This window comes from Cydia splendana, chromosome 19, assembly GCF_910591565.1.
Source record: "Cydia splendana chromosome 19, ilCydSple1.2, whole genome shotgun sequence".
NCBI lineage: Eukaryota > Metazoa > Arthropoda > Insecta > Lepidoptera > Tortricidae > Cydia > Cydia splendana.
This window is the reverse complement of record NC_085978.1, coordinates 16,360,965-16,505,143: the sequence shown is the minus strand read 5'-3', so window position 1 is coordinate 16,505,143 and position 144,179 is coordinate 16,360,965. Positions and strand designations below refer to the sequence as shown.

At 38.1% G+C, this 144,179-nt stretch overlaps 2 protein-coding genes and 2 long non-coding RNA genes across 5 annotated transcripts; 2 read left to right on the top strand and 2 right to left on the bottom strand.

The window, feature by feature from the left end:
* Positions 1 to 25,425: 25,425 nt before the first annotated feature.
* Positions 25,426 to 118,139, bottom strand: LOC134800154 (uncharacterized). Of its 2 annotated transcripts, XR_010145514.1 has the most exons (3): positions 117,637 to 117,793; positions 115,892 to 116,646; positions 25,426 to 25,436 (listed from the first exon to the last, which is right to left on the bottom strand). It is a non-coding gene; the product is annotated as an uncharacterized LOC134800154 (long non-coding RNA). The 2 variants fall into 2 exon arrangements; XR_010145513.1 differs by lacking the exon at positions 25,426 to 25,436 and having other exon boundaries at positions 114,845 to 116,646; positions 117,637 to 118,139.
* Positions 118,140 to 119,628: 1,489 nt separating this feature from the next.
* LOC134800144 (carboxypeptidase B-like) lies at positions 119,629 to 124,158 on the bottom strand. Its single transcript, XM_063772617.1, has 7 exons — positions 124,039 to 124,158; positions 122,987 to 123,199; positions 122,382 to 122,472; positions 122,035 to 122,136; positions 121,521 to 121,736; positions 120,170 to 120,595; positions 119,629 to 119,873 (listed from the first exon to the last, which is right to left on the bottom strand). Exons 1-7 carry the CDS (start codon positions 124,137 to 124,139, stop codon positions 119,709 to 119,711), a joined length of 1,314 nt encoding a protein of 437 aa, XP_063628687.1. The 5' UTR covers positions 124,140 to 124,158; the 3' UTR covers positions 119,629 to 119,708.
* Positions 124,159 to 125,896: 1,738 nt separating this feature from the next.
* On the top strand, positions 125,897 to 127,607 carry LOC134799820 (uncharacterized). The gene is made up of 2 exons (XR_010145471.1): positions 125,897 to 126,268; positions 126,929 to 127,607. It is a non-coding gene; the product is annotated as an uncharacterized LOC134799820 (long non-coding RNA).
* Positions 127,608 to 128,264: 657 nt separating this feature from the next.
* LOC134800150 (uncharacterized) lies at positions 128,265 to 130,918 on the top strand. The gene is made up of 4 exons (XM_063772624.1): positions 128,265 to 128,422; positions 129,061 to 129,230; positions 130,022 to 130,197; positions 130,685 to 130,918. The coding sequence occupies exons 1-4, from the start codon at positions 128,266 to 128,268 to the stop codon at positions 130,902 to 130,904; spliced, it is 723 nt and encodes a 240-aa protein (XP_063628694.1). The 5' UTR covers position 128,265; the 3' UTR covers positions 130,905 to 130,918.
* Positions 130,919 to 144,179: the final 13,261 nt, after the last annotated feature.

The window sequence follows — 144,179 nt, the reverse complement described above, 5'->3', positions numbered from 1 at the left end:
GATTTGATCATTTTAAACTAATTGTCTGCGTTCCGCATAGGTGGTAAACATGAAAGGTAAAAAAAGGAATACGGCTAAGAATTTAGCTGGAAAGGAAAAAAAATGTATTAATGTGGCGAATATTATGGACGATGATGGTTGACAAGTTGGCGAATGATACGTAAATTTTGAGCCGCTTGTTTATACCGCCCGTCAAACGAGGCTTTTTGAATTTTTAGGATTTGTAAGAAGAAGAAGATGTATGCGGATCACAGATATTATCAAATGGCGAAACAAAAATATGGCACAACAATACAAAACAAATAATTAGGTGGTTATAAAAATCAGAATTGGAAAACTAACGCTAAAATTTTCAAATATTTCGGTCTTGAAGTACAGGGGGAAGAAAGGTAAGATTCAGATTCAGATTCAGATGTTTTATTGGTAAAAGGCAATCATTTTACAAGTCAATAAATATATGTACAATATCTAACTGTTATTTTACATTTCAGGTATTTGCTGATTAATTATTAGTACATATTGATATTAATATTATCTGAATATTATATATTTACATTAATTTTTGCATTTAATTGTCTCATTTCAAACATTGTCAGAGAGAATCATATTATCTTTGTCTTACACTAGTATTAGCACCCAAAAGAAAAGGATGAGTATAGTTTTTTGTTCTTATTTACTGACAAATTAAATGGGACAAATGTGGAGGCACACGCAAGGGTGCCGGCAGCCGGTAGGAAATTTACTTGTACAGCACAGATGGCGCACAAGGTGGTGTCTTCAAGCAGGCCGACGAGGTAAGCCACTCGCTTCCTGGCGAGCGCGTATGGCAGCAGACCGGACGATAACGATGAGGTTTCTTCACTCCACCACAGCTTAGAGACGACCTACGCACGGCTTTGGTGGCCAGCAGTTTACGAGGAGCCACTCCTCTCCGGACGCCGACTCACGCACGGCTTAGGTGGCCAGCTGTCTACGAGGAGCCTTTCCTCTCGTCGATTAACGCGCACTTTCGACACTTCGTATTAATTATCAAACTAGTTAAACGTTAAACGTAGCAAACCTAGTCTAAAAACCATCTGCCAAAAAACAAATTCAATCGTTTCTTTCTCGAACATTCTATCAAAATTTGAATTCAAAATAAACGCAAATATGCATTTTATTTTTTTACTAACGGCCAGTAGCGTATATAGCGTAGTCGCTACAATATGTATTATGTATTACCTAGATATATTTATGTAATTAAAAATATATTTCCACAGGTTCGTATACTACAAAAAAAGGTTCAAATTCAAAATATAAAAAAACGGACAGCTTAGCATTATGCTGAGTTGGGTCCATTTCGTGATACACACTTACTGTACATGTTTGTAACTGTCACGAATAAATGTCTTTTATCTAAATTAATACGACCGTCAGCTAGCGAATACAAAATCGCATAAAAGTGGGTTTTAAGACCGAACCTGGTAAACAAACCAACGATAAACAAACACTACAAGCATGTTACTCAACACCCGTCTCTAAAAAAAACTCAAGTCTTCGTAAGTAAAACATCGTGCAGGCAGCACCGAAGAATGGCGAGTTTCCCGCGCCGTTGACATTGTTCACTGTTGCCCCTCCACCCCTAAAGAGGGGGGCTTGCGCCTGAATATGTCGCTTCTTGTAACAGTCTCAGAGACAGAGACTTTACTCTGGTTCTTTGAAATTGTATCCATTTTACGTCATTTTGTATGCTTTGTAAGCTATAGTTCATTCATTCAGGTTCTTCGCGAGGATGGACCGTTTTTGATATAGGTACATATCTTATAAGCACATTTTTTCTTTAAAGGTTTTACCTTATCTGACATTTGAAATAACAGCTTTACTATAGTTTAAAGTATACTGGTTTAAAGAATCAAGAGGGGAATCAAAAAGAGGCTCATTCAAGGAATGATGAATAAAGTCAACTTACAAAGCGAAGAATTAGGGCTCTTTATACGGTATGAGAAATCGCGTGCGAGTTTAATTACATTACGGTATTTGATCGGTCGGCTGAATTAGATGTAACCTCATCGTCAATCCGCAATGTAACTAAACTAAACTCGCATGCGAGCTATAACTCCACCGTTTCTCCGGAATACAGCTATAGGTGCACATTTTCCAGTCCGCTAACCTTACGTTTCGTACATTAACGCGGCCGTTAGCGGCCGCTATGAGGCTTAAAAGTGGTCACTCGTTTTCATTTGTAGTGTGCTTTCGCAATCATGAATTTTTCACATATATGTGATGGCTTCCCTTTTACACACATTCAAGATCTGTGACGGCTATGAAAACCAATAAGTCCATCCTAGAGGAGCTAAATCAGTAATCACCACACAGCTCTCTACAATATGTCAAGAACGCGCACTCAGCTTTTTTGGTCATATCATGCGATCTAAAAAGCATGACCTAGAAACGCAGATTATCTTGTGTCTAATAGATGGCAAGCGTGCGCGAGGAAAAGCACCCACGAGATGGTCTGATGTTGTGAAGAGGGAGGTTGGCGGCAACATGCAGTGCGTGACCCATTGGCTTATGATCGCACCCTGTGGAGACGGAGAATACATGGTTTATTATAAAAAATCACAAAAACCTAGTTGTATTCTCTGTAAGCTGTAGCATGGTAACAACTTGTGTATCAAATCCGCGTTATATTAAAAGAACTTGCGAGACCAGGGACCAACGTCTCGCAAACTTCCGCCGCGTGTTTTTACACATTTTGCTCCTACTTAAATAAGAACTTTGGTTGCAAAGTTTCACGTTTATTCTTGGGTCAGCTTGGAGCACATGATACACTAAATGATAAAATAATCTCTGTATTAATTTCTCTACTTAAATTAGGTTGTTTATTAGAATATCAGAGTAAAATACAAAAACATGAACAAAAACAACATAAAAACACTAATATAAAAATCCTAACCTAGGGCGCCGCCGGCAGCAGAAGCTTCCAGTGGTCAAGGCCGCAGAGAGAGGACCAACGGACTAATCCGCGCCGTGTCCAAGATTACCACCTTTTGCATCTGAGCCTTTATCGAGCCATAAAGGTTTATCTGTTAGTGTTGATTAATATTACATATAAAAAAATTGAATTTTTTTAAATATTAATTTAATAAATTATTAAAATATTTTTTCATTTCTCATGCTCAGGCCCCAATTTCACCACGGCGACAGGTGCGACAATTGTAAAACATCACTGTTGCTGACGTCACATGCATCCATGGGCTACGGTTACCGCTTACCATCGGGCGGGCCGTATTTCTGTTTGCCACCATCATTGTATTATTTAAAAAAACTTTATTATATCGGAAAAAAACAGATATTTCTCTTGCTAAGTTTATGACAATTGTCACAAGAAACACTACAATTGTCACGAAATTCCGACATATAACTCATTTCCTGTCAAGATTCACCGACAATTCTACAAATATGTCGACTAGAAAAAATAATTCTTGTTTCACAACATAATTGTAATACATACAATTGTAGCAAAATGCTATAGAAAATATTTTATAAAATTGTAATATGTCACCTGTCGCTTGACAATTGTCGCTCGACATATGTCACTGACAATTGTAGCCGTGGTGAAATTGGGGCCTGTGTGCAGAAAATGATACGTTTCTGTACTGGAGCATTTTAGGTTCCAAATACGATTTCATAATTTTTTTACGATAAGCAATTGAAATTTGGGTATAAATGGATTTATTACTCAATTTCCATTCTGATATTTGACTCCCCATTTCATAAATAATGATACTTTTGCCTAAATTGTTATTTGAAAGTACCCTCTAAAAATACTATAAAAATTGATACTTAGTCATGTTTTAAAAAAAACAAATGCATTTTACTTTCCTCGTATTCGAAATGAAAAGTAGAGTGCTTAACTCGGACGAAAGGCATCATTTCATCCCTTGGTTAACAATTTACTATTAAATTGCAAAGTCAATACAGTTTACTTGTGTAAAAATATTTATTTAAACTAAAAATACGGACGTCATATCGGTATATATCTAAACCTGTCTGGTCACCAAAATTTACGTCCGTCCTTAAACGAACAGGAAAATTCGTTTTTTGTACATTACTGTCTGTCTGTCACAGTAGCTACAAATTCCGTTGAACATACTCTAAAGCTAAGCCAAACTTTACTAACTACTTAGCTCATGCAGAGAGGCTTCCAGATTAAATTAGTGATAGTAAAACGATCCTCGGACGCTAGTCACCCTAGTCAAACTAACCTATGCGCTATAATGTCATCACGAACTTCGAACAGTCACAGTTCGAACTTTGTATATCTGTTTTTGATGTGTTTTCACTGGCAGCGCATCTCGCATGCGTCAGTATAAAATTTACGAGCGCTGATGCATAAATTCTCGTCTAAATCGAGCTCTTAAGTTTCCCCATTCGAAGGAAGTATTTTTTTTTGACGTGCTAACGTCTTATAAATCGATGAACACCGGTAGCATGCACGAAAAAGTGTCACGTTGTGGACAAATCTCCATGGTAACATTGTGGACTATTCTCCATGGTAACGTTACGGCCGCGTTTTCTTATGACGTTATCACGCAAAATTATCGTCCGTAAACCGACTTTACAGACAACCATATTTTTTTTGTAGACCTCGATTTCTAAAACTGTGAGGGTATTAAGGATGACTCGCGTTAGACCGAACCGTGTCCGGGCCGGAACTTCCGGCAATTACGTTTCTATAACATGACAGGTGATCACGTGATGCTTTCCATAGAAAACGATGCGCCGGAAGCTCCGGGCTGGACACGTGAGTCATTCATCGTTTAGACCGCAGTTTGACTTCTGCTCCTTGTAGTGGTATTCCAAGGCTTCAAGTATCTCGATGTTGCCAGGCTTAAAAGTGGTGCCGTTCCATTATTCGAGCGAGATTTAAATGCAATTGACGTTGAAATCCTTAGAGAATATAACCAAACGGAGACGCCATGTCTCTAATTTTCGGTACAAAATAGTCTGCCGTTTTTTGCGGGGGAGAGGCACATCAAATGTATACGTAACGTCAAAATAGCCATGTCAGATAAACGTCAGTCCATACATGTGGTTGACATGTGGTTGACCATTGGCCGCCTATTTTCGACAGAGGGGAACGCCTGTTAATGACCACTCCGAAGTTGAAATCAGAATAAAATCAAATTGAACCGACTTATAAGTTCGAACCAGCCTCCTAGGCCTTACACCCGTGACAGCTGCATGTCTCTAATTACCAACCCCCCTCCTACCCCATTCCTCTCCCCACCCCCTCTCGGGTGCAGATATCGAAACCGGGCCTGCTGTCAATCGTATCGGATGCCGTTTCTGATATTAATGTTAGACTAGCCTAGTTCACATTGAAAACAGTAGGTCAAAAAAGCCGAAGTCAGATTTTTCAAATGATATTATATTCGCTAGCCTAGTCAGTATAAGGTGGTGGTACTGGTGCTCGACGCGGTCCCAGTACATGTCATCTTGAAACTTAAGTCATTGTCAATAGAGTGACAGCAGGGTGTCATCTAATTGGGCATTAGCATGTCGAGCAGTAGTACCACCACCTTAGTGACCCTGCCTACGAAGCAGGTGTCCAGGTTCGAATCCGAATATTTGTTCCTGAGTTATGGATGTTATCTATATATGTACGTATGTATATCCTCGCCTATAGAAGGCATTGTACAAGGTTTCCTTAGTATGGGGCTACGTTGATCTGTGCAAAATTAATGTTTATTTTATACATCCATTTCTACTGCTTTCGATACATTACTGTGTTAGAATCTAAAGCTAAGTTCAGCAGCGATTTAATCAAACTCCAACTTTAACTGCAAGAAAATAAAGCTCAATCTCAATTGTATTACCAAGAGTGCATTCGTAATACCGGGATATTTGCATTTTATTTTTATTAGTCTTTTAGATCGTATGTAGTCAGTCTTCGTCTGTCTTCAGATTCAGGAATATTTGAAACATTAAATATTTCTCTCTGTATGCTGATTTCGAAGGATTTTGATACTTACATCTCGTGAATAAGATTGAAATTTGCGTAAAAGCTTCAGTTGGACAGTATTTGCTTGTTGAGTTCAGTTATTTTGATATAGACGCAGGTATGTGAAATATGTCGTATTTTGAGAAATAATATCAAATATGAATTTGTGAAAACACTCAGGGACATTTTGATTTAAAAAACCGGACAAGTGCGAGTCGGACTCGCCCACCGAGGGTTCCGTACTTTTTAGTATTTGTTGTTATAGCGGCAACAGAAATACATCTTCTGTGAAAATTTCAACTGCCTAGCTATCACGGTTCATGAGATACAGCCTGGTGACAGACAGACGGACGGACGGACGGACAGCGAAGTCTTAGTAATAGGGTCCCGTTTTTACCCTTTGGGTACGGAACCCTAAAAACTGTCATAAAATGTGAGATTTTTTTTCTCGGCGTAGGTTACATATATTTGTGCCATTTGGTGTCGATACTCTGTGACCGTGTCAAGGCCAGTCACGAATATTTTTAAGAGGTTTCCTAGTGGCTCGTAGATGCCTCAGGAAATCAAAGGGCTGGGCACTGCTGGCAGCTACTTCGGCCAGAGAATAAGTCTTGCCACTCAAAAAAATAACGCTGCCGGCCTACTAGGCACCATACAGAAAGGTGATCTGGGCAGCATTTTTTTATTTATAAGTTTATTTTAAATTTTATATTGTATTTAATTTTACAGACACGTAGACACACTGGCACCGTCCCACCTCCAACGGACTACTGTAAAAGCGGGCGGAGCGGCGGAAAGCGCCGAAATTCTAAAACGTAACAAATATAAGAGCCTCGGTAGAGAGTACCATTTTGTACCATTTGGTGTTGAAACTCTAGGTCCATGGGGTCCCAGCGCGCATAAGTTGTTTGCAGATATCGCGAAGCGTCTGGTTGACGTAACTGGTGACCGAAGAGCTGGCGGCTACCTCGCACAACGTATCAGCATTGCGATACAGCGAGGAAATGCCGCCAGCATCCTTGGTACAATGCCTCAAGGGCCTATTTTAGATTTAAGCTAGTTATTAATTTCGTTTAGTAGTACCACTGTATATATATTGTATGTAAATAAATGTTTTTAATTAAAAAAAAAAAAAAAAAAAATTTACAATTAGTTATAATTACTAACTAATACAATGTTAAGTACTATAAACAAACAAACAAACAAACAAAAAATTATTCGCAGAAAAAGGGTAAAGATTACATGTGTTAGTGTAAAAATAAAATATGTTTCACCTTTTTCAACTGTTTTAAACAGTATGCAAATATTATAGAGGATATTAATTAGCATTACATACAACATAAATTAATCCGACAAATGGTAACTTAACATCAGTAAAAAAGAATATATGATAGTTGATGATACATAGTTAAGGAAAAGTAAATTAAGTTCTATATTCTGTTCTATCTATAATTATCCAATTCCATATGCCTCCAACACCTCTTCATAAGGGCTACCCCACACTAGCGTCTCCCGAGCGTCAGCGTCTAGTCAACTCTATGGATGCTGTTCGACTACGCTGCGACACCATTTTCTATAGCGCTGTCTAGACGCCGCGACCGCCGCGACCGCGACGTATAATAAAGAGTACAGTACAGTATGGACATTCCCTGCCTCCCGTTGAAAGAGCCGCCCACCCGCTCTCGGTTACCTCACAGTTACCGGCTTGCAAGGACGCGACGACGCGGTGCGCAGAGCGGAGGTCACGTAAAATATTCAAATACACTGAAAACAACACAATATCTATATGAACAAAAAAATCATGTTTTCAACTTACGTAATATTTTGGTGGCCTGAATTTCCTTACAAAAATTTTGTTACTTCGTTTATACTGATTCAAAATAGGAAACTATTGTATAAATCGAACTTAGATACCCACCTTACAGCATAATACGATTCTTATTTCTTCCTAATTCGCGCAATGAGTTTTAAGTCATTGAGGTCATCGAACTTGACAACAACATGGCGGGAACCCGTGCACGTCTTATCTCACTCACACAAGCATGGTACGCGTTCACCTACACGAGCTTAGACTGTGTGCGTAGGAACGCGTTTGTTTCATACATTTGATCGCCAGTGTCCGAGGTGTGCCGCGACCAAGGCCTATTGACTTCCTTGGAATGACGTGACCCTTCATAATTGTACATGTGTGCTCCGTTCCTAGAGGAAGATTGCCAGTAATTACCATAAAAATATTTTACTACAGCAACATTGCTAGAACTGGCTTTGTCTATACGATTTCTAGGAACAAATCCAATTATTTTATCAAATATATTTTGATTAGTATTTTATGAAGTAGTCGAAGTCATATGTAAATTATTATCTATTTCAGTTTGTCTTTGTCTATGTTCATAAAATCTATGAAGGGTAGACGTGCCTCTACCCTCCATGATAAAATTAAAAAAAATCTTTGTCAATAGGCCTCTTTGATAGGATAATTTAACGCAAAAATATCAGTTTTCATATAAAACGATTTATTCACTTGAAATATATTTACTTACCTATTAATTTTAAAATAAAAACTATTTATATGTACGAGCAACATATCTAAATACGTCTTCGCACAGACTTAGTTAAATTTAAACCGCTGTAGTAAACCAGAAACAGCGATAATTTCAAGGTAAGAAATACATATATTACTCTTTAAATAAAAATGAGCGTACTAATTGCCAAATTCAAATATAATAATTTAATCTAATTATCCCCGTAAGTCTCGCGGACGCTATATCGCGTCCGAAATTTTAATCAAAATTCATCATAGATGTAAAACCTCACATTGATAAAGCTGGTAAATTTAGACCCGGTAGCAATTAGCGACGTTAGTAATTAGGCAGTTAGATTATATTGTTTAATTTGTGACTGTTTTGTTTTAGAGAGGGAATCAGCATATGGCTTGAGCGTGAGATAACACTATAATCCTGGGCCGTCATATGATTTCTTGGAAAAAGCTCAAAGGGCACGTATCTGCCGCATATCCAGACTAGTACCCCGGTGACCAAGAACGCTGCGCGGAGCTGTGAAGCAGAAAATGTCCGATAACCGGATAGATGTAATAACAACTTGTAACCATTTGCCATATCAATGTATGTATTCATATGTATTGCTCCTAACATATATACAGTAATCCTAATAGGAATGAAAATATTTATATCTTAATATACTTTTTTGTTACCTTTTATATTTGACGAATTTCTAAATATAGTACCTAATCATTACCTTTTAACGTATTTTTTAATTTATTTGTGATATGCTAATTTAAGAGCGCATCAACGTGCACATTAGCGCCGCTGCTAAATAATCGTGATTATTTAAATTTAATGACAGGTATTTAAAAAAGGGGGCCGCTACGGACTGTATTGTGTATTTAAGTATCTTTTGAATACATCAAACTACTTTTTATGTTACTGGATTCGTCAATCTACGCGTCCAAAGTTAAAACGGCCGTTTTTGTTTCGAGCTCATAGATCGGCGAATCCAGCAACATAAAAACTAGTTTGGTGTATTCAAAAGGTACTTAAATACACAATACAGTCAGTAGCGGCCCCCTTTTTGAAATACCTGTCGCTAAATTTAAATAATCACGATTATTTAGCAGTGGCGCTAGTGTGCACGTTGATGGGCTCTTAAAAACCTGACCCCAACAAAAAATAAAAAATACAAAAAGAAATTCCCTCTCCGGGATTCGAACCCAGGACCATTAGCTTCCTGAACAGGCGGGTATTACTGCCAATACCTGCTAGGCTAAACGGGTTGTCAATTCTAATTACAATGGTATCCTACCAGAGCGCTAGTAGTATAAACGAACTTTTGAAAGGGACATTTTTTTGTATGGAGTTATCGTTCTTCTCCTAGTGAGTATTATATTCTTTGGCCGCGACGCACTAAAAACGTTAGTGTGTGGGTAGCCTTAGGATGTTATCTAGCATCAATCTGCATCATTAAACGCCTTCGTGATTACTGTCGTCGTTAGTTTGAGCGATCTGTCTGATTAAATATGATTACTCAAGCGTAATTGACGTAAGCATAGATTACCCTTGTTCAATCCTGCTTTTTAAGACGAAACAGGAGCTGAGTTTTAAATATTTTAGGTAAATATACCCGTCTCGCTAACGGAAGCGGCACCTAAAAGTAGTGCGATAAGGACAAGGCAAAAAATCCTGCGTAAAAATCTCAAAAATCGAGGTTTCGTACTCCTCTGTTTCCTCCTCCAAAACTTAACCAATCATAACCAAATTTGGAAATCTAAATGATTATGAAATTATCTGTGTCGGACCGTTTTGCTTTTTTGGCTAATTGATATCAGTTTTGAATGCCACGCCTCTCATTGCGGCATAGTCAATTAGGCCATTTTGGCCATTTTTGAAGAGCTCTAGCGCCTTAAAAAACAAAAATATCAAAAAAGCAAAACGGTCCGACACAGATATTGACAATATTAATCTGTGTTGAAAAAATCATTGCTCTAGCTTCAAAAACCACGGAGGAAAACGAGGAGTACGTTTGTATGGAGAAATGACCACTCCCGTTGGCTCTTAAGAATGACTTTAGTTCTTAATAAAATAATAACTAAATTTTATAACAAACAATACTGAACAGCTGGCTTGTAATGAGATACGTCGTAAAATTTAACATACCATATGTTTATTGCACAACTCACACAGTTTACAAAATTAGTAATTCATTACAACATAAGTACCCGCTTATTCGACTAAATATTGGCATAATAAACGAGCTTAAAGTGCAAAAAAATAGTTTTACACTCATGCTCTATCTAACGGCGTGTACTGATCAGTGCGTTAATCTGATGGGCCAGGCACCTGGCATCCGTACGCATTATAATTCGTCTGGTATATTTAAATAAAACAATGTTATTTTAGATATTTTTCAGGCTCCTAGTTTCGAACTTTAAGGTCAGAATGTTGACGCTTTTTCAATTTTAGTACTACAGTAATATTTTACTGAAATAAGTTCAACAATGTCAATTACTTATCATCAGTGATCGTACATTTTCCAGCATTTTTGGTGCAGCAGAGTGGTGTTAACGGAATTGGTATAGATAATTTCAACTGAAATGATAATTAAGGTTAATATCCACGTAATAAACGCTAATTAATTATTAGGGTTGAAATTATTTATACCAATTCCGTTAACAACACTTCGCTGCACCAAAAATGCTGAAAAATGTACGATCACTGCTTATCATTGTCAACAGATTGTTATAAGCGCGTAGATTATGGGTCAGTCAATCAAATTAGACTGCCGAGCGAACGTCAAGTTTCTTTAAGCATAACATGTTGTTAAAAAATGATAGGCACAGTCAAAGAATTTAATATCGGTACCATTTCGTACCTTGGGGCTGTCCATAAATTACGTCATCGATTTTTGACGATTTTCGACCCCCCCCCCCCCCCCCCCCCCCCCGCCTAAAATCATCCAAAAATCATGCTTCGAATGACCCCGTTTCCTCCTACGTCATGCTACCATCATCCGATGTCCAGACCCCCGCCCCCTAATTTGAAATGATGTAATTTATGAATAGCCCTCTTGTCATATGACAATAAATATGAAAGTCGTTAAGAACCTCGTAATATTGTCACTGTAACAAGATACTGCTTCGATTGTATTGGGCGATGTTCATGTAAATTTCCTTCAAAAGTTGCGTTGCTGAAGTCTATTCAGATAGTAATTTCATGTTACCAATACCAAAGACATATGTAACTTCGTATAAGACGAATAAAGTCTAAGGAAAAAACGTGCCTCGGAATTCAAGTAAAAGTCATTCTCGAATAGATGTCGCACACACCTTTAGCCTATCCTCGGCTAGATGGCGTGACGACACCGTTTCATATTTAACAATTTTAACACATAGATATCAGTGAATGAACATGGATCAAAATAATATAAAAATAATAAAATTATTTATCCATATATATACATTTTTTGATAACTTTATACGTTTTCATTTTGAGTTTTAGTCGTGTGTCAATAGATGGCAGTAAATTTACAGTGACTACAAAATTTACAATGACAGGACCCCTCTATACTATCTATTCTTTTTGCCAATACGTAATGAACATTATCATAATCTATGTATATCTCAGGATATATTATTATGCATAACTATCTCGAGATATCGCCCTAAAGCCGTTTCCCTGCGCTGGTGCGTGGAATATTAACCAGCTCGATTTAGCGTGCTCCTACTGCTGCATACATGCAGTCTCGGTAAACATAGTCGAGATTATCATGTTACACGCTACGCTTGTTCGAACGAAGTAGGTAGCTGAGAAATTATACTGCATTTTGTCAAGAAACGTATTTATTAATTTTTATTTATTGACACAGAAAAACATACATGGGATGAACAAAAAACTTAAAATAACATAAATGGCCTTAAATATAGATGCTTCCATAAACGTATCTCACAGAGAACATATGAATATTATACCACTTACCTAATACTAATACTTAACTAACATGCGGTTCACAATATTTCAAGTGTTGAGAGACACTGTACCTATATAATAATATGCTATGTATGTACTTAGACTAATGTGATAGGAAGGAAGGAATCTCCCACATTTGAATTTTCCCACATTTGAGTATTCCCACATTTGAACGATTTCAGACTAAACTCAACGCGATGCGATGCGATGTGATGGCGATTCAACCGAACCACGCCGTTTTGTCGCCTAAATAGTGTTTAGTTTTATAAGTTTATAAAAATGCATATATATGTTAGTTTGTAAGGTATTTGTAATATCAGAATAAAAATAAACTGTTAATTAAATATATATATAGTTAAGAAAACATCATAAATCGGTAAATTACAGGCAATCTCGCAAACAAATTGACATTTCTTTTGTTTAATTTTTATCCGTGTTTTATTTAAAACCATAAACATAATTAATATCAAACTTACAATAAAAGGTAACCTAAAATTAAAACTACCTACAAAACTAAAACTAATACCTAAAAAATATGACGGAGAATGGCTGAATTGTGCCATCTGTCGTCTTCAAAAGGCGTTTTATCACGCAACCTTTGACAAATAGAGCAAACTAGGGTGTTACGTACACCTCAGTGGCGTTCGACGCAGTTCTGCCAAGACGTCATAGAGTGCGCTGTCAAAACAATTGAAGTCGAGAACAATAAAATTGAAGTTATGCTGTCAATCAATCTTCAGAAGGGGAACGATGATAACGAACGTGAGAAGATGACGTCTGTGGCGGTTACTGGGTCAAATCCACTGGTTTGCTTAAGATAAGAAACGTATCGCGCGCTGTGATTTGTAATGAGTCTTGTGCAGTAAAGATTGTGAGTTGAACATCGTATTTCACATGGTATAATAATATACTCCGCCTGGTACTCTATTCCGAGATTCGCGTATGACCTAACTGACACGGGCCTACGTCATCATGCTGTTTACAGGTTCTCAAACTTTAAAATGTGGGAGAATTTTAACCAACGGTGAAAATTATTTTAACGGCATTAATTTTAAGTTATTCATGTAGAAACATAGTAAAATAAAACAAATCTAATGTATTAAATTAAACTTTATTTATCTATACAAGACAAACGTTTGAAAAACTAATTCACAGTTACACATTAATTACCAAGCTTACGACGTGAAAAGTTTGGAAAACACTGCGACTGCTGACACTGAGCGAGAAGGAAATAACAATAACACGCGTTCGACAAGGATGACGGTCAGTGCATGAAGTTATCTAGATCCGAATTGTCAAATGTGACAGCGCTATCCTGTGTTGCCAGTAATGTAAACAGAATTACCCGACCGTCTGAAATTTCTTTTGTGAATCGGAAGATATTGCTAACGAATAATTAAAAATGACGTGTTATTGTAAAATTTAAGATAAAATACATATAAATGAAAATTATAAAATTATAAAGAAATATTTTAACTTATTAACCATAGGTATAATGTACCCATGTAACATGTTATGTTGAAATAAAGTGGCAATGTTATTGTGACGTAGGCCCGTGTCACTCTGGGAATAGAAGATCATGTTTTATTAGACCATGGTATTTCATTGAAGGCCCTCGTCATCCACGGTTGAAGGTTCTGCCGTGCTGCCGATAGTATGATACGCCCACAATTCCCGACAAATAAATAAATCATAGCATGGGTGATCTAGCCCAATATTTTTAAACGTTTCAAAGAAATAAAGTTTTATAGGTAAAACGGTATTTAAGAATGTCAAGTTCTAAAGATATCAATTTACCTATGTTTATCCGTTAGTGAGCGCAATATCAGCCCGATATTTATTCCTGAAAAATAAATTAAGTAGCATATGTCCCATTCCCAGACGCTATTTGAGCTTTCCACAAAATTTCTTGTAAACAGTATACTTCCAAATATTATCTAAATATTTGTATCTTTAGTTTTTCGAATTACCTATAATGTATATCGGCACTACCCGTTCAATGTATTTATTTTACGTTCTTAGTCTTTTGCTACTTAAAGTAGGTTCTTTGGAAAACATCGCGTTTTAACGATAAGACCGCCTGTTGTAAACAATTTTTTACATTTTCTGTGTATTTTTAACTGTATGGTGCACAATAAAAAATATTGACTTACATATAGCAGTTAATTGCAAATGGATGCGTTGGAGATCCAATCCGCAGATCCCATCAAATGATCAAAAAAATAGGTATACAGTCAGTGATTCTATGCTTAGCACCTTTGTATACAAATTTCTATGCAGGGGGTACCATTCTTCTCTGCAGCTGACTGTACTGTGCTAGTACACTTCGATTATTTGATGAGATATTTGAATATTGTCAACAACTACGAATATTCAGAAGCAGAAGAGGGCTTATCGAAAAGCTTATTACTCGTGTTTATCACAAATACAATCCCCCCCCCCCCCCCCCCGCAACACAGGCACGTGCCTGAAAGCCTGGCGATATAAATCTTTAAGAGGCTTATCGTGGCGATTTTTGATAAACCTTTTACCCGGGTCTGCGTTGTTTGATTTAATCTTAGAAAAATCTACTTTTGATTTGAGTACCTACTCTGAGTCTAAAAAAATAATACCTCCTGGAATTACTTAAATAAATTTGTATTAATCACTTACTTACAAAGTTATTTATAAAATCCCATTAAAGGAGGATGGGCAGATTTATATTCTACAGCTTTTTGTATGGCGGGAAATCTCTAATCGCTGTGTGAAAAAAGTTATGGCAAGATAAAAAAAACATTCCATCACTAAGGTCTACGATTATTTTTGTTGTTATAGGGTTTTAGTTCTGTACAGCGGTTTTTAAACGTTTTATAACAAAATACACGTAAGAAAATAACTAAATATCGATATACCAAGTTTCAATATATCAATATATTGGTAAAATATAGTTAAACTGTACATATAATATAAACTGACCACCGCTGTAATTCTACCTACATTTACAAATAAAACACTAACTTACCAATTAAACAATCACTGCTATTTTTCAAACATAAGGTGAGTCAATTATGAGCTGTGTTAAGTGCCGAGCTGGAGGATAAACCTACACCGTAACGTTTGAGCTCAAACTACTTTTATGCCTCGACAACATTTTTCACACTAAGATTTGGGACTACCTGTCATAGTAAAAGTTTTAGAATTTAGAATAAGCTCCAGTGGGATATCGCTTGTCCTTATTGGTCATATAGGCCAATTAGCCCACCTCTAAATGTAGGTAATGAGCTAATAACTAAATATAAGAGATAATATTTGGGAATATAAAAGTTAATGTCTTAAGTCCATGGAACGCAATAGTTTTTTGCAGTAATCGCGAAGCGTCTAGCTGACGTAAGTGGTGACCGAGGAGCTGGCGGCTTCCTCGCACAACGTAAGCATTATGATACAGCGAGGAAATGCCGCCAGCATCCTTGGTACAATGCTAAACATTTAGATTTATTTGTGTGATGAACACTAATATTTGTTCCTGAGTCATGGTTGTTTTCTACATATATAAGTATGTATTTATCTATACAAGTATGTATATCGTCGCCTAGTGCCCATAGTACAAGCTTTGCTTAGTTTGGGGCTAGGTTTGATCTGTGTAAGATGTCCCCTAATTTTTTTTTTTTTTTTAAGCTAGTTATTAATTTAGTTTAGTATTTGTATTGTAGTAAGTACCTCTGTATATTTAAGCTAGTTATTAATTTCGTTTAGTAGTACCACTATATATATCTTGTATGTAAATAAATGATTTTAACATTAAAGTTAGTAATAATGATTCAAATACACCAAAGATAAGAAAGTTGACTGACTACATTTTTGTAATAAAATTATTACAAAAATTCACAGATTTCGTGCCTCACACGACTATCGAGCACATTGGAAATGAATCTACGGAATTCGAAAAAATATTGTAGCTGAGCGACGAGAAAGTCTGGATAAGGAAAAAGTTACAAAATAAAAAGGTTAGGCTACAGGGCAAACCCTTAACCCGATCGTCTTTGTTTTAGGCTCAAATTGTAGCTGACTAAATTGTCCAGAGCCATTTTTCTCAAATTTTTGATATCATTCTTCGTTTCCAAATTATCGAGCACCAAAATCAAAAATTCGGAAAAAATTGAATTTTATTTTCACTATTTCGACCATAACTTTTTTTGTTTTTGACTTTATCTTCACAACTTTCCGAGATATAAGGGGATCGCACTTTTTCGTGAAATCGGACCCTATACTGGAGCGAACGAAAAGACATTTCCAATGTCAAAAGCTGGATAAATTATGTAGTATCTTAATAGAGCCCGGCGAAAAAAACACGACGCAATCAAACTACCTCTACGTTGTCGCAGCCATGGCCTCCTGGATAATGGAATCATTCACACGACTGCACACCAGTACGGTTACCATCAGTTTGTCACTGACATAAACGCCGTCGAGAACGTAATTTACTTTCTATACATCCCGTTTGCACTAATATGCGAGTGCGAGCGAGATGTATAGAAAGTAAATTACGTTCTCGACGGCGTTTATGTCAGTGACAAACTGATGGTAACCGTACAGTGCTCTGCAATTGTCCGTTCCCGGACACTTCTTAATAATTTCTTATCTTTTGCACCTAACTCCGACTTGTATGCCGACGAAAATCATAAACTTGTTAAAGATTTTTTACGTTTTTGCGAACAAACATCCAATAGCTAGCTTATTAATCGCTCTATTATTACTTAGGTACTTAATTTTACTACTTAATTTTACAGTGCATTGGTGTTAGCTGTAATGCTGTAAAATTTAATTTCAATAAATATCAAATATCAACAAGCTATTAAGTGTTCAAATGACTCCATCCGTCCTAATGAGCCGTAACTAACTTGTTTACGGGCAAGAATAAGGGTCACTGAGGTCACATGAATAGTGTTGTTCCATAATTAAGTGTTACCGAGGCCAGTTAAATTGGATTTTTTCAGGAAATAATTCCCAGCAAGCTGGAAATCGTCTTCATACCTTCATTTGGTTCTAAATTAACGTAATCCGAGTTTGCTCTATTCAGGGGATTTTGGAAAATGTTTTGCTCTTTTGCAATTTTTTGCTTGTAGTTCAAAAACGGTACGTCCGACGGAAAATTTGCTTTAATCATGATAAAAATTGATATCTGAGGATCCGAAAGATACCTTCATATGAATTCGTAGTCTAAGGGCCCCATTCGGATTTTGAAATAGACATCTATTAGACATCACCAAGATACGATAACGATATGTTTAAGATCTAACCTGTCAAATTTGACATTTGCGCGATTCTGGAGATAATCTTGAACGATTTCCACAGGATATGACTTAGAGATCCAATTCACATATAATAGATATCTTACTCTATCTAATGTAAAAGTGACATTGGTTGCCCGAATTGCGCTGCTAAAGAGAACTAGTTGATATCTAAACTATAACGTATCTAGAATGGATCTAGTACGTGTCGTCTCTTGTGAATATCTTGAAGTTCGAATACGGCAGTATGATTGTAAAGAATGCCCGCCACTTTGAATTTCTTTTTTGTTTTGGTATAATCGTGTTAAAATCCGAATTTATTTTTCACCAGTGTCTAAACAACAACAATGCTGGTAGTGACTCGGATTTCTAGGCTTAATTTATCATAAGAAAAATATACATTAATTTAAATCAATACAGCCGATCAATGACAATAATTGTGAACGAAAAACGGGTGCTACGTTAACGGCTACGGCGTAGATATGCTACGACCGTGCTACGATGTAATGAGGTGCTACGAGACTTTGAAGATCACTCTCCTTGGGGCCAACGACGGCGCGATTCGGGAAATGAATTAGAGATTCACTAGATATGAAATAGTAAAGATATGTGACGTTCCACGGCAAAAGGTACCTTATGGCGGTTGGCGCTTACGCTATTATTGCAGCCGCCATAAGGTACCTTTTGCCGTGGAACGTCACATATCTTTACTATTTCATATCTAGTGAATCTCTAATTCATTTCCCGAATCGCGCCGCAACTCTAAGACATCGGTTACACGCTAATTCTGGCGTCAGTTCAGTCCATCAGTCTGGTCAGACTGACGGGAGAATTATCGTGTAACACGCGGACTGATGGACTGATGGTCTGGATTGATGAAAATTTAAATTTTTAGATAATATTCGTCAGTCCGTTTTGAATGACAGAAAACTGATAGGAGACTGATCGTGTAACCTGTTCGTGTCATTCTCGCGTCAGTCACCATATTAGGCAAGACTAAATGACTGTGTTGCGTTCTGTGTCCAAACGGCGACTGTGTCGTAATTTTATCAGTCTGTTGTCAGTCTGGACTGATCGTGTAACCGTGTCCATTTTCCATCATTCTGGCATCAGTCAAAACTCGAAAAAACTGATGGACTGAACTGACGCCAGAATTAGCGTGTAACCGATGTCTAACAGGCCAATTCGAACGCACACTGACGTCAGAATGATATTTGAATAATGTTATTTAGCTATTGTGCGTCTCGCCCGCGCTAATACTTAGAGCGAAATGTACGATAACTGAATAACATGATTCAGATAATCATCATTCTGATGTCAGTGTGCGTTCGAATTGGCCTGACCAACCAAGCCCAAATAAGCTTTGTTTAGTTTGGGGCTAAGTTTATCTGTGTAAGATTGTTCCCAAATATATGGAATATAATTGCGATGTTTTCTGCGAAATAATTAATCTCCGCTGTACATAATTATTAATCATAAAATGTGTACGTACGGTACGTAAGGATAATGTAACTCCCTTACGGCCCTATTCGAACTTTAAGAAACGTCAAATATTATGTCTAGATACGATATGGATTAGATATGTCAGTAATTTTCTTTCTTTCAAAGAAAAGTGTGTTAGATTGTACGAACATTTAGAAACAACGCTATGATTATTTATCACTCATTTTCCAAATTCTCAGGTTCAATAGTTCATTGTAGGAGAGGACGGAAAACCACTAAAAGATGGACGAGTGCGTTTGAGGGCCGACACGTTAGTGGACGCCCTCAAATAATACGAGTCCATCTTTAGCGTTTCCGGCCGAGGCATTACATAGTGCTTTTCACGAGTACTGCGAGGAAATAAGAAAATATTTGCATAACTATAAGTACTAGCCCGCGATTTCTCTGGTAGCAAATTACTAGCCACTGCCTGTGCTGTCTCTTGTAATTCGGTAGGCGTCAGCGTAAGAATATCATTTTCTTCACTAGAAGAACTCATTTTTATAGCGAGCGTAGATACGTGTTTCTTGTATTTTTTAGTCAAACACAATTTACACTATCCAATTCAGTAAGTATTTTCAGATCCCGCCTATTTTACTTTTTTTATCACTTTTAAGAGGCGTTTTTCTGTTATTTGCTTCAAACCGACTCTAAACTTAGAAGCGTTTTTGCTAAAAAAAAAAAAACACAAACAGCTACAAAAGTAAAAAACGCCTTAAGCGTGAACTGAATGGATAATTTATTGTTAAAAAATGAACTGAATGGTTTTGACATTTCTTTCTTTTTAAACAAGAAATTGGACCTATTAATAACCTAATTTTATTTTTGAAGGAAAAAGTTGCGCCAAAAAAGACCTTTTATTGATTTTTATGTTTTAAAAATGATACTCATTGCTGTAGCGAACCGTCACCAATGACAGATGATGATAACAATGAAACATTGTAGTAGTGGTGGTTCAGGTGCTACAGCTATTGCCTATACTTTCCAGCTTGGTTATAGACCAACTATTGCCACATTTCCGAACAGTGGCGTGAAAAACTAATTAGCAGTCAAGTCCAATCCTCCCGGGAATAATATTAATAACAAAAACGTATATCAATAAGCCTGCCTCATTTGTATGGGTCGCGGCGTTGTCGTTAAATACTTGTATTGTCAATAAAATAAGCGTCCCTTCCGTTTTCCCTCTAAATAAGGACACTTAGCACGAAGAATATCGTACATTAACCCGCCTGTTCCTATCTCTATCGCACGCGCGTAATTATATTGCTGTCCCGCTCATGCGGCCATGTGCCGGCGGTCAGTGCCACTGTGTGAGCGGGACACCAAGCTGTGATGTGGCGGAATTGTACTACTATTACTATACTCTGTATCTTTAGGTATTTAAATATAAGAAACAAATAATTTGTAAATTTTCGGGTAGTTATAACATTTATTGGTTAACCAACCAAATACAAAACCGCCTCAATCCGTCACTGAACGACCTGACTTTAACCTACATTATTTGATCATGTAATGTTTTTATCTACCCTCAACTGGCTTAAGGAGCCATTTGAGGGTAGATTTTGTTTACTTTTATTTCAATACCTAAAGATACAGAGTATATTAGCGTATCAACGCCAATAATATACTCGTACAGTGCATGTACAAAGAAATAAATCCAACATATTTATTCATAATGTCCTATACATTGTAGACCACGTTTATCGAAATAATAAGTATACAGTGTGTAAATTCAATACGGGCGAATATTTAAACGGTGGTTAGCATAGTATCTATAAGAAGTATATTGAGTAAGTAAGTAAGTAAATATTCTTTATTGCACCAATAATTATACATTTTACACAGATTTTTGAGATAGATTTTGCTTAGAAATACAATGAAAATTTAAACCATTGATACCTAAACCTAAAAATAATTTTATTCGGCCCGCAATGTAATGTAATACAACACACGAGTTACGGGATACGAGCTTTTTAAAGTAACTGTCAACGCTTGTTGGCAGTTATGATTAGACGGATTCTATATGTGGTTTAATTTATTGCCCGTATTGGATTTACACACTGTATCATAATTAAAAATTTTGCTGAATCCAGTATATGCTACCGTGTACACCATCGCACCCTCATACCCAGCGACCAAGCAAAAGTTAATACTTACAAATAAAAACATGTTGTGTGCTCATTAACGGGGAATAATTATTCCCTGTAATTATTTGCTCTCGTTAATCACCGAGCAAATAATCGTCATGCCTGACCGAACGGCACTAATTAATAGATAAAGATCTTATTTACCAAAATGTTGTTAGTAAAATTTAACCTTCTATCGAACACATAAGTCACAGATTTGAATGACAAATTATGAGATTCGGATCTTTTTATTTAAAATGTCATTAATAGTCACGTTTATTATTTGTACGAGTGGCGTGGTAGTCTATTATTGTCATTGTCTTTAATTAATTTAATTATCAAGAGTATGATGGCAGCTTTATTTAACTATCTGAAATAATATTTAATTACACAAACGGGTCTACCGCGATATAATTTCATTGTTTTTACCTTTAATTCCGACGTTTCAGCTGAGTTGAACAATGACATTATATCGCGGTAGACCCGTTTGTGTAATTAAATATGTGTACAAAACGCGAGAGTTTAAAGTGTTATCTGAAATAATTCCTCCGCTTGCACGTTCCAGGGTTAGCCAACTAACTCGGATTTATATTTAAAGAACTTTATTTTCTCAAAAGAATTGTACATTTCACTTCATGAGAATACTTACACACTAAAACAATAGTAAATCAGTGAGCATCGCAAGTTATAGGTACAAAACAATAACAATAATAAAAGACTTTTTTAAATATATTAAGAGTGTATACGTGAGTGACCCCGTATTTTATTTTAAGTCTAAAAACTCTCGACATCCCCGCTCTTAATATATTTAATATGTCTGTGTCTCACTGAAGTTTTGTTACTAAAAATACTTTTTTGTCACAATAACAAGTAGTAACACACTGCAGACAGGCAGGTAGGTAGATTTGACCATATATAAGTACAGTACCATTGACCGGGGTGACTTTCAAATGCAGGGGCGACTTTAAAATTCTAGTTTTTAAGCCATAATATATATTTATGCGAGATTTTTTACAGTAGGTGAATATGAATATATAGTAATCTAACTAGTTACAAGAACATTTTCAGTAAATAATGAATAATGGTAATTCTATGGCCGTTTTAAATCTATCAAAGTAACCCCAAATTTTACAAAGTCACCCCGGTCTACGGTACAGTTTAATCCTGTATAAACGGTTAACTCCGAGTTAGTTAGTTGGCTTACCCTGAAACGTGCAAGTGGCCCTTAATTAACTTTGTCTATGCAAAGGTGCTAAGCTAATAGTATTGCTGAGTGTACCTAAAGTGTATAAATTACGAACGGTCCTAATCACTCTAATCAGTGTCCTTGGCAGCGTGAGCAGGCTCATTAACGCGGCGATCGGTCAACGGCCAGCTGTTTACCGGCCGCTAGTCGATACTGATTGATTATCGGAGAGTCTTATCGATTGGACCACGAAAAATACTCTCGACATACAAAATAATAGACTAACTGAAATGGTGGGATTCACACGTTCGAAGAAAAGTAAAATTTAATAGGAGTATGTTTTAATTTCCTAAACTATTTGTAAGATAAAGGATAACTCACGTTAGACTGGGCTGTGTCCGGCTCGGAGCTTCCGGCGCATCGTTTTCTATGGAAAGCATCACGTGATCGCCTGTCATGTCATAGAAAAGTAAGCTCCGGAAGCTCCGGCCCGGACACGGCCCGGTCTAACGTGAGTCATCCTTAATTCAATACCTATTTATGTCTCTATGTTCATGATTTTGTTATAAGTATGTAGTTTAAACGCGTTAGTTTAAGTTGTTATAAACGTGTTTATACTTTCGCCTATTTGAAAGTACCTACACTGACATCAGAAAGATATTTGAATGATGTTATTTAGCTGTCGTGACTTCGTGAGTCTCGCACGCGCCAAAACATACAATACATGTACGAACATACGAGCCAAATGCACGATATTCGAATGACATCAGTTAGATCTTATTCTGATGTCAGTATACGTATCCAACTTCTGTATGTATTCTGTATGTATGTATTATAAATTTTATTATATTTTATTATTGCTTATCAATTTTATTTTATTATTTTATTATATTTTATTATTGCTTATCAATTTTATTTTTTATCAATTATCAAATGCTCAGTTAATTTATTTTTAATGTCTAGTGATGGATCTTTATATTATATACCTATTTTAGTTTTAAGTTTTGACATTTTAATTGAATTGGATTAGCTTTTAGAACAATTGTACCTCTAACGAAATAAGTACAGTCATTAGAGTGCTTTTCTTTTGGGCCGTTTTACATGGTCCTTCGAACCGGATACATACATTCATACAGAAGTTGGACAATACGTTCGAATTGGCCTGTTTATTTAGAAATGGTCGCCTCCCAGAGACTAAACAACTCAACCAAGAAAACTTCATTCAAAAAGTCCACCAATTTGCGACACGATAAATTGTCCCAACCTGCCCCAGGGTTAACTATTGGCCCAACTAATTGTAGCTCATTATTCACCAGTCAGCGGAGTAATGGCGCAGGCGATCGAAATAGAAGGCAGGAACACAATACAAATTTGACAACCTGATACAGTTTTGATCTTATTTCGATACTAGCGAACCGCCGGGTTAACAAATTATGCATCTAACCCTTCCTCAAGAATCACTCTATTGATAGGTGAAAACCGCATGAAAATCCGTTCAGTAGTTTCTGAGTTTATCGCGAACATACAAACACACAAACAGACAGACGCGGCGGAGTACTTTGTTTTATAAGATGTAGTGAAGTGATGAGCTGTAGATGAAAATCTTGTGTGTGTGTGTGTGTGTGTGGCTGTGTGTGTGTGAAAAAGTGAAAAAATACCTCCACTAATAGGCATTTAAATTCTACTAATAGAATTGAAAACGAGTGGTCAATACCACTAGATTCCCAATTTCTATCGCTCGTATTTCAAAAAAACCGGACAAGTGCGAGTCGGACTCGCCCACCGAGGGTTCCGTACTTTTTAGTATTTGTTGTTATAGCGGCAACAGACTTACATCATCTGTGAAAACTTGAGACAGCCTTGGGACAGACAGACAGACAGCGGAGTCTTAGTAATAGGCTCCCTTTTTTACCCTTTGGGTTCGGAACACTAATTAGCATTTCGCTGTTTTCTACCGATTTTCGAGTGACGAAATCGAGCGATCGAAATTCAAAAATCGCCTCGTCGCCAAAGACGATCGTCTAGATCGTATCAAAACCAGCTCAAAACCGTAACGAGTTGTAAATCTGAATCGGCTCAGAGGCTAGGAATAGATTAGAAGGCAGTGCGCTCTGTATACATCCATCAAGCCAGTTTTTCGAGCAACAAGTCCGAGAGAGTTAGGAAGTCGATTTACTAGTTAAGTGTTGTAGGTTGTTGTTTCGGTCTTTTGCGTTTAAATACAAATAATGGGTTTTGTGGCAGTAGTGGAATATTATATACCAGCGCGTGACAATAGCTAGACATAAGTACGTTAGCGCACGCACTGATCCAGTTAACACATTCAGTGCCAGCGTAAGTGTAGGGGACGTCGTGAGATACTATGCACTTTTAAAGTAGCAAAACGTAAGGACACGTAAACGTTTGGACAGCGAAAAGCATGTGTCTTGGCGCGTAATGCCGTAATGTCGACTGACCGCTGAGAGATAATGACAAATCTCCGTTTGTTCCCCTCCCCTGACCGCTCCACTCGGTCGCCCATTGACACATAGGTACTACTCAGAATTCCAGGCACCCTCATTTTAATAAAATATAAAAAAATACTACAACAAATTCGCGTCGCATACTGTGAGTGTGAGCTGCCAGCGTAACCGATAACAAAGAAAAAACCGTATGTAGCGAAAACCACCTACGAATAGAGAACCCGCCTAGTAGTCAAATAAAATGTTGCTCTTTTGGTTTACAATTGCCAAATTACCTTCGAGCAACACGGAAGGGAGGCGGCATTCGCACTATTTCCTCTCTGCCGAGGTACAAGATTAGCGCGTCAATCTAATCTAGCGCGGGTAATAAAACTAGTTGCACTTGGATTTTTCACTAGACCGAGTCCAGACGCGCGCGTGTACACTGCTGCACAAAAATGCCTGTTTGCTCGGTTTTTTGTTATAAAAAGAGGTCGGGGACATCAAATTTACAAAAAGAAAGTGTTATATTTCACATGTAATATTTTTTTTTACATATCATACGTTTAATCACATTCAAACACAATTATTATATTTTAGTCTCCTGTAATTGTTGGATTTATCGATTTTGCTCGCTCAGTACAAATTGCGGATCGGTCGAGCGACAAATCCGACTTCTCATCTCTCAGAATACAATAACATACTTCAACGAAAATGTGTTAGTGTGCGTGTTGTGACACTTGTCACTCGTCCGTACACAAAAAGAGATCGAGGTTTGCAAGATTTGTCTTTGACGTGTGTCATTTTCTATGTACCTATTTGTGTCGTCATTACAGATTGGATTTTGTATGTAAGTATGTGAGAAGTGCGACTGTGTGCACCTTTCCCCCCGCGAAAAATGGCAGAAAGATTTGTACGGTGAGATATCGCTTGGGCCCCTCCCTTCCGATGTGTCGGTAGCCGGTGTTGCTCGAAGCAAATTACAGATGTAGTGCATAATTGTTTTCCGTCGTATTTTCTCGGAAACGTTCGTATATGTCATGCTACTTCAGTTAACCTCATTACTTTTTGTATGTACCGAGACTGACTGAAATAGCAAGACACGTTCGTACGTTTCCGTGAAAATACGATGGAAAATAAGTATGTACCACATCTGTAGTTTCTTAAAGCTACTTAACTCCAAACACGGCCAAACCAACCAACTCCATCTTTAACTAAAATGTTACAATATTTATTAGAGATGCCCCGAATAGTGAATTTGGCCGAATACCGAATATTCGGCCCCTCTCTCGGCCGAATACCGAATATTCGGCGACCGAATATTCGGCATGACATGCGAACATTTTGAGTCACAATTATTATGAAAACTGTTCGCCAACAAAGCACAAGGTTTGCTAAGATACATTTTTATGTTGAACAGAATTAATGAATGTCGTTAGAATCAATCAAATCTGACCCATGATAAAAATAAAAAAATTGTAATCAACAAATGCTCAAAAACGTGCCTTCGTATTTAACTATTTTCCAAGAATACATTTTAAATATTAAATATACCTAGTTTTTGGTTATTTTTATGTGTATGTCGGGGCGTGACTCCAGAAGGACGTATTGCAGCGTGACAGTTCATAGTTTAGACGCCTGTATACAATTGATTAGCAATGTTTGGCTACTAGCAATGTTTGCTGTTTGGAAGTTGTAATGAAATTCATAAAGTAGAGAGTAACGCCGTCTATTGGCGTATTGTTGAACTAAGATGACAGGTAGAACGTCAAGAGATTTCTCTTGGGTGAAGGTAGGCACGAGTTGGCATGTTTGTCGTTATGTTGGTAGACTGGTCAAGCAGGTTGACCAACGACGTTGAGGCGGGAGGACTGGAGCAGCGAGGCTCCGCCGCTGGTGGGCAGTCTTGATTGGGCCGCGCTAGAGATCGGACGTACTCGTTAGCCAACCTCGTGCCTAACTCGCCACGTTCCTGAAGGCTTATACCTGAAGGATTATTCTGAAAGCTTATAGAATTCAACGTTCTTTATCCATTTAGCTAAGTGTTTTATTCCAAGTGTTATTTTGATTTCTTATGTTTCATTAGAAGCTTACTTTTGTGAAATAAAGAAAGGATGTGTTGTATTGAAAGGATGTGATCTTTTATTTTACATCAAATCAGTTAGCATCGCATACTAATTTAGCTGTGAAGTAATACATTGAGGTACTATGCCCACTGCCGTCGCCCGTGCCTCCGTCATGTATTTTTTCTTTTTAGGTAGGTGCAACAGATATTCGGTATTCGGCCGAATAGTATGCAACATTCGGCCGAATACCGAATATTCGGCAAAGTCGCCGAATAGATCGAATACCGAATAGTTGCCGAATATTCGTGGCATCTCTAATATTTATTGTTTTAGCCGCTACGAAATATAATTTTGTTGACACCAAAGATTATGACCAAATCAGACAGCTCAGTCTACACAACTAGAGGTCACCCAGCAATAACAATCCCTAAGATCCCTGACCTCTGCCGTTAAAAGCATAACAAATCCTTGTCGGACCAAATTTGCCCTTCAAAAGGGGCTTTTAAGGGAACATTATTACGCACTTTGCTCACAGCCTATTACGCTTATTTTGCTTTTAATGACGATATTAAATTGTCACGTTGTTAATTGGGGACAAAATTAAGTTGTTGGAAGTTATTAAAAAAAATTGAGATTATTAATTTATAGTGAAAATGCAATGCAGTACCTACGTGCAAAAAAATGGCACCAACAGTAATAATAATGAATACACTTATTACATTTATTTTAGGTGAAATGTGAGCAAAAACTTTTATACTAAGTAAATTTTACTGAGTAGGGCTTATTGACCCCAAATCATCCTGTATAGTCTGAACCCATTCTACACATTCATTTTAATAATTCAACCCTGTTACAATCCAATTCTCATTAGCATGTCATATAACTCATAGGCACTGTGTGCTCACAGCAATTACGAGTATACATATCGCCTTTGATTAGTGTTGGTACGAACTAGACTCTATTGAGTCTAAATTTGAAGAGCCGACTCGTTTCTACGCGACTCTCCGCCAGAAAAACTACCGAGTCTATTAAGTCCCGAGTCAAGTCCTTTATTGAGTCTTTTATAAGCGCAACTCAAAAAGACTCAAGCCTCTGGATGGTTATTCATTCATTCATTCATTCATAAATCCTCTCAACGCACTTACAATCCCTCTGGTGTTGCGGGCGTATATGGGCGACGGTAATCACTTACCATCAAGCGGTTCGTCTGCTCGTTTGCCTCATAGAAAATATAATAGTAAAACTCTGTCAATAATTTTGTATAATTTATTAAAATACTCATAAGCGATATTGCATGGTGTTCCTAAGCCAAATTTGTCTATGCATTTTGATTTTTCTCCAAAACAATGGGTATTTATTACAAAGGACTCTAACGGCTCGGCCACGACATTGCGCGACTTGCGGCGGCGGCGGCGACCATAGGTTGGACCGACACACAGCGATCGGACCTTTCGTTCCCACCTATAGTTGCCGCCGCCGGTGTCGCAAGTCGCGCAATGTCATGGCCGACCCGCCGTTACAAGCTGAAAAGAACTCGAGTTTCGACTTCATTATAAGAGTACAAAATTGAGTCGAGTCTTAAAACAGAGGACTGAAAGGACTGGAGTCTTCCCCAACACTACCCTTGATGTGAGTAATGTCAGCATAGCGCTCAAGCTTGTTTAATCAATAATATTATAAGGACACTGACTTTATTTATCATCATCATCATCATTTCAGCCTATATACGTCCCACTGCTGGGCACAGGCCTCCTCTCATGCGCGAGAGGGCTTGGGCTATAAGTCCCCACGCTAGCCCAATGCGGATTGGGGACTTCACATACACCTTTGAATTTCTTCGCAGATGTATGCAGGTTTCCTCACGATGTTTTCCTTCACCGAAAAGCTAGTGGTAAATATCAAATGATATTTCGTACATAAGTTCCGAAAAACTCATTGGTACGAGCCAGGATTTGAACCCGCGACCTCCGGATTGAAAGTCGGACGTCATATCCACTCGGCCACCACCGCTATATTATTTATGTTAAAAATAAATGATAGTTAATTTAAGCGATTATAATATTTCTGTAAATAAGTTTATTGGTAAATTGTAAAATTTAAAAAATGCATATTTTGTAAGTGTTCCACAAGAACGAACTTAAAAAAGAAATAAAACAAATTATTTTGTAAAAGTATTTTAGTTCGTGTTATTTTAATAATAAAGTTTGAAGTGATAATATTATTTTACAAATACTTAAATGTAGGTGCTAAAAATAGGTATTCGAATCGAATTTAAACTGTTGTGAGACATACTAACATTTCGCACTGTTAGTGCTTGAGAAAGGAGACCTAGACTCTCCGAAACATGTCGCGCGAGTGACTAAAAACAAGTGAGTCGGCACCGTAAAATTATTCAATAGGTATTCGAATCTCAATATTTTTACAAAAAACTTTGATGTTTCGTTTTCAACCTTTATTTTTATAAACAAATGCTTGCAAAGTAATACTTATAATAACTTCCTAAAGGCAGATGTTTGCTCTATTTCTCACAAATTCCTTTTTCTAGAAGCTTTTTTGTGAAATTACTTGAAGATCAAGTTCAAGATTAAGATTAGGTAGGTACTTTAAGTAAAAATCATAAAAGTAACATTTCTCTTTCATATTTCCATTAATAATTTCATAATTTCCTTGGAAAATGGCCCTGTCTGTTTCTTGTGAAATTCCAACTAATATTTTTAATGTGAAAGTATCTGTCTGTTATGTCTGTTACCTCTTCAAGCCAAGACCGCTGAACCGATAGTTTTAGGTCCAAAAAAGACATAGCGAAAACAAGTTTTTTTTTACTTAGACGGAATGTTTTCACATAACATGATGTGTATTTTTAGGGACTCCCTCTGGTCGCATAACAACTTTTGTCATATTTTTAATTGTCATAACACTTTATGTATAAAATTGTAAGTCATAAAAATCTTTAGTCAGAATTATTCCAGAGCATAACTGAGTTTTTGTCATAAATTAGTTGTCATAATTTTTGTACTCATTAATTTAATTCGCATAAAATTATAAGTCATCTGCTTGATATCCATAATTGTTTTTCGTTTGAAGTATTGCAGTGTATAGTATTAATGTAGACATAAAAAATTAAGTCATATATTTAGTGGTCATAAAAGAAACTAATCATAATAGGTAGGTTAGGTTCGTTAGGTTGCTTTAGATGCCCGAAGGGCAAACTACGCAGAAATAGGAGCCCCGCGTGAGCGGGGCTCCGTCGAATTAAGTGTTTGGACGGAGATTAGGGAAAAGGTTTTATTCGAGGAGTTGTTGAGAAGCTAAAATTAGTTTCTTAAATTATTTATGTAAACTATTATGGTTGAAAATTATTATGCTACAAAATGTTATACGTAAAAATCTTATAAATATCGATAATTATGCTTTTAGCTGGTATGACATTTGATTCATTATAATCAAAACCTATATGCACAAAAAAATTATGACAACTGCTGAGTATGTCATCAAATATTATGGCTGAAAATGTATGACACAATATAATATGACTTTTCATTTGTATGCGCAATGATGATTATGACACAATTTGTTATGCGCATCAAAGATATGACCTAAACTAGTATGCAACCCAATATGGACCCGTATTTTTAACTCGTAATATGCATACGAATAAATAGATTTCTTTTAAATTATTCTTTAAACTTTTTTTTCTGGTGATACACAATCTGTTGAAATTGAAATTGTCTTATACCTATTACGATTCATGAGATACAGGCAGCCGACAGACAGAGGAGACGGACCAACGGACAGCGGAATCATCCTGGAGTTTTAAAGGATGACTCACGCTAGACCGGGCCGTGCCCGGGCCGAGGCGTCCGACATACATGTCATTTCTATGACGGTTGATCGGTGATCACGTGCTTTCCATAGACAATGAAGCACCGGAAGCTCCGGCTCGGCCCCGGCCCGGTCTAGTTAATAAAAAGCTTGTAAAAAGTATACAACCTCCTTACGACAAGAAAAAAACCTTATTACGAGGGTTGAATAGGAAATTACCTTCGCGATTTCGTAAATGTAGGGATAAATGAAAACAAAGTATACCTAATACCTACCTACCCTATTTCAAACGTCGTGTTTTTAAAGTGAATAGGCAGGTATACAGATGTGCGAATTGCGGAAAAACTCCAAAAAGTTGGAGTTGGAAGTTGGAGTTGGAAGAAATTTCTGAAAAATTTAATAGGAAAACAAGGAAACTTTCTTTGTGGAAATGGATAATTACGATACCTATATGAAAAACTCAGTTGCGACACTTGCGACTCTCAAAATATACCTACATGTGTTTGGAATTTCACTAAAATATAGCTTACCTATAGTTTTCGAGTAAAATAGCTATGACATACAAGCGGACACATAATAAATAAAAAATAACCGATACGACCTTCTAACGTTCGAGAAAAGGGCGTACTCCAAATTTAAGGGCCGGTAACGCACTTGTAACCCCTCAGGTGTTGCAGATGTTCCTGGGTAATGGTGATTGCTTGTCATCAGGCGATTCGTCTGCTAGTTCAACTCCTATTACATTAAAAAAAAAGCTGAGTAGATTCGAAACTTCAAAGGAAAATACTAGCACTAGTTTTTAGGGTTCCGTACCCAAAGGGTAAAACGGGACCCTATTACTAAGACTCCGCTGTCCGTCCGTCCGTCCGTCCGTCTGTCACCAGGCTGTATCTCACGAACCGTGATAGCTAGACAGTTGAAATTTTCACAGATGATGTATTTCTGTTGCCGCTATAACAACAAATACTAAAAACAGAATAAAATAAAGATTTAAGTGGGGCTCCCATACAACAAACGTGATTTTTGACCGAAGTTAAGCAACGTCGGGCGGGGTCAGTACTTGGATGGGTGATCGTTTTTTTTTTTTGCCGGTTTTTGCATTATGGTACGGAACCCTTCGTGCGCGAGTCCGACTCGCACTTGCCCGGTTTTTTTCTAAGTTTCACTAGGTAAGTATGTAAGTATTTATTCTTGATACTATTCGTGAGGAACCTTTGAACGCCTATTTTTAATTTGACCCTCGTTGTAGGTATAATACATTGGGATCACTTTAGTTTCTTAGTAAACAAAAGAAATGCTACTTTATGTAGTTTTTGAAAGGTTTGAATTAGACTGAAACAGAGTGTACCTACATAGTAATGTACATTGGGCCTTACGAGGCTACAAGAGCTCTAAGTATTCAAAGCGACCTTTGTTCTCGCATTACCACTGAATTAGAGCAAATCGAATCCAGTCATATAACGCTTGAAAGCGTCCTGGGGGGCTCTTGCAATCGCTAACCGATGAAAGGTATATTCTAAGGATGTTCGTGTCCATTTATAGTGACAATGAAATGATATGTGAAATGATGAAATGACAGGCGAGAGAGAGGTATGGATGAAAAAGACATGCTGCGCCTACCCCAAATGAATGGGATAAGGGCAACGAACTTACAGGATATAACCAACGGAGACGCCATGTCTAAAATTTTCGGTACAAAATAGTCTGCCGTTTTTTGCGGGGGAGGGGCACATCAAATGTATAGGTCAGATAAACGTCAGTCCATACATATGGTTGACATGTGGTTGACCATTGGCCGCCTATTTTTGACAGAGGGGAACGCCTGTTAATGGCGGCTCCACTGTTAATTACTCCGAGGCAACGAATGATGATGTTCGTATCCATATAGTAACTTTATTTGTGAGCTGTAGAACTCATGATAAGATTAAAATACTTACATCGTTGAGTTACAGTGAATCCACAATGGTCTTAAGTGCCATATACCCTACTGACGCTTAAATCCTTTTTCGCAATTATAAACCTTTTCCAAAAAACGAAACTGTAACCAGAATGGAGTGGTTTGCGATTGAAACGGCAGAATTCATTTTTTACTTTTATAATTGAAATAATTCGATTACAGTACAGGGTGAAACTACGTAATATTAGCGCCAATCACCAAATAGATGGGGTCGGGAGCCGATCGCATCGTATTTGGGATAAGGCGGGATTGTATTAGTGAGCCGGGAATCCGTCAACACTGAATCCGTTGAAGAACGAAAGATATCGTACAAAATTGGCAAGATTACTTATGAATTCTACGTCGACCAAGTGTTCGCGTATTCTATTTCGGCGCCAGCGCCATCTCTCTGCATAGATTGTCCCTAATGGCCTAGTTCCGCTACTCGTTACTGGGTGGCGTTAGTAGTGGTGTTACATATTCTCCCCCTCTATCCACGAAGACGTCTCGGCGAATAGGATGGATGTTGGTTTTATCTTCGTTGGTTGGTAGCTTTGGCAGTTGTCTTCCTAGGCCTTCCTCTCTTCCGTATAGCCATTATTAACCATTCCCTTTAAATGGGGTTAGTGCTGAAGTATGGTAGGTTCCCACTTCCTTCTCGGGTCGCTAGGGTTAGCCAGTGTGTAGATTGCACAACATAAGGTCCATCTCGGCGTGGTATCAACTTGTGCTCACTCCTTGGGCGGAACGGCTGGCCACGTGGGTATCGGCAAGCAATAAGTCACCGGCTTTATATCCTGGGTCAGGCCGTCTTGCTTTGTCAGCTTGTTCCTTCCGAGTTTCTTCTTTGTCCTGTCGGAGTTGTCGGGCTCGCTTTAGCGTCTCAACCAGTAAAAAAAGTTTCGGGGTAATGACCGGCACGAAATTTTCAGATAACACAATTTGGTTTAGGTCGTGTGTGACAACGTCGGGGGATCGAAGTTCGCGACCAAAAGTGAGATAGGCTGGTGTATGGCTTGTCGCTAGACTCACTGCTGTGTTCATAGTAAATCTTATGCAGGCAAGCTCTTCAGACCACTCCCTGTGATTGTCCTGCACCAAGATGCCAAGTTGAGTCTTTATCCATACTATGTTAGTAATAAGTAATAACTTATATATATTAGGTGTGTTAGTAGAAAGTATAATTATAATTACAATTGACATGCAAGGACATCCAGTGAGCGAAGGGCTGTCCATCCTCTCAGCGATCACCTTCAGGAGAGTGTTGGCATTGCCCCGTACGCGCTCGCCCAGGGACGCCACCCGCTTACGCAGCACGGCTTGGAAACCGTCGGTTCTCCACGCGGCGAACATTCCTGACGCGCTGCAGCGCCAGAACAGCCTCAACAACCCCCTGAAGGCGTTATTGTATTGGACGTGCAGAGCACTGTAGGCTTTTTTGGTGTAGTGACTTCACAGGTTGCACGTGTATAAGGTTTGACAATACGTTTTAAACAGGGTTATTTTCACCTCCCTTTTTCCCTTTATATCCCTATTTTTCCTCTCTACGGGTATTCGCAGCTGGGTGGTATACAGGGGTGAACGTATGGTGAATACCAAGACAAAAGGTGACCTTCTGCATAACAGCACTAACAAATTGCGATCCGTTGTCGCTATGAATTCACCTGGGAACACCATATCGAAGGAAAACTTCATTTATCATGGTCATACCGCATGCTTCCGCGCTGGCTGTATCCAGCGTTATTCCAGCGCGAACAGTTCTACCCATCCGGTTGCTATGTCCTTCACCACTAGGATCCAGTTTTTATTAGTTACTGAAGTTGGCAAGGGTCCGAACAGATCAAACGCTAGACTTTCAAATCTTTGATTAACTGCGGTGGGTTGCAACAGTCCAGCAGGTTTTAGGTTTGATGGTTTATAGCGTTGACACATTAGGTAAGTTTTCACATATTATTCTATGAATCGTCTCATACCCTTCCAGTAATACCGACGGGATATCCTTTGATAAGTTTTATCGGCGCCGTAATGACCTGCTAATGGATCGTCGTGATAGGCCGCCAAAATGTTTTTCCATTCGTGCTCGGGAACTAACAATTGGGCATCATCGTTGTTTTCATCTGGATTGTACTTATAGAGCACACCACTATTCAATACATTATCCTTTGCCGCCCCAATAGATAGCATCTTCGCCTTCCGTCTCTAACGCCGTTATGATTCTAGCTATATGTTTGTCTTTCAACTGTTCATTGCGTATTTCAGAAGGTTTGCGTGCAGGCATATATCTACAACAATGGTGCATAATTCGCAACTGCTTGAGTTATTAGCGTCACACTGCGGTCTGGATAGAGTATCGGCAACCACATTTGACTTTCCCGGTGCATACTTAATCGTAACGTTGTACGCTTGTACAATTAAAGCCCAACGTGCCAATCTTCCCGTGGGTGTTTTAATCGTTAATAGCCATTTAAGCGCTTGATGATCCGTAACTAAAGTTACTTGTCTACCTTCAATATATCCGCGGAATTTGTTGAGTGCCCAAACTAAGGCGAGCGCTTCTCGCTCCGTGGTGCTGTAATTCCTTTCTGTGGAAGTTAATAGTCTGCTAGCAAACTCAATCGGCTGTTCGTCCTCTCCCTCCCCCTGGACTATGACGGCTCCGATTGCGTAATTGCTCGCGTCGGTCTTAATTATATACGGCTTGGTTTTATCTGCTGGCTTCAGAACTGGTGCAGAAGTAAGGTGACACTTCAAGTCGTTGAAAGCCTTCTCCTGGGCTTCTTTCCATTCCCATTGAGCATTATTTTTTGTTAACCTCGTCAATAGTTCGCTCACTTTGGAGAAGTTCGGAATGAAGCGTCTGTACCAAGAGCAGGTTTGTATGAAGGATAGTAAGTGCTTGAGGTTTCTGGCTGTGGTAGAATAGTAATCGCTTCCACCTTGGAGGGATCCACTTGTAAGCCGCTTGAGGTGATCAAGTGCCCTAAATACTTGATAGAATCGCAACAATAGTGACATTTAGTGAGGTTAACAGACAGATTATTCCCTTTCAGCACTTTTAACACTTTATCCAAATCCTCAAAATGTTGGTCGAACGATTCAGACAGTATGATTAAGTCATCCAGGTACGCCAGCATTCTCACATCTCCTACCATTGGTAGCTTAGCTTAGCTTATCAACCGGGTCAAGGTATTGACCTTGACCCGGTCGATAAGCCGTTGGAAGGTAGCAGGAGCATTCCGTAGTCCGAAAGGCATTCGAATAAATTTGAAAATTCCGAATGGCGTTATGAATCTGATTTTGTTCTGGTCTTCCTCGCGCACCTTTACTTGCCAATAACCAGAGCGCAGGTCAAGGGTGGACATAAATAGAGTCGGCTTGGCGTCACGTAGAAAGTCATCAATTCGTAGCATCGGGTAGAGGTTCGGTACGGTGATGGAGTTCAACCTTCTGTAGTCGACGCAAGGGCGTAGACTCCCATCCTTCTTTGGCACTAATATAACAGGAGCAGACCATGGTGAAGATGAAGGTTCGATAATACCTTCGCTGAGCATCTTGTCGATCTCGTTTTTCAACTGTTCCCTTCGGACTGGAGACAGCCGGTAAGGTGGTACAGCTATTGGTGCGTGGTCGCCTGTGTCGATAGTGTGTTCAATCAACGTCGTTGGTTGCTTACTAAATAGGCAAACCTCCTTACTCTTCATTATGACCCCTTCTATACGGCTTTTCTGTTCGTCATTCAGAGTTCCCATTTTGACTGTCCCGATTTCTAATGTACACAGGTCAATGTCATCAGCAGTGTAGCCCGTGAATAGCGCTTCAGAATTTGGTGACAGGGTAACTTCGGTTTCTTCAATCGCCTTTACCGCATCAGCGAACATATAATCCATATGGTGTGGCTCCGGTACATACCAATCAAATGTATCATGGGCTGCAACCTTGGGTTCATAACCGTATGTCGGGTTGGTGTGCCTGGACACGACATCTGGGTGTAAGTCGGGCTCAAACTGGGCCAATGATAAGCTTTCAGGTCCTTCCACGATGAAATCATAATTAACGTCTGGACGTTCCAGAAAATTCCAGGAACGTTGAGGTATGTTGAGGACCATGCCTGCATCTTCTGTGAACCCCATACCCATCAACGTTTTATTTTCCTTAGCATGTGGAAGTAGTACAAAAGTTGTGGGTACACTCCGATCACAAATTTTGATTTTGATTTGATTTGATTTTCTTAACATATAAAGTCAAGCCACCCAAACCAAAACCGGTAGTCGTACATTTGCGGAGGTTTGCCCGACTTGATATAAATCTTTTGAAGCGGGACGCCGCTTCGGCTGATTGGGCTGCCGCGTTGGGTGCATCAACTGTAGATGAGAAAGTAGCCAATTTTAACTCCTCTCTCTTAAAGTTATTTGATGCACACGCGCCGGTTCGCGCAGTGAGACTGAGGCGACCGCCTGCTCCTTGGATCACAAGGGATGTTCGGATGGCGATGGCTAAACGGGATAAAGCGTTTCGTAAATACAAGAAGGATCGGAGTGAGGGTAACTGGGGTCTTTTTAAAGCTGCTAGAAACCGCTGTAACCAAACGGTAAGGGCAGCAAAGCGTCGGCATATCCACGAAAATGTCTTGAACTCATCCCTTGCTGACACCTGGAAATTTTTGAGATCGCTTGGCATTGGTAAAGGTAAACCTGATATAGATTCTTCTTCTTTTACATTAAACCAGTTAAATTCGCATTTTTCTAAAACATCAACTCTCAATCCATTAATTAAATTCAAAACTTTATCTCTCATTGCCTCTTTTACTTCTCCAGATATCGTTCCTTTTACTTTTTCTCCTGTCGCCATTGAAGAAATCCGCAAAATTATAGTATCAATTAAATCTAAGGCCGTTGGCCATGATAATGTCAGTCGTCTTATGATTATTCACATTCTGGACAGCGTCTTGCCAGTTATTGCTCACATAGTCAATACTTCTCTACTCACTGGCATTTTCCCATCATGCTGGCGTAAGGCGTTTGTCATCCCACTCCCCAAAATTAATAATCCGAGCTCACTTAGCCACTTTCGTCCCATATCTATTCTCCCGTTTCTGTCCAAAATACTGGAGGCCGCGGCCCACAAACAGATCTCACACTTTGTTCATAGCAACAGTCTCCTTTCACCGCTGCAGTCTGGTTTCCGGTCTGGACACAGCACCACCACTGCTCTACTTAAAGTTACAGAGGACATAAGACTCGGTATGGAATCTTCCAAAGTTACGGTGTTAGTGCTGATAGATTTCTCCAACGCCTTTAATGCGGTAGACCATGACCTACTTTTGGCTACTCTTACTCATTTGCAGGTTTCTTCAGATGCCACAAAGTGGTTCTTTTCATATCTTTCCGATAGAGCCCAGGCAGTCCGTGCCAGCCGCTCGTTATCTGATTGGTCTGAACTGAGTACTGGAGTACCTCAAGGCGGTATTCTCTCTCCTTTTCTCTTTTCAATTTTTATTAATCTTATTACCGCCAAGATTCGATGCTCTTACCATTTGTACGCAGACGATCTTCAGCTGTACGCGCAAGTTGACGTGGAAGATATAAACACGGCTATCTCATCAATAAATGCTGACTTGGATTACATCGCCGAGTGGTCTGCTAGCTTTGGCATTTGTGTAAATCCAGCTAAATGCCAAGCCATAATTTTAGGTAGCCAGTGGCAAATGTCTAGGTTGAGTACAGTACCTGTTGCTCCGATCCTTTTTGAGGATACTGTAATTCCGGTGAGCAGTCGGGTTAAGAATCTCGGATTAGTTTTAGATTCCAACCTTTCCTGGTCTGGTCAGCTCTCGGAGACAAGTCGGAAGGTCACAGGTACACTTGAACTCTATATAAATTTAAAAACTTTCTGCCTGTAAGCACGAAAAAAATGTTAGTGCAGTCCTTAGTGTTACCAATAATTGATTACGGGGATGTGTGTACTACTAATGCCACTCAGGAATCACTCAATAAACTAGACCGTCTACTCAATAACTGTATTAGATTTATATTTGGACTTCGTAAATACGGTCATGTCTCCTTTTACCGCCGGCAGCTCAACTGGCTCTCCATCCGTCGTCGTAGGTCCTTTCGGATCCTTTGTATCCTATTTTCGATCCTGTTTGAGCCTTCTGCTCCTGGATATCTCAAAAGTAAATTCGTCTTCGATACTCCTCGTCCAGGATGTGAGCTGCGTACCTCCCGCGTTCTCAAACTGACCATACCTTCTCACCGTACTGGTTTTATGACTAATTCTTTCGCCGTCCAGGCTAGTCGTCTTTGGAATTCACTCCCTCTAAATATTAGACAAGCTCCAAGTAAGTTTTCTTTTAAGCGGTTGTTGCGTAAGCATTTGCTAAAACAAGAGTTCGAATAATATCCATCATTATTATATTTATAGTATGTATTGTATACATATGTAGTATTTTATATATATTTTATTTATTTATGTAGTTTATATGTATAGTTTGCTTTTTTTATATTCACTGAATAGGTATATTTCTCTCTCTGCACCAATTGTAGATGTCTGTTTGGCCCTATGGTTGACTGGTAGAGAATGCCATTTGGCATTAAGTCCGCCATTTGTACATTTTTGTATATACTTTGTGCAATAAAGTTTAAATAAATAAATAAATAAATTTTGACTGGTACTGTAAGACTTCTTTTCGTCGTTTCAAGCCGTCTGCCATTGTTATGTTAGCAGTTTGTCGATCAAAACTACATTGTCTTTGCTTTAAGCACTTGTACAGTTGATAGGAAGCCACGCTAGATTTAGCGCAGGGGTCGACAAATGCTGTGCCAATAACATCAAAGATGGCAATTCCCACCTGCATTCTTGGGCGGGCGTCTAAGTTGATGTCTAGTGCGCAAAACCCCGTTTTCTCCATCTTGATTGGTTGAGCTTCTTTACACTTAGGGCATTTGCTTCTTGTGTAACCAGGCATTCCACATCCGTAGCAGTAGATAGTCGACATACTTGGTGATGGTCCTTGGGTAGACTCCGTTTTAATCTCTTTAGGAGGTTGTCGTGTTCCACCCATTTGCTTCAGTCTTTTTCGACATTCCTCAACGGTATGGCCCGTGGCACGACAGTACTCACAGCGCTGTTTCTTTTTGGGTTGCCCAGTTTGCCTTCCGAACTGGTCCATAAACAAAACTGATAAAGACTTCTCACGTAGCACCTGTTTAACATTCCTAGCAGCAGTTAGCAGCTGGTCGAATGTCATCACTGAGTCACGTGGTATCCTCTCGCGTATATTAATATGCAACTGACCATGAATAGCATCTATTTGTAATTCCTCTGTCAAACCCGGTGAACGTAGCTGGGTCAACAGGACTCTGTTCTTTGCGATAAACGTTTCTGACAGCATATCCGACGGTTGCTTGCGTGAAAATACTTCCTGGAATATTTGGACGCCAGATATCTTCGGTGCAAAGGCGTGACGCAATCTTGCCTCGAACTCGGTCCAACAGGTAATATTATATTTCACTCCTTCGCGCTTCCACGTAGAAGCTTCACCTTTCAACACCAGAGGAAGACTCATAATGGCAGCCTCGTACGACATGTCATTAACCTTTTTATAGACCGATGCGGCTGATAAAAACTCTTCCAAGCGTATACATTCTCTAGTGCCGTCATAGGAAAATGACAAGTTAGCAAATGATGCTGTTGTAGTCCTGACACCGCCAGCTGCGACTTGAAGAGCTGCGGCCGTAAGTGACGTCACCAACTGCTGTAGCTGCTCCGTCGACATAGAAATCTTCTCCATCTTCTTTGTATTGGAAGGTCCGTGAAGTTTACGCGGTCTCAATCCCAATCTAGGTCTTGTTTTGGGTGTAGCCGAAGGTCCGCTTCCGGATTCCGCCAGTTTGGAGGTAATCGGCCCCACGTTCGGCGCCAGATGTAACCAGGTTGGAGTGGTTTGCGATTGAAACGACAGAATTAATTTTTTACTTTTATAATTGAAATAATTCGATTACAGTACAGGGTGAAACTACTTAATTTTAGCGCCAATCACCAAATAGATGGGGTCGGGAGCCGATCGCATTTGGGATAAGGCCGGATTGTATTAGTGAGCCGGGAATCCGTCAACACTGAATCCGTTGAAGAACGAAAGATATCGTACAAAATTGGCAATATTACTTATGAATTCTACGTCGACCAAGTGTTCGCGTGTTCTATTTCGACGCCAGCGCCATCTCTCGGCATAGATTGTACCTAATGGCGTAGTTCCGCTACTCGTTACTGGGTGGCGTTAGTAGTGGTGTTACAAAACTACAAAAAATTATATAAACTACCGAACCTGCTCTCAAAAATTCACAAGAACCGGTTGCGAAATGTGACCTGCAGAGGAGAGCATACGAAAGCATTTTTGCCAAAGCTGAAACGGAGAACTTCGCTAATGCTTGGTCAAAAAAGGTTTACCATATTTTACGCTAGATGGCGCTTAACCGGCCGTATTCATACATCTCGCTAACGAACATCCTTTTTGGACGAGTTAGAGCGGTTTCGCATTGTCCGATCCGATATCGTTACATCGGATATTCATATAAGAAATTTTCATTGATAATAATCGACATCCGGTATAGGAGAGGCATTTCCGATAATTTCAGCCACGTCGTAGGTACCCCCGTCAGCTGTCGGACCGACATTATCGGATGCACATTATCGGATGTCGGATATCGGATATAGGATCCTACGGCGATCCTAGGATGTAGTTACACTGAGATAGGCTAAAAAAAAGTGTCTTATGTATAACTAGGTAGCGACCCGCCCCGGCTTTGCACGGTTAATAAATTATTTTATACAAACCTTCCTCAAGAATCACTCTATCGATAGGTGAAAACCGCATGAAAATCTGTTCAGTAGTTTTTAAGTTTATCGCGAACATACAAACACACAAACATGCAGACGCGGCGGGGGACTTTGTTTTATAAGGTGTAGTAATAATATTTATTCTGCCTGAATCGCCTGAGCTCTCAAAGTCAATGCGAATACTTGTGATGCAATAAGCGATGTTCAGAAAAGTTCGCCTTTGAGGCGATCGAGTTAGTAACGCAACGGCGACGGCGACGGCGAGATTCAGGGGAACTGATAATCTTCATTTACAACTAGGGACTTTTTTTCTCCATATAAAGCTGACAGGTAAGGTACCTAATAATTATTTTTCACCACACCAGCTCGGAAAGGCTTACTTTGCACTTCAAAAACTGATAGCAAAGTTGCATTTTATTCACATGTGAGGCAAAGTAATCAAATGCAAATTTTGAGTTGTTTTCTTATGTTGGCTGGTAGAATTGACTTTTAAATTATGATTTTGGATGATAAATATTTAATAACATTAATTTGGATTTGATTTTGTGTGATTTTTTTATATTTAATATTTGCTTCGGGTTGGTGTGGTGAAAAATGTTGTGTTTCACTCGGGGGCAAATTTTGTTTAACCCTCGTGCTTTGAAACCCTCACAACGCTCAAGATTCCATTTTTCGAACCACTCGCTACGCTCGTGGTCCAATTTTGGAATCTTTCGCTTGCTCGGGTATCAATATTAGCACGAGCGGTTAAACAACAACTTTGCCCCCTTGTAAAACAAATAACTATTAAATGCCACCTCAAACGCTGGCTGGTGTAGCACCCGTTTTAAGATTATCATTTATCACTACACCTTATAAAACAAAGTCCCCCCGCCACGTCTGTCTGTTTGTGTTTGTTTGTATGTTCGCGATAACCTCAAAAACTACTGAACGGATTTTCATGCGGTTTGCACCTATCAATAGAGTGATTCTTGAGGCAGGTTTAGATGTATGATTTGTTGACCCCTGCGAAGCCGCCGGGTCGCTAGTAAGGAATAATTATATAAATTTTATCTGGAAAAATTAGTAATAATGCCTGTAGCCGCCGTGCAGGTCAGGATCTCGACGACTCAAATAAAAAGCTTCGATTTGAAGTAAACTATTGTAATTTCAATAGGTACTGGTTTTACAAGGGTTCCTTGACTAAACGGTTAAATGTAAAAGTGGTGTGGTAATCGTATGGAGGCTGATGAAAGAGTGATTTGCATAATTTGAATGTCCGAAAATAGTGGTTAAGATTTGGGTGCCTCTAATTGGCCGCGATACATATTATGTGGAGCGCTCCTATTGGTGCTTTAGAAAAAGCTTCCAAATACTAGCCGAGCCCGACGGCTGCGTTTAGTTACTGTATTATACAAATAAAGGTTGCGTTCGCAACAATGCCATTCCAGTATTTAATTTATTTCATATTTATAACGACAAACATGAAATCGTAAATATGTTTCATATTCGTATAAATTAGTTTTATGAAAAAATTACTTAATTATGTAGTTTCAATGTCGAACAAGATACGATCAAAATCTAGGTAGATATACTTTTATTGTTGAAAAGTGCTTTTTTTAACACATAATATTTACAAAACACGAATTATATTGGTTATTTTAGCGCATTAAGGTTGTATTTCGATTACGGCTGCAACAGTGTAAGTGCGGCACTCAGGCCAATTCGAACTCTGACATCAGAATGTCTGACATACATATCTCAATGATGTCATTTAGCTCACGCATAGCGCTTGTACCTACTTGTTCGTAAATGTAGCGACACGCACGATAACTAAATACATCATTCCGATATCATTTTGGTGCCAGTGTACGTTTGAATTGGCTGATTGTTGCAGTAACGGTAATGCAGTAATATTGGCCCCAATTTCACCACGGTGACAGGCGCGACAATTGTAAAATCACTGTTGCTGACGTCACAGGCATCCATGGGCTACGGTTACCACTTACCATCGGGCGGGCCGTATTCCTGTTTGCCACCATCATTGTATTATTTAAAAAAACTTTATTATATCGGAATAAAACAGATATTTCTTTTGCGTAGTTTCTGACAATTGTCAAGATTTAGAAGAATTGTAGGTAATTCTTGACAGGTAATGAGTTATATGTCGGAATTTCGTGACAATTGTAGTGTTTCTTGTGACAATTGTCATAAACTTAGCAAGAGAAATATCTGTTTTTTTCCGATATAATAAAGTTTTTTTTAATAAAACAATGATGGTGGCAAATAGGAATACGGCCCGTCCGATGGTAAGCGGTAACCGTAGCCCATGGATGCCTGTGACGTCAGCAACAGTGATGTTTTACAATAGGCCTGATGACAAATTTTGAAAACCCTTTTAATATCGTCGGTACACTTGTATTAGTTCCGAAAAACACTATATTTCAGTTATACTCATAAGATTTAACATAGATAATTGCATTTTATTATAGCTAGTTTAAACTTCGCGCGAAAACGCCTCGCATGCCATTTGTGACGTCATTATTTAGTTGGTGGTAGGGTGGTAGATATTGTTTACATACTTACAGTTACGAATTTCCCTTGAATCCGAATGATATTGTTAATTCAGCACCATATATTACGATTAGGGGTGATAAATACATTACAAAAATTTATCACAATAACTCATTTTACACAAAAACTCTCACACGGTTGCAGTTTAAGATGAATTATTTAGATACATGTACATTTTGAGTGAAAATCACCGAACGCCGGTTTTACTTTTTAATTTTTCATTTTTTCTAGTTACGACAGCCAACATGGCAATGATAGTTCCATTCAGCCAAATAATTAAAAATGTTTGTTGTTGAAATATCGTATTATTTAGCATTTTATTTAAGTAATAACAAATAGATATCTACTTTATATCGTGTAATAATATTTTTTGGACGTAATAAATGTTTAGTGGCGAAATAACATTTTTTTTGCACCTTTCGAACTCTTTGGTGCCCACGTATAGATTTCGGTCAATGAGGTTGTCTATGTTGCTCTAAGAAATATGTTATGGATTGATGACGTCACTGTTTGGAACGTTTCTGATTGGCGTTTCAGTAAAAATGGCCGATTGGAGAATTTTGCACTTTTATTTTATTGAATATATTAATAATCCTTCAGTTTATACTGAGATTGGGCCATTTTTTAGAATCATATTAACATATATGTTTCGTTGAAACCATTATTTCCATGATTCTTTGTTACTTGCAACAGGCCTATTGTCGCACCTGTCACCGTGGTGAAATTGGAGCCTGGGAGACCGAGCTTTGCTCTGAGAACATATAAAAACTCAAACATATAAAAACGCGTTTTCCCTGAGTTAAGACCTAGATCTAGATCGATTTATCGCCCCCGAAAACCCCCATATACATAAGAATTGCTCGTTTAAAGGTATTATATAGATAGATGGATAATCCGAATGTCATTTAAAACATATGGTGCGAAACTTTCGATGGAAGATGTAGCCATATTAGCGCAGGTTTTAACGTTTTACCTAAATAACTCTGAAAATACGTACGTATAAATACTTTTGATTATTTTTTTAGTCGAGGGCAGTCTGATCACTGCCCTCGGCTAAATAAAGCTTCTGTATGTACATTCAACTTCAATAATACTGTTACTCTTCGAAGGCCGCAAAAATATGTGACGCGTTCTTATGACTCTACAAATAAGATCGTGTCAGATATTTTTGCGGCCTTCGTTATGTAACATAATATTGCAGATGCAGATCTGATGACTGTAGTTCTATTATTTATTCTGTGGCGGAAGCAAATATTATTATAACTAGGAGTAGTATTATTTGTGTTTGTAGACGTCACGTCTTTTGACTGTTATCTGCATGATTTACTCTCAGCCTACGGAGATAAATGAAAAACCTCTGCCCTCGGACATAGACCACCTCTCACAGACTTCGATTTCTTGGTATAGGGCACAAAAGGTCTACTTTGTCGGGAAGAGTATGGCAGCTACCGTAATAACCAGCAGAATGATGTACTTATTATAGACCGTTGAATTTAAAGCAAATGTTATGAATGTTATTATGCTAAATAAATAAATAATACATGATAAATTATTTATTTAGAAAAACATAGTCGTACATTTAACATTAGCTTTTCTGTCGATTAAAATCTAATTTTTATCAAACACTAAAATACATTACTGTTATTTGGTTTTGTAAACCTGTCTTGTGTACAATAAAGTGATTACCTACTACTACTACCTAGTACTAAAATAACAGTTGCATTGCCCAAAATTTGTACGTATAGTTCGTTTTTTTAGCATTAGAAAGAAGTTGTAAGAAGGTAAGCGATCTTGACATGTCTTTTAATTGAAAAACGCTTTATAAAAATCAATAACTATTACTTATGAAAGCAGAAGAATATAAAAGATCGTATTTGATTCATAATTGTTATGTAACAATTATGAATCTAATACGATCTTTTATATTCCTCTTCTTTTATATTCTTTTATATTCGGCAAATATGTATTTGCCGTAACTTATTTTTAAAATGTGTTTTTCAATTAAAAGACACATCAAAATTGTTTACCTTATTTCTAATGCTAAAAAAAACGAACTATAGTAGATAGTTAATATTTCATTTTAATTTTATAAAATACAGTTGTGTAATGTGTAACACTACTTACTACTATACTAAACAATCTTTGTTTTAGACTAGAAGAATATAATATAGAAATAAGTATAATATTTAAATATGTCAAACATTAAATCGTTTTACAGACTTCGAGCATAATTACCTTCAGGAGAGCAAAATAGGACCATTTTTCGATACATCATATCTCATATGCAGGTAAGTGATCTATGACTCGGAGCTATCGCTCCGAATTTGCCTGCTGGCGTGGAATGAGATTAAAGTAATGGATGGCGTGGCCATACGAATAGTTTTATACAAGAATATTATTTATCTGTATCCGTTTCACGTAGTCCGATAAACAAAATTACTTAAGTACCTAAAAGTAGATTGTACTTCGAGAGCAAAAACAACTTATTTTTCCGACGCTTTATTTCAGCTCTCAAATCTCAATGTAAGAGTATTGTGCAGTTGTTTTATTTTTATTTTCCCTGAAACTTGTTTTGTGTACCCTGTTTTCAGTGGAAATAAATAAAGGCCCGCGGTATTTCCGACCCGATATTCTTCAAGAAAAACTCGTACAACATTTACAACCCCTCTGGTGTTGCAGTTGTCCATGGGCAACGGTTATTGCTTATCACTAATCGATTCGTCTGCTTATGAGTAGTCAAGCCTATTTATTTAAGTGTTACGCTTTCATATTATTCCCATATTTCTTAGGTTCTAGGTACGTGACCACTAGTCAAAATGTATATAATCAGGAAAATATATACACCTGTAACAATACTAATTCTCACGACGCGCGGGCTCGAATACTTTCTCGCTCGCACAGTACTGCGTCACACCGGCCAGCCACCGAGGAGCACCGAGCGCGCACGACGATCGCCGACCGGACGGAATAAAAGCCGCAGTCCGCGCCTCATCAGAACACTTAGCTAGTGTTCTGATGCGGCGCGCATATACGCGATAGGCAGCCTTAGCGATAGGTACACCTCTGTCCTTTGGCTAGTCACAATGAGTCGGGAGTTCGATAGCCCACTTGCAGTCTTCTCCCAGACTTACCCTAGGTCCCTTGGCGATAGGTTCATAGACTGTCCCTTGGTATTTTACATTGTGAGTTGCTCAACAATGACAACTACCCACTCTTTTAAAGAAGAAGTTGCACCTACCCTACATTATTTTTCTAAAGTACCCTACGTGTAAAATGGGACTGTACAAAATAAATAAGGAGGCAAACGACGAATCATCTAAAGAAGGTAGTAACAATACAACTTGAAGACAAAGTAGCAACAGAAAATCCACAGTAACACCAATACAGTTGATGTATGCTATCAGACCAGCTTCACTCCAGGGGGAGGGTTCCGTCGAAACCCCTCTCAGACAGTAACAGTAAGATAGTGCCAACTTGGCGAAACTGAAGGAGACATCGTTCTACACAAGTCCTGTCCTGGTACTCTCTCTTCAGACATACGTGTGCCAGAGATCCTGGTACTCTCACGGGACGTCATCGAGCACCAGAGGGAGAGAATGTAACAATACTGATCCTGGTACTCTCACGGGACGTTACCGAGTACCAGAGGGGGAGAATGTAACAATACTGATCCTGGTACGTTATTAGCCATATTGTGCAAGGTGATTAGATAGGTCATACTGAACAACTTTTTCAATACTCAATACTCAATATTTATTACAAATTCACAAAGTATTTGTACAGGTGGTAAAAACTTATAAGCTAGGTCTTTGTGAACCCTGTTGGGCACTGCAATATATTATATTATTATTATTATTTACAATTTGAAAGAGAGGAGAATTTGTGATTAAGTAATTATCTTAATAAACAATATTATTTAATTATAATGTCATTAAAAAATTCGCTTAGAGTATAATATGATTTATCTAATAACAACTGTTTAATTTTTTTTATATATATATATATTATCATTTTCTTCTTCTTTTATACAGTCCGGGAGCTTATTATATATTTTAATAGACATTACTAAAGGGCCCGATGACAGTAGTTTAAGTTTACAAGGTGGTTGGATTAGTCTATTCTTGTTACGACGTATCGATCGTGTAGAAGGTAGGTCCTCTCGTTTTATATAGAATTCCCTATGCTTTCGCACGAACTTACACATTTCTAATATATATATAGATGTGAGGGTCAGCAGTCTAAGTTCAGAAAAATAAGGTTTGTGGCTTTCGATTTCGTCAAGTGTTTTATTTATTAAGATACGGACAAGCTTTTTCTGAAGGGTAAAAAGTAATGGAGCATTGGTACATTACCCCACAGAATAATACCGTAATTTAGCCAGGCATATGCATACGCGTAATATGTTGTTAGGGCTGTCTCCAGATTTGTCGTTACTTTACCTCCCGAAGCGCATAGACGAATGGGGATATTTTTTTCCTAATTTTCTCTATATGAGATTTCCAATTCATGTGGCTGTCTATATCTAAACTAGGGAATGCAATCTCGATCTCACAATTTCAAGATCTCGCGAGATCTCGCATGAATTTTTGAGATTCAATCTCGTTGACAGGAAATCTCGATCTTAGCGATCTCGGTCGAGATCTTGATAAATATTTTCGTGATCTCGAACGAGATCGAGAGATTGATCCGTGTGAATTACTTTGTTTTGAGTAATATTTTTGACCTTAGGTTCATGTTGTTCAGGCAGTGCTATTGTATGCGGCCGGCTTTAGCTGACGATAGAAGCACTGGCGCGCTCTGTGGGGAAAAATCGGACGAACTTAACGTACCCAGTCACAATTATTTATGATTTTTGCTCGCTTACCCTACATTTTTTTGTAAGTTGCTGACTGCTTGTCAAAAATATCAACTGAGCATGATACTGCCTCTGCTTACAATTTTGTAAAATTAAAAATAATTAATACCCTTTTTCATAATTACATGCAAATTAGAGCAACATACATATTATTTGTTTTTTTTTTAGTAAAAGTAGTTTTTTTAATTAAATGTAGATTAATTTGTTGATGTTCAAAATAAAACACGACGTACTCTAAATAAGTAGTAGGTATATACGGAATTCTTAGAGATTTTTGCTCAAAATAACACATTTTTAATTACTTTGTCAAATCTCGATCTCGAAAGTGTGACGGTCGAGATCTCGAAACACCCTATCTCGATTCAGATTTTTCGTGCGAGATCTCGAATCGCCAATCTTGGTGCGAGATTGCATTCCCTAATCTAAACCCAATAGTGTAGCGCTTTGCACGACTTCTAGCTGAATATTTTCGTATGTGTAATCTATATCTAGTGGCGTTTTCTTGTATGGGTAGAATGCAATTATTTTGGTTTTCTTATAGTTTATATCGAGGTTATGGTGGTTATATGGTGGTTATATATGTGGTTTTCTATGAGACCATCCCTGAAATCCCAAAAAAAATTTGGCCTTCCCATAGAAAACGTCGACATCCACTCGACCAAAATGTATCTGGGATTTCGGAGTTGGTCCCATAGAAAAAGTTGTTCAGTATGGCCTACCTAATCACCTCGCACAATATGGCTAACGGTCCAAAAATGACCCTGTATAATCACTGTATATATGTAGATCTATAGGTAGATTAGACTATAAAGTTCCTCTCCTTTTTAAAAGTCGGTCGATAAAACGCCCATGTTCAGATATCCTCCTAACCTGCATAACCTGCAATGAGTTCCCAAATCGCCTGATCGAGTCACGTTCCAAATTTCTTACAGGCCAATTCGAACGTGCATCTGAAATCAAACGATATTTTAATCATATCAGTTAGCTGTTTCGCTCAGATTTGTCCGCACAAATTTAGTATTGCGAGCGAAACGCCGAATGACAACTAACTGATATTATTTCAATATTTCCAATACCGTAAAACGGGGTGAAAAGACACGAATTTCAACTTCAAGGACGATTTTCGCTAATAATCCAAATGAGTAATTTTTTGAGTCATGGTTACTTAGTTCTTCAATTTTGCATTTGTGAAATAAAATTTTACTTGCCCAATTCACAGAAAATCAAAGAAAACTACATGTTTTCTCCATTTCCTTAAAACGGGGTCGATAGACACAAGAAAGGGGTGAATAGAAATATTAAGTTTTAGTTGTCATATGCATCGAATTTGGTCATTATCATGTTGATACTCTATTGGCAAATGGTATATATGCCGGAGAATGGCTGAAATGTGCCATCTATCGCCTTCAAGAGGCGTTTTGTCATGCAAACCTTGACAAATAGAGCAAACTAGGGTGTTACGTACACTTGAGTGGCGTTCGACGCAGTTCCGCCAAGACGTCATAGAGTGCGCTGTTAAAACAATTGAAGTCCAGAACAATTGAAGTTATGCTGTCAATCAATCTTCAAAAGGAGCACGATGAGAATGAACGGGAGAAGATGACGTCTGTGGCGGCTTCTGGATCCACTGGTTTGCTTAAGATAAGAAACGTATCGCGTGCTGTGATTTGTAATGAGTATTGTGCAGTAAAGATTGTGAGTTGAACATCGTATTTCATTGAAGGCCCTCGTCATCCACGATTGAAGGTTCTGATGTGCTGCCGATAGGGATCCCTTTGTTTCCCATAGACTTATTGTTTCGAATTTCGATAGTCAGAAATTGATATCCATATAATTTATAGACATAAACATCAATAGTCATAATTTTTGTTAAGTATAACGTTTCATAGTTCTAATGTTAAACATCTATAATATATTTAATATTAAACGCTATAATCACAAAAGTTATAAAATTGATGAGTATAACATTCAAAGGTAATATCAATAATTATTCAGAAATATTTTAAGGCATATAGTTTATCGGACTAATGGTCGTTAATCATATCGTTTTAATATCATCCCTTTGTTTCCCATAAACTTACTGTTTCGAATTTCGATAGTCAGAAAATGGTATCCTCTAATATTCTAATATTTAGGTGCTATAATATTAAACATTATGACTTTCAATAATTATGTCAAATAAAGGGACCCCCATTTCTAATGACTAAAGTGAATTACGAAACCAAATCAATAACATCCTTCATATAAAGAAAAAAGAAATCTGTTTCCTCAGGTAGGTTTGTTAGTTACCTTGTGTCCCTCAGAGCGGAAATAGGAGCCCCGCGAAGCGGTGCTCCGTCGACTCATGGGCGGGACGAAATCACTTAATATTAATAATAATAAGCTCCATTAAAAATAAGAAATGGCGGGGAAATCAGTAAGCCAAACAATAAAAAATCTGTTTCCTCAGGTAGGTTCATTAGTTACCTTGTGTCCCTCAGAGCGAAAATAGGAGCCCCGCGAAGCGGGGCTCCGTCGACTCGTTGGCGGGACGAAATGGCTTAATAAACTACATAAAAATAAGAAATGGAGGGGAAATCAGTAAGCCAAATAAAAAATAATCCCCAGGTAGGTAGGCAAGCATGCAATATGTATTGTTTAATTTTATAACTATTGACAATATGACTAATAAAAATTATGATGGAAAACATTATGGTCTAAAAAAATCGGAACTTAAAATTTAGGGAATGCAATAGAGCCCATACTTATCATTATAATCTGCGATAAAAGACCTTACAACGATTATTGTAAGCAAGTTAATTGCTTTCAACATTATGTAATGGTATACCTTCTGGACTTTGAATATTATGAGTAACAAATTTTATGACTAACGATAATAATGACCTGCAAAAATCGGAACTGCAATTTATATTGTTAAAATTTATGACTATTGACAATATGACTAATAAAAATTATGATGGAAAACGTTATGGACTGAAAAAATCGGAACAAAAAATTTATGGGAACCAATAGAGACCCGCTGCCGATAGTATGATACGCCCACAGTTACGAATAGGACTGTGCCCTCCAGCACCCAGCCCTCAAACGCCCTCTGAACAACTCAGGATCCGGTTGCGACCGCCAACTTATGTGATGAACCTCTCAATTAAACTATTCTCAATGGTATCATTACCTACTGTTATTTTGAAAGGGGTGTGAACTTCACGTTTTGTCTCTTATGTCAATATCATAAAACCCAACTGCTTACTTAGCTATTATTATTCATGCAATATGCAAAACTGACAGCAAAAATGACTACAAAAGGATTCCATCAGCTTCTATGGGGTTAAAGTCACCTTTTAGGTTCTTCAAATAGAATCACACCATTTTATTCTTTATTCTTTATTCAAACACTATGTATAAGTTTACAGCTCCAGCCAAGGCACTTATACTGTTAATTAGGTACATATGTTGTCAGTATCAGTCAGTATCATAAAATTAGTAGGTACACTTATTGTATTACACACTTATCTTTATAATTGAACATACATATTATGTATTACTAAGTTACATAGAGATAAAAAAATAATCTGATATTAAATAACATAGAAAAGAAAAGAAAGAAAAAAGAAAAGAAAGAAAATATTTATTAGTAACATCGTTACAAGTCGGTTTGTAAATTTGCATTTAAAGCATTATATCAAGCTAACATATCATTATTAGTGTATAAATAGCATCAACATTAATGTAGATATTACATTTTGTACATAATAATATATTCCATACATTTATTTATTATTTACTAATTCATTTATATCATAAAATTGCGCCTGCAGGAGCCATTTTTTAAGTTTATTTTTAAATACATGTGAGGAAGGTGCATCCCTGATACTGACCGGTAGCTTACTGTATATTAGAGGGCCGAGGACGTAGACTGACCGTTTTGATTTCGCGAGCTTGTGGGGCACGGAGGCAAGCTGTCCCGCGTTTTTATTGCTACGCAGACTATATTTTGTATTAGCTGATTTAGTTGCAAACTCTTTGCTATTATTGTGCGTAAATATTGCCACATTTTGGATTAATAAAGATGGAAGTGTCAGTATGCTAAATTGTCGAAAGTACTCGCGAGCAGAGACATCGTCAGGGACCCCTGCTATTGCCCGAACGGTTGTCTATTGTTTGTCCGAAAATTACATAAAATAATACTCATATGCCCGAATTTTATTTGCCCGAATTTCATTTGCCCGAATTGTTTGTTTACCATAAAAATGATGTGACATACTCTTTGTTTACCCGATTATTAGATTCCAGAACGTACGAGTGCCATACGTGTTGTTGTCCATATTATTAATTGTAATAATATTATTTAATAGAATATTTAAACGCCATACTAAATATGGTTTTTCCCCGAATCCATGCATGCAAACAATGCATTTACTCACTATATTCCTGTAGGCGCTCTAAAAATATTTACAAACTTGTAATTATTAAACATGTGGTGGGTATGCATTACATTTCGTAGGCGATATTAATTGACATTGATATGTGCTTGGTGCAATAGTTCGCTGTTGAGTTAGTGTTGAAAATGGATATAAGTAATGTTTGTCAGTTATTTAAAACATCAAAAGGTGGTGTGAAGCTCAATGTAAACGGTTATTCGTACGAGAAAAACAAAAAAGTGAAGTCGAAGTTTTACTGGGTCTGCGAATTACGCAAGGAGTTAAATTGCAATGCGCGAGCAATAACGTGTTCTGAAAATACTGAAAATCATACGCTTGTGAAAAGTGATACTAATCATAATCATGAACCCGATGCCAACAGGGTTATTGTCGCAAGCTTGAAAAATGACTTAAAAAGCATTGCGGCAAATGATCTAAGTCAAAAACCTTGCCAAATTGTACAAAAAGCTATAAGTAAATGTCACGATCAGCCATTACAAATGCCATCTACAAGTGCCATGAAACAGATTGTTTACCGCGAAAAAAAGAAGCATGTACATGTATTTCATGAGCCAACTGATATTTATTTTATGCTCAACCATGACAAATTGAAATTAAATGGCGAAAATATTATTATGAAAGATGAGTTATTTAAGAAAAACAAACGCATCATAATTTATTCTACACGGAAAATGATGGCATTTTTGTGTCGATCTACATTGTGGATTCTAGATGGTACATTTAAAATCGCACCTACACAATTTCTACAGTTGTATGCTATTCACGGAAACATTATGAGCAGTAGGACAACCACAGTACCGCTGCTATTTGCACTGTGTACGAACAAGGATAAAAACACATATAATGAACTGTTTCAGTTCATCATAGAATACAGTAATGACAATAATATAACATTAAATGTTCAGAATTGTATCATGGATTTTGAGTTAGCAGCTATACAATGTCTCAGATATCATTTACATGAAATAAAGTTGAACGGCTGTCACTTTCATTTAGCACAAATTATTTTCAGGCAAATACAAAGTAATGGGCAAGCTGTAATGTATGGAAACAATATTCGTTTCGCTTTGGAAATGAAGTGCTTGCTGGCCTTGTCATTTTTAATCCAACCTCCGCTCTTCTATCCTTCGTTCTGGAGTATTCTTGATATTCATAATGGTGGTCTTCCACGAACACAAAATTTTGCCGAAGCTTGGCATAATCGAATTAATACATTAATGGCGAAATCCCATCCCGGTTTTTATTTTTTCAGCACAGAAATAATGAATGAGGCGCATAAAGTATCGATGGACATAGAATCAATTCTAAATGGTGAACCAGAAAAAAAAAACGAAAACAAACATTAAATCGTACAAATAAAATCAATGAGATATTATCTAACAAAAACGAATATACAAAAGAAGAATTTTTGCGTGCTTTAGCATCGAATTTGTATCTACACTAAGTGATTGCGTTGCGGTGTATACCGGTTGCGTTGATTGTAACACTACAATAAATACATTGATTATTATATATTAAAATTGTTTTTATTTATAATACCTACCTACCTGTCACTAGAATTCTGGCATACGATTACGATTACGCAGTCGCTTTCGCCCTAAGAGCCGGAGCAAGGCGCGCAAAAAAAAAAGACCTAACATCGAAGTCTAAGGCGGGAGCTCCGCTTCGCTCCGCTTCGCTTCGCTCCCGCCTTAGACTTCTGAACCTAACCTATCCGAGTCGGAGTGCCCCGGAAAGTCTTGCTTGCTCGCTTCGCTCGCTCGCTTGTTCGCAGTTCTAACCTAACCTAACCTACTTTCTGGTAGCCGTTTTATTTTGTAAAAAGAGCCGGAGCAAGGCGCGCAAAAAAAAAGACCTAACATCGAAGTCTAAGGCGGGAGCTCCGCTTCGCTTCGCTCCCGCCTTAGACTTCTGAACCTAACCTATCCGAGTCGGAGTGCCCCGGAAAGTCTTGCTCGCTCGCTTCGCTCGCTCGCTTGTTCGCAGTTCTAACCTAACCTAACCTACTTTCTGGTAGCCGTTTTATTTTGTAGGAGGTCACAGTTCTAACCTAACCTAACCTACTTTCTGGGAAGCAATTTGAATGGCAAATTATATTATGGCTAGTGATAATTATGGCTTACAATGATGATGACAAATGATATTATTGAAATTGATTTTATGGGAAACAATGTTTCTGGCACGTGACTAATATAGTAAACAATAAGTATTGCATATGTATATTATGGGAAACAATATAATGGCTGTTGACTATTATGGCAAATGAAATTATGGCAAATGAAATTCTGGCAAGTGGGTGTATACCTGCCCGAACAGCTCGCTTCTGGAGTACAAATACTCTATGCCAGTCTGCTGCTGTAGCCCAAAGTTCGGTACCGTACGTGATATACGCGTGTACTGTGGCAAAGTAGCAGCTCCTGACGACATCTCTGGTCGCAGTACTAGCGAGGCGCTTCAGCGCGTAGCACGCGCTCCCCAGCTTGGCGCACAGCTGGTCGATATGCGCGTCCCACCGTAGCCCGCTGTCTATAGTGAAACCCAAAAGTTTTGTGTCGGTTACCTGCTGGACAGCGTCGTCACCGGCGCACACCGTCGATGGTTGGATCACGTGACCGTTAAGCCTAAATTTCATCCAAAAAGTCTTGCTTTTGTTGAGGGCCAACCCGTTCGCGTTAAACCATTGGCTCAGTTGGTGAAGGGTACTGTTGACGTTTGTCTCCAATTGTTCGTGGGATGCGCCTGTGACGACAGCTGTCACGTCATCAGCATACATGTAAATGTTGGGGCCTTTTATGACCTGTGGGAGGTCATTGAGGAGAATGCTGAATAGGGTATTCGAGAGGCACGAGCCTTGAGGTACCCCGAGTAGGCATTTCATTTCCTCCGACCGAACGCGACCGCCATCACCTACGACCACTTGGCATCTATCGGACATAAAAGACATAAGTAATGCTAGTGCCGGCCCACGAACACCATAGTGCCCTAGTTTGCGCGCGATAAGGCGGTGGTCGGCGGTATCGAACGCGCGCGAGAGGTCGCAGCACACCACAGCCACCTGCAGCGCGGCCTCTCGCGCGCTCAACACGTCCCACACCACCTCGCGCACCAGGTCGGTAGTCGAGCGCCCGTGACGGTATGCGAATTGTCTATCTGACAAGGTAAATTGTGGTATCCAGAACGATAATAGTCTATTGTTAAGCCCGACTTCTAATAATTTACTGATGGCGGGTACCAGCGATATGGGGCGGTACGAGTTTAGGGCCGCTTTGGAGCCTTTTCCTTTGTATAGCGGAGTGACTTTTACCTTTTTTAGGCTTACTGGTATTACAGCTTGACGAATACAGGTATTATATAACTCTGTAAGTACATAGGACAGCGCTGGGCCCACGTACTGAAGAATGCTGGCTGATATTTCGTAAATATCAGTGCTGTTTTTTGGAGCAATGTGTATGCGAAGTATGGACTCCACTTCGTTAGGCGAGAAAGGTTTAAATCTCAAGGAGCGATCATATTCGGCAATATTGCTCGATATTGCTGACATCGAGTAGTCAGTATCGGGCGCGGGCGCACCGCACTTAGTAGCAGCTGTTATAAATTCCGCATTTAGTGCGTCGACCGCGAGTTTTTTCGATGTAAATTTAAGCCCGTGATCGTCCCTTATGATTTCCGTGTAGTCCATACGTTCGCGGCACTTACGACCCAGCTCTTTGTTAATAACTCCCCACATACTTTTACATTTATTAGAGGCATTACTTATAAGTTCGCTGTAATACTCAGTACGTTTACGTTTTAACATAGCGTTATATTTAGATGTTAAGGTGCAACACCGATCGGCAATATGCGTGTCAAGAGGAAATTTTTCTTTTAAATCGGCTATGTCGTGAATAAGAAGTTTAAGATTCAATATTTCTATATCAATCCAAGGACATTTATTAAAACTCTGTTTTGATATTTTTTTGGGAAAACATATTTCAAAATTGTAAATTAATAAGTTCATTAATGCGGCTGATAAAGACCTGCAGTCTCCTTGGCTGTTTGCGACGACCTCCGGCCAGTCAATTGATTCTAATGCAGTAAAATAACATTTTTTGTTGTTGGAGTTAATAATACGTCTAGGTATAGATGCATATTGTGCGGGCGAATTGTTTACAAGTCTTATCTTTTGCGCCGAGTGGTCGCTCAGGTGAGTGCTTACGTAATCGCTATACACACGGTCGGTACAGATATTCGAATATACGTGGTCTAATAAAGTCGAGCTGTTATTCTGTGTTCTGGTCGGGAAATCTATGTGTTGAGTAAAGTTCTGGCATGATAAAATATCTAACACCCGTTTTTTATTAGGGGAGTTTACTAGAAAGTCTATATTAGTGTCACCCATTATAATAGTATTTAACCCTTCGGTATTTATTTTAGATAATAAATTGTCAAATAAATCTAAATATACAGAATCATTGGTACAGTTAGAATGATATATGGCGACTATTAAAATATTATGATCGATTAAATGGGTTGCGCATACATCAAAAACTTGTTGTACAGACATACCTGTTATGTCCGGCCTGTTAACGGCTTTCAGCCCAGATCGCACAAAGATGCAACTTCCTCCATGGGCAATGGATGGTCGGCAGTAATAGGTAGAGTTTAAAAAATTCCTGATACTACGTTGTAGGGACGGCCACTTGTCTGCGAATATGTCTGCGTTTTGGACTGTAGCTATGAAGTTATTTAGTAATTCTATTGCTCGGTACGTGGGTGCGTTTGAACCGTGATAGGTGCGAACATTTGGATATGCAAAAAGGTTTCTGGCTCTACGTGTGCTACGCCCTACTGCAGCTATGTAGTTGTCTGGGGTAAAAATACGCATACGCTCCAGAACGGATGGGTTGTCAATACGATTTCTTAAAAGCAGACAATAGTGTAAGGCAAGCGTTTGCTTACGCCTTAGCTCGAGAGACTCTAACCCTACCATTCCCAATACAAAGGATGACGGAAATAAGTACGGGTAGTATCCGTAATACCTTTTGTAAAGATGTCTAGCAAATTTACGTTGGACGCGCTCGACCATTATGGTATATTTTGCTTCCCGAGGGTCCCATGCGATAGAATTGTACTCAAGCTTGCTGCGAACATAGGCATTATAAATAATTATTGCGATTTTAGGGTCACGAAATTCAGAAGTCGTTCTAATAATGAACCCTAAAATTTTGTAGGCACTTTTGCAGATATTTATAATGTGTGAGTGCATGTTTAGCTTAGTGTCGAGTGTTAACCCTAGATCCTTTATTTCTGTTACTCGGTCAAGGGGAATGTTAGTAAGAGTATATGTCTGGAGGATATAATCTACAGACCGGCTAAAACTTATTACTTTGCACTTAGATTCATTTAGGTACAAGCGGTTTGTTTTACTCCAGCTGTCAACCATGTTGATTGTTTGTTGCAGTACCGTACAGTCGGATGGATTTACGACCGGTTGAATTATTTTAAGATCATCCGCATAAAATAGTGATTCCACGCCTGATATATTACTTGGCAGATCATTGACCATGATTAAGAAAAGAGTAGGCCCCAGAGTGCTACCTTGACTAACCCCGGAACGAGTGTAATACCTTTCAGATTGGTAAGAGTTTAATTGGACATATTGTGTGCGATTCCTGAGGTAGTCAGAGAAGAAAACAAGAAGTTGAGGGGTGAAACCTAAGGCTGACAGTTTGCATAGGAGAGTATTGTTGTCAACTAAGTCGAAAGCTTTCTTGAAGTCGAAATAAACAACATCAACTTGTCGTGCAGTATCCATTTGGCGCAAAACGCTATCAAAGAAGCAAATGTGGTTGGTAGTAGTGGATCGTGAAGCGCGGAATCCATGTTGACAATCTACTAATTTACGATTTATCTGATTAAGTAAGCAGTGGTTTAGAATGGTCTCAAACACGGACAATACAGCAATGGGCCTGAAGTTTGTGATATCGGAGGACTTACTTATCTTAGGAATTGGGGTCACTCTTGAGACCTTCCATTGGGATGGATATACGCCCAGCTTGAGTGATAGGTTTTATATGTGAAGTAACGAGTGTTCTAACAAGCATACACAGTCCTTGACTAGAAACGGGGGTATACCATCAGGCCCAGCTGACGACTTAGGTTTGAGTTTCCGAATAGCGGCTCTGATTTCTGAAATACTGATAGTTGGGATAGCAATCATAGATTCATTGTTGTTACCAGCCTCCAGTTCCGCTTTTTTGGGATCTAGTTGCGGAGCTTCAGGCTGGAATACGGAGCTGAAGAAGGACGCAAAAGCATCGACTGCTTCTTGATCAACGACTGTTTTACCTTTATATATAGTATTCAGATATTACGTTTCTATTCTGTTGTTTACTTTTTACATATTTCCAAAATTCTTGAGGGTTTTTACTTATATTACATTCAATATCATGAAGATATTTTTTATAAGATTTGTTAAATTGTAGGCCTAATGATTTAAATTTCTTTTAGTGATAGTATTTTAGTTCGATATATTTTTTGATTTCCGGTGTGTACCACGATGTATATGTATATACTTTAGTTTTGGGTAAACGTTTGGGCACAGTAACATTGAAAAACGCCGTAGAGTTTTTTGTAAAAAACGTCTACCGCAGAATCAATGTTATTTGAATTAAGAACATCAGACCAGTCAATAGACTCTAGTTCTGTATACAAGGCAGAGAAATCAGCTTTAAAAAAATTCCATCCGGTCGGAGCATCACTATGTTCAACACTACGTGACGGTGAAGATAATGTGGTCCGTCTTGCCTGTCCTCTTGGCAGGGTGACAGTCACTCCTAAAGGTGGGTGATATGGATCTATTGGTATCAACGGCTCGACATCGCTACCCACGCACACGTCACTGAGGCTAGTTAAAACTAAATTCAAAATGCCTCCATATTCGTTACAAATTTTGTTTAATTGCCTAAGTTTGCAAAATTCGGTGAAACAGTTCAATTGGTCAACTACAGTTTTTGTGCATGAGGAGAGGTTGAAATCGCCAATAATAATGGATTTTATGGTAGAAAATGTACAAATTGCATTCTCAATACACGTTAGTACGCGAAGATACTGATCTCTATTATAATTTGGCGGTAGGTATGCTACACATATAAGAATTTTATTATTTTTAATATGAAGTATAACAAATAATATCTCCATGTCTGGTGTCAAGCCATCAATTTGCATTACTAACTGAGGTTTGTAAATATCTTTCACTGCTAGCAGAACTCCTCCCCATCCCGCGTCGCCTGCTCTATCCTTACGGAACACGGTGTAGTCCGACGGGAAGAGCTCAGCATCTTGTATCGAGCTAGTTAGAAATGTTTCAGTGAGCGCAAATATGTCACAGGCACTTGCGAGGGCATTTCTATAAAAGAGCGAGGTTCGGCTACGTAGTCCCCTAACATTTTGGTATATTATTTGTATTCTAGTAAAGCGGTTTTTGTTATGTATTGTTTTTGTCTGCGTAATTTTGTCGAAAGGGCTGATACCAAGGTTTGACACATACGTCTTTTGGCCAGTTATCAGGGATCATAATTCTATCTAACAGACTCGATGGCACAGTAAGCTTAAATGAAGCATATTGACCGCGGGATTTAAGACATTCAACTTTAAATGTGTCACAATCATAACCTGTAATAACTTTTAAATGATTTTTAACTACATCATCGGGGGTTCCCAACTTCACATAATATAGGTGAATTTGTCTCATCCATTCAGACGCTTGGAGTTGAGAAATGCAAGTGGTAGCACAGCCCCGTGTGATTCCCTTTAGTGACTTTCTATGGTCGTTAATTTCTGATAGGCCATTTTGGGTTGGATTTGTTTCGCGAGATGTTGATGGTGGTACCTTAAGCGGTGCGGCAGGAGTAGTAGACACTTGATTGTCTTTGTTTTTGTTAGGTTTGGAATCGTTGTTTGTTCTTGCCTTGGGACTGGAGCGAATAACGGGCTGGACTGGTAGTAGGATAGGAGAAGCTGGTGCTGTGGTGGTGGTTACAGCGGCGGCGGCAGCGGCGTAGGATGGATAAGTATTGGTAGTTGCGGTGGTGGTAGCAGAAGCGGCGACGGGAGCAGCAGGGGTGGAGGTGTAGGCAGGTGCAGATGTAGCGACGGGAGCAGCAGGGGTGGAGGTGTAGGCAGGTGCAGATGTAGCGACGGGAGCAGCAGGGGTGGAGGTGTAGGTAGGGGCAGATGTAGCGACGGGAGCAGCAGGGGTGGAGGTGTAGGTAGGGGCAGATGTAGCGACGGGACCGGCAGTTGCAATGGGAGCATTGTGCTCACTTAGTCCTGTAACATTGTTGTGTAGTACGGCAGTAATCTTATTAATAAGTGTCGGGATTAATTCATCTGACACCCTCTTGCAAATTTTATCTATTAGACGTTCATTAAATGATTCTTCAATTTCCTGGCGTACAATAGATCGAATACTTTCAAAGTAAAGAATGTCGTCGCGGAAAGTCTCATTGCAATACTGCACACTAGTATTTAGTACATTTGGAGACCGCTCTCGCCGTGTTGTGATGTTTCCAAACATGGAGTTATCTGCTTCGTAGATAGGAACAGAAGGAGCGTTGGAAGTACTGGGATTCGGTATAGGAGTAATTGACTTCTTGGTTTTATTAACGATATTCGTCTTTCCATAATTTTGGTTACAGTGACGGCATTTCCAGTTACTTTTATTTTCTATGGTCATAAGGGTAAACCGTTTAAAACTTACGCCCATTTCTTCTAGACAGTCTAGGCAGTACCTGGAGTGGCAGGAACAACAATCCAGAAAATTTCTGTGGGTCACCGTGCTACATTTACTACACAGACCCATTATCGAATAGTATTTTAGCAAATTTATAAATATATATCAAAGATAATTTATAAATACGTATATAATGAAGTAAAATAATGAAAATAAATTTTATTGACGTTGACGTTTATGACACGTTCTTTCTTTCTTCTATGCAAAGTCTTGTGTGTCTTTAACACATTTCAACCAATACAGTTACAAATCATAAAATAACGGAAGCAACTCACGTGATTTCCAACTTCCAGTGACAGTCTGGCAATCAGTAAATATCAAAGAGAATAGATAGTATAGAGGGCTATTGCCATAGTAAATTTTGTAGTCACGGTACATTTACTGCCATCTATCGACACACGATTAAAACTTAAAATAAAATTGAAAATGTATAAATTAATCAAAATATGTATACGGATAAATGATTATTAATTTTTATTGTTTCATACTGACCCATGTTCTTTCACTGATATGTGTTAAAATTCTTAAATATCAAACGGTGTCGTCAACGCCATCTAGCCGAGAATAGGCCAAAGGTATATGGCGCCATCTATTCGAGAATGACTTATTCTTGATTTCCGAGGCACATTTTTTTCTTAGACTTTATTTATCTTATACGGAGTTATATATATCTTTGGTAAATATGCAGCTCATCTCGGTTTCTGTAAACAAACTAAGGCACCCACGTTTATGCAACCGTAGCTCCAACCCGTGCGAGACGGGAGATCTCGCAGCAACTATCTTCATTCTTCATGGTGCAAATGATTGTAAACGTACCGTATTACTTAGAGTAACAACATTAACAACAACATTTTTACGAAAATTTCACACAACATAACACAAAACGTAAGGCAAAACTGGATCAAAATTTATAAAATATCAAATATGTCAACTGTCATTTCACTTCAAATATTTTCCATCACGATACTTCTTTATTTTCCACCAGCAACAGCATGAGATTTCTTCATTTTCTAAGGCCTTTAAAACTCTTGAATTAAGGAATGCCAGGGATTTTCAGAATCAGGGCAGATTTTCGGGACCTTCAGTCCACCTCCATTTGGCAAATTTGAGCTTCCAAGAGGAATTCCGTAGCGAATTCCGTGTGTTCGGCCACACTTCTGATGTCGGGAATTGTGGGCGTATCATACTATCGGCAGCACATCAGAACCTTCAATCGTGGATGACGAGGACCTTCAATGAAATACGATGTTCAACTCACAATCTTTACTGCACAAGACTCATTACAAATCACAGCACGCGATACGTTTCTTATCTTAAGCAAACCAGTGGATTAGACCCAGGAGCCGCCACAGACGTCATCTTCTCCCGTTCATTCTCATCGTGCTCCTTTTGAAGATTGATTGACAGCATAACTTCAATTGTTCTGGACTTGAATTGTTTTAACAGCGCACTCTATGACGTCTTGGCGGAACTGCGTCGAACGCCACTCAAGTGTACGTAACACCCTAGTTTGCTCTATTTGTCAAGGTTTGCATGACAAAACGCCTCTTGAAGGCGATAGATGGCACATTTCAGCCATTCTCCGACATATATATATATATCTGTTAAACAGCTATTTGCAACAAAATTATTTTTTCGTGTATTTTAACCCCCAAGGCGTGTCTTTACACCCCATTGTTGTATCTAATCACCCCCTATGGCGTAACTACTCACCCCATATGCGTGTCTATTGACCCCTTTATCGCGTAAAATTACCTGTTATAAGTTTTTTGCAAAAAAAAAAATGCTTCATTATAGAGAAATAATTTTTTGATATTATTTATTATTTAGGTACTACAGATACCTACTATATTACCAGGTTAGCTAACTTTTACTGAGTTAATATATCAAAGCATTTACCGCTAGAACAAAGTTCAGACAGGCTTAATTTCTTACCTCGGCGAGACCTTACTTTAGAGTCAAAAAAATCTAACATTTAGGCAGTTTGATTAAGTTCTTTTCGTATCAATGTACAGAATAAATAGTCTACTATATACGTATTCCAAAAAATCTAATTATAGAGATGTACGTTTTTAAATATAACAACTTGAAAGAAAAAGTTCAAAATTTCTCTATTCACCCCGCGATTTCTGTTGACCCCGGTATTAACAGTTTTGAATGATTCACGTTTAGTTTGACTAGACTTATATCGAGTCTTCAGTTACCCGTGAACAAGATGCATGTAACTGCGTCGAAATATCGGAAGCTCGAAAACAATACAAAACGTAATCACGGTTCATATCCCATATCCCGGTCGATATAAGTCTATATTGCCAATAAGTATTATTCAAATATCGGTTTGTTGTGAGGTGCACGTTCGAATTGGCCTGATAGAATAGAACGTCGTTACAGGAACGCCTTTAACGACGCCATTCGTTCAATGGCTCCCCTTATGTAAACTGTTCTCAAGTTATATACCTATGCTTACAGTATGTGAAACATAGCTGGAAAATTGCCAGTGTCCTGGTAATCTTACGTCCCTTAAGCTTACGCAAAATTATAGTTTTAATATTTATTGCGGTATTTCTAGACCGACAAGAAAAGAGCATACTCCCATCTTGAATGCGGGCAACGCACTTTTAACCCCCCTGCTGTTATCCATTAGCCACGATAACCGCTTACCATCAGGCAATTTGTGTGCTTGTTCGCCTCATATATCATAAAAGAATAGCTTACACTTTTTTACAAAGGCAGATGCTATGAAAAAACATCACACGGAAACAACAAATATTCGCGAATATCGCACTTTTCATTATTTTTTAACTAAACTAAAAACATCCAATATCGAAATTCCATTTCCCATCGGTCCGATATTCCAGAATTTCGTATTTGATGCCTTATATCGTGTGTTCAAACGGCCTCCTATAGCCTAGTCGGTAGTGATCCTACCTACGAAGCAGGAGGTCCCGGGTTCGAATCCTGGTAAGGGCATTTATTTGCGTGTTCATCACAAATATTTGTTCCTGAGTTATGGATGTTTTCTGTGTACGTTGAATAATTTTACGGTTTAGACTCAGTGTATTAAGTCACTCGCGCGACATATTTCGAAGAGCCTAGGTCTACGCGATACACGGCCGTCGTGAACGCTGCTCGCACTGTTAGTGCTTGAGAAAAGAGACCTAGGCTCTCCGAAACATGTCGCGCGAGTGACTTAATACCTACAAGAGTCTAAACCGTAAAATTATTCAATGTTAGTATGTCTCACAACAGTTTAAATTCCACATGTATATAAGTATTTATATATATATATGTGTGTATATTATATATATCGTCGTCTAGTACCCACAAGCGTTATTGAGCTTACTGTGGGACTATAGGTCGATCTGTGTAAAAATTGTCCTATAATATTTATTTATTCATTTGTATGCAGCACCCTGGCATGCTGCGCAGCAATGCTGCTGTCACAGCCGGCATGGAACCTTAAAATAAATCCAAATAAATGCGTACGTGTCGCTTACTCTTGACAAATGTACAGTCAGCTGTACATTCGCCGATGATTCACGGCACGTGTTTGTCAAAATTATTCGCGTCGCACCCTAATAGATATAATACCGTTGAATTTGAGATATGCCACTCGAAAGAATAAATTAATAGGTTTTGTTTTTAATTTCTTAGGGCATGACAGAGCCGAAGTTGATGAAGATGCTTTAAAATGCTTAGATGCTTAGGAAATATTCATAATTAAGTTACAAATATCCCTTAATAATCACAAATATAAACGCTCTAACTGGATTTGAACCCAGGATTAGCAGCTTGCATGCAGGCGGGCAACGAAATACACTAAAAGGGCCCTGAAAACAAATCCATATAAAATCGAACGTATCTTAATCTTTCGTAAAAATAGTATTCAATTCAAGATTTTGGACTTTCTCGTGTTTTGTGAAATGTAAAGACTGATAATTATTATAATGAGAGCAAGATATAAGTGCAGTTGAGTTCACAAAAGTCTTTACAAGTCAACGTTTAAAATACACGCCTCTCAGACACTGAAAGTAAGGTCGTGAGAACTCGGCCGGCTTCTTACGTGTTTTAAGAGAGTGGTGTATCTGCAACGTGTGTACCTTTTATATTATGTAATCTGTACGGATCCCACCTAACTCCACCGCTTAGCTTATGGCTGTTTGAATAAGACGAATCGTTTTTGTTGTTTATTTCATTTTTTGTGAATGTTTGTTTGGTTTGCGAATGTTTTGTTAATCTCTGTTTGTGCCAATATGACACGTGACATGTGAATCTAAATTGAGGCATTGTTTACCGTATTTTATTTTATTGTTGGTATCTACTGCAGATGGGCCATTTTTGAAGTGAAAACTTCTTTAGCGGCGCTGTGCACTTTTTGTGATGGGAAAAAAATGTTAAACTCGCGAGAGCGTAAGATGTAAGACGTGACGTCACGTGTGACGGACACGTAACGAACGTTACGTGATTTAAATGCCATCTAGTGAGTTTCCTTCTAACTGGTACTAATATAACTTGAGTACTAACAGTGATGTGCTTAGGGGTTTCAAGTAATGCGACGAAATAACGCTAGATGGCGTTAACCTCAATTATTACATAGTGCCGCACCTGCTGCAGACATTTTGCACTAGGTGGCGCTGTTATTAATATTTTGACGTAAGACGTAAGACGCAACTAACTGTACAATGTCATTGAGATTTCACTTCTGCCGGCACTCCCGGAGTGCAACCCGTTGTTTTTATTACACAACACAATTTTTTTTTTTTATAATAATTTATCTGAATGACATCAGTGTACGTTTGAATTAACCCGAGAGACCTAAAAGGATTGAGATACACAGACCACTACAAAATTTAATTATTCAATCGATTTCCGATATGATACTTATCTGTCAGTCAAACGCGTCACTTTTTGACTCTGACAGATCAGTATCATATCGGAATCAGATCAAATAACTAAAACTCGAATTGGCACAGACAGGCCAATGTACTATTAGGTAACGGTAACTAATAGTAAATTTTAAAGTAAACACCCTTTCACATCAATCGTTCTAAACCTGATCCCCTGTTTATCCGTCACGTCATTTGACGTCCGGGTCCGGATACCCGGATTACGGACGGTTTATCCGGAAGATTTGTTTACGTTCTTGACAGGTACGATTAATTTCAAAAAGTATGCATTCGGCTATTGAACTGGGAAGGCAATGTAAAATAATTCTGCACCGACTTGGCTAGCAACAGTGTATAAATAGATAAATATTACTTATAGGACAATAATTGTATACACATCGACCTTATATATAATAGATAAATACTTAAATACCTACATAAAAAAACGTCCATAATTCAGGAACAGATATAGGTATGCCCTTACCAGGATTTGAACCCAGGAACTCCTGCTTTGTAAGCAAGTTCACTACCGCCTAGGCTAGGAGACCGTTGAGAGTTGAATTTTAACATTAGAGTAACCTGGTATAAGAGCACGCATCCGATAAGAGTACGCTACATCAAAATCCACGAAGCTGTTTAGAATACGCGCTTAACTTATGTCGTATTTTGAAGTACCGAATAAGTCGACTCCGATTTAAACCCAAATCGGTTTGCAAACCGATTTGGCCAAGTCGATTTAACTTCTATTTTTTAATTATCAGTACCTAGTTCAAACCGCTCCGTAGTCGCTTGGTTTTGAGTTGAAGAAATCGAATTGTAAATTTTACGGTTTGTTCGACCCTTAGAATTCTTAGAATAACACGACAGCAAAAACTTTTGACTTAAAACTTTTGTAATATTTTTTTGCTTTCCGTTGCGCGGTAGATCAAAATGTCATTAATTGCTAAAGATAAAACGAGAAAGCACTATAAGAGCAAGCTGGAAAGAGCGTGCGGTGTCGTGCGATTCCGTGAGTCATTGCCGCGAATTCGTTCAGTTAGCAAATCGACGCGGCGCAAAACTGGCAAACCGATCCAAGTAAACCGCCAAATCGATCTCTTTAAGCCTATGCGAAATTGAACCTTACTACTTGAACCATAAGTTTCATTTTACTTTACCTGCAGATACCAAGTTTTGACTTGACTCGACTCAATAATGACGGCAAAGTGCATGCCAACATTTTTCTTCGTGGTTTGAAGTCGATTCGTGTACATTTTATGCCTCAATATGTCCGACGAAAGTGACGCAGCAACAAATCGGAAAGGGTGCGCTTAGAGCGGGTGATCGTATCTTAAGTCGATTTACGGAACACTCAAGTCGATTTAGTCGACTTCAGACCTAAATCGGTTTGAACCGATTTGTGAAGTCGAATCGTAACATCGCTAGAATACGCGCTTAACTTATGTCGTATTTTGAAGTGAAATGAGGCTAGAAGTGCTGTGCAGAAAATAATAAAAAATAATGAAATAAATTGAATGAGTTTTTAATAGCTGTTGCGGTAAAAATCAAAATAAGGAGATAAATAAATAAATATTTATTTTACGCATCTACATACACACATACAGTATGTATACATATACCTATGTATGTTGTAAGATTTGTAAGGACTTGAACATTATTGCGAAGTACTTACCCAAAAACTATCAAAGTAAATATCTGCATCGGACATCGCCCAAGGGAGAACTTGTGTACAGACATTGGAAAAGGAACTAATATTCTCTAATATCAAACACAATATCGGTACAATCAGTTCAAGGCGATGTACACTATAGTGCTTTATTGACTGAGCGAAGTGCGGTTAAGGTTAACACTTTTCATGTTTATGGCTGCCTTTCCTCTGAGGCGGAGGGCGGAGATCAGAGAAGACGTACAGGAGCGGAGAAGAGATGTGGATTACAAGTATTACAACCAATGCTATAGTGGTGGATACACGCACGTCTCTCATCTTTGTTCATCTCCTCCTCAGTGGAAAGGCAGCTTATAAGTTCCTAGGTTGTTAGACGATGTCTTGAGTAATTCTTCGACCATGAGCTGTACACTAAGAACTAGATTCATATATATCTGGTTTGTGAAAAAAAAATATTTTTCTAAGGCGAATGTTGAGAATTGTAAGGGTGATATTGAAGGGGCTGGTGGTGGACACGGCACCACTTTTTAGCCTGACAACATCGAGTTTTTTGAAGCCTAAGTGCAAAACCTACAAGGAACTGAAGTCAAACTGTTGTCTAATAACTAAGATCTAGAACTCCTGGCCCCGAATGCTCATTTAAATACATAATATATTATCATTTTTGCAGAAAGCTTTTTTTCAGTCACGTTTCCGTCTTCGTACAATTCCATGAAGTTCCTCGGACAGTCGAGCATGAAAAGTGAATAATATCGCCGTCCCTTCCGGACTGTAGACGTACACAAGCCGCAGTGAAAACCGAAACGGCAGTCACTTAATCCAGAACTCGGGGCAGTCACTCACCAGCACTTAACCCTTTAAATGCATTATGATGAAGATCTACATCATAGGTATATTTTAACAATGAAAAATAATAATGTGATAATTATAATTTAATTTATTTTATTTTAATAATCATGCATTTAAGGGTTAAATCGAACCCACGGCCAAAGAGCCTCTCTCATGCAATCGAACTTACACTTTCATTTTAAAACGACATGACTAAATTACATTAAACTTGGTATGATGAACATTTACGTCTGGTACTAGGTTTTATACAAAAAACCGGCCAAGTGCGAGTCGGACTCGCCCATGAAGGGTTCCGTAGCAGCAAGTAACATAATAAAATTGCGGTTTACGATTTATGACGTATTAAAAAAAACTACTTACTAGATCTCGTTCAAACCAATTTTCGGTGGAAGTTTGCATAATGTACATCATACATTTTTCTAGTTTTATCATTCTATTATTTTAGAAGTTACAGGGGGGGTGGGGACACACACATTTTACCACTTTGGAAGTGTCTCTCGCGCAAACTATTCAGTTTAGAAAAAAATTATATTAGAAACCTCAATATTATTTTTGAAGACCTATCCATAGATACCCCACACGTATGGGTTTGATGAAAAATATTTTTTTGAGTTTCAGTTCTAAGTATGGGGATTCCCCAAAATTTATTGTTTTTTTTTCTATTTTTGTATGAAAATCTTAATGCGGTTCACAGAATACATCTACTTACCAAGTTTCAACAGTATAGTTCTTATAGTTTCGGAAAAAAGTGGCTGTGACATACGGACAGACAGACAGACAGACATGACGAATCCATAAGGGTTCCATTTTTTGCCATTTGGCTACGGAACCCTCAAAATCAAACGAACCCGCGGCCAATATGCCTCTTCCATGCAATTAAAACGAAATACTTAAATTAGATGAAACTTTGTATGAACATTTATGTCTGGCATGGTCAAGGAATATTATTGTAGTACTAATTCGTACTTTGTTTCAGTCGCAATAGTATGATTGTCACTGTGACAAGATAAGAAATGGTACTGAAATTAAAATCTTTGACTTTACCTACTAGTTTTCGTTGCTAAATAATGTTATTCAAATAAAATAGAGCTAGTAGAAATTTTCATCATACTGGGTGGAACATTTCTAGAGACTGAGCTGAAAGGATAGTGTTATCTAAGGGCCACCCCACATCTAGCGTCTTTCGAGCGTCGGCGTCTCGTCGGCGTCTACAACTCTATGGCCCTGCTCGACGCAACGTCGACGCGACGTCGACGCAACTGCGCAGCGACGTCATTTTCCATAGCGCTGACCGACGCCGACGCTCGAAAGACGCCAGATGTGGGGTGGCCCTAAGTGATCTACAATCGAGTTAAATATTATAATCATAAGGGTAACATTCCATTTCTGACCGCAGCTGCACTACTAGTACGAACGCGTCGGTGTTATTGTCAATTTTCATAATAAAATGAATGGTAGTGCTGCTGTCGTTGGAAATGGACTGTCACCTTAAAGCTGGATTAAAAAGTAAAACAAAATCATTAAAATGAAATATTTTTATATCCGTGACAACCTTACAAAGTTATTCGGCGGCTAGGTTCCTATGACTTAACTTCTGGGTACACAAATCAACGACCCCATGCGATCGCTATCCACATCATGGTATCAGCCAGTGTAGGACTACACTAGCTGTTATAACATCGTATGACAGGAACAACATGATAGTATTGAAAGTGTTTTATTATGTTGTCCCTGTCATACAATGTTACAGCCAGTGTGAGACCACCATCAGTAATGAGAAACCGAGTTTCCCACTTTCCTCGTTTCACTGTCGCCTTATGCAGAGTAGCGCGGACATGAACTACCTACGAACTAGTTTTCTGAATAACAAACAGCCTTCTTTTATTTGTAGGAAACGAGAAGTCCGCAGCGGTCTCAAATTTATTCTTGAACGCCGATTCTGCTTTTATGAATGAATTAATGATTTATTCACTTGTATACTTACATATACAGCGTTTTGTATACGACTGTAATAAAAGGCACTGGTTTTCGGAGAAAACAAAATGTAATCTGTCAGTAATTTTAAATAGTGGTCTATTTGGTAATAGTAGCAAAAAACCATAAACAAAATATGTCAAAAAGATAAAATTATAAAAATGGTTGTGCAGTCTTGCACACAGCGCATGCACTTATATACTATATTCTGCCATTTGGCATGTTAAACTTGGACATTTTATATTTATTTTTTATATAAGTTCAATACGGATAAGTGTGGCTGCGGGGTAAGTGTACCTGGTCTTCATATCGGGGACCTGTTTACACATTGATTAATGTTTATTGCGCCTTCATACATGCGATGTGACACTAAACCGAAGTAGCAAGTAACCAATGTATGAACTCGCAATAAATACTATTCAATGTGTAAACAGGCCCATGTGAAGGCCAACCTATTGACCTTTGTTTCCATCTTATTTTGATATTGCTTGGCCAAGCGCCGCTGCACCAATCATCATTTTTGTGTCTCGTCGTAATGCATCTCGCTTGCACTTGCAGGTGCCCGTTAGATTCCTGATGAGACGCCATAAAGTCGTTTCAAAATAAGATCAAATCTTATCAAATTGTTACCACAGAAACAGCTTTTTGCGAGAAAACGGCGAGAAAATTGAGGAACATAATTTTGCTTTCAGGTTTTGTTGGGATTATTATGAATTACCGGAGAATGGCTTGGCGAGGAAGTTCTGTGGATAAATTATTATGCTACTATTGTTTATGGGTATGCATTACCGCCGATACTTAGGGCATACTGAAAATTCCTGGACTGAACACTTAGAAAAAAATATTAGTCTCATATATCAGAATCCAGAAACTTTCAGTATGGCCCACGAATAAGTAATCAAGAATGCTCGTTGGAAGGAAAGAGAGGAAGAGGCAACAGTCCAACGCGATGGCCTAACCAGCGGTGGCACTGGCAGCATGGTTGATGTTTGTAAGAGTAGGTACCTACTATATAGTCATAAGGGGGTGAGTGTAATCTGGATTACTGATGTCTTGTTGGAAAGTTTCCAAAATTGCGAAAATTTCCACATTGAAACATTTCGGAAACCTCAACTTGCTGTATGGGAATTGTAATGTTCTGTTTCCAAAATGAAACTTTCCTTAATTTCCAATAAAATTTTCCTGAATTTTCCAACTTTTTTTAAACTTTCCGCCACCGCACATCTGTAATCTGGCTTAACTCAGCTTCAGCCCACAAGTCTTTACGAGCGTTCAAATAAAAATCTCCGTACAAATTTCACACAACTCTATAAAAGTGAAATATGATCCCTTGCCCGTTATTAACAAATGTGTTATCTTGGTTTACAGCCTCGTAAACATTTAGATAACATTACCGGCCGCCATTATACCTGGCCCGCATGCTTTTAAGAATTTAGGAGGAAAAAACCGGGCAAGTGCGAGTCGGACTCGCGCACGAAGGGTTCCGTACCATAATGCAAAAAAAAAAACAAAAAAAAGCAAAAAAAAAACGGTCACCCATCCAAATACTGACCACTCCCGACGTTGCTTAACTTTGGTCAAAAATCACGTTTGTTGTATGGGAGCCCCATTTAAATCTTTATTTTATTCTGTTTTTAGTATTTGTTGTTATAGCGGCAACAGAAATACATCATCTGTGAAAATTTCTACTGTCTAGCTATCACGGTTCGTGAGATACAGCCTGGTGACAGACGGACGGACGGACGGACGGACGGACGGACGGACGGACAGCGAAGTCTTAGTAATAGGGTCCCGTTTTACCCTTTGGGTACGGAACCCTAAAAACACATCAAATTAGGCTTCATTGTGCTTTTTAACTTCTCTAATTCAGTCTTCTTCCTCGCGTTATCCCGGCTTGTCCAGTTTCCTCACGATGTTTTCCTTCACCGAAAAGCGACTGGTAAATATCAAATGATGTTTCGTACATAAGTTCCGAAAAACTCATTGGTACGAGCCGGGGTTTGAACCCACGACCTCCGGATTGAAAGTCGCACGCTCTTACTGCTAAGTAACTAGCGCTCGCTAAGTCACTATTATTTATTTATTTTATTTTATTTATTTAAGGATCACCAACGGATAATACATCTACACAATTACATAGAAACAAGGACATTTAACAATAACAGATGCTTAGCCACTTATAGGTGACCACAGCTCACACGTGTACATATCAAAGAGAGTATACATATAAACAACTAAAATTTACTTAAAGTTACATAAACTTAACTTAAAGTTACTTAAATTAACTTAAAGTTACTGAAATTAACTTAAAGTTACTTAAATTTACATAGAGTAGAGAAATATGAACAAGAAAACATGTGTAAGCATGCAGACATAGAATTAAAATAGTAATAAAGTACCATGGGATGAAATGTAGAGGCCATTCCTCTAGTGTGACTTATTTACATGCGAGGCAATTGAGTTTCTGATTGATTATCTTCAAATAATATTAAATAAATGGAAACTGATTCATTAAAAAAAAATCAAAGCTAAATCTCACATTTGCATTGCAGGACATTTTTCTAATTTAATTTGCTTTAACGCAGCAAAACCATCAGTCCGATAGACCTCACAGACTTTGAAGAAACCTTAATTATTTCTTTCCCGCCTCCCCACTGCGTCTGACAGCCGTCACGCAATATTACGGAAAAGGATAACTTCACTAGGGTTCCCCCGAAAAACTCGGAAGTTTTCCTAGATTCAAATCCCGGTAGGTTCATTTATTTGTGTGACTAGCGTCCCGCCCCGGCTTCGCACGGATTACACAAAACCTTAACAAATCATACACCTAAATCTTCCTCTAGAATCACTCTATTCATAGGTAAAAACTGCATAAAAATCCGTTCAGTAGTTTTTGAGTTTATCGCGAACATACGTACACACAAACAGTCAGACGCGGCGGGGGACTCCTTTTTATAAGGTGTAGTGATAAGCACAGATTTGGATGGAACAAGTGTGGGCCCGATTCGGATTTTGAAATAGACATCTAGTAGATATCTTTTAGACATCACCAAGATACGATAACGATATGTTTAAGATCTAACCTGTCAAATTTGACATTTGCGCAATTCTGGAGATACTCTTGAACGATTTCCACAGGATATGACTTAGAGATCCAATTCACATATAATACATATCTTACTCTATCTAACGTAAAAGTGACATTGGTTGCCCGAATTGTGCTGCAAAAGAGAACTAGTTGATATCTAAACTATAACGTATCTAGAATGGGTCTAGTACGTGTCGTCTCTTGTGAATATCTTGAAGTTCGAATACGGCAGTAAGTCATTACAAACGTCTTGTTTTCATAGAAATATGATATTAACGATGACACTGCCACACTCTGTCATGCAGAGTTATCTTGGTCTGACTCTACAGTAAAAACTACAACATACTACATAGACACCTATTAAAATAAAATAAAAATAAAAAAGCCTTTTATTTCGAGTCCAATTCGTTACATTACATTACAACAAAATATGTTAGCATCTATTCATAAGTATTTATTTAAAGTATAATGTCAATTTTAATTATTTATTGTTATTGTTAAGTCAATTTTTCACATATTATAAATATACAAATTATTAATTATTTGTCGTGGACAAGAACCCCTCATCGGGTGAAGGCCTTCACCCGAGGCATATTAGAAAAGTGTTATATCTCTAATTTGATTCGGACGCCGATCATTTTGATTTCATTCAGATTCAGAGATTCACTGCAGCATATTTCGCTCGCAACAGGTTTTAGTGTTAGAATCCCTGGACGAATATAAGAACCACGACAATTTTCGTATTGGTATGCTTAATTATCTACGGTAGATTTGTTTAGTTTAATCAATTCCCTTAAAACCCGACTCCCGCTTGTCCCACGCCGGTCCTTGTACTCCTTATAAACCGCTCGGATTTGGTGGAAACAAAATATACCGCTCCCAGACTTTGATTGATAGAAATGTAATTTACCCGCGGTGGAGATTCAAGATACCGCGATATTTAATCGTAAGTCTTCTGAGTTCTATTAGAAATGGATACTGTTTTTTTTTTTTTAATTAATTTATTTATCGCAAAAAAAAAACTTACAGGGTATTTACATATTTATATTCCGCCAAACTGAGGACAGTTTGGACAGTTTTACTTTGTTACAAGGAGAAGGTGTTTAAAATAGTTTAAATACAGATGTAGTGCATAATGATTTTCCATCGTATTTTCACGGAAACATACGTGTCTTGCTATTTCAGTCAGTCTCGGTACAAAAAGTACTGAGGTTGACTGAAGTAGCATGACAAAATACGAACGTTTCCGAGAAATTACGATGGAAAACAATTATGCACTAGGTACATCTCTACGGCCAAACATGCCTTATTTTGGAAAAGAACTGATACTCTTCAAACTACTGGATCGATTTATATGAACATATCTAATAACCGCCGAAAGAAAACTAATCAAAATCGGCCCGTCCGCATCCGTTGGAGTGCTACGATGCCACAGACAGATAGACATTAGCGTCAAACATCCTATATTTCCGTCCTATATTTGCGTCAGAGGTCAAAAATGAAATAAAAAATAGAATTGTGTCAAAGTTTTGTTTTTTCGTTGAATTTTATGGCCTGGATACCAGCCCTTTAAGCCAAATCTTAAAACAAAACTAGAGAAAGGGGCAAGCTATGATGGCGCCATCTATTCAAACCTTTAAATCTAAAAAGGTTAGCTTGAAGAGATCCCTGAACGGGATAAGTTCGCCTTTGTACACATTTACTGTATTCTCTCTGTGTTATGTAGGTACTTGCTTTGTGCAATAAACTGTTTACTACTACTACTAATACTACTATATTTACTACTACCTTTTACAGTTGGCAACCCCATTGAAGAACAAAGATTCACATTTTCTGTGAAGTATCTCCATTAAGCTGTAATTATATTATCATGATTACTGTAATTATTACTGTAAGGCTTTAAGGCTGGATTACCAGAAGCCCGTTAACTGAATTAATTAATCTTAATTAATCCGTTAAATGCCACAATGAAGGTTTTAATACGCAATTCAAATTAACATTGTATTTTCATCCGACACATCCATCCACATTTATACACCAATAAGCAAGAACACGTTTTGCAAGTTATTTACATTAATTTGTTTGTATATGTAGGTACGTATTTTTCTTTCTACGTATTTTGCCTAAGGGAACGTATTCACTATTAACAAATTTGTTTATAAACAGTGTTGGCACACCTCGGACACTAGCGATAGTAGCGATCAAATGTATGAACACACGCGTTCCTACGCACACAGTCTAAGCTCCTGTAGGCGAACGCGTACCATGTTTGTGTGAGTGAGATAAGACGTGCCAGGGTTCCCGCCATTTTGTTGTCAAGTTCGATGACCTCAATGACTCAAAACTCATTGCGCGAATTAGGAAGAAATAAGAATCGTATTATGCTGTAAGGTGGGTATCTAAGCTCGATTTATACAATAGTTTCCTATTTTGAATCAGTATAAACGAAGTAATACATTTTTTGTAAGGAAATTCAAGCCACCAAAATATTACGTCAGTTTGAAAACATGATTTTTGTTCATATAGATATTGTGTTGTTTTCAGTGTGATCTGATAGGTTTTGTAAATATTTGTTTAATATTTGAATATTTTACGTGGCCTACGCTCTGCGCACCACATCGTCGCGTCCTTGCCAGCCGGTAACTGTGAGGTAGCCGAGAGCGGGTGGGCGGCTCTTTCAACGGGAGGCAGGGAGTGTTCATACTGTACGTTAGTACTCTTTATTATACTGTGGTGTTGGTAAATGAAGTTTCTCAGACAATGTATGGTACCTATGTGGGTAGATCTGATATTTGTGATATACGCATGTGGGTAAGTAAATAAAGTACGAGTCAGTCTTAGCCCGAACTTGGTGTTTGATTTACATCCTTAACATGGCGCAGTCGTAAGTTCGTAACATTAAGTAACATTGTTTATGTTTATTAACCTGGTTTCTATACAAAAATGTTTATAGTGAATACGCGGCTTAAAACTTGGTTGGTTTGACCGAAGAATATACGAGAAAATGTGTTAATATTGGACTTAAAATGTCTCTTTGTTTAAGTAAAATATGCTGATAACATTGTTCCATTGTGTATCAAATTTGCATTTTGTGTTTTGTGTAAGACGTAATTTTTGAAGACAAAACGTTTTATTTAGTTTATTAAATTAAATGATTGTAGTTTTAATTTTAAATGACATTCAGTAAAACATGTGTAAGAAAAATATTCCTAAAAGCTCCCTGGGCCACCCTGTAATCAATTCTTATTCCCCTCGCTGTGCGAAGCGGTAGACCTTTAGGCTAAACTTATTAAACTTTTTAAATTTACATTTTTTAACCTTAACCCTCTCTCAGCCTTCAAAAGTTTTCGGAACGAGAGGTATTACAACTCGTAATCCTAAAGATTATCGCGCTGTTACAAGGTTAGGGCTGTTAATTATACCTCGACTGAACTCAAGAGATTGGATCTATGCCGCAAATTTTTAGGGTTCTGCACCCAAAGGGAAAAAACGGGACCCTATTACTAACTCCGCTATCCGTCTGTGTCACCAGGCTGTATCTCATGAAACAGTTGAAATTTTCACAGATTATGTATTTATGTTGCCGCTATAACAACAAATACTAAAAACAAAATAAAATAAATCATTATTTAATTGGGGCTCCCATACAACAAACGTGATTTACTTGCCGTTTTTTGCGTAATGGTACGGAACACTTCGTGCGCGAGTTCAACTAGCACTAGGCCGGTTTTTAAATTTAATTTGGTAAAAGATCTGAAGCTTGATTTTACTATAAAGTGTAGGTCAGGTGGGGTAAGAGGAATCTATTTTATTTTGCTCGGGGTAAGAGAAACCGTCTCCTTCTACGAAAGTATTTTCAAATTAATTTTACTTATATATTAGTTTAAATTTTAGTATTACCATTTAATTTCGTTTTTATTAGTATTATTAAGTATCTCTAAGACCCACGTGCGCCAGTCAGAGTTAAGCCACTAACCCGGGATTAACCGGTTAAGCTAAGTGTTTATTTTCCCTACCCCACCCACTTTAATACATACAAACGGTGGGTTGCGTGGTGGGGCAAACGCATATATAATAGCCCCCAACATAATGTACATAGACCGTGTACCGTCGTAATCGAGTGCAAAGTCACTTGGCGCTGGAAACCTTAAACTGCTCCTTTGTAACGGCAGTGAAGCGATGTAAGTCTGGCGCAAAAAGAAAAAGAACTAGCGCGCACAGACTATGCACAACAGATGCACTATATTAAACTAGGTATTATGAAAGCTACCTAGTCAAAAGTGCATTCAATGATCCACTCCATGAATGTACAAGAAGGGCTGGGTAAATTTTTGAAGAGGGTGTTTTTTCGACATTTGTATGGCATTTTTTTATTTTTGAAAAATCTGATTTTAATCATCGTTTTAGGAAGAGTTCTTAACAACAAAAAATATACTGTAGGAGGCACCTCTGTACTTTTTATAGTTAGCTAGATATGGACGTTTAAAGATCGACATTTGTATGACATTATTGAGCCATTTGTAAAGCGCTTTTGACATGTATAAGGCATATTTTCGACATTATATGGCAGTATCAACATGTATATGCCACTATTTATTATTTTTGTTGCATTTATAAGACCCTGACGACATTTGTATAACACCTTCTCGACATCTGTATGGCACTATGTCGACATTTGTATGCCACAATCGACATTTATACGGTCAAAATAGCCGTATAAATGTCGCCATACAAATGTCGCGACATGTCGCCAATAATATTTTTTTGCGATATTTCCTACACAATACAACCGATTCACTTATTTATTTTACTATATATTTAACACTATATTTGCAAATATTAAATAATGAAAAAACCGGGCAAGTGCGAGTCGGACTTGCGCACGAAGGGTTCCGTACCATAATGCAAAAAAAAAAACAATAAAAAGCAAAAAAAAAAACGGTCACCCATCCAAATACTGACCACTCCCGACGTTGCTTAACTTTGGTCAAAAATCACGTTTGTTGTATGGGAGCCCCATTTAAATCTTTATTTTATTCTGTTTTTAGTATTTGTTGTTATAGCGGCAACAGAAATACATCATCTGTGAAAATTTCAACTGTCTAGCTATCACGGTTCGTGAGATACAGCCTGGTGACAGACGGACGGACGGACGGACGGACGGACGGACGGACGGACAGCGAAGTCTTAGTAATAGGGTCCCGTTTTACCCTTTGGGTACGGAACCCTAAAAATAAACATTTTTATTTCAACTATGTCCAGTCACCAGCAATAATATGTTACTCTGCGAAGGCCGCAAAAATATGTGACACGCTCTTATGGCTCTATAAATAAGATGGTGTCAGATATTTTTGCGGCCTATGTTGTGTAACATATTATTGCTGGTGACTGTACCAACGCATTAAGCGTCCATACAAATGTCATTGTAGTCGTACCAAAATATATCGAAAGAGATTTTTATCTGATTTTAAATATATTAAACTGTTTCCGGCTCTACATTTGATGTCAATCGATGCCCAACTAACCGCACTATTGCGTTGTAAATTTAATCTAACCGTTATTCAATAGACAAAGAAGATTATAATAGGGGATATATTTAAGTCATAACAAAACAGGTGCCGCGCGGGACAGCGATAAAAAGGCTTCCCTTGTTTTATTAAATAACGCATTAATTTATCAATATGATTAAATCAATTCTCTAGAAAATGCTCTTTATAGAAATACAAAGTTGTTTATAATACGTTGCCTACATTCAAAGTTATGCTTTTTTTTATTGCGCGATGCCGCCACCGGGACACGCGAAAAACGGCAAATATCGCCGTTTTTGGAACTTCAAATACGATTTTGTCAGGAACAAATAATATTTTAGGTACAGTTGTGCATTATTTTTAAAGCTTATAATACACTGATTGAAAATATATACATACCCAGTCTTTTAGTCCTATGGACTTCGAGTTTTAGCCGTGGGACAGCAAAAAATGCCTATTTGAAATTTGACCCGGCTACAGTACGGGAGAAATGGCGACGGATTGTGAAGCTTGCCACCAGCCCTGATATGACGACCACGACCACTCTGACAAGAGTGTGACGACAAAGAAGAGAGAAGATTATGATAGCTGGAGGAAATGGGTAGGTTCGAATCCCGACAAGCGTTTCTATTTTTATGTTTATCTACCACGTATATTTGTTTATGAGTTAAAAAGCGCTGGTGGCCTAAACGGTAAGAGCGTGCGACTATCAAACCGGAGGTCGCGGGTTCAAACCCCGGCCAACCAATGAGTTTTTCGGAACTTATGTACGAAATATCAATTGATATTTACCAGTCGCCTTTCGGTGAAGGAAAACATCGTGAGGAAACCGGGCTAATCCCAATAAGGCATAGTTTCCCCTCTGGGTTGGAAGGTCAGATGGCAGTCACTTCCGTAAAAACTAGTGCCTACGTCAATTCTTCGGATTAGTTGTCAAGCGGACCCCAGCTGCCCAGGCTTCCAGCCGAGCCGTGAGCCGTGGCAAAATGCCGGGATAATGCGAGGAAGAAGAAGAGAAGATATTAATTGTTTATGAGTTACAAATGCACTGTGTATTGAAATACATGATGAATTGAAGTATTCAGTACCACTACCACCAGTTTTGACATTGACATATTCACTCGCGTCTAAGTAACTTACTTTCTATGCATCTCGCTCGTACTAGCATATTAGTGCAAGCGAGATGTATAGAAAGTAAATTATAAGTTGAATCATCGAGAGCGTGGAATTGCATATGTAGTAGTATTGTTTGTTTACAGGCATTCTATATTTGAATTTTCTATTTTCTTGTACTATCAGCATACAACCACTACAAATGCAATTCCATCTTCTCGATAATTCAACTATAAGTAGACGTGAGTGTTATGTCAACGTCAAAACTGGTGGTAACCGTACAGGAGTATTCTAAGCGTTTTATGTAAAAAATGGCAGGTAAATACCTGCTTATTTGTGAAGCCACGTACATGTAGTACATAAAACTTAAATAATAGGTTCCTAATTCAATCTTAAACTCAGGAGATTATACAGATTTAGAATCTTTACACCAAAGTGTCTCGGCTGCTCGGTAGAGCTGCGGCCAAGTTCTTCAAACAAGTTGGCTCGTTATTTACTTTTAAGCGTCCCTCTAATTGTCTTCGAGTCTTTGCGGTTGCTCTTCCGAGTTGTCAGTTTGTCGTGTTGTCGATAGATAGGTACAAATATACAAGCATGTATCTTGAGGCTAAGGCAAAATTATAGTTTTTATATTGAACACTGTTTAAATCATGGGCAAATACCTAACAAAAAAGCGGCCAGGTGCGAGTCGGACTAGCACATGAAGGGTTTCGAACCATTACGCAAAAAAAAAAATAACCGCCGAAAAAAAACTAAAAGGAAATAAAAAACCTAACACGAAACGAGTCGACCAAACAATAGCACACTGAAAAGAAAAAAATAACTATTTTGTCTTCAATAACGCAAGTGAATACCTATGAACTATGTATATACATACTTCTGAAATCAATCACACAAATCTGCGTATTTATATATTTACAATCTGTTATTTTTGGAGTCGGTGCAGGTGCTTCACTAAGGTGCTCAAGTTTGTTTGAGGCTGGCACCGACTCCAAAAATAACAGATTGTAAATATATAAATACGCAGATTTGTGTGATTGATTTCAGAAGTATGTATATACATAGTTCATAGGTATTCACTTGCGTTATTGAAGACAAAATAGTTATTTTTTTCTTTTCAGTGTGCTATTGTTTGGTCGACTCGTTTCGTGTTAGGTTTTTTATTTCCTTTTAGTTTTTTTTCGGCGGTTATTTTTTTTGTTAAAAAGTTTTTATTTTATAATTTTCTGTGGCTATAATTTATACAAATTATTACATGCTTAATTTTTGATTACTTTTAAAATAGCTACCTACCTTGCTTTAGCTATTAACTGTTATATTAATAATCCTACTTTAACTATTATGTTCTGTAATATAAATAAATTACCCCTATTTTCCCACCCTTAGGGTAGGATTTTTTTCCAAATTTTTATTATTATTACGACTACTCTGTAAAAGGTTATGCGTGGTCATACGTTACAATCGGTGAGTGAAAAAATCAATCATCCCCTATTTTCCTACCCTTAACGTTGGTTTTTTTTTTCCAAATTTATATGGGACCAACTTCGGGGTATACCCTTTCCAATAAAAAAATAATTATCAAAATCGAACACCTCTGTAAAAAGTTATGCGTGGTCATACATAAAAATAAAAAAAAAAAAAAACAAAAAATATACGCGTCGACTTGAGAACCTCCTCCGTTTTTTTTTTCGTCGGTTGAAAACGGCAAAAAAATCACGTTTATTGTATAGCCCCACTTAAATATTTATTTTATTCGGTTTTTAGTATTTCTTGTTATATCGGCAACAGAAATACATCATCTGTAAATATTCAACTGTCTAGCTATCACGGTTTATGAGATACAGCCTGGCTCCAATTTCACCACGGTGACAGGTGCGACAATTGTAAAACATCACTGTTGCTGACGTCACAGGCTATGGAGGATGGGCTATGGTTACCGCTTACCATCGGGCGGGCCGTATTCCTGTTTGCCACCATCATTGTTTTATTAAAAAAAACTTTATCATATCGGAAAAAAACAGATATTTCTCTTGCTAAGTTTATGACAATTGTCACAAGAAACACTACAATTGTCACGAAATTCCGACATATAACTCATTGCCTGTCAAGAATTACCTACAATTCTTCTAAATCTTGACAATAGGCCTGTTGCAAGTAACAAAGAATCATGGAAATAATGGTTTCAACGAAACATATATGTTAATATGATTCTAAAAATTGGCCCAATCTCAGTATAAACTGAAGGATTATTAATATATTCAATAAAATAAAAGTGCAAAATTCTCCAATCGGCCATTTTTACTGAAACGCCAATCAGAAACGTTCCAAACAGTGACGTCATCAACCCATAACATATTTCTTAGAGCAACATAGACAACCTCATTGACCGAAATCTATGCGTGGGCACCAAAGAGTTCGAAAGGTGCAAAAAAAATGTTATTTCGCCACTAAACATTTATTACGTCCAAAAAATATGATTACACGATATAAAGTAGATATCTATTTGTTATTATTTAAATAAAATGCTAAATAATACTATATTTCAACAACAAAGTTTTTTAATTATTTGGCTGAATGGAACTATCATTGCCGTGTTGGCTGTCGTAACTAGAAAAAATGAAAAATTAAAAAGTAAAACCGGCGTTCGGTGATTTTCACTCAAAATTTACATGTATCTAAATAATTTATCTTAAACTGCAACCGTGTGAGAGTTTTTGTGTAAAATGAGTTATTGTGATAAATTTTTGTAATGTATTTATCATCCCTAATCGTAATATATGGTGCTGAATTAACAATATCATTCGGATTCAAGGGAAATTCGTAACTGTAAGTATGTAAACAATATCTACCACCCTACCACCAACTAAATAATGACGTCACAAATGGCATGCGAGGCGTTTTCGCGCGAAGTTTAAAGTAGCTATAATAAAATGCAATTATCTATGTTAAATCTTATGAGTATAACTGAAATATAGTGTTTTTCGGAACTAATACAAGTGTACCGACGATATTAAAAGGGTTTTCAAAATTTGTCATCAGGCCTATTGTCAGAAACTTCGCAAAAGAAATATCTGTTTTTTTCCGATATAATAAAGTTTTTTTAAGTAATACAATGATGGTGGCAAACAGGAATACGGCCCGCCCGATGGTAAGTGGTAACCGTAGCCCATGGATGCCTGTGACGTCAGCAACAGTGATTTTACAATTGTCGCACCTGTCACCGTGGTGAAATTGGGGCCTGGTGCCGGACAGACAGACGGACAGTGGAGTCTTAGTAATAGGGTCCCGTTTTTACCCTTTGGATACGGAACCCTAATATACGCAATATATTTATTCGCAATAAAGATATTGAGTATTGAGTATTGAGTATACTAGCTAAATTTATGAGAGCTTTCGACTAGTATTCCTCTCGCTAGACACACACACAGACAAATGGCCCCGTGTGGAGAGACACGACGTGAATATATGATTGTGAGACATGAATATGACAAACTTAGAGAAGGTGCATTCAGATGTCTGAGTTCTATCATTACTTAAGTTTCTAAAGAAAGATAACCAGGAAGATTTATGTGAATCTGTTATCTGCTCGTGTAATGACACCTTAAAAAGAGCACTTATTGACTATTAAAATCCGAATAAACGGTTTTAAATATTTATCATTTAAATAAAAAATAAATAAATAAATAAATAAATAAAGCGTTTATTCACAAGCTTACTTACATTTAGATACAATACATTCTTCTGCCAAACCACATAGCGGTTTGTTGGCAGACGAGGCTCCTATTATAATTAGCTTAATATGCAAGTACTAGGTAGTTTATTTATATATAACTTAAACTTATCTACTTAACCCTTTACCGCATGCGTAGCCCAATATGGCATTTTCAATTTAGAAAACTATTGATAGCTATTAAGGTTCATTTTTAAACAAATACTTTTTATTTATGGTATGAAGTTAAGGGGTCAACTCTATGGTCTGAGCGTACAATATAAAAAACTTAGTGTATGGTTTACATAGGTTGCACTTGATCTTTTATCTTATTTAATAGAAAACTACTTAATTTCTTTTTAAATGTTTGTTTTGTCATCCTTGTGGTCTTTAAATCCGACGGTAGTTCGTTATAGATCTTAGGGACTAAATATTTCCTACATCTCTGGCCATAATAATTCGTAAAACTAGGTACCAGCAATTTATTACTATCTCTGTTTCTTATTAACCTTTGATTGACAATAGGTATTTTAAACTCATCATTACACATTTGATCTAAGGCTAAAAATAACGTGACTTTTTCATGAACTGTTAAAATTTTACATTCTGAAAAGAGCTGTTCATATGAAGTACTTTTACATTTTATTTTAGTTTTTTTGTCAACCATTAATTTCATGAATCTAATCTGTAGTGCCTTTATTTTGTCTAGATACGTTTTAAATGTACGACCGTAGCTTAACAGCCCATACGACAATAGCGAATCCACTAGGGCATAGTAGACTGCATACATAGTAGCCCTATTCAAAACGAACTTCAGATGGTGGAATTTTGCAAGTACTGCCCTTAATTTATTGCATAATCCATTTACATGTGGCTGCCACGAGAACTTATAATCTATAAGCAAGCCCAAGTACTTGTATTGTTCCACCACCTGGAGCTCGACACAGCCGCACGCGTCCCCTGCCGGCCGCGCACTGTGGAGGCAGTCGAAACTGTGCCCCACAATGCGCGGCGGCCTGTACCTACCTCTAGTGTAAGGCGACCGTATGCACATACATTTAGTTTTAGCAATGTTAATAATAATGCCATTATCATGTGACCATTTAATTATGTTAGTTAGATCTTCCTGTATTCTGTTTTCTATTAGGTCTAGGTCTTTATCCGCATATATTAGGCAGGTGTCATCTGCATACATGTAAACACTACAGTTTTTGACAACATTACACATACTGTTAACATGAACTATGTACCCAACGGGCCCGGCTACCGAGCCGGTCGGCACGCCGCAGGAGACGTGCGCGGGCGCGCCGCACTCGCCTCCCACGGCCGTGCGCAGGGTTCGACCTTCGAGGTATGCACGGAGCCACCCATGGAGTGGTCCAGTGATTCCACACTCTTCCATTGCCTGAAGCAGCTGGTTGTGGCCCAAGGTATCAAAAGCTTTTTTGAAATCAATAAAGACCACAACCACCTGCTTCCGCTGGTCCAGAGCCTCGTTGACCTCGTCAGTAAACCGTGCCAGCGCGGTCGCCGTACTGCGCCCTCGACGGAACCCATGTTGCGAGTGAGTGATTATATTATTATTTTCTAAAAAACTACTAATTTGTGCCGTCACGTATTTTTCTACTATTTTATTAATGACTGATAAAATGGCAATAGGGCGATAATTTGTATAATCAGTATACGATCCTTGCTTAAATATAGGCCTTATTATTGCTGTTTTTAATAGCTCTGGGTACATAGTTTTTGTTACACACAGATTAATAAATCTTGCCAACACCGGACTAATTTTTTCACTTACATATTTTACATCTCGGACCCTGATCTGATCTAATCCAGGCGACTTTTTTTCTTCAGCAGATCTCTTATTACAGAATAGCAATAGGTATATACGCATTCACTCAACACTCGACAATAAAAGGGTACTTTAATATGATTGAAAGGACGCGTAGATAAAGTCCCCGTTTCTATCAGTCCATCAATAATAATGTCATTAGGACGACACTTTGCTCGGCGTCCCCTGCAAATATTATTACAGGCGACACAGGATAGCTTCCTCTATGTGAGTTTGAAAAATTCATTTTCAATGTTCGACAATACTTTAGTCGAAATTTCGTAAAATATTTTTTTCAGTTTATATTTTATAGATCTGTCATCTGAAGATAACTGACCCCCTCTATAGAAATTTGTTTGCAGGGGAGGAGTCAAGTATCCCGGCAGCTGACGGTACAGTCACCTGCAATAGTATGTTACACAACGAAGGCCGCAAAAATATCTGACACGATCTTATTTGTAGAGTCATAAGAGCGTGTCACATAATTTTGCGGCCTTCGATGAGTAACATATTATTGCAGGTGACTGTACACGTAGTAAAGTCAGTTTGTCACTTCTAACTGATAAACCTCAATGTTTATCACAAATATTCCCATCCAAAATGCGACTGAATCCTTTTGAGCTACTACTTTTAAAATAACTGAAAAGGTGACCGAAAAACAAGTCTCATAAAGTAAGACACTTACGGCCCGATTCGAACTTTAAGATATGACAAATATTACGACTAGTTACGATATGGATGACAAAAGTGACATTTCTTCAAACAAAAACGTCACGTTTGACACTGACATATCTAATCCATATCGTATCTAGTCGTCATATTTGACGTATCTTAAAGTTCGAATCGGGCCGTTAGTCCTGAAATAAACAAGCCGACGGGAATCGAGTATAAAGACGATATTGGAAGGACAAGTGTCCCTCTACTTGGCTCTGTAAACATCTCCAAAAGTCAGTGTTTGGTGTGCCGGCTCGTTGGACTCCGATACGGCAAACATCAAAGATAGGCTTGTAAATATTGGAAGGATGCACTGTTTGATCAGAGCACTGGCTCCTTAGGGTTTCATTTTGATTACGACTACAGCAGCATTGCTGTCACGTTAAGTTACCGTTCGCATTCACACTAGAGTTAGACCAAGATAAGTCTGCAAGGATTTTGATAGGACACTTAGTGCAAGTGTTATTTTTAAAAGTCAAATTTTATAAAAATTGACGAACGACACTTGCACTGCGTGTGCTATCAAAATCGTTGCAGATTTGTCTTGGTCTAACTCTACCTACACAAGCAGCAGCAATATTGCAGCACAACATTACTGCCGACTGCATTGCTACCACAAATGTCATTTACTAGATTTTTTTTATTTGCGGCAGCAAATGCAGTCGGACATCGATTCGCAGCATCAGGACATCGATGTTAACTTTCCGGCAAAAGGTCATTTCTACATTTATATTAAATTTGACGTTTCTTGCAGTAATACTGTAGTGCAATAAAGTTTCCTGAGATAAATAGTAGACCTATAGATATTAGAGATGCCACGAATATTCGGCAACTATTCGGTATTCGGCCTATTCCGCCACTTTGCGAATATTCGGTATAACCGAATATCTGTTACACCTACCTAAAAATTATATAAAAATTATAATATTAAATTACACAATAAACGCAATAAACGCGTGAAGTGGTAGATATTTTTAAATATTGGTACGGCAACCAGACCAATACGGTTAGATGGGGGGTAGCACAGTCGGAGGCATATAAGTTGAAATGCGGGGTGAGGCAGGGGGGTCTAACCTCACCGAAGCTTTTCAACTTGTATGTTAACGGGCTGATAGAGGAGCTCAGCAGAATGCCGGTGGGGTGTTATATCGACGGCGTCAGCGTGAACAACATAAGCTACGCCGACGATATGGTGCTGCTGTCCCCCTCTGTCAGTGCACTCAGGAAAATGCTGGGTGTCTGTGAGGCCTACGCAGAAAATCACGGTCTTATATACAACTCCAAAAAGAGCGAAGTCCTAGTTTTCAGGTCAAACAAAATGAACCCTAAGCATGTGCCTTCTATAGCTTTGAAAGGTAATGACCTACAGAGGGTTTCACATTTTAAGTACCTAGGACACTATGTGACGGAGGACCTCAAGGACGATCTCGATTTGGAGAGGGAACGAAGGGCATTAGCGGTCAGAAGCAATATGTTGGCTCGTAGGTTTGCCCGTTGCTCAAAACAAGTTAAAATCACCCTTTTTAAGGCGTTCTGCCAAGTATTCTACACGGGTAGCCTATGGGTCAACTACACGCTGAAAGCCTATAATGCCCTTCGTATCCAGTATAATGATGCCTTCAGAGTCCTGTTGAGGTTGCCACGGTTCTGTAGCGCGTCAGGAATGTTTGCCGAGGCGCGTACCGACGACTTTTATGCGATCAGGCGAAAGCGGGTCGCATCCCTGCTAAACCGCATCCGACGCAGCGACAACAGGATACTGAAGGTAATCGCTGACAGACCAGATAGTTCCATCCTGTGCACTTGGGTCAAAATTATTAATTAAAAAGATATATTTAATATTTTTTAGGACATTTGTTTATTTCTATTTGTACTTTTGACATGAAATCATTATTTATATGAATAACAATATTGTGACATCCTTCAATTCAATTCTAGACAATTTTATTTTACTTATTATTTATTATACATATATCCATGATTCCAATTAATTTTAATTTTATTATAAATCTTGATCTCATTGTCAAAATATTGTGTTAATGATTAATTTTAATGTACTTACTAACATCTAGCTGTAATGTATTATGGTACTAACAATATTGTATGGAATTTTTATATTCTGAAATAAAGATATTTTATTTTATTTTATTTTATTTTATTTATTTAATAAAAATAACCCAAAACTAGGTACCGTAAAATCGGGTGAGTAGGTGCAAAACTGACATTCAAACCTCGATAACTGTTTATTTTTACATATGCAAACTGAATGGTGTATACATAAGTGTTCCGGACGTTTGTATTTTAGTTTCTATTTTATTTTAGGTAGTTCCATTTCATAACTTTGACGGTAAACAGGAAATCCCACCTCACCCCGTAGTCCCTTGTATTTGGGGTGAGTTGGGTTTTCATACAAAAGTGATTTTGGAAGATTGTTGGATCGGTTTTTTTTATTATGCGTATTAATATATCTCCATTTTAAATTGGAATATGTACATTATTTTTGTAGCAGTAGCCTTAAAATCCCATCTCACCCCCCTTTCATCCCTTCTCTCCCCATTCATGACCCGACTCTCCCCGCGAACCCTACTCACCCCAATTTACGGTATGATTTATATTTAAAATGTATTCTTGGAAAGTTCTTAAAAATACCCTTTTTTGAGCATTTGTTGATTATGAAATATTTTATTTTTATCATGGGTCGGGTTTGATTGACTCTAAACTAGATTAATTAATTTTGTTCAACAAAAAATACATCTCAGCAAACGTTGTGCTTTGTTGGCGAACAGTTTTCATAATAATTGTGACTCAAAATGTTCGCAAGACATCGCCGAATATTCGGCGCTTCGGCCGAGGGAGGGGCCGATTATTAGGTATTCGGCCAAAACCACTATTCGGGGCATCTCTAATAGACATACCTACTTATGTACATAGAAACCCAACCCTGTCAACACGCGACAATCGCAAATAAACTTTTTTCATAATAGAATTCAATTCCCGCATGTCGTGATGCGGCCTCCCAAAACCCGACCGGGCCGGTATTCAGGACTTTTGTTTAATCTCGTGACATCGCCGCTTTTGAAGCATCTCGGTTATATCAAGAAATTTCGCTTGATTTACTGGTTCTTCTTCGTACAACGTCGCTCAGACAGAAAGGAAGAGCTTCGCTCCTTCTGCTCTTCTGCGGACCTTCTTACCGGATAGACTGTCTTCTCCGCTAGATACAATTTCTAAATTTTTTTTTATTTATTATTTATAAACAACTTAAACAGTTTACTTAAATCCTCGCCAAACTGTGACGTTTGATGGCGAGAGGCGCTCATTGTTTAATACATATTACATATAAGCAAAAACAAAAAACGATACCTATTATTCATTAAATAAAACAACTGAAACTTAAACTCAAGCTGTGACTCAAGATAATGTAGTATGATTGATGCCAGTGTACAGTCAAAATATGGGTGCATATAACTTCTCAAAAATTATTAAAATTATGTCCCATAGTTATTAATTCGCTGACGCAGAATGACGTGTGCATCCATATTTTTACACTTGACTGTACATTCGATTTGGCCTGTATGTAAAATTACACCTTTAATTTCGAAGCGAACAAAACTGGCCGGTAAGCACAGAATAATTAATAGTACTATCGTACAGAAAGGAAACTTCCTACAAAAACGAAGTTTGACAGCGGTTCAGGGTCGAATCATGATGTCTCTTTCTAATATATGGTACTATCCCTTTCGGCTATTTAGGGTTGTCAAAAATCAAGTGAGTATCTTATCTGTGGTCGTGCACGCAAAAGGAAGTCAAGTACTGCCAACCCTAATAATTGCTCGGAGGTAATGCTGAGCCGAGCGGAGCCGAGTTTGACCGAAGTCAGGAGTTTCGCACCCCTGCCGTAAGTCACCAGCTGTCAATGAAGCATAGTCGAATAGAACCTTAAACCCTTGGGACGAGGGCCAACGAGAATACAGAGCAGGCTGCCAGCTATTTAACAATATTCTCCAAACGTTGCGCTTAGGCAACCCACTCTAACCAGGCCTAATATATCCTCTAGCCGCCCAGAGACCTTTTAAAAGGTCTCCTGTTCCATTCTAATTTGAACTTTGTATTGACAAAATAAAATTTCATTTTGTTTGGCAAGGTTCGTGAAATTTTAACTAGCAGCCATACCCTGCGTAGTGACTTTATAGGTCATACTGAACTTTTATCATGGGACCAATACCGAAATCGTCACTTCTATGAAATTATGACGTCCTTATAAATAATACTTGCACTGTGTGTGCTATCATAATCGTTACAGACTTATCTTGGTCTAACTCTAAAGATTTATGAATAAGGTAAAAAGTGTTTTGTGAATTACAAGACTGGACCATCTAAAATTCTAAATAAATACGCGTATAGTCCCGAATTTATTATAACAATTCTGTCTCTTGTTGTTCGAACGGAAACAGGGTATTTGAAATTGTACAGTTTTTAGGGTTCCGTACCCAAAGGGTAAAACGGGACCCTATTGCTAAGACTCCGCTGTCCGTCCGTCCGTCCGTCTGTCCGTCCGTCCGTCCGTCTGTCACCAGGCTGTATCTCACGAACCGTGATAGCTAGACAGTTGAAATTTTCACAGATGATGTATTTCTGTTGCCGCTATAACAACAAATACTAAAAACAGAATAAAATAAAGATTTAAGTGGGGCCCCCATACAACAAACGTGATTTTTGACCGATGTTAAGCAACGTCGGGCGGGGTCAGTACTTGGATGGGTGACCGTTGTTTTTTTCCCGTTTTTTTGCATTATGGTACGGAACCCTTCGTGCGCGAGTCCGACTCGCACTTGCCCGGTTTTTGTATAAGGTATATTTCAGGGTTCAAGCAGTTAAGCCCTTGGATTTCGGAAAGCTTAACCCTAGCTTAAGCATTTAAAAACCGGGCAACTGCGAGTCGGACTCGCGCACGAAGGGTTCCGTACCATAATACAAAAAACAGCAAAAAAAAAAAACGGTCACCCATCCAAGTACTGACCCCGCCCGACGTTGCTTAACTTTGGTCAAAAATCACGTTTGTTGTATGGGAGCCCCACTTATATCTTTATTTTATTCTGTTTTTAGTATTTGTTGTTATAGCGGCAACAGAAATACACCATCTGTGAAAATTTCAACTGTCTAGCTATCACGGTTCGTGAGATACAGCCTGGTGACAGACAGACGGACGGACGGACGGACAGACGGACAGCGGAGTCTTAGTAATAGGGTCCCGTTTTACCCTTTGGGTACGGAACCCTAAAAATGGAGCAAGCGAGCCTTTGGCTATGTTCCAATAAATAGGAAGCTCCCTAGGAAGTTTGGAACATGTCACTTAAATAATATGATTACGTAAAGAGATTGCATATAACAAGCATTGAACTATTACTAACGTATAGAACCGGCACACAGAACCAGTATTTTGCGCCATGAGTTTGATGTTGTTTTGACAACAAATCATAGAAGCGGAGCGTGAGTATCGCTACCTAAACGCGTAAGCGCCATGAATTTTACGGCACTTACGACGTTTTGTTCGTGTGGTACAGGTTGCGATTGCGACAATTTCATTAGTTTGGTATAGCCATACTCTATAGTAATAATATCTCAATGATAACAAGCAAGTATTTTCATTCAGTTATTTCACCATAAAATATTATGTCGTCTTAAAATGAGCACCAGATTAAGATCAAAATATGAAGACGCAATAGAAAACATGCGTGAATCGAGCTCATGAATATCATCCCATACGTTTTAGTATATTATAACCAATAGTTATCATATATCTCAGCTATAGTAATATATTATTTTTACCCATATATCCCTAATATTATTGGTGTAATCCTTCGATTTTCCCCATAAAGGAAAGCCGTAGGAATAAATAACATTTATCGCCGCATAATACCGATAAATCTTTTCAATGCACGCCCTCTATTGGGCCTTTTTTCTTGATAATCCTTACTTATAATAGCGAAAATGAAGCTGGTTTGTTCGTTACAGTCACTAAATTATTTTTCATATAGCTTGGGCACGGTGACAGCTCTCATCTCCGTACTATTTATAACCTTAAAACGAAAAATATCAAAACAATTTTACAGCTATCACCGTATCACTGTACCGTAAAACATGAATTGACACCAAATACATTAATACTCCTTTTTTGGGTAGTCGTGTAAAAATCATCCCATAACAATCATTTTTTTTTATTTAGTTCAGTGGGTGGTAGGTATCATAATATAATTAATATATAAAGTGACACAACAAAAAACGCTTAAGTACTGTAAGTGAAACATAATTTTGACATGATGCCAATTTATAGTGTATTATTTATTACTAGCTGTGCCCGCGGCTCCGCCCGCGTGTAATTCGGTCTGTGTCAGTAAGCGGCTAATTTCTAATCCTAATTTCTCTCCCTCTCCCCTGGAGGCGGAACTTGAAGTACCTAAAGTTGACAGATGGATATGCTAGAGGACTGCAGTCCAGATAAAATATTTTACAATTAGGTACCACTAAATAAAACTACACTCCAAAATCAATAGTTTTATTCGCCCTTATTCAAATTTTACACGTGATTTAAACTTAGAGAATATAACCAAACGGAGTGGTCATTAACAGGCGTTCCCCTCTGTCGAAAATAGGCGGCCAATGGTCAACCGACGTTTATCTGACATGACTATGTTTACGTTACGTAGGTACACATTTGATGTGCCCCTCCCCCGCAAAAAACTCCAGACTATTTTGTACCGAAAATTATAGACATGGCGTCTCCGTTGGTTATATTCTCTAAGGATTTAAACGACAGAGTAGTAGGTGTATATCGGACGATACAGTAAGGTATACGCGCGCGAGCGAAAACGAAGCGGCCTGCCTGGCTAGAGCGCCACTTACCGTGGTCTTCTTCAGACTCCTGAGGAAGACCACGTGCCCCTTGTAACCTCAATGCGTTGCGAAACTTACGCGAATGATTCGATTTTTTTCGGGAAGGCATGGTAAATGCGAGTCCCAAATCGTTTGACTCCGCAAACGACCAGTGCCGGATTAAGATATTTTGATGCCCTAAGTATTTCTAGACCATGGTGGCCCCTTTCGTTCATTGCTGCATTTCAGCTGAGAATGGAAATCAGTCACATCATTTTATCACGAAAATTGACAGTGCCGCAGCAGTAACGTTGCAACAGAGTATCTAATGCTGCTGCAGTCGCCACCCGAATGTCACCTTTATCATAAACATCTTAGAATGTTAGTGAAAACGCGAGCGAAGCGAGCGCGAAAATTTTTCGATATATAAACACAATTTGATAGACAGTTATACATTTTTACTTTTAGTACGGAAATCAGTTCGTTTTATCACGAAAATTGACAGTGCCGCAGCAGTAACGTTGCAACAGAGTACATAATGCTGCTGCAGTCGCCACCCGAATGTCACCTTTATCATAAACATCTCAGAATGTTATTGAAAACGCGAGCGAAGCGAGCGCGAAAATTTTTCGATATAAAAAAATGCAATTTGATAGACAGTTGTACATTTTTACTTTTAGTACGGAAATCAGTCACATCGTTTTATCACGAAAATTGACAGTGCCGCAGCAGTAACGTTGTAACAGAGTAGCTAATGCTGCTGCAGTCGCCACCCGAATGTCACCTTTATCATATCTTAGAAAGTTATTGAAAACGCGAGCGAAGCGAGCGCGACAATTTTTCGATATAAAAAACGCAATTCGATAGACAGTTGTACATTTGTTACTTTTAGTATGGAAATCAGTCACATCATTTTATCACGAAAATTGACAGTGCCGCAGCAGTAACGTTGCAACAGAGTACCTAATGCTGCTGCAGGCACCACCTGAATGTCACCTTTATCATAAGCATCTTAGAATGTTATTGATAACGCGAGCGAAGCAAGCGCGAAAATTTTTGATAATTTTATTCTGCTTAAAAGGGTTAATCCGGCACTGCAAATGACGGAGGTCAATGTTTTTTCAAAGTACCCACCTTCGTGGCCATTATTAAGTGCTTAAGGAGGCGATGCGTATGAATATGCATTTGATATGGATGCGATATAATTACGATTTGGTATAATTCATGACGGAGAAAATAAATAATTTTATGCAATTATACGCGTGTTGATATGTGTGTTTATTTTACCACTACGTAACTATGTAAACCCATTTTTAGTTTTCTTGGTTACTTAATGTTTACTCAGCTCCCCAAAAGATGGCACTGTGCAATGAGGGGCAATTAATTTACTGTCGTTTAATTTTGTTGTATTATTAAACCAACACAATTATTCAATTAAATTTGTTGATATCCGTACGATTGATTGAAATTTTAGAAGAGGGGTTTTCTAAACTTAGAGTTAATTTGGCAAAATCCTTCCTCGGTGGCTTATTTATGTCACATCGTATTAAATTCAGCGCCATCTGTTAGTTTACCAGGGTACTCTAAAGTGTTAGCACATATTTGAAAAAAGTTTGCCCCTCCTTCCTAAGTAGCGCCATACGATTCAGGGGCAAACTTAAGTCAATCGAGTGTTGTGGCTACCCCCCCGTTTAGGGGTTGAATTTTTATAGCCTATAACCTGGCCGGGGATGTTCTCGACAGATTAGTAAAGTTTTCATCAAAATCCGTTCAGCCGTTTTCACGTGATGCGCGTTCAAATAAACAGACAAACAGATAAACAGATAAACAGACAAACAGACAAAAATTCTAAAAACTGTTGGAACGTGTTCTGTTATCAATTCTAAGTATGCCCAGCCAACTTTTTTTCAAATATCTTCCATGTACAGACTTTCGACCCTCTTCAGCTTTATTGACCGAAGCGAAGCGAAGGTCTACGTTTTGACTCGGGCATTTTGCTTTCGTATGTCCGGATGTTCTCCTCTACAGGTCGGAATTCTTAACCGATTCTCGTGAAATTTTGTGACCGAATTTTATGACTAAATAAAATTTTTTTTGTCAATCCGGTTTTTGGAAATTTTTAAAAATGGCGGAGTCGTGATACCTGTCGCCTAAACAAATAGTCGTATCGATATCATAAGAGTTTTTTCTTTTTGATATATGTTTATAGATTAAATGGCCAAAAATTCAGAAAATTTGTATCTCTGGTTTCGGCGGTATTTAGATATTTAGTTTTTACTTGAGAATGAGTAGCTAAATTTCGTCAGCTTTAGTAAGAACTATCATGGCGCATTTTGCAAACGTTCGCTTTTTTGTTTGCATAGGGAGGTCCCTGGTTCCATCCCCAGTAATTGTATGCTGCTACATAACTTTTTGTATTTTTTTATACTTAAATTTCGTATCAATTGTTGTTTTATATTTTATTTTTTTATTTTGAAAAAATTAAAAAAATCGTATTTTTTATTTATCAAGCGCGGGCTAAGCGCATTCGTTTATTTTTTGCAAGAGATGATGGCTTTTTGCGCTTTAAAGAAAATTTGATTCTTGAATATACGGCGCCATACCTTTGGCCTATGCTCGTCTAGATGGCGACACCATTTTATATTTAACAATTTTTACTCATATCAGTAGAAGAACATGGGTCAAAATCATATAGCGTTCTAAAAATAAAAAAAATCATTTATACATTTATTGATTTTTTTTTTCATTTTCATTTTAATCCTGTATCGAAAGATGGCAGCAAATTTACTGTGACTACAAAATTTAGTATGACAATAACCCTCTACTACATATAGGGACCGTGCGCGTTGGAGGGTCTGCCATCTTGTGGCCTGAATCGGAAACATGTACATTGCCAAAACAAGTTCTACCATCTACCGTTCTTGTAGGTACGTTTCCTTATGCATAGTAGGTTCTGTCATCTTGTGGGCTACATCGGAAGCATAAACGTCACATTTACGCCTCACGCCAAAAATCTGACGGCTCCTATGCTACCCCCTATAGTTCACGCACGCCCACTATAGGGACCGTGCGCGTTGGAGGGCCTGCCATCTTGTGGCCTGAATCGGAAACATATGTGCACATATGTACATTGCCAAAGCAAGTGCTACCATCTACCGTTCTCGTAAGTACGTTTCCTTGTGCATAGTAGGTTCTGCCATCTCGTGGGCTACATCGGAATCATAAACTACACATCTACGCTTCGCGCCAAAGATCTGACGGCTCCTGTGCTGCCCCCTATAGTTCATGCACGTCCCCTATACACTTTATTCTCTTTAGATTAGATATTTAAATTCTTATTCGAGAATAAGTAACCAAATTTCGTCAGCTCATCTAAATGTTATCATAGCGCAGTTGGAAAGACGCTTATAAGCAAGGATATGGGATAGGTACCCGGTTCGATCCCCAGTAAATGCAATTTTTTTCATTTATTTTTTGCACTTAAACATCGTATTGCTGATTGATCAAGCGAGCGCGAAGCGCGAGGTAAGCGTATTCGTTTGAGTTTTTGTTTGAACATTTTGTTAGCGGTTTTAGTTCAAGGGCATGGCTGTTCCAGGAGTCAATTTCCACTTATGTTTATATAACCAGGTTTTTTTCAAATAGGTAGGTTAGGGTTATTTTTTTGATGACCCTAAAAACGAAACTGCTCCCAGAGATAGGTAGGTTAGGGTTATTGGCTGACAGCGTTTGGTTTTTTACTAGCAGTTTTTTTAGATTATGTTTTAATTTTAGTGTTTTTGATATTTGTTGTATGTGAAATACCTACAAGTAACAAATATAATTACTACACTATTAACATACAGTAACAAGAAAATATTATCCTAGATATTTAAAAGAACGAAAACTATAAGGAAAATATTAATTTAAAAATATTAAAAATAGGCGATTGCGGAAGAAAACCATTGGGAAAATATGGGAACGGAGTAATTGCTACCGAGAATGAATGATTTCGGGAAATTATGGGCAACGCAAAATATGAGAACGGAGTAATTGCCTCGAAGAAAAAATGATTTTCGGAAATTATGGGCCACACTCGCGCACGAAGCTTCTTAGTTGCAGTTTACAGGTTAAAATAATTCAAAGGTAATGTTGGTTTCCTAACATAAGTAGAGTTAGACCAAGAAAAGTCTGCAGAGATTTTGACACTGGCACAAATAACATTGGAACTGCGTGTGCTGTCAAAATCTCTGCAGACTTTTCTTGGTCTAACTCTATCCACTTTTCTATACAATTAGTATGGCGACGTGTATACTTAAGGGGCATCGACCGTACACTGACATCGGGATGATATTTTTATCATGTTATTTAGTAGTCATCGTGCGTCTCGCTTGCGCCAATACATGTACGGACAAGAACGAGTGAAATGCACGATAACTAAATGACATCAGTTAGATGTCTTTCTGATATCTGTGTAAGTTTGAATTGGTCTGTTAGCCAAAAATTGTTTCGTATGTCCATATGTTCTACTCTACAGGTCGCATATCTAAACCAATTCCCGAATTTTGTAAGCAATTGATAGTTAAGTTTTTATGGTCAAATTAGATTCTCTAAATTCTTCAAAACAACGGAACCATACATTTATTCAGTTTTAAACTCTGCTCGCGAGGTCTACAGCTCACAGAGCCACTAGTTTAGATTGTGGAAGATCTGCGGAGTGATGGTGGAAGAGAACGGCCACCATGGGCTCAGCTGCCAGAGATGCGCCGGTCGTTTCCCCAGGCACCATTCTCTAAATGAAATCGTACGTCGAGCCATGCTGTCGGTGGGTGTTCCGTGCCTCCTTGAACCACCAGGACTGTCTCGAACAGACGGCAAACGACCCGACGGGCTGACGTTGGTTCCCTGGCAGAGAGGGCGGTGTCTTATATGGGACGCAACTTGTGTGAGTACATTTGCTGCGCCCCATGTAGGACACACCGCTAAGTCGGCAGGCTCAGCGGCAGAGACTGCCGCCAAAAACAAGCACCAAAAATACTTTGCCTTGGGAGCCAACTACGACTTCGTGCCCGTTGCCGTCGAGACAGCCGGGCCCTGGGGACGGGAGGCGCGTGAGCTATTTAGAGAGATCGGCAAGCGCCTAAGGGAAAAGGGGAATGACCCCCGTTCTGAGTCATGGCTTGTCCAACAGATCTCCATCGCCATACAGCGGGGTAACGCTGCAAGTGTGATGGGGACCTTTGGACCCGGCATGGCTCAGAACGGGTTTTAGTTCTTAAGTTTTGTATGTATTTGTTTTATATTATCAAATAAATGACTTTCATTTAGATTAGTTTAGTTTATAATTTAAGTTTTTAATCTTATTGATGTTACCCATTAGACTGTATTATCTAATCAGTCAATCAATATTAGCTAAAACAGCACACCAAAAGTATCTGCCACCCCGGAACACTTTTCCAAAGAGCAATATAACTTTACAGTTCGTGTTCAAAAGTACCACAGTAAAGGCTGCTGCCTTTTACAATTTCTACATAAACATACATAATCCGCACAGGATTTTAATTTACTTATTCAAGATCCTTATAATATTAGCCTAGATCATAATTCAAGGAATAAAGGTCGTTATTCCAATGAGAATTGGGTCCGTATTGCGTTATTGTCATTCCTGGGTGCTTGCCAACGTAGCGTTATTTACTGCCAATTTTATCTTTAACCAATAAAGCTATTATTACTATTTCATAAGAAAAGAAGTCCTTTCTCTTCATTTTTGTAAGCTCCTGGCAGGATATCAACGATGTGGTTTCCCGCATCATCATTCTGAGCCAGCGCCTATTCTCTGCCGCGACACATGGTTTTGTATTTGTTTTATTAGGGTTCCGTACCCAAAGGGTAAAACGGGACCCTATTACTAAGACTTCGCTGTCCGTCCGTCCGTCCGTCCGTCCGTCTGTCACCAGGCTGTATCTCACGAACCGTGATAGCTAGACAGTTGAAATTTTCACAGATGATGTATTTCTGTTGCCGCTATAACAACAAATACTAAAAACAGAATAAAATAAAGATTTAAATGGGGCTCCCATACAACAAACGTGATTTTTGACCAAAGTTAAGCAACGTCGGGAGTGGTCAGTATTTGGATGGGTGACCGTTTTTTTTTTTGCTTTTTTTTGTTTTTTTTTTTGCATTATGGTACGGAACCCTTCGTGCGCGAGTCCGACTCGCACTTGCCCGGTTTTTTTTTAAGAATTGCAAACTAGTTTTTATTTCTAAGCTGCATGTCTTCTTTTTATCTATTTATGTACCATGTATGTTGCGGAAATGAATATAGTTTTTATCTGTCTATCTACTCTTTCCGTTACTATATTCCAGTGTATTACAATGTGTAGGCATATATAATGTTTGTGTAAATGCACCAACTTCACTTAGAAATTGGTTATTTCTATAATATCTTGGGGTACTAGGTAGTATAATATAAAGAAGGGGAGTCCGGGAGAATTTAACCCTGATTTAACCATATTTTATCGTTAAAATTCCAAAAAATATTCTATGAAACACATACCACACCTGTCCACACCGCGCTCCGTTCGCTACTTACCGCTTACCACCCACCGCTCCGCTCACCGCTCCGCTCACCGCTTACCGCTTGCCACGCGATTGTCTCCTCTCGAGTCAACACGCCGCGCAAACTTCAACAATAATTAACTACATTAATTCACAAACTAAACTCTCTCGTCTTCAAGATGCTCCCTATTATATCTTGACCTCTTAACCTATAAAACCGAAGTACAATAGAAGACCATACTTTAATGGTTAGTGGAGTTACAAGCGGTTATCTTAATTGCTATCGTAATTACAAAATTTTGGGAAAACGAGTTTGCTTTAGGACGTTGAACGGTCAAGCAAATTTAATTTTTATTAAAAATTTCAATGTAAAAATGAAATTGATTGATACTAATATTATTATTTACGTAGGTACGAGTACTGTTTAATATCGTGTTTAAATATTTTATTTTAATTTTAGTTCTAGGTTTCTTAGTTTTATTAGTACCGTAAAACGGGGTGAGTAGGTTTCGCGGGGAGAGGTGGGTTATGAATGGGGAGAGAAGGTCTGAGAGGGGGGTGAGAAGGGATTTTAAGGCTACTGCTACAAAAATAATGTATTCCAATTTAAAATGGAGCTATAGTAATACGGATAATAAAAAAAAATCGATCCAACAATCTTCCAAAATCACCTTTGTATGAAAACCCCTCTCACCCCAAATACGAGGCACTACGGGGTGAGGTGGGTTTTCCTCTTTATCGTCAAAATTATGAAATGGAACTACACAAAATAAAACAAAAACTAAAATTCAAACGTCCGGAACACTTATTATATACACCATTCAGTTTTCATAATTATGTAAAAATAAAATGTTATCGTGGTTTGAATTTCAGTTTTGACCCTACTCACCCCATTTTACGGTATGCGTATACTTTGAGAGTTATTTAATGGGAATATATTAAACTATTGAAATGATTTATAATAATAAACAATTGTTATTAATTTATTGGTTGTTTAATTTTTATGAAATTATCTCTTTGTAGCTTTTTTGACGTAAATTCCAATCAAGGTATTTAATTAACAGTGATCGTTAATTTTCCAGCAATTTTGGTGCAGCATAGTAAAAATAAAGGATTTTCTTCAATTTTTTTTTAGGGAGAGGATTGGTTAAGGTTAATGTTAATGTTATTAACCCTAATTATCTATTCCACCTAGAGTAGGGCATACAGATGCTTTTAACCAACAACGCTACGCCAAAATTGCTGGAAAATTAACGATCACTGGTAATTAATTAGGTACCTACAACACAAATACGCAATACTTCAATTAATCTCTCTAATTATGCGTTCAAAAACCACAAATGACGGCCAGCATAAAGAAAAAAATGTTAAGTAACCCTTACTGAAGTTACTCAGCAAGAAAGCAGGTGTTTTAGCTTTCACCATTTTCTTTCACAGCCTTCACAGGCAATCGAGCATTCTGGTGAGACAACAAGCTATAACCTACTATACAACGTTATTTACGGTATTTGACGTCTGTCACTCACTACAGCAACACTACGTAAAATGTCTTGCACATTGAAATCACAAAGGAAAACAACTGCACTGCGAACGTTTACGTTCTACGTCTTTTTTTTTTTAATTTTAGTGTTGTCCGGACACCACCGTTATGAATCGGTAGTCGTCTAAGTAAATCGATATGAATATTTCATTTTAGGTCGCAACAAAGCATTATTAAATTTATTATATTTACTTTCGAATAGATAGTGTATCGATTTCTGAACGATCCGGTATTGACGTTTGAAAGTAAAGTTTTTGTATTGGTGCAGTTCGTCGTAGTTTCTCCGTCTTACTGTGCGCTTTTCTAATTTCTCTTTGTATCTTTCTGACCCGGCTTCGTTTTTGGACTGATATTTGCATTCATCGTTGACCTTGGCTCGTTACTTACTGGACACTGATAAAATTTGTGATTTGGACTTGTGTTTTGACATCTTTTTGTCAAAAATGCCTAAGGTTTTAGGCAAACAAGCTCGGCGTATGGTCGTGCAGTTGTACGAGCATTTTGAGCGTGAAAGACAAAACGGTGGACCGCTTATCCCGGTGACTCAAGTGCAGCAACGCGTTGCAGACGCACTAAACATTAACAAGGGTACTGTTTCCCGTATTTTAAAGGAAAAGTATGGAGCTACCGGGATGGAAGCTAATAAATTACTATCACCGAATAAAAATCGGAAAAAAAAAGTGAAACCTGTGACCGGCATAGATGACTTCGATATTGCCGCAATACGCAACCATGTATATGGGTATTACATAAGGAAAGAATATCCAACATTAAAGAAACTTACAGCATCATTGAAGGCGGCTGGACTATTTAATGGCTGCGTGACATCACTTAGGACAGTTTTAAAGGATATTGGTTTTAGATATATGAAAGTTGATCACAGGAAGATGCTTTTGGAAAGGTCAGACATAGCCCAAAAAAGAATAGCTTTTCTAAGGAAGATGGCTGCAATAGAAAATTGGCAAAATGTGGTATTTCTTGATGAGACATGGCTGAACGCCAACCATAGTGTCTCTAAAACGTGGTCGGATGGAACACAGGCCTCGACGTCCAAGGTGCCAATGGGGAAAGGGGCACGGCTGATAATTTGTCATGCAGGTTCTGCTGCAAGCGGATTTATCGATAATTCTCTTCTGGCGTTTGAGTCAAAATCGACTAAAGAATACCACGAAGAGATGAATGCCGAAAAATTTCAAGAATGGTTTGTAACAATGCTGCAAAACCTGCCGGGTCCATCAGTTATTGTGATGGACAATGCATCATACCACTCTGTCCAAATAGACAAGCCCCCCACAAAAGACAAAAACAAAGCGCAAATGGTGGCTTGGCTAGAACAAAATGGTGTCGCTGCCAACATGAGCATGTTAAAAGTAGAACTATGGGGTTTGGTCGAACAGTCAAAGCCAAAACAGATCAGATACCTTATTGATGAGATGGCAATGGAGCATGGACATGAAGTTATAAGGTTACCACCGTACCATTGCCAATACAATGCCATTGAGTTAATATGGGCGCAAATAAAAGGTTGGTATTACATTTCTTATTTTCACTTTAGGAGTCATCCATTAATTACGTCACACGAATTTCTAGGTTTTTTGACCCCTCCCCCCCTCTTGTCACATTTGGTCACATTTGGCAAACCCCTCCCCCCCTAGTGTGACGTCACATTTTTTCTACGAAATCGCCAAATCGAATTAAGTAAGTACCTAAGTATTATTAATATTTTATCAAAATATTTTTGACGATATAAATATTAGTAATATTATAACCCAAAACTGCTTAGGAAAGAAAACTAAAAGAATAAAACGATTATCGTTTTAAAAACTTGTTATTTAAATGTACAGCGAATAAAATAATTTAAAAAAAAATTTCGGTTACTGATGAAGTTAAAGTGACGTCACAAAGTTTGTGTCTCCCCCCTCCCCCATGTCACAATATGTCACATTTTCTTGACCCCCTCCCTCCCCCTAAACGTGTGACGTAATTAATGGATGACCCCTTATATCATAAAATAGATACATATTATGCAATATATTGAATATTACTAAAACATAAGTACATTATATATTAATTTTCCACTTCTCATTGTGTTTGAGTGTGGAATCAAGTCTTACTCTAAGTTAGATATCTATTGCCATCTTGAAGTAGGTACATTTTTGTGATTCCATGTGAAGTTCCATCCGAGTGAAGTTGCAATGCAAAATATATTTATATTCACGTTTTCTTCGTTTAGTAACCTTAATATGATATATGAAATTATGTGATATTGTTAAATGTTGTTTCTGTTTTAGGTTATGCTGCAAGAAAAAATACGAAACCACCCTTCACGACAAAAAAAATGCTGTTATTATTAAAAGAAGCATGTGCAAATGTCACCAGGGAGAACTGGCATAGTGTGGTGGAGCATACAAAAAAAATTATCTTAGAAGATTTTAAAAGAGATGTGACAGTCGACACAATTATTGATAACGAATTTGTCATCCATGTGTTCGATTCGGAAAGCTCTGCATCGGATGACTCTTCTGCATCGGAAGACAGTGATACAGACTAAATTAGTTGATAGTTATATTATAGAAAGCTATAAATGTTTTGTTCTGTTTGTTTGTTTTGTTCGAAATAAAAATATTTCATTTCATTTCATTTCATATGTGTCTGTCCCACTACTGGGCAAAAGCCTCCTCTCTCCCTTATCCGAATTATCTATTAATAAATTTAAGAATTATGTAAAGCGCAAACTTATTTCAGGGGCCCACTGATTAACAGTCCGCAGGACGGTATCGGCCTGTCAGTTGTTAGGAACTGTCAAAATTTTGTTCTAACTGACAGGCCCGACTAAAGCTTATTATACCACACAAGATTACATAATAATACAACGTGGGATTAATTGTTATTCGAAATGATTATTTATTTATTAGGTATATTTGATTATTGATGAGGAAATGGATATTCCGATAGTTTCAATTTTGACGATAGGTGCGACCTACTAGGTCGATGTATTAAATGCATTTACCTTGCGGGAAAAACATATAATTTTAGCTTTATTTAAATCTCAAATAAAAAATCATTATACGTCACAATTCGATACCTCAGTCTATGTGCCATCCAATCGTAATCGCTTGCTGTGACAATCGATTTGCGTTAGTTACATCTCTATATACGTCAGTCATAATGTGTCAAATACCGTAAATAAAGTTGTTTACACTATATAACCACGTCTCGGCTTCCGACGGTCTGTGTGCCACAGACAAGATAGAAAATAGCTAGAGGACGGGTTCCCACACTGGATGGAATGTTCTGTATTTTTCTCTACACGTTCTTACATTTTTATTCGTTCCAACTTTAAGATATGTCAAATAATAGGTCTAGATACGATTCGGATCGGATATGTCAGTGTCAAAAGTGACGTTCCTTCAAACAAATACGTCACTTTTGACACTGACATATTCGATCCATATCGTATCTACACCTAATATATGGCGTACCAAAATTTTATAGTTCGTACTGCGGGGCGAGATGTCGACGCATCGGCAGCAACCGGTGAAGTAGACTCTCCACCTCGAAGTGATGAGTCTGGCAGCATGGATGGAGTATCTGAGTGCAGGTTCACATCACCCTCATCACCACCATCTTCATCGAGCGACAGGTACTGGTCAAGGAGCGGAGACTAAATAGACGCCAATGAGTGACATAAATGATAAATGAAACAGGCTTATCTCTTTGACCTTGTACGGTAAAAATATGGGTGCACACATCATACTCAAAAATTATGTCCCATAGCCCTTATGTCACAGAATTAAGAACTATACACACAGGTTCATACAACATATTTTTCACCTCAGCAGCTCGAACAAGGGTACTTTGCTTCTTAAAACCAGTGAGCAAAATGCGATTTTGCTAACTGAGTCATTTTGTCTCACTCAGTGAGCAAAATCGCATTTTGCTCACTCAGTGTGTCTCACTCCGTGAGCAAAATGCGATTTTGCTCACTGAGTGAGACAAAATGACATTCAAGTGACCTTTATAGTCAAATGTCATTTCAACATGCGGGGTCTAATACAAGTTCGATATACTTGGGTTCTATTATTTCTGTCCCTCTAGGTATGTTCTCACTGCTTAGGGTGAAAAATTTTGTGTACTACACGAGATCAAAGTTATTTACATCTCGTGCGCTTTTGAATCCCTTACTACGCTCAAGATTCTAAATTAGATTCACGAGCGTAGCGAGTATTATAGAATCTTTCGCTTGCACGGGACTCAAAATAAGCACTCGAAGAAATATCAAACTTTGATCTCTTGTTGTACAAATAACTATTTGAGTAAGTTCTATGCACCCATATTTTTACACGTGACTGTAGTAAAATTACCGTGTACTTGTTTGTTGTGGTTGTAAATCACCACGTAACTTCGAGATGTGGTAGACTTAGGGCCAGTAAAGTTGCACCAACCACATTTGACAGACTGATCAAAGTCAGCCGGCGCCCCCCGGCGCTTTATGAAACTTTCCATATATAAAAATTTAGCGAACTCTTTAACGATACGAACAGTTTGGTGCAACCGACTCTTAGTTAAGTTCTCAATCAAAGTGATCCTTCTTCGCATACTTACGTCTGCATCCTTTCGGAAACGCTTGGGAATCGAATTTTAAAGCTCGTTTTATGGAAATTGCCGGAAAAAACTTCGCTGAGGACGGGAAGTGGGAATTTACTTGGAATTTTTCATTGCAAACCGTTTATTGATTATATTGGGAACTGCCAGCTTGTTGCCTTACGCCTGTGGTTATAAAAGGGACTTGACGCGATAAGAGAAAGTTTGCAGTTATTTTTGTGTAGGCACTCATAGCATGGTAGTGCATCCAGTATGGAAAAGATCGGTGAAACCATTTTTTTTTTAATGAGTTACTCTGGAGTCCATTCGGAAAGAAGAGTGATGAAATAATGATGACGAAACCAGCATATATACAATCAGAAGGTTGGATTCCCGTTTCGAAATAATCTGGATTCAAATTTGTGACTGAAAGATTGAAACTTAATTAAATTAGGGCTTGAACTTTTAAATAAATAAATAAATAAAAATCGTTTATTGCAGACCATCAAAGTCCATAGGAGTGTTAGTAACATTCATCTTAATTGCCTAAAGGTTAGTGTACACAAAGAAAATAAAAACAATGCAGAGAAAATAAAAGTATATATGTCGGAACCTGACACCAGAAAGACGTATTGCAGCGTTATAGTTCATTATTTTAGACGCCTGTATAAAATCGATTAGCAATGTTGAGCTACGTATTATTTGGTTGTAACGAAATAAATAAAGTTGCGTAGAGAGTAACGCCGTCTATTGGCGCATTGTTGAAATAAAGTTGCGTAGAGAGTAACGCCACCTATTGGCGTGTTGTTGAACTGAGATGACAGGTAGAAGGCTTTGGAACGTCGAGAGGTTTCTCTCGAGTGAGCGTAGGCACGAGTTGGCGTTTTTGTCGGTATGTTGGTAGACTGGTCGAGCAGGTTTGCCAACTTGACTGAGGCGGGAGCGGAGAGGCTCCGCCGCTGGTAGTTCTTCTTGATCGGACCGCGCTAGAGATCGGACGTACTCGTTAGCCAACCTCGTGCCTAACTCGCTACGTTCCTGAAGGCTTATACCTAAAGGATTATTCTGATAGCTTATAAAATCCCGCGTTCTTTAACCATTTAGCTAAGTGTTTTATTTCAAGAGTTATTTTGATTTCTTATGTTTCATTAGAAGCTTACTTTTATGAAATAAAGAAATGATGTGTTATGTGTTGTTTTAACTTGTTTTGAAAAGATTTGTCCCTCTGAGTTTGTTGCCGGTCCCATATAGGGCTAAATCTTCTCATGTTAGAGGCGTAGGTTTGGAGCCGGCCTAGTTTGACTTGAATAAAGATTTAAACGGTTTCTTTTTACTTTCATATCGCTCCCTTGAGTTAAACATAGCAATTAGTTCTTTTAAACATTTAGTACTGAAGTATAGTAGGCACTAGTATGGTTAACGAGTCCTAAGGTTTATTTCATGCACTGGTAGCATGGTAGCATACTGGTTTAGCTGTGAAGTAATACATTATCGTTCTACCCCACGCGCCCACCGCCTTTGAGACCATCGGTACTCGACATCAGCAAGTGGGATTGTCAAGGTATCATGTATTGCTTACACAGCCACCTGGGAGCGTGGTGTATTTCTGGTGACCTACATTCCATAATCTGGACACGTGGTAATGGTAAACTCACGTGTCTAACCTTGATTGAAAGGTGAGTGTAATTCATTGTTATTTGGTGAGAATTATTGTGAAATTGTGAATAAAATTGTGATTGAGGCAGTCGAGCATAGCGGTCGTTACGTGACGTCATCCCTGGGATCGTTACGTTTCTTTGTAATTAATTTTTGTAATCCATCTAAATCGAAGCGATCTTGAGTTATTTTGATTTGAAATCCATACTGTTAATTAAAACCGAGTATTAGCTATTACAACGTGATATTATTTTATCGCTCACTTGTGAATCTACCCTCAATAATTGATTTTTTATGAAGATACAATTATTTTTTATAATCCATTTAAATCTAAGTGATCTTGAATTATTTTGAAATAAAATCCATGTTGTTAATTACAACCAAATATTGGCTATCACGACGTGATATTATTTCATCGCTCACTTGTGTATCTACCCTCAAAAAATATTTTTTTTTTGAAAATACAATGCACCGTTAGAAATTGATCCTGTAATTCCTCCTGTAATCCTGTTTAGTAATTAATAAAATTGCGACAAATTATTGCCCGTAATGCCGTGATAGATCACAAATCGTGCATACTATGGAAACATGAGCTACGCATATGAAAATTAATGTTACAGTGTCCTACAGCCCGAGCCGAGCCAACTTAGAGACGCCATCACGCCTGTAACACAGAAGCAGCTGTGCAGTCTCTTCTGTGCTGGAGATTTGGAAATAAAAGGACAGGTTTCGTTCTGATTGCTTATTAGTGATTTTTATTTTGAGTGTAATGGCGAAGCATAACAGTCGAATGTAACTAATTAGCTGTCACTTTTCGTATTGGCCCTTTTACCGTGTTACTTATTTTTGGGACACGTGTTTGTTTGTTCATAGAAGGAAATAAAACGCACTCATTGAAGTTTCAATTTTAATCAGAGATTTTTAAAGTCTCATATCCATTAGTAACATATCTTTAGTGTCCACTACTAGGGCATTACGTAAACCTTTGAGTTTAGCCTGCATACATGATAAATGATAAATCTGATACCGTGCAAATGATGATTTCAGTACCAGCCAGCTATGATGAACCACCGCTCTGTCAAGAGTGTCCCGATCAAGATGATGAACCACATCGTGCATCTCGCCATATGCCGCAGCAACGGCAACTGCAAGGCGGAAAGCATCAGCCTTCGTGCTTGGGTTGGACTTCACCACCACCTTTGACTGGGACGCGTGCATCATGCTTTATTAATCTGGTGAGCAGTTCCCATTTTGTTGGGATTATTATGAGAGGATTTACTTCTGCTTAGAAGTTATGAGCGAGTTTCTGTTGTTAAAGCTAAAGTAGAAAGCTGAGTTTCTGTTGTTAAAGCTAAAGTAGAAAGCTATCTTTAGTGATTTTGATCAGTGATGTTCAGTTTCAGTTGATCAGTTGACGCTGATAGTACCAATGGTTCTGAGTAACATGATTTAAAGAACCGTTTTTATTTTCGTTTTGGAATTCACTCTTAACATTGTTTTTGCTTTCGATGGACTGAAAGCTTGTACTTTCGAAGGACTGAAAGTACGCCCGATGGACTGGGCAATACTGTCATGCTTTCGATGGACTGAAGGCAAGCCCGATGGACTGGGCACTACTGTTTTGCTTTCGATGGACTGAAGGCACGCCCGATGGACTGGGCACTAATGTTTTGCTTTAGATGGACTGGGTATTGTTTAGTGACCGCATCAGAAGTGCCGGAGCATGTAAGAGGTGCACGTGGTCTGCTTTTTATGTGCAGAATGCTCTTTGCAAGGAGTAGCACTTACGCGGCTGAGATGGTTACTTCTGACGAGGGTCTGGTATCTGCCGAAGGACTGGCAATGCACCGAAGGACTGGTGTTGTTTTGTTAAAAATGAATTCGCGTTGATGTACTGTGTTCATATGAGTAAAATTGGCATTATTAAGTCAGAGTGCTATTTATTTTAAGATGTCCTACAATGATTATTATCACATTTGACCAAAATATTTTTTTTAATGCCAGATAATTTCCCCGTAAATTGATATTGATGACAATAGTAGTGATACTGTCGAGCAATGAATTAGAGCTGTTGTGATTTGTGTTTTTGATGTTTGAGATTGTTCTGTTTTCACATAAATTTGAGAGTATCCGCCAGATGGAGGCGATGATTAATGGAGTGTATCCGCTAGATAGCGGCGATGATTACTGATTATTTTTATTAAGTCGTTGCTCGATGGACTATTTTTGACTAGAGAATTCAGGATTGTTAAAGTAATTTTGAACAATATTTTTTTCTGGTTGGATTGATAACAAAGTTTGATTTTAATAGTAATTTGAGAGAGACCCAAATTGTGGGTCAGGAATGACCGAGCGATGAGATACTGTGCTGAGTATTTTGTTACAGAATCAAATGCATACACCCACACACGAGGACGTGTGTAGCGCAGGACGGCCGTGTCGGAACCTGACACCAGAAAGACGTATTGCAGCGTTATAGTTCATTATTTTAGACGCCTGTATAAAATCGATTAGCAATGTTGAGCTACGTATTATTTGGTTGTAACGAAATAAATAAAGTTGCGTAGAGAGTAACGCCGTCTATTGGCGCATTGTTGAAATAAAGTTGCGTAGAGAGTAACGCCACCTATTGGCGTGTTGTTGAACTGAGATGACAGGTAGAAGGCTTTGGAACGTCGAGAGGTTTCTCTCGAGTGAGCGTAGGCACGAGTTGGCGTTTTTGTCGGTATGTTGGTAGACTGGTCGAGCAGGTTTGCCAACTTGACTGAGGCGGGAGCGGAGAGGCTCCGCCGCTGGTAGTTCTTCTTGATCGGACCGCGCTAGAGATCGGACGTACTCGTTAGCCAACCTCGTGCCTAACTCGCTACGTTCCTGAAGGCTTATACCTAAAGGATTATTCTGATAGCTTATAAAATCCCGCGTTCTTTAACCATTTAGCTAAGTGTTTTATTTCAAGAGTTATTTTGATTTCTTATGTTTCATTAGAAGCTTACTTTTGTGAAATAAAGAAATGATGTGTTATGTGTTGTTTTAACTTGTTTTGAAAAGATTTGTCCCTCTAAGTTTGTTGCCGGTCCCATATAGGGCTAAATCTTCTCATGTTAGAGGCGTAGGGTTGGAGCCGGCCTAGTTTGACTTGAATAAAGATTTAAACGGTTTCTTTTTACTTTCATATCGCTCCCTTGAGTTAAACATAGCAATTAGTGCTTTTAAACATTTAGTACTGAAGTATAGTAGGCACTAGTATGGTTAACGAGTCCTAAGGTTTATTTCATGCACTGGTAGCATGGTAGCATACTGGTTTAGCTGTGAAGTAATACATTATCGTACTACCCCACGCGCCCACCGCCTTTGAGACCATCGGTATTCGACATATAAAAAAAAAAAAAAAAAAAAACTAAAATTAAAATCAAAACCACCCCGACTATTAGGACTACTTGTCCCTCCCTACCACTACCTCAACCCAATACTTTGTTAGCGGGCAGTCTAGACGTTCGGCCATACACCTCAGCATGCTGTTGCCACTGCCGCGCACACGTTTCAGCAGTGAGGCTATTCTTTTTCGCCTAATAGCAAAAAAGTCGTCCGCCCTTGCTTCGCCAAACATGCCAGATGCACTGCAGTGCTTCGGCAGCCTCAACAGCATCCTGAGGATGTTATTATATTGTATGCGTATTGTGTTGTAGGCCTTCTGCGTAAATTTCACCCACAGGCTGCACGTGTAAAACGTTTGACAGTAAGCTTTAAAGAGTGTCAGTTTCACCTGTTCGTTACACCGTGCAAACCTGCGGGCGATCATATTGCCTCTTACAGCCATCGCTCTTCTTTCCCTTTCCATATCTGTATCATCTTTTAGTTCTACAGTGAGCATATGACCTAGATATTTGTCCTTGTCAACTATTTTAAGGGACACACCCCCCAGCTCGATCTGAGGCATAGTGCTTGTATTATATTTTCGTGCCTTAAAGATGAGCAGCTCACTTTTGGTGGCATTATATTTAAGGCCGTGCTGTTGAGCGTATCCCTCACACATCCTCACAAGTTGCTTCAACGAGTCGATTGACGGTCCCAACAGGACCATGTCGTCCGCATAACTGATATTATTGAAACATGTGTCTCCTATATGACAGCCGACACGTTTACTGCTGAGACCCTCAATCAACTCGTTAATATATAGGTTAAACAGGATTGGAGATGACAGCCCGCCCTGCCTTACCCCACACTGTAGTTTATACTCCTCTGAGTCCACACCCGCCCATCTCACTCTATTGACCTGCATGGTTTTTGTACCAATATTTAAGTAATGAAATGCATTCTCTTGGTAGACTGGTTCTTTCTAACTTTTCCCATAGTATATCATAAACAACCAGGTCAAAGGCCTTGGACAAGTCTAGAAAACACGCATATACTGGCGTGTTTCTATCCGTGTAGAACTTGACAGCTTGCTTAAGGCACAAGATCGCACTTTCCGTCGACAAACCTTGCCTAAACCCAAATTGTGCGTCATGGAGCTTAACATGTTTATATAGTTGCGCGTTAAGCAAGCTGTCGAGCACTTTTGCAAGTACTGTTGCTAGTGAGATGGGCCTGTAGTTACCCATGTCCGATAATGTGACCCATTTCAGCTTGGACTTAAAAAGCTTTCTGGTTTCGCACATATCTTGGTATACCGCACCCTGTTTAGGCTTATTTGCAGCTACCCTAATGATAACATAAAAATTACGTTGTTTTGCACACAGGTAATGTGATTGCGATTATTTAATGAAATTGTGTTTTACTTTACACTGTCATCGTAACCATAAGTACTAAATAATAAAATATGTGTAGTATAATCATAAAATATATTCATATTGTCAAATGTCTTTATAATCCCAGGGTCAATTTAATGACAATGTCAGACAAAGACGTTACGTAAGCATTTACTGATAATTTGAAGTGGCGATGTCGTTTAATTAATAGATTGATAACTAGGTACTTATAGTAATCGTTTACGAAAATATTCCAAAAAAACCGGCCAAGTGCGAGTCGGACTCGCGTTCCAAGGGTTCCGTACATTACCCAATTTTTAACAATGTATTTTTTATATGTGAAACGCGAGTGAATTGGCTTTAAAAAAACCCGTAGGGGTCGGATCAAAAGCTAAGTAATTAGTCCGACTCACGCTTGACTGCATATTTGTAATAGCTTTTTCTGTCATCTATAGGTGAAGAACTATTTTGTAAATTTTTTTTTTAATTTTAGACCCAGTAGTTTCGGAGATAAAGGGGGGTAATGGTCATTTTTTGACTATTTTCTTAAATAACTTCTTAACTATTTAACACATTCAACACCAAGAACCCGACTGTCGGGTACACTGTTCGTAGCGACTACGCGCTACATTCGACGAAACCGTGGCTACGCGCTACGAGCGTAACCCGTAGCACTTAGTGGTATTGAATGTGTTAATTTTAAATTACAAAAAAAATATATTTGAGATTCTCGAAATGAGCTCTTTCATTTGATATATAGCACGATATAGGTAGTTTAAAAAACATTATTTTTTATTTTTTTCATTTACCCCCCAAAAGTGGCCTCCATGTTTAAAATTCGTTTGTTTACGTAAGATGTCCGTCTTTGGATCACAAATTTACGTATGTGTACCAAATTATGTGTCCAGTACCTACTTTTGGAGAAAATAGGCTGCGACAGACGGACAGACAGACAGACGCACGAGTGATCCTATAAGGGTTCGGTTTTTTCCTTTTGAGGTACAGAACCCTAAAAAACAGCAGACATTTAGATTTGTGTAAATAATAAATCAAAACCTATAACAAATAAATATAGGTAAGTACAACTTCCATTCCGGTGATTTATCTCTATAACTGTACCTTAAACATGTGTGATAAACTGCAGATATTTGGGAAAGAAAAAATATTGCTTTATAACTGGATTAGTGGCTTATCAAAAATTCACCCGCTGGGAGTTAGAGCCGTTAGGGCACAATTTAATTTACGTGATAGAGGTCCAATCCCAAGGGTTTTGAGGTCAGTAAAAAAACACTTAGCTGATTTATTTATTCTTAATACACAATAAAAACAAAAAAGCTGCGATTAAGGCACATTTATCACAATTTTGACTTAAAACTAACTCGCTATTAAACGGACACGTGTGATTACATCGAATATATTTGAAGTTCTGTACTAAAATGGTAAAAAATACCAGTTTTAATATTACAATTATTATAAAATATCCAAAATTAAGTTAAATACATTATTTTTCTCTTTAGAAATACAGTAGGCACTTGGTAATCCTTCACTTGAAATTTTGCCCCTATGCCGTAATATTGTTGGAACTGCCGGATTATTGGATTAGTATGGCAAATAAATCTTTAGACTTATAGAAAATAAAGTCTACATGTCAAATACAACCGTTCTATAATCCGGCATTCGGCTGTGTAAGAGACGCCCGTGTAAGCTCGTTTAGACCACGTGTACGGAAAAGTAACGCACGTGTAAGCGCGTAAAAACCAAATGTAGGGAAATGTAACGCGCCTTCGCTCGTAACGCCATCCTACGCGCAGAAAAATACGCTAGTCTGAAACCGCTCTAAACTGCGGGAGTATTAATTTAAACGAGTCACCTGAGTCACTAAATTGTCGGATTTATTGGGCGTGCCAGAATACCGAGCGCCTACTGTACGTACGAGTAGGTAGACATACGTTAAAAATATATTGAGATTGCTGATCACTAATTCGAAGATAGGTAACAATTTTGCGGATGGACGGATCTTGTTTAAAAAAAGTTACGCGCTGCCAGCTGGTCGAAAGTTAACCGTAGGTATGTATTAAAGTTCTATAAAATTAATGTAAGATCCGGTCATGACCAAATGCAAAACACATTATTTAAATGCATGTGGCTTTCCTCAATATTGTCTTATAAATTTCTCTCCATTACATTATATTTCACAAGACTTAGCTATTTTTGTTGGGTAGACGAAAAACTACTTGATTTTAATGTAACAGTATATCAAAAATTACACGTCGATTGGTTACGCGCCCAGATTAGAAGCGGTATCATGGACGCATTTTTATCACCTGTCATGCCATACGACACTTTCGCACTCACATATTTGTTAGAACGTGACAGGCATGGTGACAAATGATAAAGAGCCGACCATCTTAGCCCTACAGTTGAGCCCACGTTGACGACTAGTTACATGAGTGCAAGATAGGAAATATGGTTGAGCATGTCAGAATTGTCAGGATTTTTGGTCCTTTGCGGGATTGCGGCGGCAAGTGTCAGGGTTTCTTAGAAAGAGGAGAGAGGAAAGGGAAGGTTATATATGTTTAAGTTGCAGCTGCAGTTCATGGTAGCGACATAAAGGGACTAGGAGCCCACGAAAAGTTTTAGAATAAGGGATATAGGTAATGGACCCTTATTATTTTTCGTGCTAATCGTAAATGTAGATTGTGAACGAAGTCGGAGTAGGCTATTTTTAAAGAAATTACCGTCCAGGCAATGTCAGGATTTTTAGGTAGACGTTCGGGCTTTTGTCAGGATATTTGTTTTACTTATGGCATCTAAGGATGGACATCAGGTGCTACCATCGCACGCTACGGTACGGTACGGTAAACGCTTTATAATGCGGTTAGTTTGTGTTCCAATGGTCTAATAGTCAGCAAAGCGTCTTGCTAACTAACTATATTCTAAGACTGCAAAGGCGTCTGTTCTGCCAGCAGCTCCTTCGGCGGGGCGGAGGGTGGAAGCAGCGCAGCGTTGGTCACCCCTGGCTTCTCGCGCTTTCGGAGCAGGCCGCGCTTGGCAGCCAGCAGGAGGAGAATGGCTGAGGATATCGAGAAGGATACCACCTGGAATTGTTGAAGAAACAGTTTTGTTTACTACGACAAAGGTTTTATTAAATTAAGGCATGCACAATGCACTTGTACAAATGTATAAATATGTCATGTCATGAAAATCTTCAAGGACCATTCTTGAGGATCTAAACTAGTGAGTAGGTATTATATTTTTTAGGTTTAGTTATTTTAATTGGTAACTACAATTAAAGTTTTAGTTTTATATTCCTGTTTATGTCCTTTAATAATTTATATTAATAAATGATACTAAATTATAAGTATACATATATTATTATATATTATGCGTAGATCCCTATAACTGTTGTTGTATAGGTACAACATGCGGTCTTATCTCTATCGATATTACTCCAGTCAATTATGTAGATTTTTTTAAACGAATTAAAAATCCTTTAAAATTAACGTGAGCCGAACGAGGATGATATTATATTGGGTCTATTATAATATTTATAATATACAACAGGCAATATACTATCAGTACCAACCGTTACCGGGCCTACCTACCTACCTAAATGGGCCTTAACAGTTAATAATGTATGTCAGCGATAAAAGCCCACGGCTTTGTAAACAATAGCAAAGGTCGAAGTCGATAAAAAATGAATGGACGCTTGAAATTCCAATGATTTCATCATATACAGTCTTGCATTACCTATAAATAGACCGTTCCAGAGTTAACCAATACCTAACCAAATGTATCTTTCTGCAAATAACTGGAATAGCATGGATAATAAGCCTGGTCTGAAGTCCGAGATATGCAGGAGATATGTAGGTACTAATTGTAATATCTGGGTTAAAATATAGACTGGGAATTTACTCTTGTTGAATATTTCAGTTGGATTAAGGCTGTGTATCTTAATATTTTATCGCTCCTTCACAAAGTACGTTTTAGTTCACAAAGAACTTCAACAAAATGCACAAACGTTTCATACATACATTTGTTTAGGTATGCAGAACCGGTCATACAAAATAGACAAAAACTATACTCACAGCTGACACTCCGAATGTGGCGATCACTTCAAACGTCAAGAACATGTTCACAAAAAAATAAATAGATCAAGTCAAAAAAACGTAAACACGCCGAGACGCGTGCGCAGCGCAACTGACTGCGAAATGATCATAATCCCGTTTTCCAGCTTTTAAAAACACACGTGGTTTATCAAGCGAAAAACGACACAGTGTGACACCGTGTTTAAGTTGACTCATCGCAGAAACGTCTATACTGAACAAACTTACATTTGCAGTTGAAATGGGCGCTGCTATCGCAAATTACAGCGAATTGATTAGTTGTGAATTTGACCACCCGCATCTACAAGTTGGTTGCTTTGACGTTTCGCTCGGAACGGCAACGTTGTCACAATGGCAATGACGATAACAGGTTATGTCGTCACAATTTGTTTGCTATGGTGGAATGAACCTTATTCGAAAGTAATTAGAGTTTATTTTAATGACAATGTCATTTATATGAGGCCAAGAATTAATGACGACGTTGTATCATAATTTTTGTCAAATGAATTAGTAGTTAATCCCTCATCTAGGTCGACTTTTAAGCTTTTTTAGCGAGCAGATGGTATGCAGTTCTCAAAAATAAGTATAAGTGCACCTGTATCTACTGTTTTACTGGTCCATGCTACCTTCAAAAAAAATTTTAATGTCAAATTGTATTTCTTCTACTTATATGCTAACAAATTAATGACAGCTATGGAGGGTAGAGGTACCTCTACTTTCCATAATAACTTATCGAGACAATTCTAGGTTAGAATTTTAAGTAAGAATTTCTAACAAACCCAAACACAGGAAGATTGCATTGTTTTATCACAAAGTTCCTAAGGCTACCTCCGCCGGCTCCGTGATGAGCTTGCAAGATTTTATTACATATACAGACAACAGGTGAAACTACATAAAATAATAACATTTACATTAGGTACATATGGTCCTATTTTCCCGCACTAGTGCCTAAAATGGCACTTTTCGTGCGAATGTCAAAAGTTAAAGGGCCGGGCAAATGTACTGTAAAACGGTAGTGTTTTAATTTATCGCCACTCGTTTCAAATTTCCTCTTTTCCGCACTTGTATCGTAAATAATTATTAATGCGTCTAGGTTAGCCCCGTTTATAACTATTCTACATTTCAACATTTCCACTATTTTGTTACAACCCACGCTAAGTAAATTAAAGTAGGGTTCGAATACACGATGATTTTTAATCGGTGATCAGGAACCAGTTTTTCTAATTCAGTCATCGATGGCGATCACATTTAACTATGAAACCAATCGCGAAATCGTGAAAAAAAAATTAACTCTCTCATAGAAAATATCAACATCGGACCAACCCAAATGTATGAAACAGGCAATTTTTTTTTGTGATTTCGAGGTTGGTCCCATAGTTAAATGTGATCGCCATCGATGACTGAATTAGAAAAATCGGTTCCTGATCACCGATTACATTTCTTGGTGTATATGTATAGGGACCACGGCTCGGGACCACGGAGATGATAAAATAGCCTTCTGGGATACGAATATTTAAATTCGTGTTCCTTCTTTTATCCGTCACTAAATTAAATCACGTTGCTCGGACTAAAATATTTTAGGGCTAAAATAGTGAAATAAGTTACCTAGTACATTTGGTGACGGTTTGCGGGACAAATACGTCATTCATAAGCAATAGGTATCAAGTACGTTTCTCGTTTTATAAGTTTTGTTTCAATTTTATTTTACCTGCTTCTCTAAAAAAAATTTGGCCCACCTGATGGTAACCAGTCACCATAGCCTATGGAATGGACTCTTGCAACTCCAGAGGTGTTACATGCGCGTTGCCGACTAATCCACCCTCCTCCCACCCTCGTTGAGCTGGCAAGAAAACAACACTATGGGATATTGTTAATTTAATGAAATCAAATGTAGCGAAAGATACATATATTATTATTATTTTTTACATTTTCGGGTACCTAGTTATAACATTTATTTTTGTTTATTATCATAAAATTACACCTAAAGATATATTATATCATGTGAAGGTTTTTATTATAAAACAAAAATCATTTTACATTTAGGCAATTGAATATTAGTTGGCGTTGCGAGCGACGTAGTAAGACCTGGCAAGACGAGCAGTGGTCGCAATGCCCCTCCAGGTCTCCTCGTTGATGTGGTCGATGTACTGCGGCGGCACGCGGAAGTCCATCCCGTAGCCCGGCAGCTCCAGGGTGTAGGAGAATGGGATGCCAATGTACTGCAAAATGTAGTAGATGATGTAAAGTTTAGGACTTAGAACAAATCCTTGCGGTACACCTATATTGTGATATTAAAGCCTTTGGTACCTTAAATATGTTAAAAATAATTGCTCGATGTAGATTTAAATATATGTACTTTACAAAGTAAAACTTAAAATTTTTGTAAATCGGTAACAATAAACAGATTTTAAAAAAGTCGTAAAATGCTACACAAGTTATCCTAGCCCCAGTGTGGGTAAGCTCACTAAGGCTTGTTTAGGTATATACAATTGTTTAAATATGTTTAAAGACCAACCTGTCCATAATCCTGAGCACTTCCAGACGTAGCGTAAAGAATTAAGGCACTGTTTCCAACCAAATAAAACGAAGCTTCCGGCAGTTTGACAGCATCCATTACAGCTCCCATAGTCGCCCCAACATGGTGGATATGCGCCACGTTTGAGGGCAAATCTCCTGTGCCGAATCCATACAGCACCCAGTTCCCATGGCTATGAATGTTCATATACAGTTGTATTCTGTCTACATGTTCGTGTAGGATATCTCTAACGATTTCGGTTTCTGGTTCGGAGAAGGCTAAGTGGCCAGGGTAGACGTCGGAGCAGGGGTAGTCGGAAACGCCAACGGTGTTGAAAGAGACGTTGAAATTGCGGTTAGCGTCAACACCGTAGCAAGTTTCGCTGACTTCGGGATAGAAGGAGCGAGTGCGGCGCCAGAGGCGAACCTGAGGGACAAAAAAGCGTATAAGTATTAGATTACAGTTTGTAACAATATTTAAACACGTGAACACGCAGCAATTTTTCCAAAGTGAGATAAAAGGAAAGAAAACTAGTGAAGAGTAGGTTTTGGATTGGGAAATAACTTAAACTTGTTACAATAGCTGGAGCTCAAATTCTCATAAAACGGAATGAGTTTTCTCGCACAGCAATCCAACAGGTAGGCAGAAATAGTTATTTACGATACAAGTGCGGAAAAGAGGAAATTCGAATTACCTATTCGCACGTGTATCGTACAACGTTTCACAGTACATATGACCCTTTAAACTTTTGACATACGCACGAAAAGTGCTATTTTACGCATTAGTGAGGGAAAGTAGGACCATATGTACTGTAAATATTTTTTCTTAAATACTGAATCACAACGCCAATCTTTGAAGGTAACTTTGAGACAATTTACAAAGAGCTCCACTAAGAAAAGATTTTTTGAACACCTAATGGCTGAGCCTAATGGGGTGAAAATTAGGTTAAAATATTTTACGACTTCTACATAGCTGATGTCGCTGGCTGCATGAAGTAAGATTCCGTAAAATCTACTTCTCTGGTTTATTCTGCTGCAACCAACCTCATTTGACTCAACGCTCAATTCAACGTGGTAGAAATGATGGTCTACCTACTTTAAATCGGCATAATAAATATCAACATACCACAATATAGTACCATCACGCTCCGCAATTGTTGCGCCATTTAGGTTCCTAGCTAAATTGATTGTTCAATACTACGCTATAGAATTTCCAATTCTTCTAAATGGCATAACAATCCCGTGTGGTGACTGTACATACAATAACAAATTTCGAGTTCAGGAGCAAATTAGGCACATGTTTCGGTAATAATAAAATTATTGACATAAAGCAATTAGAATAGAAGACTTACATCAGTATGCGTGTATTCATAGCCATCAGGATTAACGAGCGGATGAATGATCCAGTCAACGTTCTCCAGCAGGTCTCTGTCCTGTTCTTGAAGATCCTCGACCAGGCGGTGGATGCTGTACAGCGCCACGGGGGTGGTTACCCATTCACGGGCGTGGATCATGGCGTCCATATAGTAGATGGGCTTGGAGGTGTCCGCGAAGTTTGTTGTCGAGATCTGTTGAAAATAGCAGTAGCAGAAACGGACAGAGTACGTTTAATATTTGTTTCATAGTCTAGAGACCGACAGCTGAATTTCTCAAATCATGGTAAAATATTCAACTGGCCTAAATGAAAAAAAAATATTCTGTACACACGCTTATAGGCTAGTTCTAATTGTATAAAAATTCGGGGGATTATTCAAACGAAATCTACAACGTTGCAATGTCTCATAAAAGTGTAAATTATTTTGACGAAACCACAGAAAATAAAGAAGTGTGGACCAAATGTTAATTTAATAATAAGTATGTATGTACCTTCAGATACTTAATGGCACGACCTTCCCAGCTGGTCCCAGCGTTGACTAGAGTCACAATATCAGGGTACGCCGCCGCGATTCTTTCCAAATACGCATCTATCTGTAAATATACGAAAATAATTTATAATAAATATATTGCATCTTTTCAAATCGCGAGTGAATATGGTAAGATGACTATTCATATTTTAGAGAAAGCATGCTCCATTCTAGACCGCATGGGCACTTACTATCAGGTGAGATTGTGGTCAAATGTTTACCTTTACCCAACAACAAAAAAATAATGGTACTTAAAAAATATTGTATTTTTAAATAATCTTACAGTGCTTTGCAGTATATTTCACAAACCTCAGCATACCGAGGGTATGATTCAAAAACCATCCTATTGGTCCTGGTCTGCTGATAACGCGATATCTCGGCGTCGTGCTCTTCGAAAGCCCTGTAATAAATAATATTGACATGCATTATAGTTCTTACAAAAAAAATTGTGCGAAGTGCAGGAGGAAAATTTGAAAGCCGACTTGTACTTAGAATGTTCTTGATGTAAGAGGCCCAACAGATCTGATATTCTTTGAAAATAAGGGTTTATTGTAACTTGGAGAAAATCTGATCAAGAGGAAGAATATTATCTTACGTAGCGATATCTGCAAATAATGCTCTACACCGTTCTTTAATTCGTCAAGAAACTACTGCTCCAGAGAGACTATCAGCAGAGCTTCACTCAGTTTTACGAGCCATACTGTCAAACGTCAATGCGAAGGATGTTTGGTCAAGCAGCTGTTTACTAGTATTAGTATTACCTGAGGCCTACCGCCAACATCGAAAATACTATTTAGATTTTTCGACCCAGATAATGAATTTTCATTATCTGCCACTCTATTGCTCTTGCACATAGAGCGACAGAGAGGCAGATAACGTTTTTCGATCGGTAGACCCCTGAGTACTAAGCTTACTTAGCAACATCTTCTAAGTGCAAATAATGTTCTACGCCATTCTTCTCCAACTCTTCAAGGAACTGTTCCTTGTTCTGAGGGGACACCATCACCAGAGCGTCGCTCAGGGCTACGGCGCCATGCTGCCAGACGTCCACGTCCAGGGAAACCTCAAGGTCGTGGAGGAGCTCCGCGTGGGACGGAGACATGAGCTTGACTCCGTGGACTGTGAAGCTGTAATACATTTAGTTATATTTATTAACTTTATTAGATACAGTGATATAATTTGAATATAAATAATTATGATCATCAATATCATCATAATTACTTACATACTTCTTTAATAAGAGATTATTTTATGAATATAACTTTCTCTTTATGGCTTCAAATGAAATTGAATTATCTTATTATTTATTTATTTATCGTATGGCTAGTTTCCATTGCGTTTCTAGTATTTACATGCTGATTAATATTAATTAACAGTGATCGGGGATTTGGTTGCAACGCCCTGATGTAGTAGATTTTTTTTACAGGCTTTTATTTAGTTTCACCTGACCGTTGTCTGTGTGTAATCAAATCTCTCAAGTTAAATTTGATTCACTTCCGGTTTCCGATTGAGCTTAAATTTTGCATACATATGTAAGTCGGGTGACAATGCAATATTATGATGTCATCGAGCTGACCTGATGATGGAAACCGGAGGTGGCCATAGGAACTCTGTGATAAAACAACGAAACCTAATTGTGTTTGGGGTTCTTAGAATTGTCTCGATGAGTATTAGTTGCCCGTGGAAAAAAAAGTACAGTCGGTGATAAAAGCTTGTACCAAAAATGAAATGTTTGCCAAAAACTTATTGGCTTTATTATCATATCCATAATGGCAGTAAGCCTGCAATATGGATTGATTTTTTCACGCTATCTAAGTAGTGTTGAAATACATTTCATAACATAAAAAAACATTATTATTTACCCCTAGTTACAACCGAATCCCCGATCACTGATAATTAACAAATTTGTCAGTCTAATCGTCATATAATTTACAATAAGCTGTGGATTTTTTAAATGATTACGTACCCAGAGTAGATGTCATGTTTCCCAGCATTAGCCAAGGAAACAATAATAGCACTCAAAATGAAAAATTCTCGAAAGACCGGCATCTTCTTGGCAAGCCACATAAGAATGTGCCATATCTTCAGACTATAGAATTAGTATAATCTTAATCCTACTTTGATTATAAATGACATATCTGATAAAATCATTATTATCAGATAATTAGGTATATTTATGACACTGCATATTTCGATCAAAAGATCGACGTAAACTCAAAGAAGTGATAAAATGTGCAAACAGTAGCAAACTTTAAAGACTTAACTCCGCCATTATTTTCCACTATCTTGTAATTGTGCATTAAAGATTAAAAATTTAAATAAATAACTACCTACCTACATATAATTATGTTTCAATTGGGTCTCTATTGTTTCCCAAATAGTTTTAAGTCATAATATATTGTTTGTCCGAATTTTTGTTAGTTTGTGGTTTTTCTCAGAAACACGTAACTTTTCAGGATTGCCATAAAACAAACCTAACCTAACCTATCTATAGAATAACCTTACGAAAATCCTGAAAAGTTAACGGTTTCAGTTTTATGACTAACGATAATATGACAAATAATACATTATGACGTAAAACTTTATGAGAAACAAAGGGTTCCCCCCCCCCCCCCCCCCCCCCCCCGAAACCCAGTTTCAATTAGTTTAGTCAATAGGTATTTATTTACTTAGTTATTGTGTCTATGAGACTATAGTAGATGGATGACACAGTTCAGGTAAATAACGTTTTTTTTAATGAATGCGTGTTAATTATAATATGTATGTAATGTTTTGAAAAGATGTGTCCCGCCGAGTTTCTTGCCAATCCCATATTGGGATACCCTCCTCCAATTAAAAGGATCTTCTCGGGCAGAGGTGTAGGGTCAAGGATGACTCACGCTAGACCGGGCCGGGGCCGGGCCGGAGCTTCGGGAGCTTTGTTTTCTGTGGAAAGCACCACGTGATCACCGATCAGCCGTCGACATGACATGTCGGACGCCTCGGCTCGTGCATGGCCCGGTCTAGCGTGAGTCAGCTTTATTTAACGTTCATAAGTGTATTGTATGCTTACTTAAAATGCCGACCGGTCTGGCCTAGTGGGTAGTGACCCTGCCTGTGAAGCCGATGGTCCTGGGTTCGAATCCCAGTAAGGGCATTTATTTATGTGATGACACAGATATTTGTTCCTGAGTCATGGTTGTTTTCTATGTATTTAAGTATTTATATATTATATATATCGATGTCTGAGTACCCACAACACAAGCCTTCTTGAGCTTATTGTGGGACTTAGTCAATCTGTGTTAGAATGTCCTTTAATATTTATTTATTTTATTTATTATTTATTTTTATTTTTTTTTTTTTAAACATAAATCTCTATCTTATCTTTATCTTAGTAATTATGCAATGAACGTGACTATACTCACGTTTAAATGGACGCCCCTTACAAACCCATGATTAATAGAATTCCATAGTGCATAGTTTGCTTTGTTTCCAGAATTTCCTGGTTACTTGAGACGAGAGTCCACTTAAACAGCCACAATGTTTCCTAATGCCTTGGCATATGGTTTATTATTCACTGAATTTTACCAGGAGATACTACCTTACTGTGTTGTAATGTTTGTATGTGTATACGCAAGTCGATACAATGTTATGACACATCAATGAACGGACCAAGCGAATCGGATATCACCTTTGAAATTCGCTTTGCTTGACTCTAGGTACACCAATTTAAAGTGAGTTCCCATTACACGTTGTTTCAAGTGTGTAGTAGTCATACTTAAACTAGTCCAGAAGAGGCGAAAGCTATCGAAACGGTTAGGAGAGAATAGCATGAAACCGTGGTTTTAAGAGTCAATGCTCACAGGCATCACAGACTGCAGTTGGAAAACAAGCTCTTGCCAATTCGTCCCAGTTCGTTTGAGTAGAGGCGATTACGATCGTCTTTTATTAAATTTCATTGAGTTTATCAAACTGAAACAAACTTTACTACTTTAGCGGTACAATTTATATTTGATTGATGATTGATCATATTGAAAATACTCAAGTTCGAGTTCTTTTAGTTGTTGTTGGTAAAGAAAGTATAACCTGTAGAGTTAAGTTACTTGATTTGTTTATGATTGTAAAAACATTGTTATAAATTGTAGATTGACAGTGTTTAAGAAGATCGTGGTGAAATGCAAGTTATAGGGATAATATTTTTCGCATGCTTGGCCTTCGTAAGTATTTTCTCTTTGCTTGTGAATAACCGGTTATAAAGTGAAAGACTGGATTGTTATGTTATAACGAAGTTTAAGCATTCCTGTATGTGAAATAAAAATATGTAGTTTATATGTAGGTACGTGTATAAAGATACCAACTTAAAACATCACTAAAGCTTTTGTAATGTTATGCAGAGAGTACCTATAAATAAAAATCTAATAAGTACATCAAATAAAATTAAAATAAACATAAAATATGCACGCATGCATGTAAAGCATTTAACAAAGCAATTGTGATTTAGAATTCTATAAATTATAGACAATATTGTTGTCTTAACATATAATAGCAAATAAGACCAAAGAGTTTTAACTAACATTGATATCGTAGTCAGTTTTTGAAACCAGGAAATAGCCACTTACTCGTAAACACAAATATTTTTGTACTTTTTTAAATTAATAACGATAATTTAACTGGGTATATGTGTAAATATAATTGAGTATAAAAAAGCGAGTCGTAAGACATCTATTCCCTGACATAATCATCTCCCCAAAGAAGTTTACAATGACCGGTCATTCTGGTCAAAGTGGTCAACCGTTGCTATCATTCCACGGCTCCCTGCGATCTTCGTCGTTATTTTTAAGTAAAATCAATAACTAACTCTTATTTTATTGTTTCAGGCCATAGCTATACTAATCTTAATCACATGCTGTTTCTACAAAGTCAGCAGTGGCAAAGACGATCCCGAAATGTGCAAAGCATCAGTAAACGCATCAGATAAAGTACATCGAATGAAACAAATCGCACACAACAAACCAGTCAGTGACGAAAAGCCGAGCGCAAATGTTATTTTATTTTTAAACAAGAAAAATAAATACTCAGATGAAAAAAGAAATCATTATCAAAGTCACAGTGGTGATGGGCTTGGGATTGGTCATTTTAATGACGGATTCTGCAGTCATCAAAGCGGTTGGGGTCATCACAGTAATGATCAAGGATTTGATGATTGTGGGCATACTAATGACGGAGGGCATGGAGGGGATGGGGACGGTGGAGACGATTAATATAGAAACCCTGTAGTAAATATGATTCATAAAATAGCATAAGCATTAAGTTTGATTTAGTGTACCTACGAGTGATTTATTATTTAATACCCTGCCAACCAACCAAAAGTTTTTAAGTAGGAACTTAAAGTAGGCATTATTTTATAAGATTCTTAAACTTAATTTAACAAGTTACCAATGTCAAGATATTAAAAAAGATCTTATTTGTGTAATGTCAAGATATTAAAAAAGATCTTATTTGTGTGATAGTATAAATTGTTTTTATTTTACATATAAAATATGAAATCACTGATGTTTATTGTTTTTTATTCCTCTTTTTATTATTAGCTTTATGCACAGTTTTGCGATCTGCTATTATAATTTGTTCATATTGTTATGTCACATAAATATATACCTATTCTTTATTTTCTATTTTTTTAAATTGATGCCGTGCAAACGCGACTCCTTAACGTTTTGGTCTCATTAGATTCTATTTTAAACCAAAGCGCAGTGTTATAATAGCTCAAACGTTTTATTTTGTACTTAGTTCGAACCCTCCAGTTCTTCTCTTGACACATACTGATTGATACTGCAGTCTTAATACACTGCAAATATTGTAATTATTACAAATATATTACTTATATTTATACATCCGTTACGCAAGATGTATATTTAGTGATAGTAACTCTACAATAATTGATCGTGACAACATTACCTACTCAATCGTTGTCATTAAGGCGTTTAAATGATTTAATAAATGGAGCAAGTAAATTAACGTTCATGTTGACCAAGTTTTATCAGTGTCATTGAAACAGCCATATGAAAAACACCTTAATCTGTAAAAAAACATTAATGTGTTCAATATTTTAAAAGCAACGAAAATGAGTGAAAATCAAACAAATTATTGTTAAAAAATGTTAAAAATATCAAACGAAGTGTAAATAAAACTATTAGAAAAAGTGAAATTAAACAATATGTCATCAAAAGTGTGGATAAGGTTTGAGAAGCAGAAGAGAGACGGGACATTGATGAGGCTGAGGATACAGGACCTGCCGCTGGACAGGATCGAGGAAGCCACGGAGCTCATGGTCAGGTACTTCGCCAGGGATGAGCCTTATCGAAAAGCGACAGGTAAAGATAAGATAAAGATAGTTTATTTTTCAAGTAGTTAGTATTACAATGGTGAAACTAAATAAAGGTGCCCACTGATGAACAGTCCGCCGGACGGTATCGGCCTGTCAGTTGTTCGGAACTGTCAAAATTTTGTTCTAACTGACAGGCCGATACCGTCCGGCGGACTGTTAATCAGTGGGCCCCTTAAAAGCTGATATAAAATCGTTTTGCAAATGTTACACACATTTCAATACTAAGTTAACGAGTATGAAGACTCCCTGATATTTTTTGCTTTTTCCTTTTTCCTTTTTTATTAAAATAATAAATTAATGCATGTTCATTATAAGATGAAATGTTTTGAAAAGATGTGCCCCGCCGAGTTTCTTGCCGGTCTCATTTTGGGATACCTTCCTCCAAATGAGGAGGGAGTGGAGGGACTTAAATCTTCTCGGGTAGATGTGTAGGGTTAGCGCCAGCGTAGCATTATTTGACGTTCATAAGCGCATTCTTATATGCCTAGTGCCTACTTGAATAATAAAAACTACCTCTATGCGTAAAACAAATCTTGTCTTCATGATGTACCTAACTTACGTGATTGGTAGCAGCTCCTTTTGAATGTATGCTTTATTTTTTTATTATTGAATGTATTATTTCAGGTTTTCCAAATAACCCAGAAGCATTAGAAGAATACAGAGATTATATAAACAAAATATTCCGTGACCCTGCCAGTCGCAATGTGATGTGCTGCGCTGATACTGACGAGGATGAACCAGACATCATCGGGATATCCTCGGTGGCTGTAGCTACCGAGTCGTATTGGGACATGGTAATATTCCATATGGTACAGTATATCAGGATGGCAAAGGTATTCAGAAATATTCCGTGACCCTGCCAGTCGCAATGTGATGTGCTGCGCTGATACTGACGAGGATGAACCAGATATCATCGGTGTCTCATCGGTGGCTGTAGCTACCGAGTCGTATTGGGACATGGTAATATTTCTTATGGTACAGTATATCAGGGCGACGAAGGTGTTCAGAAATATTCCGTGACCCTGCCAGTCGCAATGTGATGTGCTGCACTGATCTGACGAGGATGAACCAGACATCATCAGTATCTCATCGGTGGCTGTAGCTACCGAGTCGTATTGGGACATGGTAATATTCCTTATGGTACAGTATATCAGGATGGCAAAGGTATTCAGAAATATTCCGTGACCCTGCCAGTCGCAATGTGATGTGCTGCGCTGATACTGACGAGGATGAACCAGACATCATCGGGATAACCTCGGTGGCTGTAGCTACCGAGTCGTATTGGGACATGGTAATATTCCTGGTACAGCATATCAGGGCGACCAAGGTATTCAAAAATATTCCGTGACCCTGCTAGTCGCAATGTGATGTGCCTTTCTGATACTGACGAGGATGAAACTAATATCATCTGGATATCCTCGGTGACTGTAGCCACCAAGTCGTATTGGGATATAGTAATATTCCTTAAGGTAATATTCGCCATCAAATATATCAGAGGGCCTAGTTAAAATGACAATCGTTGATAGAAAACGCCAATCGAAACTATATAAAATAGTTAGAATAAATAAATAATCGTTCCTCACAGACCGCCGGCAAAGGAACCGAAGAAGCGAAGAAGATCAACGCGATATTCTACGATGTGTCCCACTCCTTCGACCTCTTGAAGGAGTTCAACCTCTCGTCCTACTACTCCGGGAAATCTTTGGTGGTTGTGCCCGAGTACAGGGGTTATGGGATCGCGGAGAAGTTTCTGACAGTCAGGTACGATTATTTAATTCCACGACATGTCCCACTCGTTCGACCTCTTGAAGGAGTACAACCTCTCATCTTACTTCTTTGGGAAATCTTTGGTGGTCGTGCCGGAGTACAGGTGCTACGGGATTGCGGAGAAGTATCCTCATAAAACCCTACGTATTTCTTTTTGTACATAGGTATTCCACAATATATTTGAACATGAAACGTCAAACCAAAACAGTTCTCAGACTTTTTTTTCTCAAAACCAAATCTAATACCTAATTTTATTTTTGTTTATTATTTTTACCTTTTAACCACTGTAGACTTATATAATTATAATATAAGACACACAATATCCAGCTCATTTCGCCGAAGTCTGATAAATAAGACAAAACTTCGTGTAACTTCGTACCGGCAGCATCGACACGAGCACGCACTGACGAAAAATCCTAATAAGCGGTTAAAAGGTACCTTATTCAACAAATACCTAGAATTTAATGAATTTATTTTACAGACGCCTAATGTGTGGAGCCCACGGCATACCCATGACAGCCGCATGGATGTCCACATTCGCGACCCAGATCGCTGCAGAAAAAGGCGGCTGGCAGACCCTCTGTGAGCTGGACTACGCAGACATAGCTATGAGGCATGGTGTTAGCTTCGAGGGGGTACCCCCCACTAATAAATACATGGCGGCTTGGCCTCTTTATGAATCAAATAGCCTTGATAAATAAACTTCTTGTAAATATTTCTTGAGTTATACGACTCGTAGTTGGTACGTTTAGCTCGGAATTAGGATGTTATCGGGAGCAACTATAACCAGCTTATGTGTAGAGCTTGGATGTATTAATAAATATTTGTAAACAATACACGTTTCATAATTACAGTATTATTTTCCCCTAAAGTTATTTTTCTTTTATGCTAATCTCCATTTAATCTCTGCAACGTAAAAACTCGCTTTCGCAATAAAGCGAGCAATCTATCATCAATTTAACTTTGCTGCTCGTTTTATGGCAGGCGCTTACATTATGCACGAAAGTTCAAACATTTGAAGCTAATCTTTCGTTTTATTTGCGTCCAAAGTACGTTTAAACTGCGGTTTACAGGTTAGAATATGGTGTAAAGGAGTTTCGGATCTGGTGGTAAACTTTATTTGAATATAAACCGTTTTATTACCTGATAAACTTAGAAGTTGAACTTAGTTCTTAAGCCGTTAGGAAGCGGAAGTACATTAAAGTTCGCAATAAATTATATTTTGACTTCATTATCAAGTAAATGATGTCATTTTATTAACTGTATTAATATATATGGTACAAAAACATGTCAAAAAACAATAAATAAAAATAACAAATTAAATAAAAGTAAATGATTAGATTCGAATTCGAGCAGATTATCCATACATCAAAAATTATCTTGTTGACAAAATAGCCCCAACACACCTTGCCTTTATACCTAAGAATCGAACTACCTTCTGCCCGCGACTTCGTCTGCATGGGATAATGATGATGGTGATAAAAACTATCCTTTAGTGGTTTAGACGTGAAGAAGTAAGAGACAGACAGACTTTTACATTTATAATATCAGTAGAAATTTGTATTTACAGTAGAGGTAAGTACCCAAAAGTTAAGAACAATTAGTGAAACATATGCTAACAATTTTTACAGGCAAAAACATGAATCCGGAGTGGTTTTGGCTAATATGTGAAATTGAGTTCCTTTTATATAAACAACTTAAAGTATTTTCTATAGGAACTATTCATGATCCCAATATAAAAAAAATTTGCAGGTGGGTCATTTTTTACAACAATTGATCTGTCGCTAACTATTTAGGCCATATTTCACATTTAGCACTAAAAATAAAAAAACCGGGCAAGTGCGAGTCGGACTCGCGCACGAAGGGTTCCGTACCATAATGCAATAAAAAAAAAACAAAAAAAAAGCAAAAAAAAAACGGTCACCCATCCAAATACTGACCACTCCCGACGTTGCTTAACTTTGGTCAAAAATCACGTTTGTTGTATGGGAGCCCCATTTAAATCTTTATTTTATTCTGTTTTTAGTATTTGTTGTTATAGCGGCAACAGAAATACATCATCTGTGAAAATTTCAACTGTCTAGCTATCACGGTTCGTGAGATACAGCCTGGTGACAGACGGACGGACGGACGGACGGACGGACAGCGAAGTCTTAGTAATAGGGTCCCGTTTTACCCTTTGGGTACGGAACCCTAAAAATTGCGACTGTTGTAAAGTACCTATTTAATAGGTGACGTAGGGCTGGTCACGTTGTCTTATGGAACGAAATAAATAATTTAAGAGTAAGTCACGCGGCATGCCCATGGCCTTCCCATGGCCTTGGGTCTATGCTTAACCCTACCCCTTTTGACGGTCAATCGGCACTGACTTAATATTAGAAATAGACACACAGAGCGGAACACAAACGTCAACAAAATGTGGGTCAGAATGACATTAGCGGCAAATTTGCATTGATGATAAAAACGCTTACGTAAATTTTGAGTCAAGATAAATGTTTTGTACGGAAAAGAACTTACTGCCGTAAGCATTAAGTGTCAAATTTGTAAACATTACTACCAACACTGTTTAAACTTTAAGTCCGATGGCACTAAACGTAACTTCACCTTTGTATTTACATCAAACAACGTCAAACGAGAATAATGAACGAATGGAGTCCCTTTGGTACATTTTAATAGGTATTACTGTACAGAAAAACCAAAGTAATAAATTAAACAAATTTAATTTGATCGGGAGTTCAAATAAAATTAATTTATGGTAACAACCCGTGTAAGTTATCATAAAACAAATTTATTTTTAATAACTAAGTATACGTCTTTAAATACTATTTTCCTTGAAATAAATTCAATTTATTAAATAACTGTGTATTTTAGATCTATATAATACTCTTCGCACTTTCGTTCTTTGCAATATAGTGCACGGGGACATTCAGGTCGCTACTGGTACTAGGGTTGCCAGATGGCCGGGATTTAGCGGGATTCTCCCGATTTTTACCATGTGTTCCCGATTCCCGACAAAGTGAAAATTGTCCCGAAAACCAGCTTCACGTTATGAAGCAATAATTTCAAGTTCCGAACTGTCGTCGAGCGAGCGAGCGAGCGACTCAAGATCTCAAAGAATGTATACTAGGTATTCTAATTTAAAAACGTCTATGGGCAGAGCAGCTGACGTAGTGCCAAAATGTAAAATATCGTTGTTTTTAATACAATTACTTTAATTTGAATGTTTTTTTTCCCCGACTTAAGTCCCAAAATCCCGAAAAATTTATATTTTTTCGCGATAATAGCGCCTTTCGATCTGGCAACCCTAACTGGTACTGATTGGTTATGGTCTTTATCAAAAAAATCCTGTGGTCGTCACTGTGTTCAGACAGGTTTAGCATTTACAGTTAGTCGATGTAAGCCCTTATTGGTCGTGTATATGTCGGAAACAGGGAAATGGGCCGAACACACAAGTGCCGTTTTGCCTTGTTTAAAACTGCATCACCCCTATCTCTTCTTATAATAGCAGTCCACTCTGCACGTCGCATAGGTTTTCTTGGAAATCTTGAATTTAAACATAATATTATATCTTATGAATTCCATATAAAAATAAAAAAAGTATTGACCTCACATCGACTCATTAGATTTTTGTTCCTTCACATCCCTTCTTTGGGACTAACAAAATAATTTATTCAAAACCATGAAATTACCACCAGATTACATAAATTATGTAATGCTATCCAAAGAACTAACCGAAAGAAATGCATTCCATGCTTTTTCCTTGTTTTATCTTTGTTGTTTTTGCATATTTTCACCACCATTTTACGACATTGTTGACAACTTCACATTTGAGCGGTCCATACAAGACTAAACGAAAAAGTAACGCGTGATCTGTTTTAACGTTACTTTTGCGGGGCCATTTTTTGCGGCTGATTGGGTATCCAGTTCTTATTCTATATCAATGTCAATCGGTCATGGAATACATTTAAACTAAGAAAGTTTCGTAAACAACCGGTTAATCGAGAAAAACAATCTTACACGGCTTAGCTTGATATTTTTGTACCACTTCGAGACTTCGTACCCAGCAAACTTACATTACAGCCTGCCTATGGACACCTGCTACCCTATCCCCGTAAGGCCCAACGTCCTATTTTAAGGACTGAAATGTAAGAAGGTGTGGTAATAAACGTGCAGAAAAAAATACCGAGAGCATTTCATGTGAACTTTGCAATTTTTGAAAATTCTGTCTAGCTTGCTAGTTTCTTTTCAATACCTGCAGAGTTTAGATGGAGACTAAAGGGGCCCACAGATTGTCAGTTGTTCGGAACTAGTGATGTGCCGTGGGAAGTTCCCGGGAACAAGGAATATTCCCATATGGGATATTCCTGGAAAATTTTCCGGTGTTCCCGGGAAAATTCCCCAAACAGGAGAATATTGAAACAGATTAAGTGTATTACAATTTTAATTAAAGCTAGCTATAACGACAAGTAACTGCGTTTAGTAAAATAAAGTAGCCAAAAACCGTAAAATGCAAAGTGGCTTCCCAAAAAAAAACTTGGAAAGTGGATTTGCTTACAACATTCGACACTTTGGATGTTTCAAAAAAATATATATGGCATCACTTTAAGCCCCCGATGAACCTGAATGCGATGTCAGATCATTTCGAAATTTTCTCCATACAAATAGATACTTATAATTTTTTTTTTTATCTCCAAAAAATTATGGCTACAGAATTTTTTTTATTGGATATTTTGATAATGTAATGCAAAACCATTCACAAGAACCCGTCCTTAACACTCGTATGTAGAAGAATTTCTTGGTAAAAAGCTTACGGAACTCCACTATTCTTAATTATTAGTACCTAACTTATTTTGACCCTGATTAAACTGCGATGATTTGTATCGATTTTGTTGAATAATGGCATATTATTGTAACAAAAAAATATTTTGGCCGAGAAATCATTCCCAGCAACTATGGGAAATTTCCCAGGAAGAATAGGAAATTTCCCGGGAAGAAGGGAAATTTCCCGGGAGTATAGGGAATTTTCGTAGGCGGATGAGATACAGTTTATAATGTTTTTAAAAAAAGTTTAAGATGCTAAGTGTTGACTGAATTTCTGATAATAAAATAGTATATCTATGCGCCATTTCAAAATTCCCCTACTTTCCCTTCATATGGGAAATTTCCCGGGAACGTTTCCGGGAAATTTCCCACCAAGGGAATTTTCCCGGGAACGGCACATCACTATTCGGAACTGTCAACTTTTGCGATTAACTGACTGATATCGTCCGGTGAACTGGTAATCTGTGGGCCCCTTAATAAAACGTTACCTCCAAAACTAGGCTAAGCCCTCTTCAAAGCAAAAACGCCGTAAGTGCCCAAGGCCAACATACGTAGTTACGACATTGTACACGTAACTTGGACAACTTGCCGGACTGGTTACGTAGGTTTACGTCACACCTGTTATGGGTCACAGGTCGCACGAGACGAGGTTTTTAAGTGTTTTTTCCTGAATTTGGTGATACTTACTCACTTTACTGCTGAGTCGCGACGACCCGACGGGTTTTGGCCTCCGACGCCACAGACCGCCTTCCTTCTCAGCCGTTTCTGTCCAATCGAAGCCGTTTCTGTTCAATCGACAGCGTTGAGCTTGCTAAAATTTGAACTTCTCTCCAAGTCTCCAGCAGTACCTAGGGCATCCAGAAGGTCTTCGGCCACTTGGTACGTCAGAGTACGCGCTCCAGACGCAGCCTTATAATTTATGCCTTTAATTTAGTGCTGGTATAAGAAAGTACGTGGAAAGTATGCCAAATTCCCCATAAAATCAATTAAAATATCAATAATGACTATAATCAAGGGTCCATGCAATGATTGTTGCGTTTAACTCGTTTGTCATCATGGCCGCCATTTTCTAACATCACAATCAGGTTGATCATCATCTTCCTCGCGTTGTCCCGGCTTTTGTCACGGCTCATGGGAGCCTAGGTCCGCTTGGCAACTAATGCCGAGAATTGGCTTGGGCACTGGTTTTTACTTTCCTAGCCATCTGACCTTAAGCTCAGCTCATACTTAGTCGCTCTATTTTAGCAACAAAAACTAGTACCGGACATAAATAGATATATGTTACGTAAATGTTCATGTCAAGTTTGACGGAATTTAACCATGTCATTTTAAAATGAAACCGGCCAAATGCGAGTTGGACTCGCGCACGAAGCATACGCATTTTAAAACGGTAAAAAATCACGTTTGTTGTATGGGAGCCCCACTTAAATATTAATTTTATTCTGTTTTTAGTGTTTGTTGTTATAGCGGCAACAGAAATACAGTCATCATCTGTGAAAATATCAACTGCCTAGCTGTCACGGTTTAGGAGATACAGCCTGGTGACAGACGGACGGACAGACAGACAGACAGCAGACGGACAGAAAGACGGACAGAGGAGTCTTAGTAATAGGGTCCCGTTGTTACCCTTCGGGTCCCGAACCCTAATGAATGCGTCATAGCGAATACTTGATGACCGAAGCCTAGCGAAGGTCTACGTTTTGACTCGGGCATTTTGCTTTCGTATGTCCGTCCGGATGTTCTCCTCTACAGGTCACAATTCTCAACCGATTCTCGTGAAATTTTGTGACCAGATTCTATGATTAAATAATTTTTTTATGTCAATCCATCTTTTGGAAATTTTTAAAAACGGCGGAGTCGTGATACCTCGCGCCTAAACAAATAGTCGTATCGATATCATAAGAGTTTTTTCTTTTTGAGATATGTTTATAGATTAAATGGCCAAAAATTCAGAAAAATTATTTCGCTGGTTTCGGAGGTATTGCGATATTTAATTTTAACTAATTTTAATTTGAGAATGAGTAGCTAAATTTCGTCAGCTTATCTGAGAACTATTTGGCTCAGTTTGTAAACGTTCGGTTTTTTTGTTTGCACAGAGAGTCTGGGTTCGATCCCCAGTATTTGCATGCTGGGATATAACTTTTTTTTATTTTTTTACACTTTACTTGGAAACGACACAATTTGCAACCGTTTGGAAAAACAAAAACTTGACGTAGGGACGACCTTGATAAGCAGGTTCATTGGTATATTGATAGTCAGTTAATTTTATGGAATAATATTGAAGATGACGTCAAACGAGTACGATCAAGATCAAGATAAAAAAAAACCATTTACATATTACTCATATATGATTACTAAATAAAATAAATTCAAAAGTTCTACGCATTATGCCAATAATATTCCATTGGAATTATTTGTAAGAGAGCTGGTACTTTACAAACGGCTACAAATATAATGACCACCAAAAAATACTTTGGTACCCTAAATAAAAAAACATACTTACCAAAAAAAATTACTGAACACCAAAAAAATAAGGCCTAAAAATACAAAAGTACCACCGTTTTAATTACGACTAGACTTCAAATTGTATTCAAATACCAAATATATTGAATGATCACCAAAAATCATTAATGATCACCAAATCTTGGAGACCAAATTAAAGGATGACTCACGTTAGACCGGGCCGTGTCCGGGCCGGAGCTTCCGGCGCTTACTTTTCTATGACATGACAGGCGATCACGTGACGCTTTCCATAGAAAACGATGCGCCGGACGCTCCGGCCCGGACACGGCCCGGTCTAACGTGAGTCATCCTTAATGCGATATTTTCACCTAAATAAACCACTATGATTACCAAAAAATGTATACATATTACCAAATAAAGTAAACTGTTGCCAAAATTACTAGCTCCTCCCGCTCAACCCCCCCGTACCCCGCACCGCATACCTACCTAACCTAACCTACTTTTCTAGTACCATTTCGTTATGCTACTAGAAAAGTAGGTTAAACTGCTATCAGTTAAGTGGGTTAAGTTAGGTTAGCATTGCGACCCTTACAGAAACGAAATGGTACTAGAAAAGTAGGTTAGGTTAGGTTTGAACTGCGACCTTTACAGAAACGAAATGCTACTATAAAAGTGGGTTAGGTTAGGTTAGAACTGCGATCCTCACAGAACCGAAATGCTACTAGAAAAGTGGGTTAGGTTAGGTTTCAACTGCGACCCATACAGAAACGTAATGCTACTAGAAAAGTGGGTTAGGTTAGATTTGTACTGCGACCCATACAGAAACGAAATGCTACTAGAAAAGTGGGTTAGGTTTGAACTGCGACCCTTACAGAAACGAAATGCTGCTAAATAAGTGGGTTAGGTTAGGTTTGAACTGCGACCCTTACAGAAACGAAATGCTACTAGAAAAGTGGGTTAGGTTAGGTTTGAATTGCGACCCATACAGAAACGAAATGCTACTAGAAAAGTGGGTTAGGTTAGGTTAGAACTGCGACTGTTACAGAAATAAAATGCTACTAGAAAAAGGTGACGAAGTGGATTAATTAATTTAATAGGATAACGATATATTAAATATTTGCACATTTTTTATTAAAATGTGGTTACAATTTTGGTGGTCCTTTACTATTTTTGGGTTTACAATTATTATTTTGGAGTAATTTGCTTTAATAGGATAGCAAGACGTAAAAATTTGGTTATCATTTCACATTAAAATGGGGTTTGAAATTTGGTAATAATTTACTATTTTTGGGTAAATAATGATTAGTTTGGTGTCATTTCCTTTAATAGGATAGTAAAATGTAATAAAATTGGTAATAATTTCACATTAAAATGGTGTTATAATTTTGGTGATCATTTATTATTTTAGGGTGGTAAGTAAAATAGATTTTTTTGTTATTAAATTTTACTAAATCTGGTGATCAGTTAAATAGCAGCCTTTACAAACTGCTGGATCGATTTTTATCAAAAATAACTACTAACCACTGGCAAGGAAACTAGGAAACTCACTTTGAAAAAAAAACCGCATCGATATAGGTCCATCCGTTTGAGAGCTGCGATAGACGGCCCAATTCGAACTATAAGATACGACAAATATTACGGCTAGATACGATATGGATTAGATACCTATGTCAGTGTCAAAGGTGTCGTTTCTTCAAACAAAGACTTCACTTTTGACACTGACATATAACTAATCCATATCTAGCCGTATTATTAGACGTATCTTAAATTTCTAATCGGGCCCTGCGGAAAGCGAAGAATCGAGGAATGTATTGGGCCCCATACATTCCTCGACTCTTCTCTTTTCGCACAGACTCTTCTACAGACATACACATAGACAGACAAACAGACAGACATTGGTGTCAAACATAGCACCCCTCTTTTTGAGTCGGGGTTAAAAAATGGTTTGTAGGACTTACAAGAATTTAAATAGGTACTGAATGTTCCTATAATCTGCAATACTGTAGTAGGTACATATGTACAGTCAAGTATTATGTAAAAATATAGGTGCACACATCGTACTCAAAAATATGTCCCCATCTACGTTGTATGCACCCATATTTTTAAACTTGACTGTACCTACCATTTTTGGTTTAGGTATAATTCCTTTTCTTAACTCTTTATGATACTTAATGCGTACACATTTTCTTTATAAGATTATCCTGAAAAGTATAGTCCATTTTTCCTCAGGCACTTTTTATGAAAATGGGCCCCATAGTAATTTGTATGGCGTTTACAGTGTCTATTTAGATTCATGTTTTCTGACGTTTAATTATTTATGTAAAAATTTTTTACTTGTTTCGTTTGGATACATAAGATTGTCTGAATATGCTGATATGCTACTTTCTTAAATTAAATAGGTATGTACTTAATCATGAGATACATCAGTTTAATGTTGTTATACCGCAATATTACATTAATTTATCCTGTTTTTCTAGAGTATAAATCATTCTGTCAAAATTACCAATACGTAGAATTTATTAAAATACCTACGTCGCTAAAACTGGTTACGCAAATGCAAAGTGAAGCGCATAAAATTTGGAAACAAATATATTTAATATTTACACGCGCAGGAAAAACGCGAAGAAATATCAAAATTCAAGGAAAAAACAACGTAGTTAAATGAGTTTTATTAGGAATAATAAGAATATTACCACCATATACCATACACCATACCATATACCAATATTGACTACAATTTCATATGTATGTCTCTCAGTTACTTAAAGGTTAGATGGAAAAGATTCCTTAAGGGGATAAGTTCGCCTTTGTACACATTTATTTTATTCTCTCTGTGTTATGTACTTTTTTGTGCAATAAAGTGTTTACTTCTACTACTTTTATTAAGCTTTTTAGGGTTCCGTACCCAAAGGGTAAAACGGGACCCTATTACTAAGACTTCGCTGTCCGTCCGTCCGTCCGTCCGTCCGTCCGTCCGTCCGTCTGTCACCAGGCTGTATCTCACGAACCGTGATAGCTAGACAGTTGAAATTTTCACAGATGATGTATTTCTGTTGCCGCTATAACAACAAATACTAAAAACAGAATAAAATAAAGATTTAAATGGGGCTCCCATACAACAAACGTGATTTTTGACCAAAGTTAAGCAACGTCGGGAGTGGTCAGTAGTTGGATGGGTGACCGTTTTTTTTTTTGCTTTTTTTTGTTTTTTTTTTTTGCATTATGGTACGGAACCCTTCGTGCGCGAGTCCAACTCGCACTTGCCCGGTTTTTGTAATTGTAATTTAAACTTTGTAGGGTGAATATACTTCTAAAGTCTAAAAGCCGCAGAGGGCAAATCGTACCGATCATCAAATAATAAGTTTTTGGCTAAAAGTTCATATTTGGTACAAGCTTTTCTCGCTGACTGCATTTTTTTACCACAGGCAACTAACGGCCCGATTCGAACTTGAAGATGGGTACTTCAATTAATAGATCTAGAAACGATATGGATTAGATGTGGCAGGGCCAAAAGTGACGTTTTTGTTTGAAGAAACGTCACATTTGACACTGACATATCTGATCCATATCGTTTCTGTTATAGATCTATACAACTGACGTATCATAAAGTTCGAATCGGGCCGTAATACTCATCCAGATAATTATAAAAACCCAAAACATAATTAGGTTGCGTATTTTCATCACAGAGTTCCTATGGCCACCTTATGTCTCCATCATCAGATCAGCTCGATACTTGCTTCTTACTTTTCGATTATTATGAGGTATTAAGTCTTTGCCATATAAGGCAATCGAATATTGTACCGTAATAAAATACATAATTTAGTTGTAAATTAATACCAGTACCTACCTAATACTCATTAAAGAGATCCTTTTAAAGAAGACATAAAAAGCATTCATTTACGTAAAGGGTCACCTTTAGGTATTAACCCAACCTTAGGTCATGTCAGATTTATTCGTTTTTCGATTACTTATGCAAAAAAAATAAGTCGTCAATCTTATCAAGTAAGCGTCTGAGCACACTGGGCTCCTCAATAAGAAAAAAATATTTGGGTAGAGATTTTTACGATTAACTTTAAGTAAATACTTAAGTACCCCTCATACTAATGAGATATTCTAAGATGAGAAAATGGGAGCCATTAAGTTCATTAGGCACTAAGAATACAAGCTGATTCAGCAGACGTACTTATCGCAGGATCAACCCTTCAGGGGCCCACTGATTAGGTACCAGAGGGGCTACCGCGAAAACCGATATTCGCAAATTGCGGGGATCTTTCTCTTTTACTCCAATGAAGGCGTAATAAGAGTGACAGAGAAAATGCCCGCAATTTGCGAACTTCGATTTTCGCGGTTACAGCCCAGTTTGCCGGACGATATCAGATCAGCCTGTCAGTTAAACGCAAAATTTGACAGCTCCAAACAACTGACAGGCTGATATCGTCCGGCGAGCTGGTAATCTGTGGGCCCTTTTACGCGACACACGCACAGTATATTAAATATTATTTAAGACCTCCTAGATGGTGCTCCTCGGTATAGAGTGAAAGATGTCGAGCAATTTTCGACTCAAAATATGTGAGTGGCCCCTAAAAGTTTTACGATTGTTGTTTTCATTGTCATCTCAGCCATAAGACGTCCATTGCTGAACATAGGCCTCCCCCTTGTTTTCATTGAAATAATAAATTTAAATATTTTTTTTGTTTTAAATTAGCATACATCATCATCATCATCTCAGCCATTAGACGTCCACTGCTGAACATAGGCCTCCCTCATGGACCTCCATACGTGTCGGTTGGAAGCGACCCGCATCCAGCGTCATCCAACGACCTAAACAAGGTCGTCTGTCCATCTTGTGGGTGGACGTCCTACGCTGCGCGTGCTAGTCCGTGGTCTCCACTCGAGCACTTTTCGACCCCATCGGCCATCTTCTCTGCATGCAATGTGGCCTGCCCATTGCCACTTCAGCTTGCTAATCCGGTGGGCTATGTCGGTGACTTTAGTTCGTCTACGCGGATCTCCTCATTTCTGATTCGATCCCGTAGAGAAACTCCGAGCATAGCCCTCTCCATAGCTCGTTGAGCGACTTTGAGTTTTGAGATGAGGCCGATAGTGAAAGACCACGTTTCGGAGCCGTAAGTCATCACTGGTAACACACATTGATTAAAGACTTTCGTCTTGAGGCACTGAGGTATGTCGGACGAAAAGACATTACGTAGTTTCCCGAACGCTGCCCAACCGAGTTGGATTCGGCGGTTGACCTCTTTCTCGAAGTTGGACCTACCTAATTAGGTAGGTCCAACGTAGTCCAATTGGACTACTTGTCCTAGGTAGATGTACGAGTCAACAACTTCGAGTACCGAGTTCCCAACAGAGACTGGGATGTGCACAACATTAGCATTTGACATAAGTTTCGTCTTGTCCATGTTCATTTTCAAGCCCACCTGTTGTGAAACTCGGTTGAGGTCATCGAGCATCATGCTGAGTTCCTCCATCGACTTTGCCATGACATGACTACGATATCGTCGGCAAACCGAAGGTGAGTGATGTATTCGCCGTTGATGTTGATGCCAAGTCCTTCCCATTCCAGGAGCTTGAAGGCGTCTTCCATTACGGCAGTAAACAGTTTCGGAGAGATAACGTCTCCCTGACTTACGCCTCGTCGCAATGGAATCGCCCTCGTGCTCTGCTCCTGTACTCGGACTGACATGGTGGCGTTACTATACAAACACTTCAACACTTCGATGTACCGATAGTCAATATGGCATCGCTGAAGAGACTCAAGCACCGCCTATGTTTCCACCGAATCGAAGGCTTTCTCATAGTCCACAAACGCTAAGCATAATGGCAAGTTATTCAATAGGTTGTTATCACCTTTTTTGAAGAACAGCACCACCTCGCCTCTATTCCATGTTTAAGGCGTTATGCCCTCAGACAAGACGGAATTAAAGAGCTTCTGGAGGACTTTAAGTACCGGTGTTCCACCCGCTCTCAGAAGCTCTGAAGTGATTCCGTCTTTGCCCGGCGCCTTGTTGTTCTTAAGCTGCTTTAGGGCCATCCTAATCTCGTACAGACTGATGTCTGGGATATCTTCGGTATAATGTCGGGACAGCTTGGCTCTTGGATCTCCTACCAAGCTGTCAACGGGCTTTGCGATCGAAGTGTATAACTGTCCATAGAACCTTTCGATCTCGCCTAAAACCTCCGCTTTGCTCGACGCTATGCTGCCATCTTCCCGTTTCAGCTTTGTCAGCTGGCTTTGCCCAATAGACTTGTCCTTTGCGAACACTTTGGAGCCTTGGTTTCGCTCAATAGTCTATTTAATACGGTTAGTATTAAAGAGACGCAGATCATGTCGCAAGGACTTAGATATACGTCTATTGAGCTGCCTATATGACTTCACGTCATCGGGAGACTTTAATTATTTTTTTTTATTAAATCTGTTTATTTCAAAAAAATATTAATAGCATTACAATTTCTTAAACCTAGTTACAATCTTTAATATTTAAGATTTTATTTACTAGGTAGTGTGGGGGACTTAATGCCTAGTCTTAAATTCTAATATTTATTATCATTAACATTATGTATTTATATATGTGTATGTGTATATGTATTATATTTATGTGCTTACTTAACTATTAATTATTCTTGTACTATGGTATTCAGTTCTTTTTTTATTATATACTTAATCTTATTAGGCT

Excerpts from the sequence above, each read along its gene's own strand:
- LOC134800144 (XM_063772617.1), bottom strand. The coding sequence starts at position 124,139 with ATGTGGCTTGCCAAGAAGATGCCGGTCTTTCGAGAATTTTTCATTTTG. Across the intron at positions 123,200-124,038 it reads AAACATGACATCTACTCTGG|CTTCACAGTCCACGGAGTCA; the intron begins GTACGTAATCAT and ends AATGTATTACAG. Across the intron at positions 122,137-122,381 it reads CATACCCTCGGTATGCTGAG|ATAGATGCGTATTTGGAAAG; the intron begins GTTTGTGAAATA and ends GTATATTTACAG.
- LOC134800150 (XM_063772624.1), top strand. The coding sequence starts at position 128,266 with ATGTCATCAAAAGTGTGGATAAGGTTTGAGAAGCAGAAGAGAGACGGG. Across the intron at positions 128,423-129,060 it reads GCCTTATCGAAAAGCGACAG|GTTTTCCAAATAACCCAGAA; the intron begins GTAAAGATAAGA and ends GTATTATTTCAG. Across the intron at positions 130,198-130,684 it reads GAGAAGTTTCTGACAGTCAG|ACGCCTAATGTGTGGAGCCC; the intron begins GTACGATTATTT and ends TTTATTTTACAG.